The sequence below is a fragment of the Pelobates fuscus genome, chromosome 13 (assembly GCF_036172605.1).
Source record: "Pelobates fuscus isolate aPelFus1 chromosome 13, aPelFus1.pri, whole genome shotgun sequence".
Taxonomy (NCBI): domain Eukaryota; kingdom Metazoa; phylum Chordata; class Amphibia; order Anura; family Pelobatidae; genus Pelobates; species Pelobates fuscus.
In genome coordinates, this window is record NC_086329.1 from 104,210,233 (window position 1) to 104,354,407 (window position 144,175).

Below are 144,175 nucleotides of genomic sequence, written 5' to 3' on the forward strand. Positions count from 1 at the left end.
TGACCGGAAGTCTGAAGTGGCGCCAAATCAGGATATTCGGATTTAATGGGGGTTGGCTCTGGTTCCGGAAGGGGAGATTTAGTACGAGAGGGGGTGGATTCTGTACTGGAGGAGGAAGCGGAAGTGGATGGGGGCAATGAGGGAAGGGTTGCAGGACTTCCTGCATTTGCGTCACTTCCTCTTAACGGAAAGTAAGGGGGCGGCAAAGGGATCTCGGACTCAGGGGGCGTGTCCAAAATGGGCCTAACACCAGTCCTAGTGGACAAACAAGTCCTAGCCACCATGAGGCGACATTGCTCCTCGTGGCATGTCTGAATCCATTTTGGCGAGTCATTTACGGCCTGTCTCCAACAATCAATATAAGGAAACTGCCCGTAAAGTTCAGGCCTACCCGATACAGCCACGTGTAAGCGCTGTACCAGAGTTGGATCCAAACTGCCACGTGGCGGCCATGCCGCAACCAAAGTAGGCCACTCCCTAGTACACAAAGTGACCAAACGTACAGGAGACATTTTAACCCCAAAATCACAAGTTTTGAATCCCTTTTTAAAATTCTTCACCATACAACCTAAGGGATCCGGAATCGTTGACTGCGACGCGCCCATACTTATCAATGGAACGTCGTTGACAACGAATACTATGCACGCGTACTATTCAACAGTCACACCCATTTCCTCTGGCAACAGCACCACGTGGTACAGTTACCAAGTGAAACGTATACAATAACACAATAAACACTCAGGGAATTCCCGTACACACACAGCTGTTACACCAGTCACTAGATAATCAATATTATGCCCTTTGGCGAAACTATACAGTCACCCACGCTATAATTCTCTATATACGAATTACCCGTCTATAACACACCCCAGTAACATCGTCTTTTACAAATAGCGGTTACAGTACGGTTAGCATAGGTCAAAGCACAATTTAAGGTCACAATACAATTATTAGTGGTTATGGTGTTAAACATGCAATGGACGACACTGATTAGTACTTATATACAGTGTCAGTAAATATACAGGGTTATGGTACCGTGCACTATAATACAGCAACACACTATTAACACTCTCGCTAGACGGCTGAGCTCGCGCTATCTAACAAGATATACACTTTACTAACAATCTTTAACACATTTACAATTCCCAACTAAACTATTGGCCAGTACCTTGAATGGACTACCTAAAACTATGTACACCCGTTTTGGTTAGCCACACTGCCCAAGCACCACATATAGCGAGCTAGAGGACCGAATTTACACAGGCGCCTCTTAGTCGATTACTATCAAAAATCTAGTGGGTTCCAAATTTACACGCCTTCCCACTTAGCCAAGATAGGTTGAGAGCTAGCGAACCGAATTTACACAGGCGCCGCTTAGTCTCCCGGTCCCTCCGACCTAGCGAACGTAATATACACCCTAGAACGCTAGTCTAGACAAGACACCGGTGTCCGGCTAGGGCTATTTACACAGGACCCCGCCTGACTAACCAAATCCAACGGTCTGACTAAAGAGCGTTCGATTGAGCGGTGCGCCTTCGCTCCTTCCCTCCGACAGAGGGGGCAGATTCCATACACAAATAACCCCTTATGGGCCTACCGCACAATCGGTATACCCCTAGTGGGTCTGCCGTCTAAAACAGCAGTTGTCTTACCTCCTCGTTCCTGAACCTGAGTTCACACTCATCGACGGGGACACCCCAGCACTTCTTACGTAGAGGCCGATGATCTCCTGGACAACAGACCAGTGGCGCCGAGACGAAGGGAGGTCCACGCAGAAGTTCAGGGGTGCAGCCGTAGAGAACGTGGGCAAAGATAGACCGTCTCACGCCTCTGCCTCTCAGCTACCGTTGAACGATGAGCTTCCCGGCCAATGCACCAAATGATACCGGAGAAACTGACGGAAGCGAAGCACAGAGAGATGGACACAGGTTTCTTCAGGAAGGAAGAGATTCTTTATTGGATCACCGATCGGGACTCAGAGGGACTAACGTCACCAAAATACAGCAAGTTCTGAGCCCCGGACAATAGTGCAGGCTCCTTATATAGGCACATAACTCCTCCCATATTAAGCTCCACCCGCACATTCTCTTGACCAATCAATACAAATAAGAATTAACTTCCTGCTTGACCGCATGGCCTGTCCAGCACAATGGAGGAGGGGAATACTACATCCTGTATTCTTGCACATGCTCCGTACACTACTGATCGTATCTTGCCTCGTGCAACCAACTGATCGATACGTCAGCATATGCACGTACACATGCCACGTGGTAATCTCGGCCTACTAAATTTATTTTTACCAAGATTCCACCACAGTACCATTTCAGCTGGAAGGCTGTTCCGTGCATCCACTACCTTCTCTGTAAAGTAATACTTCCTGATATTATTTTTTAACCTTTTATCTCCTCTAATTTAAGACTATATGTTTATAGTAAACTGTGACACTTTAGAACCAAATTTTAATCCTATATATTTTGTTTGTTCTGCAGCCAAATAAAATATCTGGTACATCAGGCAAACTTTTGCCATAATTATAATGATATCATTATTTGGTAATTCAGATATGTTAATAACTAAATGTCATAATTATTTGTAGCTTAATTTACAGACAGACCAGGATTAATTGCTTGAGGAGAGGCTCATTACTTAAGGAATAGCCAAGGCAAGATAAATAGGGTGCTATATTACCATTAATTATAACATTGCCAGGTTTCTCAGTTAAGTGTAGCAGATAAATCTATGTTGCTGGTGGTTTGATTGGTTACTGGCCAGGAATAAAGAATTAATTGCTGGAATAAAAGACAATTGACACATTTTGATGTTTACATATTGTTGATAATCAATTTCCAATGATTCTAAGATTCCATGGTTACCAGATATGTTTGAATTCTGCTGAATAATAAATAAACAGATGTGATTATTATTTAAACTGCATGTCGATTGATTGACTGAACTGGATGAGTTAGTGCATTGCAACATTTCATTAAGTCATTAATGTAGAAATTACATATTGGTTTGTTTAGGACAGTCATGTCCAAAGTCCGGCCCGCGGGCCATTTGCAGCCCGCGTTCCGGTTTAATACGGCCCCACAGTTAAAGCGGCACTGTCATGGCCGAATCCCGTTTTTTTTAACCCCCCTCCCGACTCCACTACATCTAACTGACCCCCTAGTCACTCCCAAATGCCCCTAAGCCCCCCATATTACCTATTTTTTTATCATTATTTTCTGCCCTGACCTATATTCAGGGCGCCGCCATCTTTGTGTGGGTAGATGAAGTCCCTGTGGGACTTCATGAAATATAGCAGGATAGTGCCTAAAACATAAAATACAACATAGTCTAAACTGTATAAAAAATATAGAATAGTAATGTGACGAAACCAACCTCGCCACTGAGAACTGGAGAAGCCTGGTTGCTAGCCTCCTGCCCAGTGATTATGGTCCCTGGGAGATTTGGCCCTTCAGGTGCATCATTTGGGCATATTGCACTTTATTGTGCGACTGCTGGCCCTTTAAGAACTGTCGGGGGACATATTGAGACTTTGGGTAATAATACCCGTTAAGACTATGGCCCCTGGAAGGTATTACCCGTTAAAGACTCGGTTAGCAGATTGGATTTTATAAGACTGTACCTTTAAATAATATGGAACAATTCTGCAGCTTTAAATGGGCACTTCGGATGCAGCCGAAGTGCTGAAGTAGTCGAAGTGGCCGCCATTCGACAAACGAACACGTGGCGGCGGCCATCTTTGTTCCTTCTACCGAACACCGCTGACCCTTACCTTCTTTTACGCTTCGTTTTTCAGCTTCAGAGACTAAGTCCCGTTCGAATATTCGAACGCCCGTTCGAATGGGACTTAGCCGTTTTTCTGCATGGAATTGACCGACCGCACAGCCCAAATCTATGGAACTGTTTTGGGCAGGAAATTGTGCTTGCGGTCGGTCATAAAGGACTTCCACCTAACTTTTGATTCACTGGAGGGATTTGCCTGAATTTTTGAAGTGTTTATGTTTAAAGTATGCTGAGTCTGAATATGTGATTTGTATGAAGATTGGATGTACGGTTTTAAAGTTATAGCACATGTATAAAAACTGTATTTTTACAGCTGAAGTCTCGACTCATGTTTGGGGGATTGGAGAACTACACTCTGGGGATTGCTATAATCACTATACTCCCCAGGGTTTTATTGCTGAGCTCTGCTAAGAGCTGTTCCTGTGCCTGCCCTCTGGAATTCGGAGAGGTCCATCTACTGGAAGCTCGATCCTGGTCTTGAGTATCCAGAGTGGGTAGCGTGGCGAGACCCCAACCAAGCTGCGGCGGTTCGTGGGAGTCTACAGTGGTTATGGTGTCTGGTGAAGTACTTGGAGTCCTTGGAAAGCACTAGGAGCATCCGTCAGCGGAAGTTACCCGGTCGGGGTGCAGCGGTTCCGTTACAAGTAATAAGACACAGGACTACCACTCACATTTCCCAGAGCCGTACCAGGCTCTGTATAGCAGGCTCAGGGGTGCCAATACTGGCTAACGATCCCAATTTCAATGATGTAAGGTGCACTTGGAATAGGTTAAAAAAACAATTTATTGAAAATATAATGAATAAAAAAGTAAAAAATAAATTTTGAAGTGTGCTATGACTGTCTGGGCTGCAGGCAGTCTGCCCACACCGGGAGCACCACCAATCGCTGCCGGGGGAACGACAGCGATTGGGTAAGTACATCTTACCGTTATGATGGTTCAGGACCGTCACCGGTCCTCAAGGGTATTTTTCTGATGACGGTCCTGAAGAGTCACCGGTTGCGAAGGGGTTAAAAGGGTGCTATGGGCAGGGGCGGGCTGGGCCGGGGGGCAGGGAGGCAATTGCCCCCCAGGCCGCCCTAAATCCCATTAAGACCGGCCGCGGCGGGCCGGCCCTTTAAATGCTGCAGCCGCCTGAGCGCTCTGTAAAGAGCGCTCAGGCAGCTGCAGAACAGATTCTCCCCTCCCATATAGCGTGGCCGAGCTGCTCTCCGGTTCCCGGCCGGAGTGATGGGAAAGTGCACGCTCAGTGTGCACCTTCCTTTCAGTCCGGCCGGTTACAGGAAACAGAAACTCCTGTTCCGCGCGGAGTTTCTGTTTCCTGTAACCGGCCGGACTGACAGGAAGTGCACACTGAGCGTGCACTTTCCCATCACTCCGGCCGGGACCGGAGAGCAGCTCGGCCACGCTACAGGGGAGGGGGTAAGAAGAAGAGGGGAGGGGGGAAGTAAGAAGAGGGCGGGGGGAGGGGGGAAGTAAGAAGAGGGGAGGGAGGGGGAAGTAAGAAGAAGGGAGGGAGGGGGGAAGTAAGAAGAGGGGAGGGAGGGGGGGAAGTAAGAAGAGGGGAGGGGGGTGGAAGTAAGAAGAGGGGAGGGGGGAGTAAGAGAAGGGGAGGGGGAGTAAGAGGAGGGGAGGGGGGGAGAGTAAGAGGAGGGGAGGGGGGAGAGTAAGAAGAGGGGAGGGGGGAGAGTAAGAAGAGGGGAGGGGGAGTAGGAAGAGGGGAGCGGGGAGTAAGAAGAGGGGGGGAGTAAGAAGAGGCGAGGGGGGAGAGTAAGAAGAAGGGGGGAGTAAGAAGAGGCGAGGGGGGAGAGTAAGAAGAAGGAGGGAGTAAGAAGAGGGGAGGGGGGATAATAAGAGGGGGGGAGTAAGAGGAGAGGGGGGAGTAAGGGGAGGGGCGGAGTAAGAGGAGGGGGGAGTAAAAAGAGGGGAGGTGGGAGTGTAAGAAGGAGGGGAGAAAAGAAAAAGGGGGGAAGAAGAGGGGAGGGGAGTAAGAAGAGGGGGAGGGGGGAGTAAGAAGGAGGGGAGATAAGAAAAAGAGGGGGGAGTAAGAAGAAGAAGAGGAGGGAGTAAGAAAAAGAGGGGGGAGTAAGAAGAACAAGAGTGGGAAGTAATTAGAAGAAGGGGGGTAAGAAGAAGAGGGGGTAAGAAGAAGAGGGGGGAGTAAGAAGAAGAAGGGATAAGAAGAATAAGGGGGGAGTAAGAAGAAGAAGAAGGGGGGAGTAATAAGAAGAAGGGGTAAGAAGAAGAAGGGGGTAAGAAGAAGAAGGGATAAGAAGAATAAGGGGGGAGTAAGAAGAAGAAGAAGGGGGGAGTAATAAGAAGAAGGGGTAAGAAGAACAAGGGGGGAAGTAAGAAGAACACAGGGGGGGTGAGGAGAACACACAGAGGGAGGAGTGAGAAGAACACAGGGAGGGTGGAGGGGGGGATGAGAAGAGCACAGGGAGGGTGGAGGGGGGGGATGAGAAGAGCACAGGGAGGGTGGGTGCGTGTGAGAAGAGACCACTAGGGGAGGGTGGGGGAGATGAGACCACTAAGGGCAGGGGAGAGCTCTAAGGGACAGAAGGGACAGCTCTATAGGACAGGGGGCAAGACAGGGAGCTCTTTCACACTACGCACACACACACACACACACACACACAATGCATCCCTATACATACACAGAAACACACAATGCATCCCTATACATGCACAGAAACACAACATGCTTCCCTTACACACAGAGAAACATACAATGCATCCATTACACACACACACAATGCAACCCTTACACACAAAGACAATGCATCATTTGCACACATACACAGAAACATACAATGCAAACCCTTACACACACATGCAAACACACACACTGTTTTTCTTACATACACACAGAAACACAATGCATCTCTTACACTCAATGCACACACATACAAACACACACCTTGCATCCCTTATGCATACAAACACAGATTCACACAATGCATCCCTTACACACAACCAGAAACACATAATACATCCCTTATACACAAATACACACTGCATCACCTGCACAAACTGGTATCCCTATACACTACATACCATAAGCACACATATTAGATCCTCTACAATAACACATAACACATCCCCTACACACTCCACTCCCTGTGAGCGAACTCATGGGTGGGTGGAACATATAAGTGGACTTATGAATGGGCCTTATGGGCATACTCACCGTCAGGCACTGGGGCCCAGACCTTGAGCTGTGTAAGAGGCCCCCAAAAAATGGAGCTGCTTCCAATTCTCCCAGAAAATTGAATTTTGTGATCACAGTTGCAAACAGCCTCCAGAGATCCTGTTCTACACCAGACCAGTGGAGCCAAACTGCAGCCCATCATCATGCTCATCTAATTGTAAGTAGGCAATCTAGTATATTATTAGTGACACTAATCTATAATTTACCTCACATTAAAGGGACACTATAGCTTAATGAAGTGGTTCTGGTGTCTATAGCTGGTCCCTGCAGGCTTTTTAATGTAAACACACACTGTGTGCAGCACTGGCGTTAGTTCATATGGCAGATCATATGGATGGGGCATTGTGATGTCACATGGGGGGCGGCAAATTTATATTTTGTCTAGGGCGGCAAAAATACTTGCACCAGCTCTGATCCTGGGCAGGTGCCAGTCTACTGGTGACCCACAGGAGGGGAGTGCACTGATTGCATTGCACTCTTCTCCTGCCCAGACCCGTCTTGAAGCAGTGCAAGTGCCCTCTGCCCCTAATTTACAGTGGCTCACACTCACAACGAGCAGTGCCTGGAGCCCTTTGCAGAGACGGAAACAAAGAGGTTCTGCGGCAGATAGCCATCCTGCAAGCATTGCATTAAACAGCTGTTCCCCATGCAGCCACAGGTGGCGTTGTGCTGGGAGACTGTGATTACTCTTCACTTCCTCCCAGCCTACAGAGCAGCGCATGGGGGAGAGAGAGGAGGAGGCATGATTTAATCTTGAATAAATCCTCTAAGCAAACCTTTATAAATTTGGGGGGATCAGCTCTGTTTCCACAGTTTATTGGTGTTTACTCTGATGTCTGTATTAATATTGAGGGATGTCTAAGTAGTAACGTCAGTGTGTGTCAGCAGGGCCAGCCGTTGGGGTGGGCAAGCTGTGCGGTCACGCAGGGTGCCATGACAACAGAGGCGCCCGGCGGTCAACACAGCTCACAAGTTGGGTACACCAGCATATTTAATTTAAACGATTCGCTGGTGGTCCACTGGTGCGCACCAGCAGAAGGTGCAGTCAGATCATATCCTCTCCCTCATGGTTCCGGCGCTCAGTTAGTGAGTCAGAGCACAGGCTCAGAGATTCTCAGCCTGTGCTCTGACAACATTGAAAGTCAGAGCCATGAAGGAGCGGGTATGGCAAAGAGCTACTGATTAGCATAACATCAATATCCGTTATAAAACCAGGAAAAGGTGGGCATGGATGGTGAACTGATTTGGTGGCGCAATGGGCCACTTGACTGGTTTTGCCCCCCAGGCCTAAGGCTGCCAGCCCTCCCCTGGCTATGGGGGTGGAACCCAGCATTAAACACAATATAGTAACAAAGCCAGAGATCCACTCACCCCTATGACAAGTCACCCACAAGTCAATATGAAATAACAAACAGAGATTAAACCTACGGTATGTCAGGACCATCCCACACCAAAAAAACAAACCTTACATAGATAAAAATAGGTAATTTATAAATAGAACACCCCAAAAACAAACACAGAAAAAAACTCAGAACTCTGTACAGTTTACCCATCCAAACAGATATAGAGTCTTGTTGGATAATTCGCCCGGTAATCCTATTACCGATTCATCCCCCTCTTTTTTAGGACAGGACACCTTTAAGAAGAGAGTTGACAGGTTTTGCACAAAAGAGAAGGGTTCAGGAAATAAGAGAGGAATTAGGGCAGGAAGAATCCTGGAGAGAAAGAAAGAGAGGCCGTCCAATTTTAATAGACCATTTGACACGTTTATAGATATTAACAAATTTATACGTAAAATGTGCATTAAATTATTTTTTAATAAATCAGCACCTTCAGTACCCAGGGAATGTATTCAGGAGTTCAACCACACTCTCCTTAAAAAGAAGTCTACTTTCTTCCCCAGGCAGTTTATAAATGGAGGCATGAAAGTCTTTGAACGTTTAGTTATAGAGGAAATAAGAAATATAAAGAAAAATAATACAAATAACCAAAGAGAGGCAATAAAAGAACTCCAGTGTCATTCATGTAAATGTGGACAGGTTCATGTTTCACTCACTAACTGCTGCCTGCGGATAGGGAGACAGCTTATTCTACTTGTTTCTTATTGGTTGGTTATAGGACAAAGGTCACTGTGTTTATCCCGGAGGGGAGAGAGTTATTCCAGTTATTTACACAATACATTCCACTCATTATTCTATAATTTGTATTTACTATCTATAGCCTGACTGATCTCCTGTGATTTGTACAAACACTGACTATGTTATATATAACAATGCTATTAGATTGCAGCGTCTCGCCCCATGTACTAATATGTGAGATTTATTACCCGTTACAATAAATAATAAATGTAACCGGTGTCAGTAACTCACACAGTGTTAGAGATCTTAGCACAGTCTGATGGGGTTATATAGGACACAATGTGGGAGTCACCCCGGAATAATGACTATATACAGGTGATACTTGAAAAATTAATTTAAAAATGTTGCAAAAGTTCATTTATTTCAGTAATGCAACGTAAAAGGGGAAACTAATATATGAGATAGACGCATTACATGCAAAGCAAGATAGCTCAAGCCGTGATTTGTCATAAGTGCGATGATTATGGCTTACAGCTCATGGGATCCCCAAATCCACAATCTCAGTAAATTAGAATATTACATGCAATCAATAAAACAAGGAATGTACATAGAACAGGGCTCGACAAATCCCAGGCGCCAGGTCTGTCAGTGTGTGTGTGTGTGTGTGTGTGAATAAGTGTGTGTCTGTATGTCTGAGTGTTTTTACTCACCTTTTTTCCCCACGCCGTGCTGATGACGCTGCGGCTGGCCCCACCTGGATGGCCGAGATTATCAATCTTGATGATCTCAGCCAATCCAATGCTTCCCCATAGGAAAGCATTGGAAGACTATTGCGCATGCACAGCAAAATGCCACTACACAAAATTAACTTCTCATAGAGGTGCATTCAATTAATGCATCTCTATAGGGAACATTACCGTAGGTGCTGAAGCACTGACCCAGGAAGCACCACTAGAGGCCTTCTGAGTGACTGTCGCTAGAGGTGTTACGAGGCAGCAATGTAAACACCGCCTTTTGTCTGAAAAGTAAGTGTTTACATTGAAAAGCGTTCAGGGACAGGATATAGACTTCAGAACAACTGCATTAAGCTGTAGCGGTTCTGGTGACTATAGTGTCCCTTTAAGAATTGTATTTTTGGCATTGATTTCTCTGGCTCCTAAACATTTCTAGCTGGCTCCTAGATTCCAAGCACATTTGTCCAGCCCTGACATAGAACAATATCGGACCTCTGAAAAGTATATGCATCCATATTGGACTCAGTACTTGGTTTGGGCCCCTTTTGCAGCAATTACTGCCTCAATGAGGCGTGGCATGGAAGCTACCAGCCTGTGGCACTGCTGAGGTTTTATGGAAGACCACGATGCTTCAATAGCGGCCTTCAGCTCTTCTGCATTGTTCGGTCTCATGTCTCTCATCTTTCTCTTGGCAATGCCCCATAGATTCTCTATAGGGTTCAGGTCAGGCGAGTTTGCTGGCCAATCAAGCACAGTAATCCCACGGTCATTGAACCAGGCTTTGGTGCTTTTGGCAGTGTGGGCAGGAGCCAAGTGCTGCTGGAAAATGAAGCATCCCCATAAAGCTCGTTTGCGGAAGGAAGCATGAAGTGCTCCAAAATCTCCTGGTAGACGACTGCATTGACCCTGGACTTAATGAAGCACAGTGGACCAACACCAGCAGGTGACATGGCTCCCCAAATCAACACAGACTGTGGAAACTTCACACTGGACTTCAAGCATCTTGCAGTGTGTGCCTCTCCATTCTTCCTCCAGACTCTGGGTCCTTGGTTTCCAAATGAGATGCAAAAGTTGCTCTCATCAGAAAAGAGGACTTTGGACCACTGAGCAACAGACCAGGTCTGTTTTTCTTTAGCCCAGGTAAGACGCTTCTGACGTTGTTTGTTGTTTAGGAGCGGCTTTTTCAAGAGGAATACGACATCTGAAGCCCATGTCCAGGATCCGTCTGTGTGTGGTGGCTCTTGATGCACTGACTCCAGCCTCAGCCCACTCCTTGTGAAAGTCCCCAACACTTTTGAATGGCCTTTTCCTGACAATCCTCTCCAGGCTGCGGTCATCCCGGCTCCTTGTGCACCTTTTTCTTCCACACTTTTTCCTTCCACATAACTTTCTATTAATGTGCTTTGATACAGCACTTTGGGAACATCCAACGTCCTTCGCAATTACCTTTTGAGGTTTTCCCTCCTTATGGAGGGTGTCAATGATGGTTTTCTGCACAACTGTCAGGTCAGCAGTCTTCCCCATGATTGTGATTCCTACTGAACCAGACTGAGAGACCATTTAAAGGCTCAGAAACCCTGCAGGTGTTATGGCTTACTTAGCTGATTAAAGTGGGACACCTTGAGCCTAGAATATTGCACCTTTTCACAATATTCTAATTTACTGAGATTGTGGATTTGGGGTTTTCATGAGCTGTAAGCCATTATCATCGCACTTATGACAAATCACGGCTTGAACTATGTTGCCTTGCATGCAATTAGTCTATCTCATATATTAGTTTCCCCTTTTACGTTGCATTACTGAAATAAATGAATGTTTGCACGATATTCGAATTTTTCGAGTATCACCTGTATAGTAATATCTACATACACTGAGCAGAGACAGCTAATCTCTATATATACCTACTGTCTAACTCTGCTATATAGCGGTGGGGGGGCCTTAGCAGATTCCTGACGTGAGCTTTCTAGTTACTCCCCAGGTATATATATATTTATATAGCCTTAGTAATATTCCACTAGATATCAATCTGTTTATGTATAAAATCATAGCAGAGATTATTCCTAATAAAATGATAGTAAGAATTAACACAATATGGAAGCGGGTTTACCAATCCTGCATATTCATATTGATGGAATTATTTATATTCCATACAATGACCTGGTATTAAAAGCCGCCGCTGTGTGATAATATTAATATTAGTTTGTACTTTCTCTAATACATGGGAAGCACTATTACCTGGTTAGTCGTTCTATTATTCAAGGTTAGATAAGCAATAATAACAGATCAGTGTTTTATTAAATTAACTATTGAGAGCTGCCAGCTGGGTAAACTTAAACCTTAAATCACAGGGGCCCCCTGGCATCAAATGAATTAACAGTAAAATTACATTAAACATATACAAAAAAATAAAGCATATTAATTTTAATATTCACACCCCTTGTGAAAATCATTGGTTATTCAGTTGATTAGTTGTTTTTTTAAATTAACTATTGAGGGGGGAAATGGATCATTACAGGCCTGCCCGGAGGACACGTCTAACCGATTCTCTCGCTCTTTGCAAAAATCTCTTCACACATTTTTTTTTTTTAGATTGAAAGTTAAAGTTTCCTATAATCTCATACAGTGGGACCTCGGTTTACGAACGCCTCGGTTAACACCATTTTCGGTTTACAAATGAAAATCCATTGAAAATAATGCCTTGGAATGGCAGGACATATGGGAGGCTAACAAGAACTCCTCCGTCTGCGTCACTCTCCAAGAACAAACATGGAAGACTATGTTCCGTTGGTATACCACCCCTGTCAAATTATATAAGATGCACAAAATGGATACCGATGATTGCTGGAGGGGATGTGGTAACCGAGGTACATATCTCCACATGTGGTGGGATTGCCCCAAACTACGTAGCTTCTGGAAGGCAGTAGAAGACCTATTGACGCAGACCTTTAACAAACCCTTACTATTGGATCCATGGGTATACTTACTGAACAGATCCCTTGACGGATGGACCAAACGGGAGCAGACATTGGTACATAAACTAACCCTCGGGGCTAGACGTACTATTGCTACAGCTCGGCTCTCTCCGGAAGGCCCGGAGTTCTCAGGCGTGATATCTCGGATCCGAGACTGCCGATTGATGGACGACCTGACTGCACGGGTGAAGGGTACGACAGAGAAGTTCCTGAAACTTTGGGAGCCCTGGGATAATAGTGTAGCAGGATTGGCGTAAATGGAACGCGTCCACCAGGAAAATGGGGTATTGAGGGCCCGTGGGCTTTTTTTATGTCGATCCCGCGATGTCCCGGGCTGATCGCCCCGCTCTCGCTTCGGCCCGGCCTCAGCGCCTCACCTCTTCTTCTCTTTTCTTTCTCTGCACCTTTTACTCCTTTCTTTTCCACAACTACTCCCTGGTTTCTCGGCAACGGGGCTCAGGGGTAGCTCTTTTTTTTCTTTTACTCGAAGGTATTATTCTCCTTGGTTCCTCCCTTTGCCTGTCCCACCGACATCTCTCCAGGTGCGATCGGTGCGATATGGGTAGACGGAGATATCGTATTCTCCGGATGCCTTTTTCCTGACGGGACCCTTATAGGATAGAGGGTAATTGACCGAGTCCTATGCACCACTTTGAACTAGAGTTAGTTGACCGTGTTGACCTGTATAGGGAAGCTCGGGGTGGTTTAGCTATTGCTATCAGGCGACCTCTTTTATCACCACTGTTGGTCACTGCTAACCGGACACGTTACCTTGTGCTCCTGGTCCTCTAATCGAATAGAAATCGGAAGACAATAACCAAATCGTATAGCATATTACTAAATCCCTGAAGGGGATCAGGCGCTACCGAAACTAGGGACAAGCGTGTACGGGGGGCGGTGGTCAATTATGAGTGTTTTCCTCAGTTCGACCTCTTCCACTGAGGCTCCTAAACAGGACACACGATAGTACCGCTCCAGATATGACACCCTCGGGCAAAAGTGAGGAATATTATTACTGTTGCTGTATAAACCATATAAAACCCTCGATGGGGGGCAAGTTGTATAGAATTTCTAAGGTGGCTTGTCCTATATGCTGTTGTTACATTGTTACATTTACAAAACTGTTCATATGTATTTCGGCTTCTGCGCAAGCCTTCAAGTTATATGATTCTTGCCTTAACCATCGTGTGCAAAAATAAAGAATTTAAAAAGAAAATAATGCCTTGATTTACAAATTTGTTTCGCAATATAAAGCAAGTTTCCCCAGGATGCATTGCACCTGGGAGGTTTATAGCGCTGCCCCTTTGGTCTCTGGGTAGCACGTGCCGTTGAGTGTGGAGGTGTTGAAGCGGCTTTTGCATCGAGTTTTGGAGCCATTCTGGAAATTGTTTGCAGTTGTTTTGGGACTTTTTGGTGCATTTCTCAATCTGTGGAAAGGTAGGAAGCTGAGCTTCGTCGTGTGCATGCCTTTTACTGTGTGTTCTGCATTATGCGTTGGTTTCCATGCCAGTTCATTTTTACTTTTTTCTGACCTCCTGAACGGATTAATTGGTTTTCAATGCATTCCTATGGGAAACCGCGTTTCGGTTTACAAATTATTCGCAATAAGAAACGTCCCGGAGAACGCATTAAATTCCGAAACCGAGGTCCCACTGTACTTGACTTTCTTTAGAAACATAGACTGTGATGGCTGATAAGAACCATTCGGCCTACTGCTCATGCCATTGTACAGAACACTGGTGAGACCTCACTTGGAGTATTGTACGCAGTACTGGAGACCGTATCTTCAGAAGGATATTGATACCTTAGAGAGAGTTCAGAGAAGGGCTACTAAACTGGTTCATGGATTGCAGGATAAAACTTACCAGGAAAGGTTAAAGGATCTTAACATGTATAGCTTGGAGGAAAGACGAGACAGGGGGGATATGATAGAAACATTTAAATACATAAAGGGAATCAACACAGTAAAGGAGGAGACTATATTTAAAAGAAGAAAAACTACCACAACCAGAGGACATAGTGTTAAATTAGAGGGACAAAGGTTTAAAAATAATATCAGGAAGTATTACTTTACTGAGAGGGTAGTGGATGCATGGAATAGCCTTCCAGCTGAAGTGGTAGAGGTTAACACAGTAAAGGAGTTTAAGCATGCGTGGGATAGGCATAAGGCTATCCTAACTATAAGATAAGGCCAGGGACTAATGAAAGTATTTAGAAAATTGGGCGGACTAGATGGGCCGAATGGTTCTTAGCTGCCGTCACATTCTATGTTTCTATGTGTGGCATCTAAAAATCACTGCACATTTTTGTTAATCTAAATAAGCAAGATTAAACCTAATGTCTACAGGTCATAGCAGTGAACAAGAAGTATTAAAGGGACACTCCAGGCACCCAGACCACTTCAGCTCATTGGAGTGGTCTGGGTGCCAACTCCCACTACCCTTAACCCTGCAAGTGTAATTATTGCAGTTTTTTTAAAACTGCAATATTTACCTTGCAGGGTTAAGTCCTCCCCTAGTGGCTGTCTATTAGACAGCCACTAGAGGACACTTCCTGCTTCATAGCACAGGTTTTCTGTGCTAGAGCGTCGCTGGACGTCCTCACGCTGTGTGAGGACCTCCAGCGTCGCTCTATTCCCCATAGGGAAGCATTGAAATTCATTTTCAATGCTTTCCTATGGGGTGCGCTAATGCGCATGCGCGGCATTGCCGCGCATGCGCATTAGGTCTCCTCGGCCGGCGGGCGAGATCAGTCTCGCCCACCGGCCGACGTAACCAGAAGGAGGAGCGGCGGGGGAGGAGGAAGCAGCGACGTGGGACCTGTCGCTGCCCCTGGTAAGTGACTGAAGGGGTTTTCACCCCTTCAGTAACCGGGGATTGGTGGGTGGGAGGGAGAGGGACCCTCCAGTGCCAGAAAAACGGATCGTTTTTCTGGCACTGGAGTTTCCCTTTAAGGTTTGTCATGGGTAAGTTAGACATTAGGGTGTCTAAACATCACGTATCTTAAGCAGGTAACATACAAGGTAGTCGATTACGAGAACGTGTGAGTGAGACCACTGGGGTGCAATTCAAAAGAGTGAAGGTATCTCTCACTAAATGCAATGACAAATAAAACAATACATTTATGTAAATATAAAATACAGGAGTCCACCACTTGGTGAGCACACCAGGCTTATGCCAGCTGGATTGCCTCTTTGAATTTCGTGCCCCTTCATCCGATTCCCGATTTGCAAGGAAGCTGGGTAGTCAGTTGTATATCCCCCGCAGGGAGGCAGGTAATGTGTAAGTGTCCCGATGGGGGGTTTCTGCGCTTGCGTCTCCACCTCATAGGGGTACTCCATCAACCCCAGATGCTGATGCTTTTGTTGCATGCCTCTGTGGGACCGACAAAGTCCGACTTCAAGAGCGGGATTCCAGGCTTGTCTCGTTGAACGCCATATGACTCGCCGAGTGGGAGTCCTCAGAGTGTACCTATGGTGCTTGCCGGCTTTGCCATCCCTGGTATCGCGGCTTTGTGGACGGTTTTATGCAGGATTGTGGGAGTTGTGGCCTCCGCCTTCTTGCCGTGCACTGGGGAGTCGATGTGCAAACTTCGCCGGGACAGCAGTTGCTGCTTTACAGGATGTCTTAGGCTCAGGTTGGGTAAGTGGGTCTTCGCTGGGCGAGACGGTCCCAGAAGGCCTGGCAGATTGCCTCGAAATTGGCTTTAAATGCTTCTCTCCAATTCAGGCTTGTTTGGCTGCTCTGTGATGTTAATGTGGCGGCCATTTCAGATGGGCCGTGTGACTGGCGAGTTTCTTTCAGCCCTTCTGGGTATGTCGCTTGGTTTGATGCTTGCCACTGAAAGCATGTGCTGTGGCGACCGGCTTGTCCAGTCGGCACCGGGATATTCCCCACCGGTCCGAAGGTTGAGTTTGGAGTACTGCCGGACCTCTCTGCGAGTTGTAGAACGAGGAGATCGGCCGCCTTCCACACCCTGCTATTTGACTCAGAGCGCTCGGATAGGAAAATAGTGAGCCTTACCTGATTGGCTCACTATTTACCCATCAGAGCACTCTTATTGGTTGGTCTGGGATTTTTAATGAGACTGCTGTGGGCAGCCATTTTGCTTTTTCTAAGCACTGCCAGAATCCACAGAATATTAACACAGTCTAGTGACCGTAATACTACAAACATCATTCCATCACCTACTCTGCCTTAAATCTGAAATTCACTCTGAGTTCGCCTTTAGTAAATAGCCCTGTATATATTCTGAGTGTGCGTAAAATGTAGCAGCACTCTAATCCCTATACGTTCAGTAAGGAGAAAGTGGCGTTTATCTGTGTGGCGGTGATTCTCTGTGTGACGCGGCTGGAAGGAGAAATCGGGGAATAAAACCAAATGGTGAAACCCCCAAAAACATAGGAGGGTCTGTCAGCGCTTGTATAGAAAGAAGAAAGGTGGGGTAATGGAAGTGAGACAGAAGGGTCACAACAAACAAAACCCAGTGGAGCGCTAATTTAATTGTCTAAACTCACCCTTTAAAAAAGGGGTATGCCAAACGAGAAAATCTAGAGGGAAAAATATAAAATGGGAACAATGGTGCAGTATATCTGGACTGGATGTTCTTTAAACAGAGCTGTATATATAAAACTCACATGGTTCAGAGCCAAGCAAAGATAGGCTCAGGTCATAAGCGCAGGGGTATTTTAAAGCAAATACCAGGCTTCTTCAATAGCTTAATGTTAGTCCTCAGAGAAAAGGAGAGAAAGGGAACAATGGACCAGAGTCCTAGTGTATTAACTTCACCCAATCTGTCAGAAAATCAAATACAAGTACTTGCTCACCTTTAAGAGAGCCAATGTAAACTGGGCTCTCAGTGTGATGGGTATTGTGCCTTTAAGAGGGCACTGCTCTTCTTTGTTAAGCAGGAAAATAGATGCAGGACGTAGGCTCATGCAGGACGTAGGATCCCGGTTTTTTATTATTTTCCGAAGATCCACAAACATCTCACCAAGCCCCCAGGGCGCCCAATTATCTCAGGGATTGGATCTATATCCAGTAGGCTTTCCCAGTACATCGATCAGTGCCTACAGCCCATAGTGAAGAACTGCACAGGCTACCTGAAGGACACCATTAATGTCCTCCAGGTACTTAAAGATATTGTATGGGATGATGAATGTTGGCTGGTAACAGCCGACGTTAGTTCATTATACACTATCATACAACACAACAGGGGATGCGAAGCGACAACATTTTTTCTTGAAAAGTCTGAACTTTTTCCACAGTCCCAGATTGACTTTATTCTGGAGGGAATAAATTGGATCCTCCACAACAATTATTTTTGGTTCAACGAGACATTCTATCTGCAAGTTTGTGGCACGGCGATGGGCACCAGGTTTGCACCCAGCTACGCCAATTTGTTCATGTCATACTGGGAACAAATTTTCATCTTTGGCGACAGTAGATGGGATGCAGGCCTGGTGTCCTATCATCGCTATATTGATGACATCTTTTTCGTTTGGAAGGGCAGTAGTGAATCCCTAGATGTGTTTTTTTCACACATTGAGGATAACGATTGGGGGATTAAACTCACCAGAAACAGCAGCAGGAATTCTGTAGAATTCCTTGACCTTAACATCTTTATTGAAAATGACACCATCAAGACTAGCACCTTCTTTAAAAAGGTCGATGTAAATAGTTACATCGAAGGCACTAGTTGCCATTACTCACCCTGGTTACTCAATGCACCAAAGGCGCAACTGCTTAGAATAAGACGTAATTGCACTGATATTGCCATGTTTCATAAACAGGCTCAAAAAATCAAGACGGATTTTTCAGATAAGGGCTATAATAACCAACTATTAAACAATGCTCATGACGAGATAAGCCTTAGAGAGAGAGAAACCCTTCTGCAATACAAGGCGAAACCAACCATCTCTGCAGATAAAGAACTAGCCTTTATTTGCGACTTTAATGTACAGAGTAAACAAGTCAAAAAGGCCATTTGCAAACACTGGCCAATTCTCAAAAATGACGAGACACTAAACATCTTGTTACCAGAACGGCCAAAAATCATCTACAGGGGAGTATCCAATCTAAGAAATAGCCTTTCTAACAACAACTCGACTAAAACTAAAGTTTCGAACCCCTTTAATGAACCTAAAGGCTTCTATGGATGTGGAGTCTGTGGGGCTTGTAAAAATACTAACAACCATAAAAGAACAGTCAGGGAATTCTCAGATCCTAATATCCCCAATAAGAATTATAAAATAAAGGACGTTATCACCTGTTACACTAAAAGGGTAATTTACATGCTGAGGTGCCCATGTGGCCTCCTGTATATTGGGCGGACCATGTCAGAAATGTAAAAAATGGATTTGTGAAGCACAATGTATCACTCCATTTTAAAAACGTACATAATAGTGATCCAAAAGGTATGTCATTTATGGGCATTCAGAAAGTTGTTACAGATTGGAGGGGAGACGATTTAGTGAAAAAAATGGGCAAGGCTGAGATGAAATGGATTTTTCAACTAGACACTCTACATCCTAGAGGGCTTAACTATGATTTTGAACTCTGTCATTTTTTATAATTTTACTTTAATTTTTATTTTTACTTTTCTTCTCAGCCTTGCACATGTCTCCCAGTGTAAACAAATTATCTGTAATCTAATCCATTTATGCAACAAACCGGTCGTGCACCCCTTTAAAAAATAACCACTATACTAAAGACTAATCCCTATACTTATGTACCCTGTTTACAGGGCTGATGGGGTTAATTTCCACATATGGACCACATGAATCTAAGTTTAACTTTAGATTTTGTATAAATAAAGGTTTGATGTGTATCTCTTTAAGGGAAGAAACAATAAAGATTATACCCATATATATTTATGGATCTTATATAAGGGAGACAACAAGGCAAGTTGCCCTATATAGAGAATACTGTTGCTTGAAGAAATGCAAATATACAACTTCGTTTGGGAATTATCTTGCAATGAGTTCTCTTGTCTCTCCTCTGATCTTCATTTCCCTTTTTTTTTTTCTTCTATTTTTAATGTTCATGAAGTTAACAGATTATGTCTGACTCCTCCTTTCTTTTCCCCTTTTGTCTTTGGTTTCATGTTCATATTATGAATTGGACTATGGGCATATAAATGTGATATAAGCAAATTGCCAATGAGCAAAATGGCGGCTACGGGAAAAACGGAAGTGACGTTGCGGCAAGTACGATACGTCACTTCCGTCATTACGAACATGTACAACAGATGACGAACACACCCCTCCCTCCATTGGCTGATCAGGAAGGCGACAAGCACCAATGGGAAAGGTTTTTGGGCTATCTAAACCGGCGGGATTTTACGAGCAGGATACCGATTGAAAAAGCCTTTCTATAAGGCGAAACGCGTCTCGGACGAGGACTCACCATTATTTTATGGGACATTTTATTTTTTACTTTATGTAAGTGTTTTATTACAATAAATTTTATATTGTCTACATGAGCCTACGTCCTGCATCTATTTTCCTGCTTAACAAAGAAGAGCAGTGCCCTCTTAAAGGCACAATACCCATCACACTGAGAGCCCAGTTTACATTGGCTCTCTTAAAGGTGAGCAAGTACTTGTATTTGATTTTCTGACAGATTGGGTGAAGTTAATACACTAGGACTCTGGTCCATTGTTCCCTTTCTCTCCTTTTCTCTGAGGACTAACATTAAGCTATTGAAGAAGCCTGGTATTTGCTTTAAAATACCCCTGCGCTTATGACCTGAGCCTATCTTTGCTTGGCTCTGAACCATGTGAGTTTTATATATACAGCTCTGTTTAAAGAACATCCAGTCCAGATATACTGCACCATTGTTCCCATTTTATATTTTTCCCTCTAGATTTTCTCGTTTGGCATACCCCTTTTTTAAAGGGTGAGTTTAGACAATTAAATTAGCGCTCCACTGGGTTTTGTTTGTTGTGACCCTTCTGTCTCACTTCCATTACCCCACTTTTCTGCATGCTATTGTGTTAAGGTTTGGAGGTACCTACACGTGTGTGAGCTGCTTAGCGGAATCAGGTTCTTCACCACATTATATTCGAAGCGCCTAAAAGCACGGTTTATTTGTTATTACTTGTCGCTTGTATAGAAAGAGACCCAATAATCAGAATGAATGTAACCAATAGAAATACCAGATAGAACCACTAGGGGGAGTGTCGAGCTTTATAAAATAGAGAGAGGTGTAGCGTTATTGTAATTTAAACCTTTTTATAGATATATTTAAGACTTCCCAATAATAATTATAAAGTGTTTGTTCAGCAATGTCCACCAGGTGTTGCTCTAACACACTGAAACCTAATCCTAAGTAAATCAGTGTCTGTAGGAGTTTATTCCGATTATCACACAGCCGGCCATTAGCAATAGGAATAAATAAATACACATTAAATATCAAACTCTTTATTATTACACTGAAAGTAAATTATAACATTTACACTGTGTACATTCATTATATAATAAAGTAACAATAAATCTCAGCTATTAAACCAGGCAGTATTCACTTATCTTACTGGGTTACTCCAACCACCACTTCTATTTGTGAAGTGGTTATGGTGGTAGGTATCTGGCTGTGCAGTGTTTCAGTTTGAAACCCTGAACACCCAGAGGTATCTGCACTTTGTGCTGGGGGCTAGTTTCCCCCTATTCCTGGAATGTCGAATGTCAGTTATGGGCATATTTTACTTCTGTCGTCAGTGCGCACTGCGTGCAGGTAATAGACGTAATCTGATTCTCCATCTCCCCTTCAATACATTACAGACAGAATCTCCTCGTGAGAATATTTTATAACTAAATATCTGAATGCGACTCTCTGCTTTAATAGTTATTTTTTTATATCCTATTTGTATTGCATTTTACATTTAAAAAAAAATATATATATATAAAATCCTTTGGCGGCATCTGGTGGCCAGACTCTGTATTATACTTTTAGTTTGCATTAATAGATATTCCTATTTATGATAACAATATTTAGTGACAGATTTAAATAAATATCCCTGAGAATGTATTATTTTATATTTTACTGTTAATGCCATTTTCACGCCCAATCTTTATGTTTTCTCACATTTATATAATACTTCGTGCAGGATTAGACGGATTCTCGGAGTTCCACGCGCTCTGTACGATGAGCTGTAACAATATCCTCACACTGGGGTTTAATATATGGATTCAGCATCTTCCGTTTAATAAATACCTGGAAATGGAAAATCCATATTAAACACACATTATATCCATATATCACAATGTAATATCAATAGGGAACATGGGGTTTAATAATTCCCTTTTATATTATAAAGATCTTATTACACAGTTATTTATTGGAATCCTCACTAAAGGAACTCATTGTATTTAGTAATAAAGTATCTCCTGATAAACTGATCCCAGCAGATTGGATTCTGGAAGCTCAGAATTCCCCACTTTGATAAATATCCTGGAGTCACCTCCTCTCTCCATGGGTGACCTACCGCACCCCTAACTCAATACACAGGGGTCAGAGGTCATCCTGCCATTTACATGGGACCCCAATCACCCCACTTTTACCACTCGGGACACAATGGGGCAGGAAATGGAAAGGGTACCCCAAACCCCAGTCCTCCGGGAGCAGGAACAGCAGGGATTCTGTGTATTAGCACAGGTATCTAATATGGAGCAGCCCACCTGTGGCCATGCAGGGAGATCCTTAAACCTGCATTGTACGGAGGCTGAATATCAGAGTATTAGAAGGTACGTACCCCCAGGAGCACAGCATAGATAGCAACAGCCATGATACTGACAGCGATCCAGGAGACTCTAAATCTTCCTGAGACAGGAGCTGGTTCAGCTGTAACAGACTCTACACACAATAAATCCATTTAGATTATTTAATATCTGGTTATTTACTAACAATCACTAAATAAGCAATTCTCAATACAAATCTATACTAGAACATGGATGGAAACCTGCAGTAAGGATGTACCATAGCGCCACCATCAGGAAGGTATGGTTAGTGCTCTGTATGTTTCCAGCCTCCACTAATGTCCACATACATGGAACAGGTTAAACAGGTAACATATCAAACCCCACATCACACACGTGTTCCCCGGAGCAGAGAAGCCGTGTAACATGCATCATTCCATGGATGTGTATAAAACACAGACTGGGGCTCCATGTAAGAAGAAAAGAATAGAGTGAAAGGAAAGAGATTTCACAGACGCTCACATGTTCTGGGAATGTCAGCCCAGCTGGCGAGGAGAGAAGGGGAAATGGACAGGAGAACAAGAAGATCTCATAGAAAGGATTACAGCCACGGGTTCTAGATTCAACCATAAACTGCTCGTCATAGGGTTCTCATCCCAAGGACTTGGACCCATAGAGATTACTGAGGATCTGAGGGAATGTATCCACATATAGGGCCATTTCTGTACATTAGAATGGTGTGTTGACCACAGATATGTTATAGCCAAGACTAATCCTAGTAATATCCTTTATATAGAGGCAGAATATGTAGATAATACCCAGCTGGAGGCATTTTGGGACTGGACAGATTATGGAGAATGTCTAGTGATATTTACTAAGCGGTGTGAAGCTTCACTTTATGGCTGTGATGTTACTCAGTAAGGGGGAGGGGAGATATTTCGGATTACCAAATCCCATAACAGCCCCATTACCTGTGAGTGTGAGTGTGAGCTGAGCGTGGTCCTCACTCACTGAGTTAGTAACAGTCACTCTGTATGTCCCGTAGTCCGTGCTCCGTACAGTGAGGGTGTCATTAAATTTACTCAGCTGGTGGCCTTCGGGCAGGTCTCCTCCATCTCGGGTCCAGGTGACTGTGTGTTCGATCTCCCCAGTAAACTGAACTCGCAGAGATGTGGTCAGCCCCGAATTACTGAGACTGGAGCTAAGGTTGGTGATGGAGACTTTATCTGGGAGATAAGAGATGGAGATCAGAGGCAGTGAATGTGCATGTCTGCTGGGTGGGATTTACTAAACCCAGTAACTGAGGATCATTGAACCGTCATTGTGATTTCTCCATTAACTCTCAATAGTAAAACCGGTATTTACCATCCCTTTTCCATGATACAGGGTAAGAAACAGATTATTAATAATGACACTGTACTGGTTACATTTATTTTCCATATATTTAATAAATCCTGTACAGCCGCTCACATATTAGTACATGGGGTGATATGCGGTAATCATGTTTATATCTATATTATTTGTAATTTTACTTGGCCCTTTGGGAATAGGACCTTATTTAAGTGAGCCCCTAGGCTTAGAATAATTTGTGTTGTCATTTTCTTATTAAAATCTGATTAAGTGTGCCTACCTACGTCTAATCATGTTTATATCTGTCTTTAATTTCTTTATGTTGCCAAGATCTTAACAAAGCCTGGTTTATTAATCAATGAACCGAGCTGTGTGTGAAATAATAGCAGCCACGATATGGCAGTGATCAGTTTACCGAGCGTTTCCAAACATCAGAACTGATTATTGTGACTTCGTATCTGGGGATAAACTACCTATTCCATTAACTCCTGCTGTGTTTATTCTTTATGTGGGAGGGGTCTTGCAGCTAATTTTTTTTTTTTTTAAATCACTTAATAGATGTGCGGCTTTCATGTGAGCTTTCGGGGGAATTTACACTAAAATCAATGTATCCCATCCCTAACTCTCTGTACAGCCCACAGATTACTTACCCATAATGCTGATTCTTGTATATTGGTTCACACTTTCTGTACGGTTTTTATCAATCAGTACCCAAAAATATCGACCGCCATCCCTTTTCTGAATATTTCTGATTGTTGCGCATCCGCTGGATACATCGAGATCAACCCTGTGCCGGTAATTACTGAACGGCTTCCAATAACGGAGATCACAGTTGTATTCCAGGATCGGTTCTGGTTTAGGGGAACAATCAAGGATAGCGTATCCACCCGTGACGCACGTCATCCCGCACAGAGATAGGTCTGAACCCACCGCGACCAGTACATGGTCTATACCAGAGGAGAGACCCAGCGGGAGGAGCAGGAGAGCTGGAAGAAAGACACAGTTACATTCATTACAGATCAGGATACAGAGTGTAAACACACAATTATTATGTTATTTATATAGCGCCAACAAATTCCGCAGTGCTTTACAGTGGGTAGACGAACAGACATGTAGTCGTAACCAGACAAGTTGGACACACAGGAAGAGAGGGGTTGAGTGCCCTGCTCAATGAGCTTACATGCTAGAGGGAGTGGGGTAAAGTGACACAAAATTGATACGCTTTTCTGAAGAAGTGGGTTTTTAATGATTTTTTGAAGGAGTAGAGACTGGGTGAGCATCTAACGCAGGAGGGAAGCGAGTTCCACAGGAACGGTGCAGCCCTGGAGAAGTCTTGAAGGCGAGCATCAGAGGTGGGAGTACGGACAGAAGATAGACGTAAGACAGAGCGTACCTGGCGTTAATTGGGTCAGATGCGCGCAATGTTTTTGAGATGGAAACGACAGGATTTGGCGATAGACTAAACATGAGGCGTGAAGGAGAGGTCGGAGTCAAAGAGAACACCTAGGCAGCGAGTATGCGTGGTGGAGCTGATGGTAGCACCGTTAACTTGGAGGGAGGGAGACACAGGAGTAGCAACACTTGAGGGAGGAAAGACTAGAATTTCAGTTTTGGTCAAGTTGAGTTTAAGGAAGTGGCGGTCATCCAGTTAGAAATAGCAGAGAGGCAGTCAGAGACACTAGTCAAGAGGGACGGGGAGAGATCAGGAGAGGACAGGTGGATTTGCATGTCATCCACATAGAAATGATATTGGAAGCCAAATGAACTAGTTAGCTTACCAAGGGAGGCAGTATAGATAGAGAACAGTAGGGGACCAAGGACTGAACCTTGGGGGACAACAACAGAGAGGAGTTGGGGAGAAGAAGCAGAGCCAGAGAAAGAAACCCTGAAACAGCGCTGGGAAAAGTAGGAGGAGCACCAGGAGAGCACAATATCTTGTAGACGGATATTGCGGAGGATGAGAAGAAGCTGTTGATGATCAACAGTGTCCAAAGCCGCAGACAGGTAAAGGAGAATTAGGATAGAGTAGTGAACACGAGAGATTTTGCAACGAGTAGATGATTGGATACTTTCGTCAGTGCCGTTTCCACAGAGTGCTTAGCGCGGAAACCAGACTGAAGTGAGTCTAGCAGAGAATTGGACTCGAGGAAGTCTGTCAATCTTGCATACACAACTCTTTCAAGGATCTTGGATGCAAAAGGCAGTAGCAAGATAGGGCGGTAGTTGCATGGGAGTTAGGGTCAAGGTGGGCTTCTTTAGAATTGGGGTTACAGTTGCATGTTTGAAGGGCGATGGAAATATGCCAGAGGGGAGAGAGATTGAGAATTTTAGTGAGAGGTGGAGAAAGAGAAGAAGACCGTATGGATGAAATGGGAGGGAATTGGATCTAGGGAGCAGGTGGTGGGGCGGGAGGACTGGAGCAGAGCAGAAATCTTTCACTGTAGCGGGTGCGAATGAACATAGAACAGCAGAGGGAGCGAGGTTAGGGGAAGAAGAAAGATGAGAGATCTCTCCCTGATTGTAGACATCTTGCCAGTGAAGTGAGTAGCAAAGTCTGAGGCGGTCAAGTTAGTAGGTGGAGGAGGAACAATAGGGCGAAGAAGAGAGTTAAATGTGTGAAATAGTCGTTTGGGTTCACGGGAGAGTGTGGTTATGAGGGTATTGAAGTAATTTACTTTTGCAGAGGAAAGAGCCAAGCTGTAAGAGCTCAGCATACATTTATAGTGGAGAAAGTCAGATACACAGTGAGACTTTCTCCAACAGCGTTCAGCAGTTCTGGAGCATTTTTGGAGGTATCGAGTCAGCTTGGTGTGCCAAGGTTGTTGTTGGGGGCGCCTGCTGTGTTTAAATGTAGGAGGTGCCATGATGTCTAGTTGAGAGGAGTGGGTGGAATTGTAGAAGGAGGTTGCAGAGCTAGGACAGATGAGGTTTGAGATAGGTAAAAAGAGATTTTGGAGCTTAGTGGAGAAATGCTTGATGTTCAGATGGTGGAGTCAATTGGGTCTTAGGTATACTGATGTCAAAAGTCAGCAGATGGTGGTCAGATAGAGGAAAAGGAATCTTGGAGAGATTAGAGGTGGTACAGAGATTGGTGAAGGCGCTGTATGGGTTGCTAAATTGGACCATTGCGTAAGGCCAAAGGACGAGGTTACAGAGAGCAGACAAGAGGCATCAGTGCAATTGGGGTTGTTGGATATTGAAATCCCCAAGTATAAGGGAAGGAATGCTAGATGAGAGGAAGTGGGGAAGCCAGGAAGAAAAGTGCTCAATGAATAGTCTAAGATACCCGAGGGTGCCGGTAGATTATAGCAATTCTTAAAGGAGTGGGTTTAAATAGGCGGACAGTGTGAACTTCAAAGGAAGAAAAGGATAGGGTAGGGCAGTGATGGCGAACCTATGGCACGCGTGCCACAGGTGGCACGCCGGGCCCTCTCTGTGGGCAGGCAGCCATAGCTTTGCCATCACTGCAGAGTAGGCGCCTGCCTGCCCGAAACGGCAGGCGCCTACTCTACTTCCGTGTCGGGAGGACCGGAAGCAGGGGGGAGGGATCGAGGAAGCAGCTCTCCCGACCTCCCGCGAGCTGTGTGGAGCGTTGCCACGCGTTACCATGGCAACGCTCCACACAGCATCGCGCGGGAGGACAGGAGAGCTGCAGGACCTGTCTTCCTGTCCTGCATACCACCACCGGACCACCAGGGATGGCTTTGTTCCCCCCCTCCCCTTCACCAAAGGTAATAAGAAGGGAAGGGGGGGATACTGATGTAATAACCTACCCCCTTACCCCCAGCACCCCTACTCCCAGCACCCCTACTCCTTCTACTCCCCCTACTCCCAGCACCCCTACTCCCACTACCCCCAGCACCCCTACTCCCACTACGCCCAGCACCCCTACTCCCACTACGCCCAGCACCCCTACTCCCAGCACCCCTACTCCCACTACCCCCAGCACCCCTACTCCCAGCACCCCTACTCCCACTACCCCCAGCACCCCTACTCCCACTACCCCCAGCACCCCTACTCCCAGCACCCCTACTCCCACTACCCCCAGCACCCCTACTCCCACTACTCCCAGCACCCCTACTCCCACTACTCCCAGCACCCCTACTCCCAGCACCCCTACTCCCACTACCCCCAGCACCCCTACTCCCACTACCCACAGCACCCCTACTCCCAGCACCCCAGCACCCCTACTCCCACTACCCCAACACCCCTACCCCCAGCACCCCTACTCCCACTACCCCCAGCACCCCTACTCCCACTACCCCCAGCACCCCTACCCCTGCACCCACAGCACCCCTACCCCCCTACACACAGGACCCCTATCCACAGCACCCCTACCCCCCTACACACAGGACCCCTACCCACAGCACCCCTACCCCCCCTACACACAGCACCCCTACCCCCCTTACACACAGCACCCCTACCCCCCCACACACAGCACCCCTACCCCCCCACACACACAGCACCCTTTCCCCCAAACACACACAGCACCCTTTCCCCCAAACACACACAGCACCCTTTCCCCCAAACACACACAGCACCCTACCCCCCACACACAGCACCCCAACCCCCCACACACAGCACCCCACCCACCACACTCAGCACCCCACCCACCACACTCAGCACCCCACCCACCACACTCAGCACCCTACCCCCCACACACAGCACCCCACCCCCCCACACACAACATTACACACAGACACATACACTGCACCCCTCAATGCAGTATATGTGTGTGTGTTCAGCAGTCTTTATGTATTCAGCAGTGTGTGTGTGTGTGTGTATTCAGCAGACTGCGTGCGAGTATTCAGCAGACTGCGTACTCAGCAGTGTGCGTGTATTTAGCGGACTGTGTGTGTATTTAGCAGTCTGTCTGTGTCTCGGTGTGTGTATGTATTAAGCAGTTGGTGTGTGAATGTGTTCAGCAGTCTGTGTGTATGTATTGCATTTGTTGGAGATACGAATATAAGCTTAATTTATATCATTTTTTAAAATTTGTATAATTTAACTCTCTTTTAAAACAAAAGTTGTTAACTGTACGAGTAGTTTTTTCTAAACGTAAACCTCAGTATTCAGGTTTAATTGCCATGTTGGCACTTTGAGGGAAAAAAAGTTGGCATGTATTGCGGTTTGGGCACTCGGGCTCAAAAAGGTTCGCCATCACTGGGGTAGGGGGAGTTATGATTGGTTGAAAGGTACATTGAAGGGAGAGAAGGATGACTACACCACCTCCTTCACAGATAAGTCTGGGAGTGTGAGAGAATTGTAGCCCACTAAAACATAAAGAATGATTGCAGTTATCTGTTGGGCTGTGGAAACAATATCCTAATACTGAGATTTGTCATTTGTAGTCTGAGAGCTGTTTTTAGGTGTTAAGGGTTTATAGAAAAGTTCATTATGGAAGTGGTTCATTATTTTTACCTGTGTGGCTTTGTGTGCACCCATATAACCCACAGTATCGACTCACAGAGCTTGCTCACTAAGAGCTTCTCTGTTAGTATATCTTAAAGGAACACTATAGTTAGGGATACAAATGTATTTACCTATCGCTATAGTGCCCTAGTAACCATCTAGGTGACCAGGCCTCCGCTGCCAGGGTATAAAGGTGGGGTTACTTCCAATTCTCCCTCACAGATCCGCCTCTTTGGCTGACATCATCAGAATCAATTATCTCAGCCAGGCCCGGACTGGCCATCGGGCACACCGGGCAAATGCCCGGTGGGCCGCGGTGGCCGTGGGGCCGAGGCCGGCAGGGGAAGTCCCAGGATCTCCCCTGCCGGTCTATGCAGGGCCGGCACTATCCGAGCGCCGGCCCTGCTGTATTCCATGCCGGGCCGGTGGGGAGATCAAAGCTCTCCCTCACCGGCCCACTTTGACAGACCTGCTGCACATGCGGCTGGGGAGGGAGAGGACCCAGCGGAGCTCTATCTTGCAGCTCCACCGGGTTCCTCTAGCGAGATCCGGTGCGTTGCCATGGCAACGACCGGATCTTGCGAGAGTGAACTCTAGCCCGCAGGCTAGAGTTCACTTACCACTGGACCACCAGGGATTCTGTGGTGTGATTCTGCCGGTCCCCCCCCTCTCTCTCCCAGGTACCAGCTTGCCGGTCCCCCCCTCCCAGGCTAAAGGTAAGAAGGGAGGGGGGGACATAATGCCTACTTTTTTTTTTCACACAACACAGCCCTTTAACACACAGCACTCTCACACCCATCACCCACAGCCCTTTAACACACAACACTCTCACACCAATCACACACAGCCCTTTAACACACAGCACTCTCACACCCATCACACACAGCCCTTTAACACACAGCACTCTCACACCCATCACACACAGCCCTTTAACACACAGCACTCTCACACCCATCACACACAGCACTTTCACACAACACAGCACTCACACCCATCACACACAGCACACACAGGTCTTTAACACACAGCACAGCACTCACACCCATCACACACAGCACACACAGGTCTGTAACACACAGCACTCTCACACCCATCACACACAGCACTTTCACACAACCCAGCACTCTCTCACACAGACACACAGCACTTTCACACACATCACAAACAGCACTTTCACACAACACAGCACTCACACCCATCACACACAGCACTCTCACACCCATCACACACAGCACTTTCACACAACACAGCACTTTCACACAACACAGCACTCTCACACACACACGGACCTCTCACACCCATCACACACAGCACTTTCACACAACACAGCACTCTCACACACACATCACAAACAGCACTTTCACACAACACAGCACTCACACACATCACACACAGCACTTTCACACACATCGCACACAGCCCTCTCACACCCATCACACACAGCCCTCTCACACCCATCACACACAGCACTTTCACACACATCGCACACAGTCCTCTCACACCCATCACACACAGCACTTTCACACACAGCACTCTCACACCCAGCACTTTCACACAACACAGCACTCACACAACACAGCACTCACACAACACAGCACTTTCACACAACACAGCCCTCTCACACCCATCACATATAGCACTCTCACACACAGCCCTCTCACACCCATCACACACAACACAGCACTCTCATACCCATCCCACACAGCACTCTCACACAACACAGCCCTCTCACACCCATCACATATAGCACTCTCACACCCATCACACACAGCCCTCTCACACATAACACTCACACACATAATAAACAGCACCCTCACACAGCACCCCTCAAACACAGCATCCATCACACACACATACTGCACCCTTCACATACACAATACATCCCTCACAGACACCCACTGCACCCCTCACACATACACACAATACTTCCGAACATATTTATATTATATATATATATATATATATATATAACTATATATATAACTATATATATATATATATATATAACTATATATATATATATATATATATATATATATATATATATATATATAACTATATATATATATATATATATATATATATATATATATATATATATATACACACATATATATATACACACACATATATATATACACACACATATATATATATATACACACATATATATATATATACACACATATATATATATACACACATATATACACATACTGCACTCCTAAACACATTACGTTCCAGACACACACTAGATCCCTTACCCAACTCTGGATCATATACACACACACTAGATCCCTTTATACACTCTGAATCCGTTATATACACACACTCACTAGATCTCCTACACATTTTGGGTCCTTCAAACACACACTAGACTCCTGTATACACACACACTGCACCACCTACAGACACACACACTACATTCTTAACCCCTTAACACCGCAGCCAAATGTACAAGTTGTGAACGAAACAAAACGTAAACAAAACCTGGCATTTGCGCTATATGTCTGTCCAACCGTAATTCACCTCTTTCATATTAAATGCACCCCCCCTTATTATATATCATTTTATTCAGCGGAAACAGGGCTTTCATTTAATATCAAATATTTAGCTATGAAACATAATTTAATATGAAAAAAATTGGAGAAAATACGATTTTTTTTTATTTTTTTCGTTCTTCATGACATTTTAACTGTCAATGTCATAATACTGTTTGCTTTTACTGCAATAAAATACACATATTTGTATTCAGCAAAGTCTCACGTGTAAAACAGTACCCCCTATGTACAGGTTTTATGGTGTTTTGGGAAGTTACAGGGTCAAATATAGCGTGTTACATTTGAAATTGAAATTCGCCAGATTGGTTACGTTGCCTTTGAGACTGTATAGTAGCCCAGGAAATAAATTTACACCCATAATGGCATACCATTTGCAATAGTAGACGACCCAAGGTATTGCAAATAAGCGATGTCCAGTCTTTTTTAGTAGCCATTTGGTCACAAACACTGGCCAAAGTTAGCGTTTGTATTTGTTTGTGTGTGAAAAATGCAAAAAACGCCAATTTTGGCCAGTGTTTGTGACTAAGTGGCTACTAAAAAAGACTGGACATACCCCATTTGCAATACCTTTGGTTGTCTACTATTGCAAATGGTATGCCATCATAGGGGTAATTTTCATTCTTGGGCTACCATAGGGTCATAAAGGCAACGTAAGCAATCTGGCGAATTTTAATGTGAAAAAAATTAAACACAAGCCTTATATTTGACGCTGTAATTTTTTAAAACACCATAAAACCTGTACATGAGGGGTACTGTTGTACTCAGGAGACTTCGCTGAACACAAATATTTGTGTTTCAAAACAGTAAAAAGTATTGCAGCAATAATATCGTCCCTGTAAGTGCTGTTTGTGCGTGAAAAATTCAAAAAACGTCACTTTTACTGGCGATATCATGGTTGTAATACATTTTACTGTTTTGAAACACTAATATTTGTGTTCAGCGAAGTCTCCCGAGTAAAACAGTACCCCCCATGTACAGGTTTTATGGTGTCTTGGAAAGTTATAGGGTTAAATATAGTGCTAGCAAATTAAATTCCCTATACTTTCGGCATGGGTGGTCAGGCAGGTCCCGCTAATTGTAATTAATTAGGATACCTAATTATGTAAAATTATTACATAAATATATGTGTAGAATTAATATATGTATATATATACATATACGTATATATATATATATATATATATATATATTTTTTTTTTTTTATATTTTTATTTATATATAGGTATATATATAGTGATATATACGTATATATTTATGTATATAGATATATATATTATTTCGTTATAAGTGTATTTTGATATAAATATATATATATTAATATCAGAATACAGTTAGAACGAAATAAAACACATCTATATATTTTTTAATATTTTATTTTTAATTATTTTTTTTATTTAATTTTTTTACGTATTTACATATTAATTTTTTTTATATTATTTATAAATATATATATAACAATAATTATATATATATTTAATCAGTATCAGTCTACGTGTAATTTGATATTAATATATATATATATAATTATATATATATTAATATTAAAATACACCTAGACGGTGTATGTGTATGTGTGTATATGTGTATATATATATACTTAGATCATATATATATATAATATATATATATGATCTAAGTATATAATTTATTTATTTTTACACTGTTTTAAAACATTTTTATTTGATTTTCAGCCAGCAGGGGGGACCAACTGTCATTACAGTTGGTCCCCCTGCTGGCAATGCAGCAGGCAGCTATACCGGCCATGTGATTGTGAGGTCCTCGCAAGGACCTCACTCTCACATGGCCGGGAGGGCTCCTGGAGGGCGGACGTGCCGCGGGGGGCTCCCTGGGAGTCCCCCGAACCGCGATCGCCGGCGTGGGACCGCCAGCGACCGGGTAAGTTACTAAAAACCGGAGGGCGTACTATTACGTCCGGCGGCGTTTAGAGCCGCTTTTAAAAGGACGTAATAGTACGCCCTCCGGTCTTAAGGGGTTAAAATACACACTCCGGATCCCTTATAAACACACTAGATTCATTGTAAACAAACACATAATACACCCCTAAACACGCACTATCTACAATCCCTACAAACACTACATCACCTATATACACACACACACACACTATAGCCTGTATGCACACACTTACTGCATCCCCTATACACACATTCTCTACAGCCCCTAGCCACATATGCACTACATTACACCAAAAACACAACACAACTAAAACCGACCTTATTACACAATACCACACCACAATCAGCTCACTCTACACACACGCAATCCCACAAGCAGGTTCCAAACACATGCACAATACTCTTTCCTTTTGTCTCCTGGTATCCATTTATAGAGACACCAGAGACAAGTTGCAAGGAAACACAGTGCAAGCCTGTTATTAAATTTGCTTGCACTGTGCAGAACAAATACAGGGCTTTTTTTCTCATGCTAGACCTCTTTAGCAGAGCTCTGCGCATGGTCTGCCCTGGAAGAGCATTGAACCAATATGCTCACTTTGAGAGGGGGCATGCTTGTCATTAGTGATGACGAAACACACCCTCTCTGCCCCGCCCCCTTCTTAGTGGGCCGCTGGGATAAAAAAATGCCCGGGCCGAATTTTTCTCCCAGTCCGGCCCTGATCTCAGCCAACCCCATGGTCTCCTAGAGGGAAGCATTGAGGATAGGGCACTCGCGCAGCAAACCCTGCAGAACAGCAATGTGTTCAGCTGTTGGGTTAACACAGGGGACATGACACCCAGACCACATCATTGAGATGAAGTAATTGGGAGCCGATAGAGTCCCTTTAAAGTTGAAGTTTGAACCCACAGGAGGCACAAACACAGCTAACAGGAATACTGAGAATCCTCATTTCCTGCAACTTTCAGATACTGACCGAACCTTGGGAGATTGTCCACCGTCTCCATATTATTATTTGTTACTATAACAATGTTACCGCTTATACCTGAAGTTTATTTCTGGACATTAAGTTCCTGATTGTTAGATCAGTGAATGTATTCCACCAATATTTTATGGACTTATAGTTATTAATATTTGGGGTGATAGAATCTTGTTGGAATACAACAAGTTTGCTCTACCCAGCGCCCTCCATCCTTTGCCCTCCTGGCTGTAAATACCTTCATTTAACGTCTTATCTCCATCCGTGTTTCTTAGACCTTAACCATTTCACGTCAGCAATCATGTATACATGAGTAGAATCATTGCAAATGAGATTCGCTCATTGTAAACACATTCCAAAGAAATTTCCCACGCTCTATAAAATGACAGAGCACTCTGATTGGATTTCAAATTGAAAGCTATATAATAGTGTGGCGAAACCAACCTCGCCACTGGGCCCTGGAGAAGCCTGTTTGCTAGCCTCCTACCTACTGACTATGGCCCCTGGGTTATTTGGGGCATATTGTACTGTATATTGCTGCTACTGGCCCTTTTAACAGCATCTATGGACATATTGGGACTTTTGGGACTACTGTCCCTTTAAGACTGTGATACATATTCTAGTGTACTGCCTGTAATATTATATGTGTATTAAGTTTAACCTGGGATATGTATGCAGCATTCCCCTGATTGTTCGGTAGAATCACTCCATTCATTATATTGAGTGAAACTACCGAACAACCAGACCACCCAGGAATAAGTGTGCCTCCAATTACAGTTTGCAACAATGTTGCAAACGGGTAATTGGCAATCTATGCAATGTATTCTTTGTCCTCTGGGTGGCCGCCATTCGGGAAACAAACACGTGGCGACGGCCATCTTAAACTACCGAACAGCGGTGTTTTGCCGTCGAGTGTCTGGAACTAAAATCGGACACTTGACTAGGCAAACACCGCTGAGACCTCCATACTTCCAGAAATTCGTATGGAAACTACCGAATGACCCGCCGTTCGGTAGAAAGAACCCCACAAACAAGGGAATTCATTCAAACCCTCTCCAGGCTCTATAACACAGGCAATTCGTCTGTTTTCATTCCCTTGTTTGTGACCGACCGCAGGGCCAAAATGCATGGAACTGTTTTCGGATACTTTACCCATGCGGTCGGTCAAATCTTTGGAACCCCATATCTCCCGAACCGTTTATCCGAATGAACTGATTTTTGGATATGTTGTCCCCCTGAATAAGGGCTATCCAGCGATGCTGGATTTAAAGTTGTACCCCCTGTTTTGGGGGTACATCCAGAACCTGGCTAAAAATGTGTGCCGTATAATTGGGTTTACTGTTATCTGAGGGGAGGGGATGTGTGGGTGGAACCATGTATGTGATTGGTTATTTTATGCCTCCCCCTGGGTGTGGCCTGTAAGTGTACAAGTGTAATAAAAGCCAGGCTGGATGAGCCAGTCTAGAGTTCCTGTTTTAACCTCAAAGTGATGTGTCGTCTCATTATTGGGGGAAGGATTTATTGTATGCTGTTCCAGTTGACTGCTAGGGGTACAAGCCTATTCGTATGGTTCCTATTCGATGGTCTACAGCATTCATACGCTTGGGAGAATTTAAAGGTTTCTTGGATTCGGTGATTATGGTGTCTGCCAGAGTGCTTGGAGCCCTCAGGAAGCACTAGGAGCATCCATTAACGGAGGTACTCAGTCGGGGTGCCAGGTGATCCGTTACAAATAGTGCCCCCCATTACCCAGTATGAGATCCCCAATATAATAGTGTCCCTCCCATTACCCAGTATGAGAACCCCAATAGAATAGTGTCCTCATTACCCAGTATGAGAACCCCAATATAATAGTGCCCCCATTACCCAGTATGAGAACCCCAATATAATAGTGCCCCCCATTACCCAGTATGAAAACCCCAATATAATAGTGCCCCCCATTACCCAGTATGAGAACCCTAATATAATAGTGTCCCCCATTACCCAGTGTGAGGTCCCCAATATAATAGTGTCCCCCATTACCCAGTATGAGAACCCCAATATAATAGTGTCCCCCATTACCCAGTATGAGAACCCCAATATAATAGTGCCCCCATTACCCAGTATGAGAACCCCAATATAATAGTGCCCCCCATTACCCAGTATGAAAACCCCAATATAATAGTGCCCCCCATTACCCAGTATGAGAGCCCCAATAGAATAGTGTCCCCATTACCCAGTAGGAGAACCCCAATATAATAGTGTCCCCATTACCCAGTAGGAGAACCCCAATATAATAGTGCCCCCCATTACCCAGTATGAAAACCCCAATATAATAGTGCCCCCCATTACCCAGTATGAGAGCCCCAATACCCAGTATGAGAACCCCAATATAATAGTGCCCCCCATTACCCAGTATGAGAACCCCAATATAATAGTGTCCCCGATTACCCAGTATGAGAACCCCAATATAATAGTGCCCCCCATTACCCAGTATGAGAACCCCAATATAATAGTGTCCCCGATTACCCAGTATGAGAACCCCAATATAATCGTGTCCCCCATTACCCAGTATGAGAACCCCAATATAATAGTGTCCCCCCATTACCCGGTATGAGATCCCCAATATAATAGTGTCCCCCATTACCCAGTATGAGAACCCCAATATAATAGTGTCCCCATTACCCAGTATGAGATCCCCAATATAATAGTGTCCCCCATTACCCAGTATGAGAACCCCAATATAATAGTGCCCCCCATTACCCAGTATGAGAACCCCAATATAATAGTGTCCCCGATTACCCAGTATGAGAACCCCAATATAATCGTGTCCCCCCATTACCCAGTATGAGAACCCCAATATAATAGTGTCCCCCCATTACCCAGTATGAGAACCCCAATATAATAGTGTCCCCCCATTACCCAGTATGAGAACCCCAATATAATAGTGTCCCCCCATTACCCGGTATGAGATCCCCAATATAATAGTGTCCCCCATTACCCAGTATGAGAACCCCAATATAATAGTGTCCCCCATTACCCAGTATGAGAACCCCAATATAATAGTGTCCCCCATTACCCAGTATGAGAACCCCAATAAAATAGTGTCCCCCATTACCCAGTATGAGAACCCCAATATAATAGTGTCCCCCATTATCCAGTATGAGAACCCCAATATAATAGTGTCCCCCATTACCCAGTATGAGAACCCCAATATAATAGTGTCCCCCATTACCCAGTATGAGAACCCCAATATAATAGTGCCCCCCATTACCCAGTATGAGAACCCCAATATAATAGTGTCCCCCATTACCCAGTATGAGAATCCCAATATAATAGTGTCCCCCATTACCCAGTATGAGAACCCCAATATAATAGTGTCCCCCATTACCCAGTATGAGAACCCAATATAATAGTGTCCCCCATTACCCAGTATGAGAACCCCAATATAATAGTGCCCCCCATTACCCAGTATGAGACCCCCAATATAATAGTGTCCCCCATTACCCAGTATGAAAACCCCAATATAATAGTGTCCCCCATTACCCAGTATGAGAACCCAATATAATAGTGTCCCCCATTACCCAGTATGAGAACCCCAATATAATAGTGCCCCCATTACCCAGTATGAGAACCCAATATAATAGTGTCCCCCATTACCCAGTATGAGAACCCCAATATAATAGTGTCCCCCATTACCCAGTATGAGAACCCAATATAATAGTGTCCCCCATTACCCAGTATGAGAACCCCAATATAATAGTGCCCCCCATTACCCAGTATGAGACCCCCAATATAATAGTGTCCCCCATTACCCAGTATGAGAACCCCAATATAATAGTGTCCCCCATTACCCAGTATGAGACCCCCAATATAATAGTGTCCCCCATTACCCAGTATGAGACCCCCAATATAATAGTGCCCCCCATTACCCAGTATGAGAACCCCAATATAATAGTGTCCCCCATTACCCAGTATGAGAACCCCAATATAATAGTGTCCCCCATTACCCAGTATGAGAACCCCAATATAATAGTGCCCCCCATTACCCAGTATGAGATCCCCAATATAATAGTGCCCCCATTACCCAGTATGAGAACCCCAATATAATAGTGTCCCCCATTACCCAGTATGAGAACCCCAATATAATAGTGTCCCCCATTACCCAGTATGAGAACCCCAATATAATAGTGTCCCCCATTACCCAGTATGAGAACCCCAATATAATAGTGCCCCCCATTACCCAGTATGAGATCCCCAATATAATAGTGCCCCCATTACCCAGTATGAGAACCCCAATATAATAGTGCCCCCCCCATTACCCAGTATGAGAACCCCAATATAATAGTGCCCCCCCCATTACCTGGTATCAGGCGGTACATGATGTGATGCTGTATCTCTCTCGGTGAATGTAACTGGGAGATGGAATTCCTACTTCTATTTACTTTATATGCCTGTATAGCGCAAGTGGAACCCCGCCCACACACTGTATAACCCCGCCCACACACGATATAACCCCGCCCACACACGATATAACCCCGCCCACACACGGTATAACCCCGCCCACACACGGTATAACCCCGCCCACACACTGTATAACCCCGCCCACACACTGTATAAACCCGCCCACACACGATATAACCCCGCCCACACGCGGTATAACCCCGCCCACACACGGACACAATGCAGATTCTCCCCCGGTATACCGAGCGCGCCCCCCACATACCCGCTCCCCTCCATATCGTCACGTGCCGCCCGGGGAGCAGAGACAGCGGCGGGAACCGGACCGAGCGCTCAGCCAACCAGAGGGCGGGGACACCGTCACTATTACCGCCCATTGATGTTAACGTTACTCCGCCCATTGATGTTACTCCGCCCATTGATGTTACTCCGCCCATTAAGTTACAGACAGGTTCACTCAGTGTTTGGACTGATTGCGGTCGCTGGGTATGTGTTATTATTATAATATGGAGATACCGGTTATTCTACATTTTTGTTACTGGTTTCTCTAGGACACAGGTCACTGTGTGTTCATCCTGGAGGGGAGAGAGTTATTCCAGGTATTCACACAAAGTGTCCTATTCTATATTTAGTATTGTGTATTTTGTGTTCTAATTTGTTTCCCCATACTCTCTGTGATTTGTCAGTAACTCACACGGTTTTAGAGATCTTTTTTTTTTCTTCCAGTTATTTATGTACAGTGTGTCATGTGTTCTATAATCTGTATTCAGTATTGTAGCCCCAAGGAGCCAAAGCGCAGCTTAGCGGAGGAGGGCCTTGACAGGGGTTAGGAGGCGGGCTTAGGAGGAGCCGGCCAGGACTGGGTGGTTGTGGGTAATAGGGCTGGTCTACTTAAATAGGCAGCCATTTTAGGCAGAGCACATTTAATTTCTTACCTAGCCGAGTTTGTGTGCACCCTGGTGTTCACTGCTTTTCTGGGTGAGGTTTTCCCCTTTTTGTCTCCTCTGCAGGGCCATGGAAGACGTGGAGAGGTTGCTGGCTGGAATCCGGACGGCGGCGCTGCGACAGGACGCGGGCTGGGTTCGGGCCCAACTGGACCAGATCCTGACGGCGGCGGCGGAGGAGAGGGATGGCGGCGGAGAGAGGCCACAACGGGCCAGGAGGCCCCCGTGGCGTCTGAGTCCTGGATCGGGACTGGAGGATGGAGGTGTCGGCGGAATGGAGGCCGCGGGCGGAAGCGGCACGTACAGCAGGCCCGCGGACCCCGTGGTTGAGGCCCCGCCTCCCGCGGCGCGGCCCGGGCCTAGGCGAGGTGCTTCCCGGCGGGTGGCAGCTGCGGAGGCTGACGGTGCGCACCCCGGACCGGGTAGGGTGGCACCCGGCGTGCGGCTGAAGAACGGCCCTCCCCAGGGCCTGGCCCGTCTGGGATGCAGCCCGGGAGGGCACCCACTACACTGGAGGCCGGGAAGGACGGGGCCCAGGGCAGGACGGCCCGGAGAGGGCCCCTGGCGAGCCGGAAGCAGCAGGCAAGTGCTGGGGATCCTCAAGGGGCCCCCCATGATGTGGCTGGCATTAAGGGTACTCAGGGGAAGGACAGGGCCCAGGCTGTAGGGGACAAGGGGGGTCGGGCTTCCCCCAAGAGACTGGTAGTGGGGGAGGGGGGGCCGGTTAGCCGAGGTCAGAAAGTGGCAGGGGGTGGTCGGGCTGTTTTAGCACAGGGGTCCAGTGGTAGGGTGGCCGGAGAAGGGGAGGTAGGGGAGGATGGCAGGCTCTTCCCCCTGGTAGGTCAGGGGGTTTGTCTAGGAGGGCTGGACAGGGGGTAGTGGGGGTTCGGGGGGGGAAGCGTAGGGGCAGTTTTTCAGGGCGCAGTGGGGGTGAGGAGGGTGGGGCCCTTAGTAGTTCAGGGGCTGAGAGGGGGGGGCGTAGGCGGGGTCGGCCCAGTGTTAGGTCGGGTTCCGGGTCTAGCAGTGGGAGTCCCTCCCCAGTTAGGTGCGCTAGGGCCGGTAGGCATTTCGAGAGGCGGCGACGTCGATCTTCATCTAGTGGGTCCGCGGGAGGTAGGGGGGGGTCCCCCAGGCATGGTCGACGGGGGCAGGTTTTAGGTGGTGTCGGTAGGAGTCGTAGCCCGCGGGGTGTGGCCCCTGGGAAGCAGCGACAGGACAGCGGGTGCCGGGAGGCCTTGGTGGTCGGCAGGCGCTCCCTGGGTCGGGACGGGAGGGCTGCTGGGGAACAGTGCACCCTGCCCAGGACTTCTTCTCCTCGTTTCAGGTCACGGAGCCGCTCTTCATCAGTGTTCAGGAGGCACCGGGTGAGCTCCCCGGTTGGCGGGACTTCAGTGGACGTTGCCATTCGTGGGAGCACAGCAGTTCCCATCGCAGCCCCGAGCGCTTCCGGTTCTGGGGGCTTGGCCGGTGAGTCCAACGGATCATTGCACTCAGACACACTAATACAAACACTACAATCACTGCTCCACTCATTGGGGGCGGGGGGTGATTCAGGGGTGAGCGTTGGGCAGGTGTGGGCACAGGGGGTAGCGGCTAGTGGGCCTGGGGCGGGGCCCCCGGCGGCGCCGGCACACAGTGTAGAGTCAGGGGCCGCACCCGGCCCTGGAGATGCTGGGAACGAGCGGGCGGAACTGACTGGGGGGGTGTCGGATGCGGCAAGGCAGCACGCATACGTCTCGTTTGCCGGCCCGCTCGGGGTCCACCTTAAACAGGAGGTGAAAGACAAGATCTGGAAGGGGGAGTACTTAGAGATCTTCTCTCTCCTTCTCTTGGAGGAATTTATTGACCTCAAGGAGGAAGATAAAAAAGATGAGAAGAAGGAGGAAGAGGAGAAGCGGAAGAAGTATCGCAAGATACCGAAATCCTTTGGGAACTGGTTAAGGGCGTTTTGCGTCTTGGCCAGCGTGATAGGGGAAAAGTCACCGGGCGTCTGCTCTTCCCTATTCTGCTACTTGGACGGGATTTGGGAGGCATACCGCACCTATGGCATGGTGGCGGTATGACGAGCAGTTCCGACAGCGGTTGGCGGCTAATCCGGGTATGAGGTGGGACCAGATGGACCTGCCTTTCAGCATGCGGCTGGCGCGAAAGGACAGTCCGCCTCGTCGGCCGCCTCGCAAAAGGGACTCTGCTGGCTGTTCAATGAAGGCCAATGCAAATGGGGTGCTTCCTGCCGATTTAAGCATGAATGCTCCGGCTGCGGGGGGGCACATGGGCTGCAGCGCTGCTTCAAGAAAGGTAAGTCCGGGGGATCGGGAGCCGGGTCCGCGGTTGGCGGTGGAGGGGCTTCCGCTGCCCAGGGGACTAACCCCAGTGAGGCTAGACGCGATGGAGCCATGGCTAAGCCGCTACGGTAATAGGGCGGACGCCGAGCTCCTCAGGGCCGGGTTCGGGCAGGGTTTCTATATCCCGTTCCAGGCTAGAGAGAGCATGGGGCACCCGCGCAACCTGAAATCGGTGGCGGAATTTCCAGGGGTGGTGCGGGACAAGCTGGGTAAGGAAGTTATGTCGGGTAGGATGGCTGGGCCGTTTCCGGTACCGCCGATGGAGGGCCTTCGGGTCTCCCCTCTTGGTGTGGTCCCTAAGAAGGAGCCCGGGAAGTTTCGGCTCATTCACCACCTGTCGTACCCTAAGGGCGGGTCAGTTAACGATGACATTGATAAGGAGCTGTGCTCGGTCTCTTATGCATCATTCGACCAGGCGGTCGAGCTGGCGAAGAAGGCTGGGCGTGGGGCTCTTATGGCAAAGGTTGACATTGAAGCGGCTTTTCGGCTGCTCCCTGTCCACCCGGCGTGTCATCACCTGCTGGGGTGTTTTTTCGAAGGGGGCTACTATGTGGATTTGTGCCTCCCCATGGGATGCTCCATTTCTTGCTCCTATTTCGAAAAGTTTAGTTCTTTTCTTGAATGGGTGGTGCGGGTTGAGGCCGGGGACAGGGCGGTGGTACATTACTTGGATGAATTTTTCTGTGTGGGGCCGGCTGGCTCCCCGGCTTGCCTGCACCTGCTGAGGACCATCGAATGGGTGGCTGGCCGATTTGGGGTGCCGCTAGCGGCGGAGAAGACGGAGGGCCCGACCGGGTGCCTTAGCTTCTTGGGTTTGGAGATCGATTCCGAGCTGGGGGAATGCCGTCTGCCGCTGTCCAAATTGGAGGCGCTACGGTCTAAAGTGGGCGAGGTGCGGCAGGCGCGTAAGGTGACGCTCCGGCAACTGCAGTCGTTGATCGGGATGCTCAACTTCGCCTGCCGGGTGATCCCTATGGGTAGGGTGTTTAGCCGCAGCTTGTCAGCGGCTACGGCTGGGGCCCGGTCTCCACACCATTTCATATGGTACCGTTGGCCTTGTGGGGGGCTAGCTTGCGGGACCGGAAAGTGGTCTTCTTCTCGGACAACATGTCCGTGGTGCATGCGGTTAACAACCTGTCCGCAGCGTCTAGGCCAGTGGTGGCGTTGTTGCGGCGATTTGTCTTGCTGTGCATGTCCCTTAATGTGGTCTTTCGCGCGCGACATGTACCAGGGTACCTGAACGAGGTGGCTGATGCTTTGTCTTGTTTTCAGTGGTCCAGGTTCCGGACGGTGGCCCCGGAGGCGCTGGACGTGGGCCTGGCGTGCCCGGACGAGATGTGGCAGTTAGGAGCGTCATGCTTGGAGGTCTTGTGAAGGCGTCGCTCGCACCGGCCACCTGGGCCGCCTACAGTAAGGTCTGGGGTGCATGGGAGCGTTCCTGGGACGGGCTGGGGAGGCGAGCGTCAGGGGAGCCGCAGCTGGACGCCTTCCTGTGGTTCATCTTCCATTTGTTGGCAAGCGGTGCGTCTCCGGCGGTAGTGGACAGGACCATGGCGGCAATGGCCTTTTGGTTCAAGCTCCGTGGGGGGGAGGACCTTACAAAAACTTTTGTTATACGGCAGGCTCTTAAGGGCTACCGAAGGGGACGTAGGGCGCCGGACACTAGGCGCCCGGTGTCGGTACGGGTACTGGGGGGTCTGATTCGGGCCTTGCCTGACATCTGCTTCGATGGGTTTGAAGTGGCTCTGTTTACGGCGGCATTCCTCCTGGCCTTTTTCGGGGCCTTCAGGATTGGTGAGTTGGTGAGTGCCTCACGGTCTGCTTCAGGGGGCATACAGGCAGCGGGGGTTCGCGTACTTGAGTGAAAGTTGGTGGTGCACCTGGCCAGGTCTAAAACTGACGTGAAAGGGGCAGGCAGGGACGTGACCCTGGGCTCCCTGCCGGGTTCGGCCTTGTGTCCAGTGGCTGCGGTGGTGCACTACTTGGAGCGGAGGCCGATAGTGGACGGGTCGTTCTTGGTGCATGCGGACGGCTCATCGCTATCCCGCTTCCAATTCACTAAAGTTTTCCGGAAGGGCTTGGTACGACTGGGGTTGAGTGCGAGCGCCTACGGCACCCACTCATTTCGCATCGGAGCAGCCACAGAAGCTGCGCGCCTGGGACTGGGGGACGACTTGGTCAAGAGGATTGGGAGATGGGAGTCTGTCAGGTTTCGCTCTTATGTTCGTTTAGGCTTATTGGAGTGCTAGCTAGGGCGCTAGTGGGGGGAGTGGGCACTCTGTTGGGCCCGGGGGGTATTTATACTGTTCCTTTTCCTCCTTCCCCAGGTCGTGTTGCTTGGATCATGGGCCATTCCTTCGTCTTCTGGGCCGCCAGGAGGGCTGCAGCTCGATCGAAAGGCCAGCAGCTGGGCTTTCCAAAGGACCAGTTGACAATACAATGGCTTGGGTACAGGGGATATTGCTGGAGGGATATATGCGGGGTGGTGTTGCGGAAGGTGGCAAGCGGGGTAAGGCCCGACATGTTGGTACTACATGCGGGGGGCAACGACTTGGGCCTCATTCCGCAGCGGAGGCTAGTGAAGTGGATGAAACAGGACCTTAACAGGCTGGTTGATCTGCTTCCCGGGGTCATGTTGGTGTGGTCGGAAATGGTCCCGCGGCTGCGCTGGAGGCATGCCCGGGACTACGCGGCTTTGGATAGATGCAGGGGCAAAGTTAATAGTTTGATGGCTAGCTTTGTGAGGAAGTTGTGGTGAGACACGTGGAACTGGAAGGTGGTTTGCCAGGGTACTATCGCCCGGACGGCGTTCGCCTGTCAGCGGTGGGCTGGGACCTGCTGAACCTGGCGCTGCAGGAGGGGATGCAAAAGGCACTCTTTCTCCGGGGTGGGGGAGCTCAGACAGCTTAAGGGGTCAAGGTCTGAGCCCGTGGCGGGTTAGGGAGCCGAGGAGGAGGAAATAGGCTCCCATGAGGAACGTCACGGACATGGAAATTGTGGTCACTGGTGGTTGGTAGGTTTCGAGTCCTGGAGGTGGCTCAGAACCTGGTGGGGTAGGGGTATCCGGGTATACCCCTACCGTGGTTATTTATGGTTGGCACTTAAATGGTTATGTTGGAATAAGGTTGAAAATTGTTAAAGATATATTTATGTGTTGGTATGTTGGGGGTCATTGCCCGTTATATTAAAAGAAGGATGCGGTTGCGAGGGCGGAGTATGGGGGCAATGACCCATATTTATATGTTAAATTATTATTATTATATTTATGATTGTTATTATTGATGATAACTTATTATTAAACTAATGGTTAATAAAAGCTGTGGACAATTTTACCCATATACCCTAGTGTCAGTGTCTTATTGGGTTAGGGATGTGGGGTTTTTGTCCTAGGTTACGACTGCCCATATGGCAACTATACACCTGTCATGTCTATTCTGACTGATCTGATCTCCTGACTCTCTGTGATTTGTACAAAACTGACTATGTTATATATAACAATGCTATTAGATTGCAGCGTATCGCCCCATGTACTAATATGTGAGATTTATTACATGTTATAATAAATGTAACCGGTGTCAGTAACTCACACAGTGTTAGAGATCTTAGCACAGTCTGATGGGGTTATATAGGACACAATGTCACCCCTGAATAATGACTAATAATATCTACATACACTGAGCAGAGACAGATAATCTCTATATATACCTGCTGTCTGTATGCTGTCTGTATACTGTCTGTATACCAGTGGGGGGGCCTTAACAGATTCCCGCAGTGAGGTTTCTAGTTACGCCCCTGGTATATATATATAGCCTTAGTAATATACCACTAGATATCAATCTGTTTATGTATAAAATCATAGCAGAGATTATTCCTAATAAAATGATAGTAAGAATTAACACAATATGGAAGCAGTTTTACCAATCCTGCATATTCATATTAATGAATTATTTATTTTCCATACAACGACCAGGTATTAAAAGCCGCCGCTGCGTGATAATATTAATATTAGTTTGTACTTTCTCTAATACATGGGAAGCACTATTACCTGGTTAGTCGTTCTATTATTCAAGGTTAGATAAGCAATAATAACAGACCAGTGTTTTATTATATTAACTATTGAGAGCTGCCAGCTGGGTAAACTTAAACCTTAAATCAAAGGGGCCCCCTGGCATCAAATGAATTAACAGTAAAATAACATTAAACATATATAAAATATAAACTTAAAAAAAAAAAATTTATTTAATTTTATCATATAAAATACATATACATATACAAACAGTCATATATAATGATTCTTAAAGGGACACTATAGTCACCTGAACAACTATAGCTTAATGAGGTTGTTCAGGTGAGATCTATAGCGCCCTGCAGCCTTTCTCATGTAAACACTGTATTTTGAGAGAAAAAAAATCTCTTCACAATTTTTTTTTTTTTTAGATTGAAAGTGAAAGTTTCCTGAGAGAGAGGGAGAGAGAGGGAGAGAGAGGGAGAGAGAGGGAGAGAGAGGGAGAGAGAGGGAGAGAGAGGGAGAGAGAGGGAGAGAGAGGGAGAGAGAGGGAGAGGGAGAGGGAGAGGGAGAGGGAGAGGGAGAGGGAGAGGGAGAGGGAGAGGGAGAGGGAGAGGGAGAGGGAGAGGGAGAGGGAGAGGGAGAGGGAGAGGGAGAGGGAGAGGGAGAGGGGGAGGGAGGGAGAGGGAGGGAGGGAGAGGGAGGGAGGGAGAGGGAGGGAGAGGGAGGGAGAGGGAGGGAGAGGGAGGGAGAGGGAGGGAGAGGGAGGGAGAGGGAGGGAGAGGGAGGGAGAGGGAGGGAGAGGGAGAGGGAGAAAGAGGAGAGGGAGAAAGAGGAGAGGGAGAAAGAGGAGAGGGAGAAAGAGGAGAGGGAGAGGGAGAGGGAGAAAGAGGAGAGGGAGAGGGAGAGGGAGAGGGAGAGGGAGAAAGAGGAGAGGGAGAAAGAGGAGAGGGAGAGGGAGAGGGAGAGGGAGAAAGAGGAGAGGGAGAGGGAGAGGGAGAGGGAGAAAGAGGAGAGGGAGAGGGAGAAAGAGGAGAGGGAGAGGGAGAGGGAGGGAGAGGGAGGGAGAGGGAGGGAGAGGGAGGGAGAGGGAGGGAGAGGGAGAGGAGAGGGAGAGGGAGAGGGAGAGGGAGAAAGAGGAGAGGGAGAGGGAGAAAGAGGAGAGGGAGAGGGAGAGGGAGAGGGAGAAAGAGGAGAGGGAGAGGGAGAAAGAGGAGAGGGAGAGGGAGAAAGAGGAGAGGGAGAGGGAGAGGGAGAGGGAGAGGGAGAGGGAGAAAGAGGAGAGGGAGAGGGAGAGGGAGAGGGAGAGGGAGAAAGAGGAGAGGGAGAGGGAGAGGGAGAGGGAGAGGGAGAGGGAGAAAGAGGAGAGGGAGAGGGAGAGGGAGAGGGAGAGGGAGAGGGAGAAAGAGGAGAGGGAGAGGGAGAGGGAGAGGGAGAAAGAGGAGAGGGAGAGGGAGAGGGAGAGGGAGAAAGAGGAGAGGGAGAGGGAGAAAGAGGAGAGGGAGAGGGAGAGGGAGGGAGAGGGAGGGAGAGGGAGGGAGAGGGAGGGAGAGGGAGAGGGAGAGGGAGAGGGAGAGGGAGAAAGAGGAGAGGGAGAGGGAGAGGGAGAGGGAGAAAGAGGAGAGGGAGAGGGAGAAAGAGGAGAGGGAGAGGGAGAGGGAGAAAGAGGAGAGGGAGAGGGAGAAAGAGGAGAGGGAGAGGGAGAAAGAGGAGAGGGAGAGGGAGAGGGAGAAAGAGGAGAGGGAGAGGGAGAGGGAGAAAGAGGAGAGGGAGAGGGAGAGGGAGAAAGAGGAGAGGGAGAGGGAGAGGGAGAAAGAGGAGAGGGAGAGGGAGAGGGAGAGGGAGAAAGAGGAGAGGGAGAGGGAGAAAGAGGAGAGGGAGAGGGAGAGGGAGAGGGAGAGGGAGAAAGAGGAGAGGGAGAGGGAGAGGGAGAGGGAGAGGGAGAGGGAGAGGGAGAAAGAGGAGAGGGAGAGGGAGAAAGAGGAGAGGGAGAGGGAGAAAGAGGAGAGGGAGAGGGAGAAAGAGGAGAGGGAGAGGGAGAAAGAGGAGAGGGAGAGGGAGAGGGAGAGGGAGAAAGAGGAGAGGGAGAGGGAGAAAGAGGAGAGGGAGAGGGAGAAAGAGGAGAGGGAGAGGGAGAAAGAGGAGAGGGAGAGGGAGAAAGAGGAGAGGGAGAGGGAGAAAGAGGAGAGGGAGAGGGAGAAAGAGGAGAGGGAGAGGGAGAAAGAGGAGAGGGAGAGGGAGAAAGAGGAGAGGGAGAGGGAGAAAGAGGAGAGGGAGAGGGAGAAAGAGGAGAGGAGAGGGAGAAAGAGGAGAGGAGAGGGAGAAAGAGGAGAGGGAGAGGGAGAAAGAGGAGAGGGAGAGGGAGAAAGAGGAGAGGGAGAGGGAGAAAGAGGAGAGGGAGAGGGAGAAAGAGGAGAGGAGAGGGAGAGGGAGAAAGAGGGAGAAAGAGGAGAGGGAGAAAGAGGAGAGGAGAGGGAGAAAGAGGAGAGGGAGAGGGAGGGAGACAGATAATAGGGAGAGGGACGAGGAGAGGGAGAGGGAGGGAGACAGATAATAGGGAGAGGGACGAGGAGAGGGAGAGGGAGGGAGACAGATAATAGGGAGAGGGACGAGGAGAGGGAGAGGGAGGGAGACAGATAATAGGGAGAGGGACGAGGAGAGGGAGAGGGAGGGAGACAGATAATAGGGAGAGGGACGAGGAGAGGGAGAGAGAGAGGAAAGGGAAAGAGACAGAGAGAGGAAAGGGAGAGGGGGAGAGACAGAGAGAGAGACAGAGAGGAGAGAGACAAAGGGAGAGACAGAGAGGAGAGAGACAAAGGGAGAGAGAGAGAGAGACAGAGAGGAGAGAGGGAGAGAGAGAGAGAGACAGAGAGGAGAGAGACAAAGGGAGAGAGAGAGAGAGACAGAGAGGAGAGAGACAAAGGGAGAGAGAGAGAGAGACAGAGAGGAGAGAGACAAAGGGAGAGAGAGAGAGAGACAGAGAGGAGAGAGACAAAGGGAGAGAGAGAGAGAGACAGAGAGGAGAGAGACAAAGAGAGGAAAGGGAGAGAGAGAGAGACAGAGAAAAGGGAGAGAGACAGAGAGACGAAAAGGGAGAGAGACACAGAGAGAGGGCTAAGGAAACACTACCAAAAGGCTGTAGTTATGGTGCTACAAATGCCACTTTAAAGGGACACTGTGGATCCCTAAGGCACTTTAGCTTCCAGAAAAGCCCAATGTGAATAGTGTCTTTTTTTTTTGTAAAATGAAGAAGTAAAGAGTGCAGATTTCAGTAGAAACGGTTGTAACGGATCACCTGGCACCCCGACTGGGTACCTCCGTTGAAGGATGCTCCCAGCGCTTCCTGAGGGTTCCAAGCGCTCCGCCAGACACCACAACCACCGCAGACCCCACGAACCGCCGCAGCTTGGTTGGAGTCTCGCCGTCTCCTACCCACCCTGTCCCTACGACAAGGCTCCAGGTTCCAGTGGGTGAACCTCTCCTCCAAGAGAGTGAAGCAGGAACAAGCTCTTAAAAGAGCTTAGTAGTGATTAGCTAAGGGAGTATGCAGAGCATAGCAATCCCTTGTAGTGATATAGCAATTCCCCCAATAAAAGACAGGACTCTAGATTGAGGGTAAAGAAGAACTGACTGTACTGGCACATACAGCCTCTTTTATTCACATTCTACAAACATAGTACTGCCCACAGGGTTTTGAAGAACAACCAATCCACACAGCTAACACTCCCATTCATTACATCAGAAATCCTCCCCTCTGCCTGTAATACAATTATCTCAATACAATAGACTAACGTAATTATCCCAGGCAGGAAAATACAGTATTATAAAACATATTACAGGGACCCCAAAACATGCAATAACCCCAAAATATTATCGGAACCGGGGGATCTGGGTGAACCACATATCCAAAATTCACCCAGATCCGTTCAGTAGTTTGGAAGATACGGTTTAATGCAGATTCCACAGAACATATACAAGCTATATGAAAAATAATTACTGTTAAATGTGTCCCCTGTTGTATAGTTTAAAACTATTGAACGATGTCTTTGTGCACCAAATACCGGCGAGATGGCACCGTGTAGAAAAGTCCAAACAGTGTCTGTGAGTTAAAATGGCCGCCATCCATTGTTCTCACCATGTGCCTCTGATACATGAAATGGTGGCCACCCAGTAACTCCACACTTTGTCTGGTAGTCTATCCAGCCGAACCAACAGATGAAACACATGAGGAACTGTGCAACAAACGAAGGGAATCATAAAAAATATGGACAATAGTCATATTTGTTCACAATCTCCAGTTTTGTCGCAGGGCACAAATAGTGTTTTCCAATGCCACATATCCCACTGCCATAGTCAGAAGGTAGGAGGCGGGCAAGCAGCCCCCTCCAAGAACACGTGGCCAGGTCTGTTCCGCCACAATGGTCACTTTTAAAAAAAATACACCTTGTAACTCACCTTTTTTATTTATTTATTTTTAATAGTATTTCTTTTTTCCCCATCGCTCAATTACCAATTTTAGTGATGCTTTACATAAATAGTTTTGAGTCCACATGAGGAAATGTTGTAGCTGTTGAGTATTCTAAATGGAACAGAATGCCAGGAGGGAAGGAGAGATCAGAACTTTCAGTTTCATGTTGCTGAGCTGCCACCAGGGGATGTGAAACACTATGTGAGGGGATTGCTCCTTAAATTGCAATACTGTACAGGGAGTTTGTCTGCTGGACAGATCTCTCAGGATTCACAGCCTGCCTGTGACTCTCACTCTAGGCTCCGGTAGCGGAGGACTCGCTGTTACTTTCAGTAATGGCTTCACGGCTGCGAAACCAGCGCTAACTTTTATTTAACTTAACTGGCACCAAGTGCTCAAGCCATAATTCTGACTACAGGCATTTCCCGCTTTATGTATGTGTGTCTGACACAGCTGTCTGTGTGTGTGTCTGACACAGCTGTCTGTGTCTGTGTGTGTCTGACATAGCTGTGTCTCTGTGTGTGTGTGTGTCTGACATAGCTGTGTGTGTCTGTGTGTGTGTCTGACATAGCTGTCTGTGTGTGTCTGACATAGCTGTCTGTGTGTGCGTGTGTCTGACATAGCTGTGTGCGTGTGTCTGACATAGCTGTCTGTGTGTGTTTGCCATCGTGCCATGCTTTGGCAGGCAGCAATAGTAAGGAGCAGGAGGAGGGCTGAAAAGCCTGAAAAAGGGGAGAAGGAAGAAAGTTTGAGAGCTGTAAAAATAAAAGGAGTAACAGAAAAGTGCTAAATAAGAGAGGAGAAGGAGGAGAGTTTGAGAAAGGTGTAAAAATAAAAGGAGTAAAAGAAAAGTGATAAAGGAGGGGGGAGGGGGAGCTGATAATGAAGAAAGTGAATAAGTATGAGGGCTTAAAGGGACACTCCAGGCACCCAGACTACTTCTGTCCATTGGAGTGGTCTGGGTGCCAACTCCCACTACTCTTAACCCTGCAAGTGTAATTATTGCAGTTTTTCATAAACTGCAATAATTACATTGCAGGGTTAACTCCACCTCTAGTGGCTGTCTACTAGACAGCCACTAGAGGTCACTTCCTGGGTTCTAGCACAGGAAACCTGTGCTAGAGCGTCGCTGGACGTCCTCACGCTGTGTGAGGACCTCCAGCGTCGCTCTATTCCCCATAGGAAAGTATTGAAATGCTTTCCTATGAGGAGACGTAATGCGCATGCACGGCATTTCCGCGCATGCGCATTAGGTCTCCTCGGCCGGTGGGCGAGATCAGTCTCGCCCACCGGCCGACGCAATCACTGGGAGGAGCGTCGCGGAGGAGGAGACATCGCCGCTGCCACAGGTAAGTCACTGAAGGGGTTTTCACCCCTTCAGTAACCGGGGATTGGTGGGTGGGAGGGAGAGGGACCCTCCAGTGCCAGGAAAACCGATTGTTTTCCTGGCACTGGAGTTTCCCTTTAAAGAATGTGCCCCGTAATACTGAAACTGGAATAACTCATCCCATCCATAGACTGAAGATTACAGACAGTATTTATAAATGGTTCTATACTTCCTGTATTATAAGTAAAGTATTATAAACTCCCAGCGTCACCGTGTCTACCAGGGACTTTCTTTATCCCCAACGAGTTAAAGCACTTTATTAGCCCAGTGATAGGAATACAACTTCATCTCAGATAAAGAAAGTCTCTATTTTACCCTTATCATCCGCCATCCGTATTATCGGTTCTGCTACTGCTGCCCTCGACTCAGGCTCTCTAGCGCCACTCGCTGGTGGGGACGGTCACTTTGAGAGGCAGGTAGGTGTCTGTACCTACAGTGTGATATTATGTGAAGGTGATAAGTGACTTTAACTCTCATACCTTTATTTCTATATATTAATCCATTTAAATCGTATCAGTAAACATCGCCCAATGCAGCATTTTAGGCAAAAAGAGACTTTTATTAGAAATTAATTTCCTTTTTGTATAAAATTATTTCTCCAAGGGAATGATGGGTAAATAAACTCCGTCATGGCGTCAGTGATTGTTTTCTGGCGGCTGGCGGTGACACAGTAACTGTATTAATGTCTTGCTGTCTGCTCTCGGAAGCCCCATTACCTGCTCACAGGAAACCTGCGGGTGCCAACATCATAATCATCCCCCCCCCGCCCCAATCGGGGCTATTCACTAACCTGAGAACTCAAAGTGAATTCAAAATTAACGTCAACATAGCCGAACCGGAAAAATTCTCTGAGTCAGCGATGCTTTCAGTGCAGCTACTCTGGCCTTAATTCTGAAATTCACTCTGAGTTCTCCTTTAGTAAATAGCCCTGTATATATTCTGTGTGTGCGTAAAATGTAGCAGCACTCTAATCCCTATACGTTCAGTAAGGAGAAAGTGGCGTTTATCTGCGTGGCGGTGATTCTCTGTGTGACGCGGCTGGAAGGAGAAATCTGGGAATAAAACCAAATGATGAAACCCCCAAAAATATAGGGGAGTCTGTCAGCGCTTGTATAGAAAGAGACCCAATAATCAGAATGAATATAACCAATAGAAATACCAGATAGAACCACTAGGGGGAGTGTCGAGCTTTATAAAACAGAGAGAGGTGTAGCGTTATTGTAATTTAAACCTTTTTATAGATATATTTAAGACTTCCCAATAATAATTATAAAGTGTGTGTTCAGCAATGTCCACCAGGTGTCGCTCTAACACACTGAAACCTAATCCTAAGTAAATCAGTGTCTGTAGGAGTTTATTCCGATTATCACACAGCCGGCCATTAGCAATAGGAATAAATAAATACACATTAAATATCAAACTCTTTATTATTACACTGAAAGTAAATTATAACATTTACACTGTGTACATTCATTATATAATAAAGTAACAATAAATCTCAGCTATTAAACCAGGCAGTATTCACTTGTCTTACTGGGTTACTCCAACCACCATCACCACTTCTATTTTTGAAGTGGTTATGGTGGTAGGTATCTGGCTGTGCAGCGTTTCAGTTTGAAACCCTGAACACCCAGAGGTATCTGCACTTTGTGCTGGGGGCTAGTTTCCCCCTATTCCTGGAATGTCGAATGTCAGTTCTGGGCATATTTTAGTTCTGTCGTCAGTGCGCACTGCGTGCAGGTAATAGACGTAATCTGATTCTCCATCTCCCCTTCAATACATTACAGACAGAATCTCCACGTGAGAATATTTTATAACTAAATATCTGAATGTGACTATCCTTTGGTGGCCAAACTCTGTATTATACTTTTAGTTTGCATTAACCTCAAAATAGCCGGTTTATTTTACTCATTAATAGGAATATGTCTATATGGTTTATTCTCTATATATGGGATTGTGGACATATTTGGAGGTAGCAGAGCTATATAGAGATATTCCTATTAATGATAACAATATTTAGTGACAGATTTAAATAAATATCCCTGAGAATGGATTATTTTATATTTTACTGTTAATGCCATTTTCACGCCCAATCTTTATGTTTTCTCACATTTATATAATACTTCGTGCAGGATTAGACGGATTCTCGGAGTTCCACGCGCTCTGTACGATGAGCTGTTTAATATTTGGATTCAGCATCTTCCGTTTAATAAATACCTGGAAATGGAAAATCCATATTAAACACACATTATATCCATATATCACAATGTAATATCAATAGGGAACATGGGGATTAATAATTCCCTCTTATATTATAAAGATCTTATTACACAGTTATTTATTGGAATCCTCACTAAAGGAACTCATTGTATTTAGTAATAAAGTATCTCCTGATAAACTGATCCCAGCAGATTGGATTCTGGAAGCTCAGAATTCCCCACTTTGATAAATATCCTGGAGTCACCTCCTCCCTCCATGGGTGACCTACCACACCCCTAACTCAATACACAGGGGTCAGTGGTCATCCTGCCATTTACATGGGACCCCAATCACCCCACTTTTACCACTCAGAACTAAATGGGACAGGAAATGGAAAGTGTACCCCAAATCCCAGTCCTCAGGGAGCAGGAATGGCAGGGATTCTGTGTATTAGCACAGGGATCTAATACTGAGCAGCCCACCTGTGGCCATGCAGGGAGATCCTTAAACCTGCATTGTACGGAGGCTGAATATCAGAGTATTAGAAGGTACGTACCCCCAGGAGCACAGCACAGATAGCAGCAGCCATGACACTGACAGCGATCCAGGAGACTCTGAATCTTCCTGAGACAGGAGCTGGTTCAGCTGTAACCGACTCTACATACAATAAATCCATTTAGATTATTTAATATCTGGTATTTACTAACAGTCACTAAATAAGAACCTGTCTCATACAGCGAGCAATTTCCAACACTAATCTATACTAGACCATGGATGGAAACCTGCAGTAAGGATGTACCATAGCGCCACCATCAGGAAGGTATGGTTAGTGCTCTGTATGTTTCCAGCCTCCACTAATGTCCACATACATGGAACAAGTTAAACAGGTAACATATCAAACCCCACATCACACACGTGTTCCCCAGAGCAGAGAAGCCGTGTAACATGCATCATTTCATGGATGTGTATAAAGCACAGAATGGTGCACCGTGTAAGAAGAAAAGAATAGAGTGAAAGGAAAGAGATTTCACACACACGCTCCGTTAGTTCCACGCAGACGCTCACATGTTCTGGGAATGTCAGCCCAGCTGGCGAGGAGAGAAGAGGAAATAAACAGGAGAACAAGGAGATCTCATAGAAAGGATTACAGCCACGGGTTCTAGATTCAACCACAAACTGCTCGTCATAGGGTTCTCATCCCAAGGACTTGGATCCATAGAGATTACTGAGGATCTGAGGGAATGTATCCACATATAGGGCCATTTCTGTACATTAGAATGATGTATTGAACACAGATATGATACAGCCAAGACTAATTCTAGTAATATCCTTTATATAGAGGCAGAACATGTAGATAATACCCCCAGCTGGAGGCATCTTGGGACTGGACAGATTATGGAGAATGTCTAGTGATATTTACTAAGCTGTGTGAAGCTTCACTTTATGACTGTGATGTTACTCAGTAAGGGGGAGGGGAGCTATTTTAAGATCCCCAAATCCAACAACAGACCCATTACCTGTGAGTGTGAGCTGAGCGTGGTCCTCACTCACTGAGTTAGTAACAGTCACTCTGTATGTCCCATAGTCCGTGCTCCGTACAGTGAGGGTGTCATTAAATTCACTCAGCTGGTGGCCCTCGGGCAGGTCTCCTCCATCTCGGGTCCAGGTGACTGTGTGTTCCATCTCCCCAGTAAACTGAACTCGCAGAGATGTGGTCAGCCCCGAGTTACTGAGACTGGAGCTAAGGCTGGTGATGGAGACTTTATCTGGGAGATAAGAGGTGGAGATCAGAGGCAGTGAATGTGCATGTCTGCTGGGTGGGATTTACTAAACCCAGTAACTGAGGATCATGGAACAGTCTCCATTAACTCTCAATAGTAAAACCGGTATTTACCATCCCTTTTCCATGATACAGGGTAAGAAGCAGATTATTATTAATAACACTGTACTGGGTACATTTATTTCTCATATTTAATAAATCCTGTACAACCTCTCACATATTAGTACATGGGGTGATATGCTGTAATCATGGTTAACCCCTTAAGGACCAAACTTCTGGAATAAAAGGGAATCATGACATGTCAGGCATGTCATGTGTCCTTAAGGGGTTAAATCTGCCTTTATCTCCTTATGGTGAATTAAAACTTCCCAATCAAAACGCCTGCTAAGCTTTGCTGGATTGCTCACTAAATCTTAGATTTAATCTATAACATTTTATTTTCTATATTTTTCTTAAATGGGTTTCTTCCTTTGGATGGGATGGATATTGGTAACAGCTGGTTTCCTGATAATATTCATTTAAAACAGAAATAAACTAACTTCTTACCGACAAACTATCACAAATGGACTTAGCTTGGCTGAGAGCCTGATTCAATAAACCATAAACCGAGCTGTGTGTGAAACGATAGCAGCCGCGATATGGCAGCGATCAGTTTACCGAGCAGTTCCAATCATCCTGATTATTGGAACTTCTTATTGGGGATAAACTACTTATTCCATTAATCCCTGCTGTGCTTGCTGCTTGTGTGGGAGGGGTCTCATGGCTACACAGACAAACATTTTGAAAGTGTGTATAATTAAGTGTTCTTGCATGGCATTCTTATTATAGCCAAATTTGCCACCCTAACTCCTCCCACAGTTTTTACACTACATAGACAGAAATATACTGAAACGTGCGGATTGTTCCCGATCGTATTGCTATTACTTTGTGGAACGTTTCGCCGAATGGTTCACGGAATATCGTCATTCTTGTGGCGAAATTGGTCCCATAGGAATGAATGGCAAAATGTTAAAACCTAGAGTGGGAGCTGGCAAAAGCTGAAAAATCAGGACATGATTTCTAAACTGCCACCACTCCCTCATTTTCAAGCCCACCTACACAAATCTTATATCAAAACGTTCAGCTGATAGTTTTCACAATATGACCATTTGTTTGCAACTCATGCAGTCCATTGACATTCATTGAAACTCCACTCTGCAAAGCTCACATTTGAAGAGCAATTTCTAAACTGCGACTGTGCCTTCATTTTTAATACTTCAGAGACATACTATACATCAAAATGTAGGTCTGGGTCTTGTGATTCTCACAATATAAAGCTCTTCGCTGTAGGATTTATAGTTTTTAAAATACGACCGTTTGAAAATGGCAACCACCAAAATACTCTGACCTGTGCCAGGCTGCAGCAGCAAGTGATGTCATAGACAGAGCCTTTTGCACCTGCTAATGTTTTTATAACTGTATGTTTTAATGTAACTGTGAAGCACTTTGGGCAACAACGTTGCAATTAAATGTGCTATATAAATAAATAATAACAGTTACTCCACCCACTCCAGTTGTAGACTACTGGTGGAGGCAAGAACATTTCACACAATTTCCCCAGAAATTGTAGCTTTTCTAGTTGGTTTTGTTTTTTCATTTTTTTCCTAAAATAACAATAGATGTGGAGCTTTCTTGTGCGCTGCTGGAAATGTATTTTAAAATAACAGTATACCTTATCCTCCAACTCACTTAATCGCTTACCCATAATGCTGTATCTTGTATATTGGTTCACACTTTCTGTACGGTCTTTATCCATCAGTACCCACATATATCGTCCAATGTCGCTTTTCTGAGAATTTCTGATTGTTGCGCATCCACTGGATACATCGAGATCAACCCTGTGCCGGTAATTACTGAACGGCTTCCAATAACTGTTATCACAGTTGTATTCCAGGATCGGTTCTGGTTTCGGGGAACAATCAAGAATAGCGTATCCCCCCGTGACGCACGTCATCCCGCACAGAGATAGGTCTGAACCCACCGCGACCCGTACAATGTCTGAACCAGAGGAGAGATCCAGCGGGAGGAGCAGGAGAGCTGGAAGACAGACACAGTTACATTCATAACAGATCGGGATACAGATTTCCAGTTATCTGTTGGGTGTGGAAACCATATCCTAATACTGGGATTTGAATACTAATGTGCTTTCCTAATGCTATAGTGCCCTAGTGACCATCTAGATGACTAGGCTCCCACTGCCATGTAAAAAAAAAGGTGGGTTTACTCACCTTTACCCACTCGCAGATCAAAATCAATAATCTCCCACGGAACGCATAAAGAGGATAGGGCACATGCACAGAAAAGTTATCTTTATTTATATATATTTATTATTTTTACATTACATACTTTTTTATATAGAGATCATTGTTTTATAAATAATGTCGATTCTAAGTTCTATTATACAAGCAATTCTCAGATATTCTAAAATTAGATATTAAAAAAATATAAAGTACTTCTATCTATTAACCCCCTAATGCCGCAGGTTGTACCGTGCCCCCCTGCAGCTAGTGGGTTTCAATGTGGCAGCATGGTACGCACTGCGGATCCCGTGCCACCATGCTCACCTGGCAAAGTGACCCGCAGCGCTCTGGTTTGAGGGGACTCAAACCAGAAATGTTGAAATCAAGTGGAAGAAATCATTATGGCAAATGAAATTTTATATGAACGTAATAATGATATAATTATTTAATTGTTAGGGTATTTTGATATTAACACATAGATTTTGATCCTATTCTTACAGCTGCTTAGTAGATAGCTCCCTAACTCCCACCCTATCAGGGAGCCACCTACCAAAATTGGTGTCAGTTAAATTTACTAATACTAAGTAAAGATTGCTAAAGGAGATAAAAATATGTATTAGTGTCCCCCATTACCCGGTATGAGAACCCCAATATAATAGTGTCCCCCATTACCCGGTATGAGAACCCCAATATAATAGTGTCCCCCATTACCCGGTATGAGAACCCCAATATAATAGTGTGCCCCATTACCCAGTATGAGAACCACAATATAATAGTGTCCCCCATTACCCAGTATGACAACCCCAATATAATAGTGTCCCCCATTACCCAGTATGACAACCCCCAATATAATAGTGTCCCCCATTACCCAGTATGAGAACCCCAATATAATAGTGCCCCCCGTTACCCAGTATGAGAACCCCAATATAATAGTGCCCCCATTACCCAGTATGAGAATCCCAATATAATAGTGCCCCCCATTACCCAGTATGAGAACCCCAATATAATAGTGTCCCCCATTACCCAGTATGAGAACCCCCAAATAATAGTGTCCCCCATTACCCAGTATGAGAACCCCAATATAATTGTGTCCCCCATTACCCAGTATGAGAACCCCAATATAATAGTGTCCCCCGTTACCCAGTATGAGAACCCCGATATAATAGTGCCCCCCATTACCCAGTATGAGAACCCCAATATAATAGTGTCCCCATTACCCAGTATGAGAACCCCAATATAATAGTGTCCCCCGTTACCCAGTATGAGAACCCCAATATAATAGTGTCCCCCCATTACCCAGTATGAGAACCCCAATATAATAGTGTCCCCCCATTACCCAGTATGAGAACCCCAATATAATAGTGTCCCCCATTACCCAGTATGAGAACCCCAATATAATAGTGTCCCCATTACCCAGTATGAGAACCCCAATATAATAGTGTCCCCCATTACCCAGTATGAAAACCACAATATAATAGTGCCCCCCCATTACCCAGTATGAGAACCCCAATATAATAGTGTCCCCCGTTACCCAGTATGAGAACCCCAATATAATAGTGCCCCCCATTACCCAGTATGAGAACCCCAATATAATAGTGTCCCCCGTTACCCAGTATGAGAACCCCAATATAATAGTGCCCCCTGTTACCCAGTATGAGAACCCCAATATAATAGTGTCCCCTGTTACCCAGTATGAGAACCCCAATATAATAGTGCCCCCCGTTACCCAGTATGAGAACCCCAATATAATAGTGTCCCCAATTACCCAGTATGAGAACCCCAATATAATAGTGTCCCCCCATTACCCAGTATGAGAGCCCCAATATAATAGTGTCCCCCATTACCCAGTATGAGAACCCCAATATAATAGTGTCCCCCATTACCCAGTATGAGAACCCCAATATAATAGTGTCCCCCATTACCCAGTATTAGATCGCCAATATAATATTGTCCCCCATTACCCAGTATGAGAACCCCAATATAATAGTGTCCCCCATAACCCAGTATGAGAACCCCAATATAATAGTGTCCCCCATTTCCCAGTATGAGAACCCCAATATAATAGTGTCCCCCATTACCCAGTATGAGAACCCCAATATAATAGTGTCCCCCATTTCCCAGTATGAGAACCCCAATATAATAGTGTCCCCCATTACCCAGTATGAGAACCCCAATATAATAGTGTCCCCCATTTCCCAGTATGAGAACCCCAATATAATAGTGTCCCCCATTACCCAGTATGAGAACCCCAATATAATAGTGTCCCCCATTACCCAGTATCAGAAACCCAATATAATAGTGTCCCCCATTACCCAGTATGAGAACCCCAATATAATAGTGTCTCCCATTACCCAGTATGAGAAACCCATTATAATAGTGTCCCCCATTACCCGTATGAGAACCCCAATATAATAGTGTCCCCCGTTACCCAGTATGAGAACCCCAATATAATAGTGCCCCCAATTACCCAGTATGAGAACCCCAATATAATAGTGTCCCCCCATTACTCAGTATGAGAACCCCAATATAATAGTGCCCCCCATTACCCAGTATGATAACCCCAATATAATAGTGTCCCCATTACCCAGTATGAGAACCCAATATAATAGTGCCCCCATTACCCAGTATGAGAACCCCAATATAATAGTGTCCCCCATTACCCGTATGAGAACCCCAATATAATAGTCTCCCCCGTTACCCAGTATGAGAACCCCAATATAATAGTGCCCCCAATTACCCAGTATGAGAACCCCAATATAATAGTGTCCCCCCATTACCCAGTATGAGAACCCCAATATAATAGTGCCCCCCATTACCCAGTATGAGAACCCCAATATAATAGTGTCCCCCCATTACCCAGTATGAGAACCCCAATATAATAGTGCCCCCCATTACCCAGTATGAGAACCCCAATATAATAGTGTCTCCCATTACCCAGTATGAGAACCCCAATATAATAGTGCCCCCCATTACCCAGTATGAGAACCCCAATATAATAGTGCCCCCAATTACCCAGTATGAGAACCCCAATATAATAGTGTCCCCCATTACCCAGTATGAGAACCCCAATATAATAGTGTCCCCCCATTACCCAGTATGAGAACCCCAATATAATAGTGTCCCCCATTACCCAGTATGAGAACCCCAATATAATAGTGTCCCCCATTACCCAGTATGAGAACCCCAATATAATAGTGCCCCCCATTACCCAGTATGAGAACCCCAATATAATAGTGCCCCCCATTACCCAGTATGAGAACCCCAATATAATAGTGTCCCCCCATTACCCAGTATGAGAACCCCAATATAATAGTGTCCCCCATTACCCAGTATGAGAACCCCAATATAATAGTGTCCCCCATTACCCAGTATGAGAACCCCAATATAATAGTGTCCCCCATTACCCAGTATGAGAACCCCAATATAATAGTGTCTCCCATTACCCAGTATGAGAACCCCAATATAATAGTGTCCCCCATTACCCAGTATGAGAACCCCAATATAATAGTGCCCCCCATTACCCAGTATGAGAACCCCAATATAATAGTGCCCCCCATTACCCAGTATGAGAACCCCAATATAATAGTGTCCCCCCATTACCCAGTATGAGAACCCCAATATAATAGTGTCCCCCATTACCCAGTATGAGAACCCCAATATAATAGTGTCCCCCATTACCCAGTATGAGAACCCCAATATAATAGTGTCCCCCATTACCCAGTATGAGAACCCCAATATAATAGTGTCCCGCATTACCCAGTATGAGAACCCCAATATAATAGTGTCCCCCATTACCCAGTATGAGAACCCCAATATAATAGTGCCCCCCATTACCCAGTATGAGAACCCCAATATAATAGTGCCCCCCATTACCCAGTATGAGAACCCCAATATAATAGTGTCCCCCCATTACCCAGTATGAGAACCCCAATATAATAGTGTCCCCCATTACCCAGTATGAGAACCTCAATATAATAGTGTCCCCAATTACCCAGTATGAGAACCTCAATATAATAGTGTCCCCAATTACCCAGTATGAGAACCTCAATATAATAGTGTCCCCAATTACCCAGTATGAGAACCTCAATATAATAGTGTCCCCAATTACCCAGTATGAGAACCTCAATATAATAGTGTCCCCAATTACCCAGTATGAGAACCTCAATATAATAGTGTCCCCAATTACCCAGTATGAGAACCTCAATATAATAGTGTCCCCAATTACCCAGTATGAGAACCTCAATATAATAGTGTCCCCCATTACCCAGTATGAGAACCCCAATATAATAGTGCCCCCCATTACCCAGTATGAGAACCCCAATATAATAGTGTCCCCCATTACCCAGTATGAGAACCCCAATATAATAGTGTCCCCCATTACCCAGTATGAGAACCCCAATATAATAGTGCCCCCAATTACCCAATATGAGAACCCCAATATAATAGTGTCCCCCATTACCCAGTATGAGAACCCCAATATAATAGTGTCCCCCCATTACCCAGTATGAGAACCCCAATATAATAGTGTCCCCCATTACCCAGTATGAGAACCCCAATATAATAGTGTCCCCCATTACCCAGTATGAGAACCCCAATATAATAGTGCCCCCCATTACCCAGTATGAGAACCCCAATATAATAGTGCCCCCCATTACCCAGTATGAGAACCCCAATATAATAGTGTCCCCCCATTACCCAGTATGAGAACCCCAATATAATAGTGTCCCCCATTACCCAGTATGAGAACCCCAATATAATAGTGTCCCCCATTACCCAGTATGAGAACCCCAATATAATAGTGTCCCCCGTTACCCAGTATGAGAACCCCAATATAATAGTGTCCCCCATTACCCAGTATGAGAACCCCAATATAATAGTGCCCCCCATTACCCAGTATGAGAACCCCAATATAATAGTGCCCCCCATTACCCAGTATGAGAACCCCAATATAATAGTGTCCCCCCATTACCCAGTATGAGAACCCCAATATAATAGTGTCCCCCATTACCCAGTATGAGAACCCCAATATAATAGTGTCCCCCATTACCCAGTATGAGAACCCCAATATAATAGTGTCCCCCATTACCCAGTATGAGAACCCCAATATAATAGTGTCCCCCATTACCCAGTATGAGAACCCCAATATAATAGTGCCCCCCATTACCCAGTATGAGAACCCCAATATAATAGTGCCCCCCATTACCCAGTATGAGAACCCCAATATAATAGTGCCCCCCATTACCCAGTATGAGAACCCCAATATAATAGTGTCCCCCCATTACCCAGTATGAGAACCCCAATATAATAGTGTCCCCCATTACCCAGTATGAGAACCTCAATATAATAGTGTCCCCAATTACCCAGTATGAGAACCTCACTATAATAGTGTCCCCAATTACCCAGTATGAGAACCTCAATATAATAGTGTCCCCAATTACCCAGTATGAGAACCTCAATATAATAGTGTCCCCCATTACCCAGTATGAGAACCCCAATATAATAGTGCCCCCCATTACCCAGTATGAGAACCCCAATATAATAGTGTCCCCCATTACCCAGTATGAGAACCCCAATATAATAGTGTCTCCCATTACCCAGTATGAGAACCCCAATATAATAGTGTCCCCCATTACCCAGTATGAGAACCCAAATATAATAGTGTCCCCCCAATACCCAGTATGAGAACCCCAATATAATAGTGACCCCCCATTACACAGTATGAGAACCCCAATATAATAGTGTCCCCCATTACCCAGTATGAGAACCCCAATATAATAGTGTCCCCCATTACCCAGTATGAGATCCCCAATATAATAGTGTCCCCCCAATACCCAGTATGAGAACCCCAATATAATAGTGTCCCCCCATTACCCAGTATGAGAACCCCAATATAATAGTGTCCCCCATTACCCAGTATGAGAACCCCAATATAATAGTGTCCCCCATTACCCAGTATGAGAACCCCAATATAATAGTGTCCCCCATTACCCAGTATGAGAACCCCAATATAATAGTGTCCCCCATTACCCAGTATGAGAACCCCAATATAATAGTGTCCCCCATTACCCAGTATGAGAACCCCAATATAATAGTGTCCCCCCATTACCCAGTATGAGAACCCCAATATAATAGTGTCCCCCATTACCCAGTATGAGAACCCCAATATAATAGTGTCCCCCATTACCCAGTATGAGAACCCCAATATAATAGTGTCCCCCATTACCCAGTATGAGAACCCCAATATAATAGTGTCCCCCATTACCCAGTATGAGAACCCCAATATAATAGTGTCCCCCATTACCCAGTATGAGAACCCCAATATAATAGTGCCCCCCATTACCCAGTATGAGAACCCCAATATAATAGTGCCCCCCATTACCCAGTATGAGAACCCCAATATAATAGTGTCCCCCCATTACCCAGTATGAGAACCCCAATATAATAGTGTCCCCCGTTACCCAGTATGAGAACCCCAATATAATAGTGTCCCCCATTACCCAGTATGAGAACCCCAATATAATAGTGTCCCCCGTTACCCAGTATGAGAACCCCAATATAATAGTGTCCCCCATTACCCAGTATGAGAACCCCAATATAATAGTGCCCCCCATTACCCAGTATGAGAACCCCAATATAATAGTGCCCCCCATTACCCAGTATGAGAACCCCAATATAATAGTGTCCCCCCATTACCCAGTATGAGAACCCCAATATAATAGTGTCCCCCATTACCCAGTATGAGAACCCCAATATAATAGTGTCCCCCATTACCCAGTATGAGAACCCCAATATAATAGTGTCCCCCATTACCCAGTATGAGAACCCCAATATAATAGTGTCCCCCATTACCCAGTATGAGAACCCCAATATAATAGTGCCCCCCATTACCCAGTATGAGAACCCCAATATAATAGTGCCCCCCATTACCCAGTATGAGAACCCCAATATAATAGTGCCCCCCATTACCCAGTATGAGAACCCCAATATAATAGTGTCCCCCCATTACCCAGTATGAGAACCCCAATATAATAGTGTCCCCCATTACCCAGTATGAGAACCTCAATATAATAGTGTCCCCAATTACCCAGTATGAGAACCTCAATATAATAGTGTCCCCAATTACCCAGTATGAGAACCTCAATATAATAGTGTCCCCAATTACCCAGTATGAGAACCTCAATATAATAGTGTCCCCCATTACCCAGTATGAGAACCCCAATATAATAGTGCCCCCCATTACCCAGTATGAGAACCCCAATATAATAGTGTCCCCCATTACCCAGTATGAGAACCCCAATATAATAGTGTCTCCCATTACCCAGTATGAGAACCCCAATATAATAGTGTCCCCCATTACCCAGTATGAGAACCCAAATATAATAGTGTCCCCCCAATACCCAGTATGAGAACCCCAATATAATAGTGACCCCCCATTACACAGTATGAGAACCCCAATATAATAGTGTCCCCCATTACCCAGTATGAGAACCCCAATATAATAGTGTCCCCCATTACCCAGTATGAGATCCCCAATATAATAGTGTCCCCCATTACCCAGTATGAGAACCCAAATATAATAGTGTCCCCCCAATACCCAGTATGAGAACCCCAATATAATAGTGTCCCCCCATTACCCAGTATGAGAACCCCAATATAATAGTGTCCCCCATTACCCAGTATGAGAACCCCAATATAATAGTGTCCCCCATTACCCAGTATGAGAACCCCAATATAATAGTGTCCCCCATTACCCAGTATGAGAACCCCAATATAATAGTGTCCCCCATTACCCAGTATGAGAACCCCAATATAATAGTGTCCCCCATTACCCAGTATGAGAACCCCAATATAATAGTGTCCCCCCATTACCCAGTATGAGAACCCCAATATAATAGTGTCCCCCATTACCCAGTATGAGAACCCCAATATAATAGTGTCCCCCATTACCCAGTATGAGAACCCCAATATAATAGTGTCCCCCATTACCCAGTATGAGAACCCCAATATAATAGTGTCCCCCATTACCCAGTATGAGAACCCCAATATAATAGTGTCCCCCATTACCCAGTATGAGAACCCCAATATAATAGTGTCCCCCATTACCCGGTATGAGAACCCCAATATAATAGTGCCCCCCATTACCCAGTATGAGAACCCCAATATAATAGTGTCCCCCATTACCTGGTATCAGGCTGTACATGTTATGATGCTGTATCTCTCGGTGACTGTAACTGGGAGATGGGAATTTGTAGTTCTAGCTCGAGATAGATACAGAACTAGCGTTGTTTATAGGAAGTGGAACCCCGCCCACATACTCTATAACCCCGCCCACATACTCTATAACCCCGCCCACATACTCTATAACCCCACCCACATACTCTATAACCCGGCCCATCCCAGTATACCCAGACACAGTGCGGATTCTCCCCCGGTATACCGAGCGCTCAGCCAACCAGGTGGTGGGGACACGGTCACTATTACCGCCCAATAATAGTACGTGGTTACAGGGTGCAGTCAGACTGGTTCAGTGTCAGTGATTGTAGTTACAGACTGGGTGAGTTCACTCAGTGTCAGTAACTGCTACCTGCAGGCACAATGTGTCAGTATTATAATAGGGAGATACAGGTTTCACTCAGTGTCAGTATTATAATAGGGAGATACAGGTTTCACTCAGTGTCAGTATTATAATGGGGAGATACAGGTTTCACTCAGTGTCAGTATTATAATAGGGAGATACAGGTTTCACTCAGTGTCAGTATTATAATAGGGAGATACAGGTTTCACTCAGTGTCAGTATTATAATAGGGAGATACAGGTTTCACTCAGTGTCAGTATTATAATAGGGAGATACAGGTTTCACTCAGTGTCAGTATTATAATAGGGAGATACAGGTTTCACTCAGTGTCAGTATTATAATGGGGAGATACAGGTTTGTTCTTGTTTCTCAGGTCACTATCCTGGAGGTGAAACAATAAATAATAAATGTAACCGGTGTCAGTAACTCACACAGTGTTAGAGATCTTAGCACAGTTTGATGGGGTTAAATAGGACACAATGTGGGAGTCACCCCTGAATAATGACTATATATAGTAATATCTACATACACTAAGCAGAGACAGCTAATCTCTATATATACCTACTGTCTGTATACTGTCTGTATACCAGTGGGGGGGCCTTAACAGATTCCCGCAGTGAGGTTTCTAGTTATGCCCCTGGTATAATATATATATATATATATATAGCCTTAGTAATATACCACTAGATATCAATCTGTTTATGTATAAAATCATAGCAGAGATTATTCCTAATAAAATGATAGTAAGAATTAACACAATATGGAAGCAGTTTTACCAATCCTGCATATTCATATTAATGGAATTATTTATTTTCCATACAATGACCTGGTATTAAAAGCTGCCGCTGCGTGATAATATTAATATTAGTTTGTACTTTCTCTAATACATGGGAAGCACTATTACCTGGTTAGTAGTTCTATTATTCAAGGTTAGATAAGTGTAATGGAATTATGATGACGGGTCGGGTACCTTTACCCCAGGCTCAAGCTACTAAGATGACCGGATGTCCAGTCTGTTTTTACTTCATGTTATGCTTTTTAACTTTTAGTCCAGTTTCGACTGTCTGACAAATAAGCACATGTATGCATAAAATCTGTAAGCTTACACAATAAATTAGGGAAGTAAACTTTAAAAACTGTTTGGTCTTGTTACTTTCTCCGAGCAGCTCGTAATTTAAAGTGTTAATTTGGTTTCCACCTAAACCTCCGGGTAAATTAATATCTGTAACATAAGCAATAATAACAGACCAGTGTTTTATTAAATTAACTTTTGAGAGCTGTCAGCTGGGTAAAATTACACCTTAAAGGATCACTATAGTGTCAGGAAAACAAACTCATTTTCCTGACACTATATAACCCTTAGGTCCCCCCCTCCCTCAGGGCCCCCTCCCACTGGGCTGAAGGGGTTAATCCCCTTCAGTTACTTATTTTAATCAAGCATAGGGCTCCCTCGGCGCTGGTGACCTCTCCTCCCCCACCGTTGGCTCCCGAGTGGAGCGGAATGCGCAGCAAGAGCCGCACGCGCATTCAAACAGTCCATAGGAAAGCATTCCTCAATGCTTTCCTATGGACGTTCTGCGTGCTTAATGCGATTTTCACATCCAGCATGGCAGATGCGCCTCTAGGCTCTAGCTGCTGTCAGGAAGACAGTCACTAGAGGTTGGATTAACCCTGCAATGTAAACATAGCAGTTTCTCTGGAACTGCTATGTTTACATGTGAACGTTTAAAACCTGGGGGACCTGGCACCCAGACTGATACCGGAGAAACTGACGGAAGCCAAGCACAGAGAGATGGACACAGGTTTCTTCAGGAAGGAAGAGATTCTTTATTCGATTCGCCGACCGGGACTCAGAGGTACTAATGTCACCAAAATACAACAAGATCTGAGCCCTGATCATACAGTGTAGGTCCCTTATATAGGCATGTAGCTCCTCCCATAATCAGTTCAACCTACACATACTCTTATCTAATCAACCGAATAGAGACTAAATTCCTGTTTGACCACATGGCTTGCCCAGCACAATGGAGGAGGGGAAATACTCGTATATCCTGTATTCCTACACATGCTCCTTACACTACTGATTGTATCGTTGCCACGTGCAACTAACCGACCGATACATCAACATATGCAAGTGCACATACCACGTGGCAATCTTGTCCTAGTAAATTTATTTTTACTGAGATTCCACCACATTCCCCCCTTTGATGCTTCTGATATTTCATAATCCCAGATGCATCACTTAATCGGGGTTTGCTTACACCTCAAGTTACCATAAACCAGACTAGACTTTGCGACTCTCTAAAGATACGAATCCCTCAGCATTCCTCTTCCTGTACCTGTTCTCCTTGATTTAGAACCTCATACCCATAAACAGCCATTATCTGCGCAGCGGCCTTTCTCTCTGCTATACTTTCTATAATGCTCTGCACAGACCTAACTACCAAAGGAATCAGGCATGGCAGGAGAAGGCATAGCATCAAGATTAGCATGACTCCACCTACCAATGCCTTGAGTCCTCCAAACTGCTCATACCAGTTACCAAACCAACTACTCGGATTATACCCTTTCCATACCTGAGTTGGTACATGTGCTAATTTAACCATATGGCTAGTAAGCTCAGCTATTGCTTGCCCTTCATCATCTATTTGAAGACAACAATTGCTTAAACTAAACTTCCCACATACACCTCCCTCTACTGCCAATAGGTAGTCCAAAGCTAATCTATTTTGGTAAACGGCTGTCCTCATCCTAGTGTTATGCTTTGCTAGGAGATTGAGCGCTTGCGATGTCTCATTGGTAATTATCTCAACCACTGCCTGTAACCTTATAATACGGTTGAGCATATATATTGGGGTTCTATATCCAAAAGTACCATCTTCTGCCCACGTAGCTGGCCCATAATAATCTATAATACGCTGGGGAAGCCACTCATTATCTTCCCAGGTACCTATCTCTAGGGGTCCCCTTTTCTTCCTATGATTCACATCATATACTTTAACTCCCAAAGTCTCTCCTGTTTCAATTGGCAACAAGAAGAAGGATGGTTTGAGCATACCTAACACACATGCCCCTTCCCAGTCCTGTGGTAACTCCGAATAGGCTTTCTTACCACAGATCCAGTACAAATTTGCTGGGGCTTTCCAACTAGATGTAGCAGATAAGTCAAACCATACATCCTTTAAATTGGTATAACTTGCAAACGGATTAGGTGGTTCTGAGACATTTGAAGCTGACCACCAAGTCGTATCCTTTGTATCATCATCATAAGCTTTTTGCCCTAGACAAGTCAATTCTCCTACAGATGTATTAAACATTATTCCTTTCCTTGCTATGCAAACATAACCTATAATGGAGGTCTTTAATCGCCACTCAGATTTACCTCTAACACTCATTTGATAATCAGTTTGAGAATCTATTAATTGTTCAATTGTCTCAGAACCGGAATACATTACCTCCTTTGCTTCCCATGGCCATTGGTCTCCCATATTAGTACCTCCACACACATAGCAGTTGGTTACATTAAGACTACCAGCAATACTCTCGGCCAAATCAATAAATAAGTTCTTAGCGTTATGGGGGATCTTATTTTCCACACTCATCTCCTCATAGAAGGAATGGAAGACCTGATGAGTTTGGGTGGCCACAGTATCGGTCTCTATCCCTATAAATAATATTGTCCCAGGATCCAACCCTGTTCCATATATCTGGAACCCAAATAAATTTCCAAACCTATCTATAAATAGTTCTGGGTCATTGATAAGTATATGGACTGGGCTACACTCCATAGACTTACAATATGGTTTGGTAGGCAACTTAGTAACAATCATATCCTTATCTACTGTCTGTCCCCAAGTTGCCCACCCTACACAGGACCAATATGGACAATAATTATAATCTTTATTTGGGCATTTTGGATCTATGTATTTGTTCTTACTACTGGGGCAAATATACTTATCGTTAGACCCATAAGTTCTTTCCCATTTAAGATCCCCACATACATTCCACGGTTTTCTACCACCTGATATCGCCTTGCATGCATCAAATAGCAAAACACCTGAAGAATGTACGGTTTCTAGTATGGTCTTATTTATCAGGGTCCCCTGTGAGTCTCCATTCCGAATAGTCAACCAAATTGTACGGGGTTGATACTCTGGACTGAAACACTTAGGTTCTCCTGCTCTTAGATGGCATACACTATAATCTATACCTAAGTATCTACACTTAGATACATGTCCTTTACACTCATATTGTGAATGCCAAATAAGGGTCTGAGAAATATGATTACCTGTCTTTGTAGTCTTAATGCAAACCTCACAACCTGGTGTGTCGGTACCTCTACCTTCCTGAATAATTAAAAACACACATATATACATTATAAAACACATCACTCCTGACATCTTTGTCCTCATTCTTCGACCGTTTGATGGCACCTCAGCTTCCAGGATGTAAGGGCTGCAAGGAATGGAGTCCTTCAAGTCCTCTCTTCCCTTCACAGAGGTCCCTTCAAGACACTCTGACTATGTAACGTAGGTAGGTGGTCAGGCTTTATTATGGCCGTCAAAATACCTACTTGCTGATCTCTTTGATTGCTTTAGAAGTCCCAATAGTTCCTCGTCACTCCGACTGAGTTGCACGCTACAACCGGATCTTGCAGGGATTCTCAGGATCTGGTGTAACTTGCCAAGAATCTACTGCCGCTGGTTTAACCCTGGAGTGATGAATCCACGGAGTCACTTCGGCCACCTTTATAGCTGTTGGGGTAGACAAAAGAACAACATAAGGACCCCTCCATTTTGGCCCCAACGGTACACTGTTCCACTCCTTTATCCAAACTTGATCTCCTGGATGATAAGAATGGACAGGTGGATAAATATTCACAGGTAATCTATCTTGTACCCATTTCTGTACCTCCTCCATAGTTTTACTCAACTCTACAACCTGCTGCCGGGTAATTCCTTCTCCCAACTGACTCAAATCCCCCCTTAAAGGGAAACTCCAGTGCCAGAAAAACGATCCGTTTTTCTGGCACTGGAGGGTCCCTCTCCCTCCCACCCACCAATCCCCGGTTACTGAAGGGGTGAAAACCCCTTCAGTGACTTACCTGGGACAGCGGCGATGTCCCTCGCCGCTGTCTCCGCCTCCGCGACGCTCCTCCTAGTGATTACGTTGGCCGGTGGGCGAGACTAATCTCGCTCAGCGGCCGAGGATACCTAATGCGCATGCGCGGAAATTCCGCGCATGCGCATTACGTCTCCCCATAGGAAAGCATTGAAAAATCATTTCAATGCTTTCCTATGGGGTTTTGAGCGACGCTGGAGGTCCTCACACAGCGTGAGGACGTCCAGCGACGCTCTAGCACAGGAAACCTGTGCTAGAAACAAGGAAGTGACCTCTAGTGGCTGTCTAATAGACAGCCACTAGAGGTGGAGTTAACCCTGCAATGTAAATATTGCAGTTTATGAAAAACTGCAATAATTACACTTGCAGGGTTAAGGGTAGTGGGAGTTGGCACCCAGACCATTCCAATGAGCAGAAGTGGTCTGGGTGCCTGGAGTGTCCTTTTAAGTTACCAAGTACGGGAGGTGGACGCCCATACAAAATTTCAAAAGGTGAGAGACCCATCCTTCTGGTAGGTGTACTACGAATGCGCAACAGAGCTATTGGCAAAAGAACATTCCATTTAAGTTGAGTTTCTTGACACATCTTTGCCAATTGGTTCTTAATAGTTCTGTTCATCCTTTCCACTTTCCCAGAGCTCTGAGGCCTATATGCCGTATGAAGTTTCCACTTAATACCGAGCATATGAGTCTGTTGTTGTAGGCATTGGTGAACAAAGGCTGGACCATTATCCGATCCTATAGAACATGGTAGTCCATATCGGGGTATTATTTCCCGCAACATAAATCGCACAACTTCTCCTGCTTTCTCTGTACGAGTGGGACATGCTTCTACCCAACCTGAGTAGGTACACGCAACTACTAGTAGGTAACGATGTCCGCCGGATTTAGGCATTACCGTATAGTCTATTTGGAGATCGGACATAGGGAGTCCTCCCATATACTGGACTCCCGGTGGTTTCACTGGACCTTGCCTTGCGTTGTTCTTGGCACACAACACACATCTTCGTACAATGGCTTGAGTCAAATTGGACAATCTTGGCATGTAGAAATGCTTCCTAAGAGATTCTTCCATACTATCTCTCCCGGAATGTGTCCCATTGTGATAATTCTGGACAATTTCTACGGTCTAGCGATGCTGGAATAACTATCCTTTCATCTTCTAACTGATACCAATTGTTCTCCAAATACTTCCCAGCTTCAGTCTTTAACCATTCTTCTTCTTGAGCTGTATAAACTGGAGTCCATTGAGACAGAGGGGTCGGTATGAGAGCAGCTATATGCTCCACATATTCCTGTTGTCCCGATTCAGCGGCACGCTTGGCTGCATTATCTGCCATCCGATTTCCTTTAACTACATCACCATCACCTTTCAGATGCGCTCGACAATGTATAATGCCAACTTCTTTCGGTTCCCACACGGCTTCCAAGAGTTGTAATATCTCAGCTGCGTACTTGATTTCTTTACCCTCTGAGTTCAGTAGTCCTCTTTCTTTATACAAAGCTCCATGGGCATGAGTGGTTAAGAACGCATACTTTGAGTCCGTATAGATGTTCACCCTCAATCCTTCAGCCAATTGTAACGCTCGTGTGAGTGCGATTAGTTCTGCCTTCTGTGCCGATGTTCCTTTTGACAGTGGCCGAGCTTCTATCACCTTGTCTATAGTTGGCACTGCATATCCTGCATAGCGAATCCCTTCTTTCACATAACTACTGCCGTCCGTATAGTACTGGGCATCTGGGTTCTGGATGGGAAAATCATGAAGGTCCGGTCTGCTTGAGAACACTTCATCCATCACCTCCAGGCAATCATGTTGACTCTCAGTAGGTTGTGGCAAAAGGGTAGCTGGATTTAAGGTGTTAATAGTCTCAAGATGCACTCTCGGGTTCTCACATAACATAGCTTGATACTTAGTCATGCTGCTATTGCTAAACCAGTGATTGCTTTTATAGTCTAGCAACGTCTGTACTGCATGCGGGACTCGCACATAGAGTTCCTGACCCAGAGTGAGCTTATCAGCTTCGGCTACCAGCAGGGCGGCGGCAGCTACGGCTCTTAGACAAGGTGGAAGGCCACTGGCCACTGCATCCAGTTGTTTAGACATATATGCGACAGGTCGTTGCCATGATCCCAAGTACTGTGTCAATACTCCCACAGCCATTCTTCTTTGCTCATGTACATATAAGTAGAATGGACGTGTATGATCAGGTAGACCTAATGCTGGGGCGCTCATCAATGCCTTCTTAACATCCTCAAATGCCTTCTGCTGTTCAATAGTCCACAGGAAGGGATCGTGTTCTGTGCCTTTTATAGCTGCATAGAGAGGTTTCGCCAATATCGCATAACTGGGAATCCATATCCTACAGAAGCCTGCTGCCCCCAAGAACTCTCGCACTTGTCTTCTATTCTTGGGTGTTGGTATTTGGCAAACAGCTTCTTTTCTCTCTGGCCCCATTATCCTTTGACCTTCAGAGATATGGAATCCCAGATACTTGACAGTTGGCTGACACAACTGGGCTTTCTTCCTGGACACCTTGTATCCTGCCTTCCAAAGAATGTGCAGTAGATCATGTGTTGCTTGCTGACATATCTCTCTTGTAACTGCCGCTATCAACAAATCATCTACGTATTGTAATAGTACACATTCTCCTGGAATGGACTTGAAATCTAGTAAGTCCTGACTTAATGCTGAACCAAATAGGGTAGGTGAATTCTTAAACCCTTGGGGCAATCTTGTCCAAGTCATCTGGCTTTTCGAGCCCGTTACAGCATTTTCCCATTGGAATGCGAAGATACACTGGCTTTCTGTAGCAATTCAAAGGCAAAAGAAGGCATCTTTGAGGTCTAAAACTGTGAAGTAAGTAGCCCCACCCGGAATTAAAGCAAGCAGGTTATAGGGATTGGGCACAACTGGATGTATACTTACTACCGCATCATTGACTGCTCTCAAGTCCTGCACAGGGCGATACTCATCTGTCCCGGGCTTTTGAACAGGCAACAATGGGGTGTTCCAGGGGGAAGTACAGAACCATACCATATGATCTTATCCAAATAAGACTGTATGTTCTTCTTTGCCTTTTGTGGAATATGATATTGTCTTAAGCTCACTGGATAAACCCCAAGCTTTAGTTCAATCCGAATTGGTGGAATATTACGAGCAAGTCCTGGTGGGTTATTCTCTGCCCATACTCCTGGTACATTAACCCCTTGAGGACGCAGGACGGTTCAGGACCGTCATCGGCATTTTTGCGTTGCCGACCGACGACGGTCCTGAACCGTCCTAAATTTAAAATGTACTTACCCGATCGCCGTCGTTCTCCCAGCGGCGATCGGCGGTGCTCCCGGTGTGGGGAGACTGCCTGCAGCCAGACAGTCTCCCCATGGCGGTTTAGGACCCCTGGGGCCATGTGATCGCCCAACAGGGCGACCACATGGTCACAATAGGTGTCCTAGACTCTGCCTGCAGGGGGACTGTCTGTGCTGACAGGCAGTCTCCCTGCAACTGTAAAATCAGAAAAAAATTTAAAGTTATAGTTAATAAAAAAAAAATATATTATTATATATGTGTATATATATGATATAGACATATATTATACCTATATAATATATGTCTATATATCATATATATAATGTCATGCTAAGTGTATTTTTATATTAATATGTACATATATTAATATAAAAATACACTTATAATTAATTTGCACACGTATATATATAATATATATAATAACTATATATATTGTATATATATATTATTATAAAATACGAATAATAAATAATTTAAATTAAATTAAAAAAATTAAAAATAATAAAAAATTGAAAAAAAATTATATATCTATACGAAATTTTATTCTAACTGTATTTTGATATTAATATATATATATTTATATCAAAATACACTTAGAATGAAATTGTATATATATCTATGTATATTTAAATAAATAAAAAGAATGCGAACTATTCATATGTCGATATACAAAATTACATAAATAATTATATAAATATACACGTAGACTTCAAATATATAAATATGCATATATATTTAAATTCTACGTGCGTATTTAGGTAATATTTTTACATAATTAAGTTATTTTATTGATTGCAATTTAAGGGACCTGCCTGCCAACCCAGGCCGAAAGACCAGAGAATTTAATTTGCTATCACTGTATTTTACCCTGTAACGTTCTACGACACCCTAAAACATGTACATGGGGGGTACTGTTTTACTCGGGAGACTTCGCTGAACACAAATATTAGTGATTCAAAACAGTAAAACATATCACAGCGATGATATTGTCAGTGAAAGTGACTTTTTTTGCATTTTTCACACACAAACAGCACTTTTACTGATGATATAATTGTTGTGATACATTTTCCAGTTTTGAAACACTAATATTTGTGTTCAGCAAAGTCTCCTGAGTAGAACAGGACCCCCCATGTACAGGTTTTATAGCGTTTTTGGAAGTTACAGGGTCAAATATATAGGTCAAATATTTTTACATTGAAAATGGCCAGGTTGGTTACGTTGCCTTTGAGAGCGTATGGTAGCCCAGGAATGAGAATTACCCCCATGATGGCATACCATTTGCAAAAGAAGACAACCCAAGGTATTGCAAATGGGGTAAGTCCAGTCGTTTTTAGTAACCACTTAGTCACAAACACTGGCCAAAATTAGCGTTCAATTTAGTTTTTTACTTTTTTCACACACAAACAAATATGAACGCTAACTTTGGCCAGTGTTTGCGACTAAGTGGCTACTAAAAAAGTCTGGACATACCCCATATTGAATACCCTGGGTTGTCTACTTTTAAAAAAATATGTACATGTGGGGTGTTATTTAGCAATTTATGACAGATAACAGTGTTACAATGTCACTATTGATACATTTTAAAAATGTATGTTTTGAAACCGCAATATCCTACTTGTACTTATAGCCCTATAACATGCAAAAAAAAAGCAAAAAGCATGTAAACACTGGGTATTTTTGAACTCAGGACAACATTTTGAATCTATTTAGCAGTTTTTTTCATTCGCTTTTGTAGATGAGTAAAAGATTTTTCACATAAAATTCAAAAAACGTGTATTTTTTTCAATTTTTCATCATATTTTTTCATTTTTTTTTAAATTAAATTAGATGAGATTATATAAATAATGGTATGTAAAGAAAGCCCCTTTTGTCCTGTAAAAAACAATATATAATTTGTATGGGAACAGTAAATGAGAGAGCGGAAAATTACAGCTAAACACAAACACCACAAAAGTGTCAAAAAGATGCCTGGTCGCAAATGTACAACATCGCAAAAAAAGTCCAGTCCTTAAGGGGTTAAACAAGGATTCATCACTCCTAGGGTTTTGGCTGGTCAACACTGTATAAAGTCGCCACTCTTCTTCCTTTGGTACTGATATTGTCATTATACCTGAGGGTCCATTGAACTTCAAGGATGTTGTTCCGTTAGGCAGAAATGTTATCTGTGCTTGTAATTTCGACAACAAATCTCGCCCTAGCAGTTGGACTGGACATTCAGGCATGTAAAGGAACTTATGTTTTACTACGTGGCCTCCCAGTGTACAGAGTCGACTTTTAAGAACCGGTTTAGCGGCACTCCTTCCAGTTGCTCCTATTACGGTGATAGTTCTTCCTGAAGGAGGAGCGACTAGGTCAGTCAGCACAGAATGTTCGGCACCAGTGTCGATCATGAAAGAACTCCTTTTTCCCCCTATTGCTACATCGACCATAGGCTCCGCTCGGCCAAGGGGGATGGAGCCCGGTCGGTATCAATAGTCATCCATGACTGTGTCAGCCAAACCTACAAATTCCCTATCTTCTCTCTCTCTCTGGGTCTCTGTGCTGCTGGGTAATACCTATCCCCACTAACGCTACCTCTATTATTCCCACTATTTCCTCCAGGGCCTTCTCTTCCTCTCGCTCTGCCTCTATAATTACTGCTATATCCTGCCCTTGGTCTATCTCTCTCATATTGTTCCCTCTGTGGACACTCACTTCTCCAATGCCCTTCTTCCCTACAATACGCGCATTGGTTCCTACTTAACGGCTCCCTATTCCACTTATTATCGCCTTTCTCGGTTCCCCTATACACTTCCTTTTCCCTTCTATCTACGCCTGCGATAGCTACTGCTAGCATATCTGCTTTCCTTCGCATCTTTCGCTCTTCCTCCTTTTTCGTCTCCGTCTCCCTATTCATATAGACCTTATTGGCTATCTCCATTAGTTGGGTTATAGACATCCCTACAAACCCTTCTAACTTCTGTAGCTTGCGCTTTATATCTCCGTAGGCCTGGCTGACAAAGGCAGAGTTAACCATCCGGGAATTCTCAGGAGCCTCTGGATTAAAGGGGGTATACAACCGGTATGCCTCCAGTAATCGATCATAAAAGGCACTGGGCGATTCATCACATTTCTGCAATACCTCAGCCGTCTTAGACATATTAATCGCCTTTTTCCCTCCGGCTTTCATGCCAGCAATAATAGCGTCCCTGTATGCTTTTAAATGGGACATGTCTGCGCCATTGACATTCCACTCCGGATCAGCATTTGGATAATGGGCTGCGGCCCATGCTGCTGGGTTGGCCTGATTTTGTGTACGGGCCACTTCTTCCAGCGCTTTAATTGCCGCTTGGTTTATCCGTGTCCTTTCCTCGTTATTAAACAATGTCATAAGCAATTGCTGGCAATCGGCCCAAGTGGGATTATGTGTCTGGATAATGGAGGTAATCAAGTCTGTCATGGCTTGAGGTTTATCGGTGTAAGAGGAATTATGGGTCTTCCAGTTAAATAGATCAGTTGTAGTGAAGGGAACATAAACAAAGACAGGATCAGCGTGTTGTAACTGGCCATCACCGTTAATATGTGTCGGGCCAGGTGTCAGTCGGAGAGGCATTTGATAATGTCGGGGTTGGAGAGTACCGGTCAGTTGTCGGGTTAGTATGGGGCTTCGTTTAGAAATGTCAGTTAGGGGTTCCGGTCGAGGGGTAGTAAGACGAGGGGAAGGGGACACTTTTTCTTTACTGAGGGGGAGGGCAGTAAGTAAAATTTTCCGGGCCGGGCTGGGAGGAGCCTGACCAGGAACTAGAAATGACGTCAAATCTGGATAGGTGGGGTTAACAGAGGTAGGTACCGGAAGGGGAGGGTTTAAAACAAGAGGGCTGGACTCTGAGCTAGAGGAGGGGGTAGGTGGGGACAACGGGGCAAGGGGAGTAGCGTTACCAACAGCACCTCCTCTTCCTCTTCCTGTGGAGGAGGAGTAAGGGGGCGGCATGGGGATCTCTGACTCAGGGGGCGAGTCCAAAATGGGCGTAATTACGGCCTTAGTGGACAAGCGAGTTCTGGCCACCATGAGGCGACATTGTTCCTCGTGGCATACCCGGATCCATTTTGGCAAGTCATTTACAGCCTGCTTCCAACAGTCAATGTATGGAAACTGGCCGTAAAGTTCAGGCCTACCTGATAAAGCCACGTGTACACGCTGCACCAGATTAGGATCCAAACTGCCAAAGTAGGCCATTCCCTACTACATAAAGTAGTCAGGCGTGTTGGAGACATCTTTACCCCAAAATCATACACATTATATCCCTTTTTAAAGTTTTTTAACATACATCCTAAGGGATCCATAACCGTTGAATCTGACGCACCCATACTTAACAATGAAGCGTCGTCTCCAACAGAAACCAAACAAACACACTTCCAACGGTCACACCCGTTCCCTTGGCAACAGCACCACGTGGTACAGTTACTAGGCGAAACGCACACAACAAAACACACAGGGAATTCCCGTACACACACAGCTGTTACACCAGTCACTAAATAACTATTACTGTACCCTTTGGCGAAACTATACAATCACCCACGTTATAATTCTCAATATCTGAATTACCCGTCTATAACACACCCCAGTAACATCGTCTTTACAAACAGTAGTTATAGTACGGTTAGCATTGGTTAGAGTACAATTTAAAGTCACAGTTCAATTAGTAGTGGTTATGGTGTTAAACATACAACATAGACGACAGTTATTAGTAGTTATTTACAGTATCAGTGGTTATTATACATGGTTATGGTACCGTGCGCTATAATACAGTTACACACTATTCACACTCTCGCTAGACGGCAGAGCTCACGCTATCTAGCAAGATATACACTCTACTACAACAATCTTTAACACATTTACAATTCCCAACTAATCTATTGGCCAGTACCTCGATGGACTACCTAAAACTATTTACATCCGTTTTGGTTAGCCACGCTGCCCAAGCACCACATATAGCGAACTAGAGGGCGGAAATTACAACAGTACCCTCTTAGTCTATCTACTCTATCAAAAGTCTAGTGGGTTCCAAATTTACACGCCTTCCCACTTAGCCAAGATAGGTTGAGATCTAGCGAACCGAATTTACACAGGCGCCGCTTAGTCTCCCGGTCCCTCCGACCTAGCGAACGTAATATACACCCTAGAACGCTAGTCTAGACAAGACACCGGTGTCCGGCTTGGGCTATTTACACAGGACCCAGCCTAACTCCAATACCAAAATTAAACGGGCTGACTACAGGGCGTTTAATTACGAGCGGTGCGCCTTCGCTCCTTCCCTCCACTGGAGGGGGCCAATTCCATACACAAATAACCCCTTATGGGCCTACCACACAATCGGTATCCAATACCCCTAGTGGGTCCACCGTCTAAAACTGTAGTCGTCTTACCTCCTCGTTCCTGAACCTGAGTTCACACTCATCGACGGGGACACCCCAGCACTTGCTACGTAGAGGCCGATGATCTCCTGGACAACGGACGAGTGGCGCCGAGACGAAAGGAGGTCCACGCAGAAGTTCAGGGGTGCAGCCGTAGGGAGCGTGGGCAAAGATAGACCGTCTCACGCCTCTGCTTCTCAGCTACCGTTGAACGATGAGCTTCCCGGCCAATGCACCAAATGATACCGGAGAAACTGACGGAAGCCAAGCACAGAGAGATGGACACAGGTTTCTTCAGGAAGGAAGAGATTCTTTATTCGATTCACCGACCGGGACTCAGAGGGACTAATGTCACCAAAATACAACAAGATCTGAGCCCTGATCATACAGTGTAGGTCCCTTATATAGGCATGTAGCTCCTCCCATAATCAGTTCAACCTACACATACTCTTATCCAATCAACCGAATAGAGACTAAATTCCTGTTTGACCACATGGCTTGCCCAGCACAATGGAGGAGGGGAAATACTCGTATATCCTGTATTCCTACACATGCTCCTTACACTACTGATTGTATCGTTGCCATGTGCAACTAACCGACCGATACATCAACATATGCAAGTGCACATACCACGTGGCAATCTTGTCCTAGTAAATTTATTTTTACTGAGATTCCACCACAAGACCACTTCATTGAGCTGAAGTGGTCTGGGTGACTATAGTGTCCCTTTAAATCAAGGGTGCTCCCCGGCATCTAATGAATTACCAGTAAAATTAAATTAAACATACGGTATATAGAAAAAATAAACTTATTAATTTTAATATTCACAGTTGTGAAAATCATTGGTTATTCGGTTGATTAGTTGTTTTTTTTAACTATTTTTTTCCCATCGCTCAATTACCATTTTTTGTCAATCTTTCTTTTATTGAGGCAGGATTTAAATGGGGTACAGAATAAAGAAGAGGGGATGCACAGTATTTGTACAGAGTGGGATCGCTTTAACACAGTAGTACATCTCCTTCGAATGACAGCCTCATTTTATAGTTTATATTAAACAAACTTTTCAATAGGTTGATAGCACGCATAAAGTAACAGTTAAAAAGGTAGTTTTAACAGAACGATTGTATCATCAAGAGTTAAATGAATTAAACAAATGTAAAACAAATGAAAAACCATCTGCGCTTGTCGTTGCTAGACTAGTTATGAAAAGTATGTAAATCTAAATATGTAGGTACATTCCAGCTTAACAGTGTTGTCAGCTGCATATTTTTGAAATTCTGTATTTTTGAGTGCATCTGGAGGATTAACATTCACATGTACTCGTGCCATGCCACAACAGCCGGCACCCGTTATATAACAGTAAACATCCTTGCTGTATGACAAGCCATATAAAAAAATGCGAAATTTTTGTTTTAAGTGACTCCTGAAAAAAAAACAATGCACATTCAATAAAGATGTAGAACAAAGTCAAGATCTGTTAAGATTTAAACGGTTAAGGCTTTAACGAGACATTCATACGTATGGATGTGGACTGTGCTGGAGACGCCTCGATGAGCGGTGTATTTCAGTGCCCTCTCGTGGTGTGTTGCTAAATGGAGCGATCAGTCAGCCAGATCAGAGTAATTACTTTCCCCTGTAAATGCCTGGCTCAAAGCCCTGTAATGGCCTAAACATTGCATTAGGGCCGGTGGGAGAGTCTAATATATAGAGCGTAACAAGCGTAGGTAGATGTAGTTTTACGGGGGACAGGTAATGTGGGATGAGTAATTGTGACTGTGGTGTTCCTCCATAGCTTAACTAAGCTCTATACATATATAAAATCTATTCCTGTAAGTTATCTAGGATATTCTGTCGCTTCAGAACCACCGGGGCAACGGTACTCTGGCCTGCACTAGTGAATACACATAAGGCAGGCCGGTTCTACTGTTATAGGTATGAGCAAGGAAATAAACCAAAATAACATTGTTCAGACAATTCAAAGACATAAACTTGTAACTGCATCGCTTCTTGCTTTTAGAGTACTAAGCTATCATGCTATGTCAGGTGCTAGTCCGATGTGCACCGGAATACTGGTCTGGTTCAATATATTATAAATAAAAATGTTGCTTTATGACCATGTATGAGACATTGACAAAGCTCCGTAGGCTAATGTCGGCCAGCGGGGACCTGAAAGTGGTACATGTAGGTCCAAGATGGGTATATGTAACTTTTGAAAATGGGTAAGTGGGTTAATGCAGGTTATGACTGGTCTGTGAGAGCCTAATGATGTTGCACATACTCCAGATAAGCCCATATTAGCGGGATGGCGGGGGCATGCTTGTTCCACGCCATTCTGACTAGGTGCTATATGACAGCGGTAATGTTTCGCATGGCTGGCTATGTAAGGCCAAAAGGTTGGACAGTCGAGAGGTTTAGCCTCGAGGCCAGATTGCTTTGCGGGGTCATGCAAAGTGGCGGGGTGACTACTTTTAAGATTGACGCCCCACATGGGCACGGGCTTTTTCACTATGCCCCCATAGTCGGAGCAAGTGAAGTATGAGCATTTCGCTGAGCATTATGGGCATATAAGGAAAGCTATATATACATGTAGTTTTGAGAGCTTACTGGGCGTGAGTTTAGAACTTAGTTATTTACTAAGAAATAATTAACGTCTAGTGTAGTCATCTAGATGGCACCAGATAGTTGCCTTAAGTGCGGTGCGTGGGGCCCCAGCAAGTAGGTGTAAAAGCCGATAACATAATGGCTACAAAATATGGTTACTTCTAGATCTGTAGCGGCATTGCATGGTTCTATTTGTTGTCCCTAGTAAAAAACTGTGATTTAACAAGGCCTTGATTGCCACATTGGGCACATGCAGTAAGTAAAAGGCGTTGTCCAGAACAGAGCACCTACAGAACACCTTTCAAATTATAAAATTTTAACCTGTAGCATAACAAAAAAAAAAAATATTCACGTGTCCTTTGTGTCGAAGGAGAAATAATAAGTTCAAAGGCTCTTGTGGGCCTCGAGGGTTCTTTTCTGGGTGGCAATAGTATAATCCCCGTGAGACTAGGCAATCTCATGCAAGGTCGTGTAGTGGACCCATGGCCCGGTCTGGCGGGTTTCCCTGCGCCTCTATGTCGTGACTGCTGAGTATGCGTCCGGTGTGGAGTTTTGAGGGATGAATGGTGCAACTCTGTCCGGGTCCCATGTGTGGGTGCGGTTGGGGGAGCTGTTGTTGTCCCCGGTGGTCTCTCCATTCGGAGGCAGCAGGTCGTGAGGTAGTTCCAGGAGCCGGAGGAGGGTCGGGGCATCACTGACGTCTTGGATGCTGTGTGTGGTTGATCCTCGTTGGACCGTCAATGTCCTGGATGCCCGCCAGCGGTAATCGATTTTGTGGGTGCGTAGGATGGAGGTAAGTGGCCGTAACAACCTACGCCAGGCCAGGGTGCCATTGGACAGGTCTGGGTAAATTGTGAGTTCCATATTGTCCAGGCGGAAGGGGGTCTTGCCCCGGAGGGCTGATAAGATCGCTGCCTTATGACCGCTGTTGCGTAATATCAGGACGACATCTCTCGTCGCATTAGTTGGGGCGTTTGCCGGTTTTGGGACTCTGAAGACCCGCTCCGGGGCGATTGTTTGCTGCTGACCACGAGGTAAGATTGTTTGTATCATGCGCTGCATTAGAGAAGGCAGTTCAGTCTCTGCAACGTCCTCCCGGACCCCTCTGATTTTAATATTAGCGGCCCACCTGGCGTCTTCGAGTGCCGCAAGGCGATGTTCGAATTGCCTGTTTTGTCGTTCCAGGGTCTGTACTGCATGTTGCAGTGCGGCAGCCTCTTGGGCCTGAGATTGTGAGGAGCTCTCTAGTTTGGAAATGCGGCCTGTCAGGCCTGTCAGATCTGTGCGGAGCGCTGTAATGTCCTCATGTCCGCCAGTAGTGTCTTCATGACCGCCAAAGTGAGCGGTTCAGTGTCTTTCTCCTTGTCGCCTTGCTGAGCCCTTTGTGATGGGTTAGTAGGCTGCAATAGTCCCCTCTCTTCCTCGTCTGACAAGTCGTCAGAGAAATCTGAGCACCCGCCGTGCTGGGCCGCTATGATGGAGTCTGAGGCTCCGCGTGTCTGCCTCCATAAGTCTCCGATTGTAAGTCCCGATGTGGGCTTGTGAGGCATCACTTTTTTCCCCTTTCTCCCCATTAAAGTTTAGGATGGGTGCTTGTCGATTGGGGTGTGAAGGGAGGGAATATTTCACGGTTTTTCTCGTGTTGGACTCGGAGCCCTCTTAGTGTACGTCTCTCAATTACCATTTTTAGTGACGCTTTACATAAAGAATTTTGAGTCCACATGTGGAAATGTTGTAACTGTTGAGTATTTTAAATGGAACGGAAATTCTAGGAGGGAGGAAGCTGACTCACTGAGAGATCGGAACTTTCAGTGTCAGTTTCAGGCTGCTGAGCTGCCACTAGCGGCAGGGGAGGGGATTGCTCCTTAAATTGTAATACTGTAAAGGTAATACTTGTGTTTGTTACTGAGATGATCTCTCAGGATTGATTGACAGCCAGCCTGGGTGATGTGTGAGGAGGAGTATTTAAATGATATTAACCCTGATCTAGTCTCCCTCACTGGGTCCTTCCCATCATCCCATCACACAATCAGTTTATTATTCACTAAACGCTGAATTTTAGGGAAATTGCAGAGAGAGAGCTGGAGAATTGATTTCCCGATTTCATTCAATAAAACCCATTTATTTAGTAAATCTCGCCCTGGATGATAAGATGAAGTTTCTTACCCAGTGTATACGGTGTGAGTGCGATCACCCGGCGGCTCATGGCAGCTCTCACTCCGGGCTCCGGGGGCCGAGGACTCGCTGATTCTTTCTGTAATAACTTCACGGCAGCGACTGGACAGCGCTAACTTTTACTCAACTTGAAACTGGGCGGGTCTTTGGTGTCAGTGCGGTGAATCCTATTGGCTGAGAGTGTCCCCGCCCAGTAACAGAGACACAAAGAATAGCAGAAAAGCTACATTGTATCAGCAGAGATAGAAAGAATTACTAATAGGAGAGAATCATTCAATGTAAACTGCCTGACCCCCTAAATACACAGCCAGGTTAGGAAACTCAGTTACAGCAGATATCACAACATGCAGGAACTCCTTCCAGAGGGAAAAAAAGCCAGAAGTGACCTAAGGAAGAGATACAGAGAGAGAGAGAGAGAGAGAGGGAGGGGGAGAGAGAGAGGGGGGGGAGGAAGAGGGAGAGGGAGATGGAGAGAGAGAGGGAGAGACAGAGAGAGAGAGAGAGAGAGAGAGAGAGGAAAGGAGGAGAGAGAGGGGGGAGAGAGAGAAAAGGGAGCAAGACAGATAAAATGGAAAGAGAGAGAGGAAAGGGGGTGAGATGAAAGGGAGAAAGACACAGAGATAAAGGGGAGAGAGAGAGATGAAAGAGAGAGAGAGGGAGGAAAGGGAGAAAGACACAGAGATAAAATGGAGAGAGAGACACAGAGAGGGGGCTAAGGAAACCCTACTGCAGGCTGTAATAGTTATGGTGCTACAAATGCCACTTTAAAGGGACAGTCTGGATCCCTAAGGCACTTTAGCTTCTAGAAAAGTTCAATGTGAATAGTGTGTGATTTGTCACTTTTAAAAATACACCTTGTTACTCACCTTTTTTATTTATTTATTTTTAATAGTATTTATTTTTTCCCATCGCTCAATTACCATTTTTGTGACGCTTTACATAAAGAATTTTGAGTCCATATGAGGAAATGTTGCAGCTGTTGAGTATTCTAAATGGAACGGAATGCCAGGAGGGAGGGAGCTGACCCACTGAGAGATCAGAACTTTCAGTTTCAGGCTGCATGTTGCTGAGCTGCCACCAGGGGGTGTGAAACACTATGTGATGTGCTAAGGAACCTGGTGATATCACCAGACCATGTGACTGCTTGGTCACATGGTACAGAGAGCTACAGGAAGCAGCAAAGCGGGAAATCCAAATGAATGAAGTGGACTGAGTTGTGCTGATCTACTGCTGCTGGTGGGAGAGTTCTGATGGAAACATTGATATTAACTTTACAAAACATCTTATTTCACAAGACAGCCTGGACCTGGAGGATTGCAATGTATGGGAATTGTATGGGTAAAGCTGAACACTGCAGCCATTGCAGAGACTGAACATGGAGAATATTATGGAGAATATTATGGAGACTGAACATGGAGAATATTATGGAGACTGAACACGGAGAATATTATGGAGACTGAACACGGAGAATATTATGGAGAGAATGAACATAGAGAATATTATGGAGAATATTATGGAGACTGAACATGGAGAATATTATGGAGACTGAACATGGAGAATATTATGGAGACTGAACACGGAGAATATTATGGAGAGAATGAACATAGAGAATATTATGGAGAATATTATGGAGACTGAACATGGAGAATATTATGGAGACTGAACATGGAGAATATTACGGAGACTGAACATGGAGAATAGTATGGAGACTGAACATGGAGAATATTAGGGAGACTGAACATGGAGAATATTACGGAGACTGAACATGGAGAATATTACGGAGACTGAACATGGAGAATATTATGGAGACTGAACATGGAGAATATTAGGGAGACTGAACATGGAGAATATTAGGGAGACTGAACATGGAGAATATTACGGAGACTGAACATAGAGAATATTACGGAGACTGAACATGGAGAATATTAGGGAGACTGAACATGGAGAATATTATGGAGACTGAACATGGAGAATATTACGGAGACTGAACATGGAGAATATTATGGAGACTGAACATGGAGAATATTATGGAGACTGAACATGGAGAATATTACGGAGACTGAACATGGAGAATATTATGGAGACTGAACCTGGAGAATATTATGGAGACTGAACATGGAGAATATTACGGAGAATGAACATGGAGAATATTATGGAGACTGAACATGGAGAATATTACAGAGACTGAACATAGAGAATATTATGGAGACTGGACATGGAGAATATTATGGAGACTGAACATGGAGAATATTATGGAGAATGAACATGGAGAATATTATGGAGACTGAACATGGAGAATATTATGGAGACTGAACATGGAGAATATTACGGAGAGTGAACATGGAGAATATTATGGAGACTGGACATGGAGAATATTATGGAGAATATAATGGAGACTGAACATGGAGAATATTATGGAGAGAATGAACATAGAGAATATTATGGAGACTGAACTTGGAGAATATTATGGAGACTGAACATGGAGAATATTATGGAGACTGAACATGGAGAATATTATGGAGACTGAACATGGAGAATATAACGGAGAATGAACATGGAGAATATTATGGAGACTGAACATGGAGAATATTACAGAGACTGAACATGGAGAATATTACAGAGACTAAACATGGAGAATATTATGGAGAATGAACATGGAGAATATTATGGAGACTGAACATGGAGAATATTATGGAGACTGAACATGGAGAATATTATGGAGACTGAACATGGAGAATATTATGGAGACTGAACATGGAGAATATTATGGAGACTGAACGTGGAGAATATTACGGAGAGTGAACATGGAGAATATTATGGAGACTGAACATGGAGAATATTATGGAGACTGAACACGGAGAATATTATGGAGAGAATGAACATAGAGAATATTATGGAGAATATTATGGAGAATGAACATGGAGAATATTATGGAGACTGAACATGGAGAATATTATGGAGAATATTATGGAGAGAATGAACATAGAGAATATTATGGAGACTGAACATGGAGAATATTATGGAGAATATTATGGAGAGAATGAACATAGAGAATATTATGGAGAATATTATGGAGACTGAACATGGAGAATATTATGGAGACTGAACATGGAGAATATTATGGAGACTGAACATGGAGAATATTACGGAGAATGAACATGGAGAATATTATGGAGAATGAACATGGAGAATATTACGGAGACTGAACATGGAGAATATTATGGAGAATGAACATGGAGAATATTATGGAGACTGAACATGGAGAATATTATGGAGACTGAACATGGAGAATATTATGGAGACTGAACATGGAGACTATTATGGAGACTGAACATGGAGAATATTATGGAGACTGAACATGGAGACTATTATGGAGACTGAACATGGAGAATATTATGGAGACTGAACATGGAGAATATTACGGAGACTGAACATGGAGAATATTATGGAGAGAATGAACATAGAGAATATTATGGAGACTGAACATGGAGAATATTATGGAGACTGAACATGGAGAATATTATGGAGACTGAACATGGAGAATATTACAGAGACTGAACACGGAGAATATAACGGAGAATGAACATGGAGAATATTATGGAGACTGAACATGGAGAATATTACAGAGACTGAACATGGAGAATATTACAGAGACTGAACATGGAGAATATTATGGAGAATGAACATGGAGAATATTATGGAGACTGAACATGGAGAATATTATGGAGACTGAACATGGAGAATATTATGGAGACTGAACATGGAGAATATTATGGAGACTGAACATGGAGAATATTATGGAGACTGAACATGGAGAATATTACGGAGAGTGAACATGGAGAATATTACGGAGAGTGAACATGGAGAATATTATGGAGACTGAACATGGAGAATATTATGGAGACTGAACACGGAGAATATTATGGAGAGAATGAACATAGAGAATATTATGGAGAATATTATGGAGAATGAACATGGAGAATATTATGGAGACTGAACATGGAGAATATTATGGAGAATATTATGGAGAGAATGAACATAGAGAATATTATGGAGACTGAACATGGAGAATATTATGGAGAATATTATGGAGAGAATGAACATAGAGAATATTATGGAGAATATTATGGAGACTGAACATGGAGAATATTATGGAGACTGAACATGGAGAATATTATGGAGACTGAACATGGAGAATATTACGGAGAATGAACATGGAGAATATTATGGAGACTGAACATTGAGAATATTACGGAGACTGAACATGGAGAATATTATGGAGAATGAACATGGAGAATATTATGGAGACTGAACATGGAGAATATTATGGAGACTGAACATGGAGAATATTACGGAGACTGAACATGGAGAATATTACGGAGACTGAACATGGAGAATATTATGGAGACTGAACATGGAGAATATTACGGAGACTGAACATGGAGAATATTATGGAGATGAACATGGAGAATATTATGGAGACTGAACATGGAGAATATTATGGAGACTGAACATGGAGAATATTATGGAGACTGAACATGGAGAATATTATGGAGACTGAACATGGAGAATATTATGGAGACTGAACATGGAGAATATTATGGAGACTGAACATGGAGAATATTACGGAAAGTGAACATGGAGAATATTATGGAGACTGAACATGGAGAATATTATGGAGACTGAACATGGAGAATATTATGGAGAATATTATGGAGAGAATGAACATAGTGAATATTATGGAGAATGAACATGGAGAATATTATGGAGACTGAACATGGAGAATATTATGGAGAATATCATGGAGACTGAACATGGAGAATATTATGGAGACTGAACATGGAGAATATTACGCAGACTGAACATGGAGAATATTACGGAGACTGAACATGGAGAATATTATGGAGACTGAACATGGAGAATATTACGGAGACTGAACATGGAGAATATTATGGAGACTGAACATGGAGAATATTACGGAGACTGAACACGGAGAATATTATGAAGAATGAACATGGAGAATATTACGGAGACTGAACATGGAGAATATTACGGAGACTGAACATGGAGAATATTACGGAGACTGAACACGGAGAATATTACGGAGAATGAACATGGAGAATATTATGGAGAATGAACATGGAGAATATTATGGAGACTGAACATGGAGAATATTACGGAGACTGAACATGGAGAATATTATGGAGACTGAACATGGAGAATATTATGGAGACTGAACATGGAGAATATTACGGAGACTGAACATGGAGAATATTACGGAGACTGAACATGGAGAATATTACGGAGACTGAACATGGAGAATATTATGGAGACTGAACATGGAGAATATTATGGAGACTGAACATGGAGAATATTATGGAGACTGAACATGGAGAATATTATGGAGACTGAACATGGGGAATATTATGGAGAGAATGAACATAGAGAATATTATGGAGAATATTATGGAGACTGAACATGGAGAATATTATGGAAACGGAACATGGAGAATATTACGGAGACAGAAAATGGAGAATATTACGGAGCCTGAACATGGAGAATATTATGGAGACTGAACATGGAGAATATTATGGAGACTGAACATGGAGAATATTATGGAGACTGAACATGGAGAATATTATGGAGACTAAACATGGAGAATATTATGGAGACTAAACATGGAGAATATTATGGAGACTAAACATGGAGAATATTATGGAGACTAAACATGGAGAATATTATGGAGACTAAACATGGAGAATATTATGGAGACTAAACATGGAGAATATTATGGAGACTAAACATGGAGAATATTATGGAGACTAAACATGGAGAATATTATGGAGACTGAACATGGAGAATATTATGGAGACTGAACATGGAGAATATTACAGAGACTGAACATGGAGAATATTACGGAGACTGAACATAGAGAATATAACGGAGACTGAACATGGAGAATATTACGGAGACTGAACATGGATAATATTATGGAGACTGAACATGGATAATATTATGGAGACTGAACATGGAGAATATTATGGAGACTGAACATGGAGAATATTATGGAGACTGAACATGGAGAATATTACGGAGACTGAACATGGAGAATATTATGGAGACTGAACATGGAGAATATTACAGAGACTGAACATGGAGAATATTACGGAGACTGAACATGGAGAATATTACGGAGACTGAACATAGAGAATATTACGGAGCGTGAACATAGAGAATATTACGGAGCGTGAACATGGAGAATATTACGGAGACTGAACATGGAGAATATTATGGAGAATTAAGAAAAAAGAGATCTTTAAGAGAAGTCACTTTTATTTCATTCTTATATTGTTTTATTTAGTTTTTTTGCCAGATAATTATGCAGCTGTGTTAAAACCTGTATTTTAAATCTCTCTTTGTCTTTAATTGTAGATATTGATCACTGTCCAACTATGTTTTACAGAATTCATTGATTATAATGTGACTTTTATATTTTTGTCTTTCTTTCTCTCTCCCAACTCTCTCTGATAGCATGATATATTAACCCTTTTTATCCCCCCTACAGTGTGTCTCTTTCTCCCATCCCCTCATTGTGAGTGTCTCTTTCTCCCATCCCCTCATTGTGAGTGGGTCTCTCTCTCTCCCATCCCCTCGGTGTGATTGGGTCTCTCTCCCAACCCCTCGGTGTGAGTGGGTCTCTCTTTCCCATCTCCTCGGTGTGAGTGGGTCTCTCTCTCCCATCCCCTCGGTCTGAGTGGGTCTCTCTCTCTCTCCCATCCCCTCGGTGTGAGTGGGTCTCTCTCTCCCTCCCATCCCCTCGGTGTGAGTGGGTCTCTCTCTCTCTCCCATCCCCTCGGTGTGAGTGGGTCTCTCTCTCCCATCCCCTCGGTGTGAGTGGTTCTCTCTCTCTCTCATCCCCTCGGTGTGAGTGGGTCTCTCTCTCTCATCCCCTCGGTGTGAGTGGGTCTCTCTTTTCCATCCCCTCGGTATGAGTGGGTCTCTCTCTCCCATCCCCTCGGTGTGAGTGGGTCTCTCTCTCCCATCCCCACGGTGTGAGTGGGTCTTTCTCTCTCATCCCCTCGGTGTTAGTGGGTCTCTCTCTCCCATCCCCTCGGTGTGAGTGGGTCTCTCTCTCCCATCCCCTCGGTGTGAGTGGGTCTCTCCCATCCCCTCGGTGTGAGTGGGTCTCTCTCTCCCATCCCCTCGGTGTGAGTGGGTCTCTCTCCCATCCTTTTCGGTGTGAGTTGGTCATTCTCCCATCCTCTCGGTGTGAGTGTGTGTCGTGCTCTCTCTCATACCCTCGGTGTGAGTGTGTGTCGTGCTCTCTCTCTCCCATCCCCTCGGTGTGAGTGTGTAAGTGTTGCCATGGCAACGCTCCCGACTTGCATTACATGTTATGCGTAGCGTTGCCATGGCAACTTGCAGCAACGCTCACACAGTTCGCGAGAAGAGAGGACCTGATGCTTCAGGAGGTGCAATATTACACTCCTGGGTCCCTTCTTCACAGGACACCGTATGCTGTGCCACCGGACCACCAGGGAATCCTGTGTGCCCCCACCCTGAAACAGGTAAGAGGCAGGGAGAAAAAAAAAACTAAATTAATAAAAATATTTAAAAAACTACTGTCCCCTCACAGCCCTTATCCAATCCTGCTGCATTACATTCAGTACACATAAAGACATTGCATCCACTACCCACACACACAGCCATGCACAGCCGTTGTGTGTGTGTGTGTCGCTCTCTCTCTTACCCACGCACAGCCAGCGTGTCTCTCTCCCAGCCACGCACTGCCAGTGTGTCTCTTTCCCCTGCATTCCCCTCCTGCCAATCATTTCATGTAGCGTGGCCAAGGCACCGCAGTAGAGAATCTTCTGTATCCTCTAGCCAGTCTAACCGGCAGTGCTCCCAGACAGAATAGTGGATACAGAGATTCTCCACCACAGTTCACTCGACCACGCTACAAGTAGGTAAACTGGCACTGCAGAAGGAGGAAGTCAGCAAAATGAGCGGACGGACAAAGAGACACATAGGGGACTGAGGGTGGACAAAAAGACAGAGTGGGGCAGGGGTGGCAAAGAGATACACAGGTGTCAGGATCGGGACAGGGATCCAACACGCAGAGTACAAACAGTAGCCAGATACGTATACCGGACCTTAGAATGGCCGGACTAACGTAAGTAGCACAGTATAGAATGGTCAAAGACAAGCCGAGGTCGAGAGTAACAGAAGACAGGTAAGCGAGAGACAAGCCGAATCAAGGGTAACAGAGATAAGCAGAGTAAGGTAAACAAGCCGGGTCAAAACCAAAAGGGATAATAGAATACACAAGCACTGAGTGACTAGAACAAGCTAGAACCACGACAGGGCAATGAGCTAATGAAAGAAGCTCTGTTAAATACCCTGTTCAGAGCAGTAACCACGCCTCCGAGGCGTCTTGATTGGTCCTGCAGCAATTGACTGACAGGTCGTTCCGGGGGAGTGTCCTGATGACTATTTCCTGCCTAGATGCTGTAAAAGGCAGTCACTCCTTCGCGGCCGGCCTAGCATGACCGGATAGACCGCGGGGAAGGGAGCCATCAGACCGTCTGGATGGAGGAACAGCTAAGTCTCTACCTCTTTCGGAGGTAGAGACCACAGGTACCCTGACAGTACCCCCCCTCTCAGATACGCCCACCGGGCGGAATGAACCGGGACGAGATGGGAAGCGAGAGTGATACGCCCTGCGGAGACGGGGAGCATGAACATCCTCCTGAGGTACCCAACTCCTCTCCTCAGGACCATATCCCTTCCAATCAACCAGATATTGTACTCTCCCCCGGGAGATTCGAGAATCAATAATAGAGTTAACCTCATACTCCTCCTGACCCTCCACCTGAACGGAGCGAGGAGGGGCTATTGTGGAGGAAAATCTGTTACATATGAGTGGTTTCAGCAATGAAACGTGAAACGAGTTCGGGATGCGTAAGGTATTAGGAAGAGCTAAACGATACGCAACTGGATTGATACGGGTCAGCACCCTGTAGGGTCCAATATAACGAGGGGCGAACTTCATGGATGGCACTTTTAAACGGATGTTCCTCGTGCTCAGCCATACCCTATCACCTGGAACAAAGACCGGAGCCGCCCTTCTACGTTTATCAGCGTGTTTCTTAACCAACATAGAGTTGTGCACAAGGATTTGTCGAGTTTGATCCCACAACTTCCTCAAATTGGCAACATGAACATCAACCGACGGCACCCCCTGGGAAGGAGAATCCGAAGGAAGAATAGACGGATGAAAACCATAATTCATGAAGAAGGGGCTTGAATGAGTAGAATCGCAAACGAGATTGTTGTGTGCAAACTCCGCCCAAGGAATCAAACCGACCCAATCGTCCTGGTGTTCTGAAACGAAACAACGTAGATATTGTTCAACTTTTTGGTTAGTGCGTTCAGCAGCTCCATTGGACTGAGGATGATAGGCAGAGGAGAAATTCAATTTGATGCCTAGTTGGGAGCAGAATGATCTCCAAAAACGGGAAACAAATTGGGAGCCTCTGTCAGAGACAATTTGGGAAGGTATCCCATGCAACCGGAAAATCTCCCTGGCGAATATCTCCGCTAATTCGGGCGAAGATGGGAGTTTAGGTAAGGGAATGAAGTGAGCCATTTTAGTAAATCTGTCTACCACAGTGAGGATGACAGTCTGCTTTTTAGAGATAGGCAAATCAACAATGAAGTCCATTGCCAGACAGGACCAAGGCTTTTCAGGAACCTCTAAAGGGTGCAGAAATCCGCATGGAAGCGAATGGGGTAGCTTGGTCTTGGTACAAACTTCACATGCCCCGATGAATTCTTTAATATCCTTGCGTAAGTCAGGCCACCAAAAATCTTTAGAAACCAGCGCATAAGTCTTGCGGATACCAGGATGCCCAGCCACCTTGCTGTTATGGAGACAGCGTAGCACCTCCAGTTGGAGAGCGGCAGGAATGAAGTGTCGATCCCCAGGAGTCTGTTTGGGTGCCAAATGCTGAAACTTCATGATCTCAGAAAGCAATGGAGAGTGAATCCTGAGATTCGTGTTCGCGATGATATTCCCCTTAGGAACTATGGATGACAGAAGTGGTTCAGTTATAGTGGATGGTTCATATTGACGAGACAAAGCATCGGCTTTAGAGTTCTTAGAACCAGGTCTATACGTAAGTACATAATTAAAGTGAGTGAGGAACAAAGCCCAGCGAGCCTGCCTGGCGGACAAGCGCTTAGCCTCCCCAATATAAGACAAGTTCTTATGATCCGTTAGGATAGTAACAGGGTGTAGTGTCCCTTCCAGTAAATGTCTCCACTCCTTTAAAGCCTTAATGACCGCTAACAGTTCCCTCTCCCCGATGTCATATCTGCTCTCAGGCCCAGAAATTTTTTTAGAGAAGAAACCACAAGGGTGTAACGGTTTATCCACCCCTAACCTTTGAGACAGAACAGCCCCAACTCCTGTCTCAGAAGCATCGACCTCGAGCAGGAAAGGCAGAGTCGTATCAGGATGAACTAGAATGGGAGCTGAGGCAAAAAGTTCCTTGAGAGTCCTAAAAGCACCAAGAGCTTCCTCAGACCAGAACTTAGTATCAGCCCCTTGTTTCGTCATATTGGTAATAGGCGCAATGATAGAGGAGTAACCCTTAATGAAGCGCCTATAGTAGTTGGAGAAACCAATAAACCTTTGGACAGCCTTGAGTCCTTTGGGCAAAGGCCAGTCTAAAATAGATTGGAGTTTACCAGGATCCATTTTAAAACCTTCCCCAGAAATCACGTACCCAAGAAAGTCTACCTGAGACTGATCAAAACTGCACTTCTCCAATTTGCAGTATAGACCATGTTGCAGAAGTTTGAGTAACACCTTTCTGACCTGTCTATGGTGAGTCTCAATCTCCTTAGAGTGTATTAGTATGTCGTCCAGGTAAACAATAACACAATCATGCTGAAACTCCCTAAGTACCTCATTAATCAACTCTTGAAATACTGCAGGAGCATTGCATAGTCCAAATGGCATAACAGTGTACTCGTAATGGCCATACCGGGTATTGAATGCCGTCATCCACTCGTGACCTTGCTGGATTCTCACCAAATTGTAAGCCCCTCTGAGATCTAACTTGGTGAAGATTTTGGAGCCCTTAAGACGATCAAATAACTTGGTAATCAGTGGGATGGGATAGGCATTTCTGACAGTTATTTTATTTAAGCCTCGGTAATCGATACAAGGTCTCAGCGTGCCATCTTTCTTTTTAATGAAAAAGAACCCCGCCCCGGCCGGAGAAGAAGACCTCCTGATGAATCCCTTTTCTAAATTCTCCTGAATATACTCCTCTAGAACCGAGTTCTCCTGAACAGACAAAGGATATACATGGCCCCTCGGAGGCATAGTCCCGGGTAGAAGCTTAATTTTACAGTCAAATGACCTGTGTGGCGGCAAAGAATCGGCATTCTTCTTGTCAAACACTGCCCTTAAGTCTAGGTAAAGGTCTGGTATTTGTCTTTCTGTGGACTGAGTAGGATTCTCCTGTATGTTAATATTAGCTAATGGAGAAACCTTGCACAAACACCGATCCTGGCAGCCCTGGCCCCACGAGAGTATCTCCCCTAACTCCCAATCAATAATAGGGTTATGTTCCTTCAACCATGGGTACCCCAGAACTATGGGAACGGAAGGAGACGAAATGAGCAGAAGAGATAAATTCTCCACGTGTAGGATGCCAACATTTAACTCAATGGGTATGGTTTCACGAAAGATAACAGGGTCTAGTAGTGGTCTACCATCTATGGCCTCAACGGCCAAGGGTGTCTCCCTTAGCTGGGATGGGAAATTGTTTTTACTGGTAAAGGCTTGGTCGATAAAATTCTCAGCAGCACCGGAATCTATCAAAGCCATAGCCCTTACTACTTCCCTCCCGCAAGTTAAGGAAACTGGTAGCAGAAGCCTGTGATCTTTATACTTAGGATTAGAGGACAAAGTAGAAACACCCAAGGCCTGTCCTCTAGAGAGACTTAGGTGCGAGCGTTTCCCGGGCGGTTAGAACAGTTTGAGAGTAAATGACCCTTAGCTCCACAATACATACACAAACCCTCTCTTCTCCTGTACTGTCTTTCCTCCTCAGAGAGGCGGGTATACCCTATCTGCATAGGTTCAGGAAGCAAAGATACCGTGGAGTCAGGACTTGGAAAAGCGGGGCCTAACCTAATAGAAGGTCTCCGGTACTTCTCTCGAGTGTTCTGTCTCTCTCTTAAACGTTCATCTATACGAGAGATGAACGAAATTAAATCCTCTAAATTCTCAGGGAGTTCTCTGGTAGCAACCTCATCAAGGATTACTTCAGATAAGCCATTCAAAAATACATCCATATACGCCTGCTCATTCCACTTGACCTCTTCGCCAGAGACCTGAACTCTAGTGCATAATCCACTAGTGTTCGGTTCTCCTGTCTCAGACGCAACAGTAGTCTGGCTGCATTAACCTTTCTACCTGGAGGGTCAAATGTTCTTCTAAAAGCAGTTACAAAGGCGTTATAGTTATAAAGTAATGGGTTATCGTTCTCCCATAATGGGTTGGCCCATCTCAGAGCTTTCTCAATAAGTAGGGTGATAATAAATCCTACCTTTGCCCTATCTGTAGGATAAGAGCGAGGCTGCAATTCAAAATGGATACTAATTTGGTTTAAGAAACCACGACACTTCTCAGGAGCCCCACCATAGCGTACTGGGGGGGTAATGCGAGAAGAAGCACCCACTGTGGCTACCTCTAGACCTGAACCGGCAGGAGAAACAGGGGTATTAGGTATCTCCTTTGGTGGGTTATTGGCACGAGATAATAGAGCCTGTAGCGCAAGCGCCATCTGATCCATTCTGTGATCCATGGCTGCAAATCTAGGATCAGGAGAGGCAAGCTGACTGTTTGTTCTCGCAGGATCCATTGGCCCTGTCGTAATGTCAGGATCGGGACAGGGATCCAACACGCAGAGTACAAACAGTAGCCAGATACGTATACCGGACCTTAGAATGGCCGGACTAACGTAAGTAGCACAGTATAGAATGGTCAAAGACAAGCCGAGGTCGAGGGTAACAGAAGACAGGTAAGCGAGAGACAAGCCGAATCAAGGGTAACAGAGATAAGCAGAGTAAGGTAAACAAGCCGGGTCAAAACCAAAAGGGATAATAGAATACACAAGCACTGAGTGACTAGAACAAGCTAGAACCACGACAGGGCAATGAGCTAATGAAAGAAGCTCTGTTAAATACCCTGATCAGAGCAGTAACCACGCCTCCGAGGCGTCTTGATTGGTCCTGCAGCAATTGACTGACAGGTCGTTCCGGGGGAGTGTCCTGATGACTACTTCCTGCCTAGATGCTGTAAAAGGCAGTCACTCCTTCGCGGCCGGCCTAGCATGACCGGATAGACCGCGGGGAAGGGAGCCATCAGACCGTCTGGATGGAGGAACAGCTAAGTCTCTACCTCTTTCGGAGGTAGAGACCACAGGTACCCTGACAACAGGGGGCAAAGTGACACACAAAGAGGCTTTGGGGGGCAAAGACACAAACAGAGGGTTTGGCGGGGACAAAGAGACAAGGAGGAGCATACTTAGAGGGACTTAGCTAAACAAAGAGGCACACAGAAGAGTTTGGGGGGGGATATAAAGACACACAGGGCTGGAGGAACAAAGAGATACACAGAGGGGCAAAGAGACACATGGAAGGACAAAGACATACAAAGGGAGCTGCGGGGGGGGGCAAAGAGACACAGTAGGGCTTTGGGGGGACAAAGACACACGGGGGCTAAGGGGGGCAAAGAGGCACACAGAAGGGCTGGGGTTTCAGACACAGAAGGGCTTAGAGAGAAAAAGACACACATACAGGAGCTTGGAGGATAAAAAGACACACAGAGAGGAAAAGAGACACAGGGCTAAGAGGGACAGAGAGACACACAAAGCTGGCGATTTTTGTTTTTTGGGTTGGTGGAAAATAGTCTAGCGCCAGCCCTGCCTCAGTGTGAGTGTCATCCACAGACCACATCACTGTTTTATTCAGGGGCACTTATGCCCCGGGTAAGGGACCTTGCAACTTGGTCTTCTAAGCTTGCTCTCAAACTCTGTTAACAAATAAATTGTATAATGTTAACTCTATATTTATGAAAAATATCCCTTATTAAAAAAATAAATGTTTACCCTAATATAATGTCCACTCATCATTGAGTGTTGTATTTCATGTATTTGTGTATATGTCTTTACCACCCACCTATCGTATGTGTGAGCGCCCATTCCTTGCGGACTGCCTGGGAGTGTGCGTTGCTACTCCCATCTACAGGTCAATCCACTTTGTGCAAAGTGCATGCGCTCAATGTATCACCAAAACTGTCCAATAAAATTCTCTCAGGGGGACTCAAAATAGGAGTATACCTCCCTTGAGAAGCTCAATAATCATAAATTCTAAAAAAAATTAAAGTATTTTAAAAATGAAATGAATGTTTTTTTTACTACTGCACGTTGAAACTTGATGAAAACATTTTTAACATAATTAATTAGATTTTCTGTAATATAAATATATATTTTTATTTTAACTTTTATTATTCATATCAGTGTTCATTCATTCTGGAGTTACCCTTTTAATATGTTTATGGGAATAGAATAGAATAAAGCAACAACTGTACATGTTTCACAATGTTAAACTTTATTCCTGTTTACTTTTAATGAAAAAGAAATTTAAATTAAAATCTGTTTGTTTTCTTTTAACTATATGCCTATACTGTTTTTCTTCTCATGTGGGAAACCATGTTAGTCTCTGTAGCGGGCCGAGGGTAACCCGACTGGTTAAATCAGCTAATGCAGAATGAAGAAACCCATTTTCCCCCAGTAACTGGATGACACACTGTTCCAGGGATACAACAACCACTTTATTTAGCCACACAAATGCTCCCCTGGATGCCGTTCATCTATATGAACGGCGGCCACCCAGGGAAGCACTCATGAATTACTTCCCTTGCGGTTTCACACTTATGTTGCGAGTTGCCAACGTTCTAATTGATTGGTGTGAGCACGCCAGGGGGCATTGGAATCCTCAAATGCTCCCCCTGGATGACGTTCGTCTAATGAACGGGCTGTCACCCAGGGTCGGCACCCGCCGAGGCTTCCCTTGCGGTCTGTGGTTTTGACACCTCGTAACGTGGTTTGAACGTTCTACAACAACATTTGTATTAACTAAGAGCATAAAATATGCAACAAACTGATTCTAAGTTTATCTAGGGGGCATTACTAGGCAGGGTGTGTGACGTCCTTTCAATGTACGTATGTGACGTCAATACTACGTATGTGACGTCCTTTCAATGTACATGTTGTTACTCTTATGATTCAGATGAACAGAAATTAACCACTTCATTAAGCTGTAGTAGTTCTGGGGCCTACAGTGTCCCTTTAGGAATTATATTTTTGTTGTTGAAAATATAGCATTTGTTAGTTTTAGAAAAAACAACAACCTGACTCCTAACTAACCGCGGATTAAGTCCACATGGTAGCAGGTGTGGTTTGTGAAATAGGAGCCCAGGCATAAGATGCTGCCTTCAAAGTATTGTGTAGTGGACATGACCAAAGGTGATGTGAACTAGCACAGCTGTGTATTGTCCTAAAAGCAAGGTAGAATATATGGTCAATAACTGCATTTTTCTGCTAGATGTTTAAAGACCACACAGTTTAAGGTGGGAGGGCACAGTGAGTCCAGGGTAGATGGAAGAATATTGAATAAATAAAATGAAAAGAAATAATTAACAATTTTTCTATGATATTTCTAGCCTTTCAAATCACGGCAAGCAGATGTGAGTAGTAAACACAGTACCATATACCCATTCCGCTTTACAAAGTGTCAGATAAAATAAACCAGTTTTCTTTATCTTTCACAATCTTCGGCTAACATGTCCTTATCAAAGTGTATAAAAATACCCATAAAAAAAAAAAACACAAGTCACTACAGCCAACTGACAACAAGCTACCACAGCCCTTGCAAAATAAGCTACAAAATGGCCTACACTAGCCTGTAAATGGCGAACCATTGCAAAAGAAGATATTTTTTTTATTTTTAAATATGTAAAAACGTATTTAATCTGTAAAACATATGGTTGACTAGGAAAAAGTGAATACTTGAGTAGGAGAAAGTGCCATTTTCTGCAACAACTGGGGTACACCAAGTTTTACAAATGTTCTACAAAATTTTTAAAGACAGCCGGGAGTTTCTGCAGCTCAGATGGAGATTGATTGTGAGTAAATAGAAAGACCACACAGGTGTAAAGTTAAAAGGCAATGTGTCGGGATTTTCATAGGTGGTGCTTAAAGAAATGGTGCCCAATAGTGGCACAATCTTAGTGTGCTCCAATTTCCAGCATGAAGTCATGACAAAAGTAGGGATTGCTCTGGTGCTATTTGCCTAGAATTCCTCTAATAATCTCCACCAAACTGTGCGTGGCAGAGTCTCAATTTCAGAAGCCAAATGTGCCGTGTGAAGTATAAAACCAGTGCAATGGATTTTATAAATATAACAGCCAAAGCACCTCACTTTCCTGACACTTGCGGCTGCCGCTCCATGGACAAAATCACCCTCTATGAGTCCACGACAAATGAAAAAATATTGGAGTCAGAAACGAACCAGACCAGTATCCATAAACTTAACAATAAATATAGGTATATAATGACACTGCGGAAGTCAAAAGAAGAAAAGAAAATCTCAGCATTAACAGTTCAATGTGTTTATGTGAATTTTATTTCAAAGCAATGACATGAATATGGGTGTTGTATCTAATCACAGTGCCATATATCCTCCCTCACCTTGCCAGCAATTGCATCCCTGTACTTTCAAATTGACCTGCACCCACATACGCACTGTCCCCCACTTTCCACACTGCTACAGCTTTACGAAGTTGGGAGCAACTCAGTCTCCCTACCGGCCCGCAGCATCCAGTTATCATGAGCCGCAAGGGCTGTAGCAGGTCTTTGCGTGTAACAAACTCAGATCTCAGTACGTGCTGTCTTGTGCTCCACATAAGTTAAAATCATTCCCTCTAGCTGAGAAGATTGCAATCAATAAATGTTCAATAGCAGTATAAAAACTAGGAATTCTTATCCTTGTAAAGGATCACTATTAGCTTAAGGTTTACAGTCCATTAGCAGTATAAAAACTATCCCTGTAGGACCTGTGTGAGCTGGAGTTATAAAGGTCCTTCTGCTGGATAGGAACTAGATTTCTCACTGTGAACCGTCTAGTTCCTATCCCTGTAAGGGACCCGTGTGAGCTGGAGCTATAAAGGTCCTTCTGCTGGATAGGAACTAGATTTCTCACTGTGAACCGTCTAGTTCCTATCCCTGTAAGGGACCTGTGTGAGCTGGAGCTATAAAGGTCCTTTGGCAGGATAGGAGCTAGATTTCTCACTGTGAGCTGTCTAGTTCCTATCCCTGTAAGGGACCTGTGTGAGCTGGAGCTATAAAGGTCCTTTGGCAGGATAGGAACTAGATTTCTCACTGTGAACCGTCTAGTTCATATCCTTGTAAGGGACCTGTGTGAGCTGGAGCTATAAAGGTCCTTCTGCTGGATAGGAACTAGATTTCTCACAGTGAACCGTCTAGTTCCTATCTCTGTAAGGGACCTGTGAGAGCTGGAGCTATAAAGGTCCTTCTGCTGGATAGGAACTAGAATTCTCACTGTGAACCGTCTAGTTCCTATCCCTGTAAGGGACCTGTGTAAGCTGGAGCTATAAAGGTCCTTTGGCAGGATAGGAACTAGATTTCTCACAGTGAACCGTCTAGTTCCTATCCCTGTAAGGGACCTGTGTGAGCTGGAGCTATAAAGGTCCTTTTGCTGGATAGGAACTAGATTTCTCATTGTGAGCTGTCTAGTTCCTATCCCTGTAAGGCACCTGTGTGAGCTGGAGTTATAAAGGTCCTTTGGCAGGATAGGAACTAGATTTCTCACAGTGAACCATCTAGTTCCTATCCCTGTAAGGGACCTGTGTGAGCTGGAGCTATAAAGGTCCTTCTGCCGGATAGGAACTAGATTTCTCACTGTGAACCGTCTAGTTCCTATCCCTGTAAGGGACCTGTGTGAGCTGGAGTTATAAAGGTCCTTCTGCCGGATAGGAACTAGATTTCTCACAGTGAACCGTCTAGTTCCTATCCCTGTAAGGGACCTGTGTGAGCTGGAGCTATAAAGGTCCTTCTGCCGGATAGGAACTAGATTTCTCACTGTGAACCGTCTAGTTCCTATCCCTGTAAGAGACCTGTGTGAGCTGGAGTTATAAAGGTCCTTCTGCTGGATAGGAACTAGATTTCTCACTGTGAGCTGTATAGTTCCTATCCCTGTAAGGGACCTGTGTGAGCTGGAGTTATAAAGGTCCTTCTGCTGGATAGGAACTAGATTTCTCACAGTGAACCGTCTAGTTCCTATCCCTGTAAGAGACCTGTGTGAACTGGAGCTATAAAGGTCCTTCTGCCGGATAGGAACTAGATTTCTCACAGTGACCCCTCTAGTTCCTATCGCTGTAAGAGACCTGTGTGAGCTGGAGTTATAAAGGTCCTTCTGCTGGATAGGAACTAGATTTCTCACTGTGAGCTGTATAGTTCCTATCCCTGTAAGGGACCTGTGTGAGCTGGAGTTATAAAGGTCCTTCTGCTGGATAGGAACTAGATTTCTCACTGTGAACCGTCTAGTTCCTATCCCTGTAAGAGACCTGTGTGAACTGGAGCTATAAAGGTCCTTCTGCCGGATAGGAACTAGATTTCTCACAGTGACCCCTCTAGTTCCTATCCCTGTAAGAGACCTGTGTGAGCTGGAGCTATAAAGGTCCTTCTGCTGGATAGGAACTAGATTTCTCACTGTGAGCTGTATAGTTCCAATCCCTGTAAGGGACCTGTGTGAGCTGGAGCTATAAAGGTCCTTCTGCTGGATAGGAACTAGATTTCTCACAGTGAACCCTCTAGTTCCTATCCCTGCAAGAGACCTGTGTGAGCTGGAGTTATAAAGGTCCTTCTGCTGGATAGGAACTAGATTTCTCACTGTGAGCAGTATAGTTCCTATCCCTGTAAGGGACCTGTGTGAGCTGGAGTTATAAAGGTCCTTCTGCCGGATAGGAACTAGATTTCTCACAGTGAACCCTCTAGTTCCTATCCCTGTAAGAGACCTGTGTGAGCTGGAGTTATAAAGGTCCTTCTGCTGGATAGGAACTAGATTTCTCACAGTGAACACTCTAGTTCCTATCCCTGTAAGAGACCTGTGTGAGCTGGAGTTATAAAGGTCCTTCTGCTGGATAGGAACTAGATTTCTCACTGTGAGCTGTATAGTTCCTATCCCTGTAAGGGACCTGTGTGAGCTGGAGTTATAAAGGTCCTTTTGCCGGATAGGAGCGAGATTTCTCACAGTGAACCGTCTAGTTCATGGGTCGTCAACCTGGTCCCTACCGCCCACTAGTGGGCGTTTCGGGATTCCAGGTGGGCGGTAGGGATTTTCAAATTTTTTTATGGATTGGGTGAGCGGGCGGGCGGGTGCGAGCCGGCGGTACCCCTGCGACCGGGTACCGCCATCACCACTTGCGGCCCCGGCCCGGGCGGCAATCCGCCGGGGCCGCATATAGAGGGGTCCATCGGGTGGCCCATGCTGTCAGGGCCACCCGATGGATGTGGATTGTGAGGGGGCCCGGTCAGCGCTGGACGCTTTAACAGCGCGACCGGCCCCCTGTGATGACATCATCTCTGCTGGGAGGAAGTGATTCCCCGGTCACTCCTCCCAGCATACTGAGAGCCCGCGCGGGAGGAAGGAGGAGGAGGGAGTCAGAGTGGGAACTCTGACTCCCATCCACCTGAGCCACCACTGGACCCCAGGGAAAGTCACCCTCCTGCACCTTAAAGGTAGGAAACAGGAGGGTGACTTAAATATAATGTGTGTTTGTTTGTGTATGTGTCTTTGTATGTATGTCTTGTGTGTGTCTGTATGTGTGTCTTATGTATGTGTCTTGTGTGTGTCTGTATATATGTGTCTTGTTTTTGTATGTATGTCTTGTGTGTGTATGTGTCTTTGTATGTATGTCTTGTGTGTGTCTGTGTGTGTGTCTTTGTATGTATGTCTTGTGTGTGTCTTTGTATGTGTCGTGTGTGTGTGTGTCTGTCTGTATATATATGTGTGTATGTATGTGTGTCTTGTCTTTGTATGTATATGTTTCTTGTGTCTGTCTGTGTGTATGTGTCTTTGTATGTATGTCTTTTGTGTGTCTGTATGTATGTGTGTCTTTGTATGTGTCGTGTGTGTGTCTGTCTGTATATATGTGTGTATGTGTGTCTTGTCTTTGTATGTATATGTTTCTTGTGTCTGTCTGTATGTGTGTATGTATGTCTTGTGTGTGTGTCTGTGTGTATGTGTGCCTGTCTGTATGTTTGTGTGTGTGTCTGCATGTATGCCTGACTGTCTGTATGTGTGTCTTGTGTGTATGTATGTATGTATGTATGTATGTATGTGTGCCAGCAGGGCCACCATCAACAATTTTGGGGCCTCTAACACAGCTCAAGGTCTGGGCCCCCCTTCAAGCCCGCCCACAGGGCCCGCCTCCAAATCCTGCCCACAGGAATACACACACACACACACACTAACAGATACAAATACTGAAACAGGCATACACACTGGCATACACACAGTGCACAAACACTGGCATACACACAATGGCATACACACACTGGCACACATACACTGGCATACACATACACTGACATACACTGGCATACACATACACTGACATACACTGGCATATACACATACACTTGCATATACACATACACTGGCATACACACACATACACTGACATACACATACACTGGCATACATACACACACACACTGGCATACACACATACACCTCATTGGCTGGGGATGATGTGAGTCGGCTGCCTCTCCTCGCGGCCTTTCTCTCCTCCTTCCCGCGCCGAGTAAACTGGGAGGAAGTGACCGGACGTCACTTCCTCCCAGCAGCACTTGCTTCCGGCTGCATTTTTTTTTTAAAGGGGCCCGGTCGCGCTATTAGAGCGCTGACCGGGCCCCTGAAGATAATAGGGCCCATTGGGTGGCCCTAAATGCTTGGGCCACCTGATGGGCCCCATAAGCGCGTGGGCCCCGGTGCAGATGCACCGGCGGCAGTTCCGCTGATACACGTGGGGCCCGGGCGGCCGGGCCCCCCAGGGCCGCCGGGCCCGTGACAATTGTCACGGTTGTCATGCCCTGATGGCGGCCCTGTGTGCCAGTCTGTTATAGTGGGATACCTAGCTCAGCCTTCCTACTGGGCATTGCTATAAGGAAGGTTAAAAAAGGGGGGGGAAAAGGGAGAAGAGGGGAGTTGACGCACAGATGAGAAATCCTATTATGCGCAAACAGAGAAGTCGTCTGAATATCACCGAAAGAGGAGATCTTTGTTTGTTCCTTACGAAAATCGAACCGGATATCAAATATTTAGTCTTGCAGCATCAACCTCAAGGATCTCATTAATCACTAGTAAAGGTAATTTCTATTTACTTTATTGTTTTCTCATTAAACTTTATAAAGTTAAAAACATTATAAACATGCATTAATTGGAAATAAAAAGATAAATGAACGTACATTTTTTTTTTTTTTAAAACACCCTCCTTTCGAAAAAAATATTCCACACTTGCGCGATAACTGGTGGGCGGTAAGGAAAATTTTTCAACCAAAAAGATGCATTAGTGGGCGGTAGTAAGAAAAAGGTTGACTGCCACTGGTCTAGTTCCTATCCCTGTAAGGGACCTGTGTGAGCTGGAACTGTAAAGGTCCTTTTGCCGGATAGGAACTGGATTTCTCACTGTGAACCGTCTAGTTCCTATCCCTGTAAGGGACCTGTGTGAGCTGGAACTGTAAAGGTCCTTTTGCCGGATAGGAACTGGATTTCTCACTGTGAACTGTCTAGTTCCTATCCTTTAAGAGGACCCGAACACTATGGAGCAATAGGTCCCTTAGCAGGATAGGAACTAGCTCTCTCAGTGTGAGCAGGATAGTTCCTATCCCTATACAGGACCTGACCACTAGGGGCAAAAAGGTCCTTTAGCAGGATATGAATTAGCTAACTCACTGTGAACCGTCTAGTTCCTATCCCTATACAGGACCTGACCAGTAGGGGGCAAAAAGGTCCTTTAGCAGGATAGGAACTAGCTCTCTCACACTGAGCAAGCTATTTCCTATACTCAGAAAGGACAGGGTCCTTCTACTGGATAGGAACTAGTCGCAACCCGAGCACTTTCCCCTGAGTGCTTCCTCTTCAGCTCTCTCGGAATATGACGTCATATTCCCGCTCCCGCGGCATCAGCAGACAGCGCGCGAGGGAGCAAAGCAGAGAGATTAAAGTTCCCTCGCCACGTCTGATCACAGCACTGCCGCACGCCGCCCAGCAGCCCCACTGGACCCCAGGGAATGATTCATCATCCACACCAGCTCTCAAGGTAGGGAGGCTGGGTGGAAAATGTTTATTTATAAAATAATTAGTGAGTGTATGTGATGTGTGTGAGTGTCTGTGAGTGACTGTGTGTGAGTGACTGTGTGTGAGTGTATGTGTGTGAGTGTCTGTGTGTCTGTGAGTGACTGTGTGTGAGTGTCTGTGTGTGAGTGTCTGTGTGTCTGTGTGTGAGTGTCTGTGTGTCTGTGAGTGACTGTGTGTCTGTGAGTGACTGTGTGTGATTGTATGTGTGTGAGTGTCTGTGTGTCTGTGAGTGACTGTATGTGAGTGTATGTGTGTGAGTGTATGTGTGTGAGTGTCTGTGTGTGAGTGTATGTGTGTGAGTGTCTGTGTGTCTGTGAGTGACTGTGTGTGAGTGTATGTGTGTCTGTGAGTGACTGTCTGTGTGTGAGTGTATGTCTGTGTGTGAGTGACTGTCTGTGTGTGAGTCTGTGTGTGAGTGTATGTGTGTCTGAGTGACTGTCTTTGTGTCTGAGTGTGTGCGTGAGTGAGTATATATGTGTCTGTGAGTGACATCATCTTCCGGCTCCGGTATCAGTGCGGTGCGCGAGAGAGCTGAAGAGGAAGCACTCAGGGGAAAGTGCGCCCTCGCGCGCCCGACACTCTGCCCGCCCACCGGGTGACATCACTGGACCCCAGGGAATCTCCTCAGCACTCCAAAAGGTAAGGAGGCTGGGGGGATTACATTTAAAAAAAAACATGTTAGTGTTAGAGTGTTAGTGTTAGAGTGTGTGTTAGTGTTAGAGTGTTAGTGTTAGAGTGTGTGTGTGTTAGAGTGTGTTACTGTGTGCATCTGTCAGTGAGTGTGTATGTATGTCTGTCACTGTGTGTGTCTGTCAGTAAATGTGTGTGTCTGTTAGCTAGTGTGTATGCGTCTGTTCGTGAGAGTGTGTGTGTCTTAAGCACTTACCTTTCTCCAGTGCCGGACTCCCTTGGCGCTAGGGATCTCTCCGACCCGATCCGCCTCTCAGCTCCGTATGCGCATGGATAGGACACCCACCAACCACAAGATTATCTCTCTATTTATAGATAGACTGTCCCAAGCAACTTTAGCTGAGCAGAAATGACAGTTGTATACATTGCCACTAATCAGCACATGCCTTTACTTTCTTAACCCTCCACCCTTCCTATTCCTACTTATTACATTCCAATGCATTCTGAAAGGGTTAATTTCTGTTCAATAGTGATGTCCCGAATGGTTCGCTGGCGAATAGTTCCTAGCGAACATAGCGTGTTCGCGTTCGCCACGGATGGCGAACATATGCAATGTTCGGTCCGCCCCCTATTCTTCATCATTGACTAAACTTTGACCCTGTACATCATAGTCAGCAGACACATTCCAGCCAATCAGCAGCAGACCCTCCCTCCCACACCCTCCCACCTCCTAGACAGCATACAATTTAGATTAATTCTGAAGCTGCATTAATTTTTTATTTATTTTTTTTATAATTTTTTTTTTGTGTTTGTGGAGTATGTTCCTGTAACGGAACCTTCCGTTAATGGACGCTTCCTAGCTTGCGCCGAGGACCACAAGCACCGCGCTGGTGCTTAACTGGAGCCTCGCCGTCTTCCGTCCACCCTGGATCAGCTTCTGTCCTCCAGGACCGTGTGGAGAAGACCTCTCCTCCAGGAGAGCGTATCAGGAACAAGCTCTTAAAAGAGCTAAGGGATTCAAGTTTAGGGGAGTATGCAGAGCATAGCAATCCCCAGTGTGATTATAGCAGCTCCCTCCAATAAAGAGACAAGGCTACGTATTGAGGGTCAAACAGGATCTCCTTTACTTGGCACCAAAGGGCCTTCTTTTATGCAGGTTTTCCCTACATAGGACCACCCACAAGGTTTTACAGAACAACCAATAACAAATGTACATTATGGAAAACACTCCCAGCAATTATACACAAAATCCTCCCCTCTGCCTGTGATCTAATTATGGTACACAATAGGTTAACATAATTATCACAAGCAGGAAAAATACAGTTTTTATACATGTACTATAACTTTAGAAATATATGTCCAATCTTCATAAAGATTACACATTCAGAATCAGCACACTTTAAACATAAACACTCTAAAAAAAATCAGACAAATCCATCCAGTAGATATAAAGTTAGCTGGGAGTCCTTTATGACCGACCGCAAGCACATTTTCCTGCCCAAAATAGTTCCATAGATTTGGGCTGTGCGGTCGGTCTATTTTACACAGAAAAGTCCCATTTGAATGCATGAATGGGGCCGTTCGTCCATTTAGCTTAGTATAGCAGTGAGTTCAAACTGCCGAACGGGACTTAGTCTCTGCAGCTGAAAACGGAGTGTAGGAGAAGGTAAGGGTCAGCGGTGTTCGTTGAAATGTGTAGTCGATTTCAGTTCCATGGATTTGGCAACACATACCGCTGACCTTGTTCGAATGAACAAAGATGGCCGCCGCCACGTGTTCGTTTGTCGAATGGCGGCCACTTCAACTACTTCGGCACTTCGGCTGCATCCAAAGTGCCAATTTAAAGCTGCAGAACTGCTCCAATACAATTTAAAGGGAGAGCAAGAGTCTTTTAAAATAGTATTTAGCCCCTTAAGGACACATGACATGTGTGACATGTCATGATTTCCTTTTATTCCAGAAGTTTGGTCCTTAAGGCAATATTTTCCAGGGGCCATAGTCACCAAAGTCACAATGTGCCCACAGATGGTTCTTAAAGGGCCATACACAGTCCAATAAAAGTCCATAAGCCCAAATTCTGGTTTCAGAGGGTACAATCTCCCAGGGGCCATAGTCGCAGGGGAGGAGGCAGGCAAGAAGGCCTCTCCAGAACAAAGTGGTGAAGGGCACTTCGTCACAGTTCCAATACATTCTTAAATACTCTTTCCCCGCTTTCTACACCACTCCATCTCCTCTCTTTTCCTCTTCTGACCTATTCTCCTACCTCCAATTTATTTATGAAAAGCACACTCATCTGAGCAACTCTCTGTTTTATCCTCCTCTTCATTTCCCTCCTCTCCCTCAGTATCAAAATCTCTCTTTACACCCACTTCCCTCAACCTCCCAACAACCTCCACACATTAACCCCTCTCTGCTACACTCCCACCTTCTCTCATCTCATGCCCAGCACTTTTTTTTCTCTTTCCTACTCCCAAACGCTCTCATCCTAGATCTCAAAGCCCATGGGGTGCAGTCTCCGGGTGACCTGCAGGATGAGAGAGCACAGCATAGCGCTCCTGTCCAGGACATCCAGGTCTCTGTGAGTGCTAGCAGTGTGAGAGAATATCAAATGAAGGATTTACTGAGCTATAGAGTTTCTCTAAGTTCCTGTCCATTCTGAGATTTCTCATATTCTCTGTTTTTTGTCTAGTGACCTTAATTACTAATAGGTCACTAGATATTTTCCAGCCAATGGTCATATCTTAAAATAAAAAAATAATTCTAAAGAGAAGAAGGAAAGTAGACAAAATTTGGTCAAGTACAACACTGATCACTCAATGCATGTATCACCCGTGGCTCAGGATCATCAGGACCATACTGGTTGGACCAGGTAGCGATCCCGCTTTAAAGCATGGCTTAACATCTAGCAAACATATACTTTCTCCATTATACAAATAAACCTTCTCTCATTCTGGCAGCTCTGTTTGATGGTTGGGTACAGATAACGAAGGTCTGAATAATGTGTATTTAGTCACAACATGCAGTAAGGAGTGCGATCACACTATTGGCAGATACATGAAAAGGGGGGATAAAGGCATATCACACGCCTGATGTAACTGAACACGTTTCACATCTGCACTGGGTGCACTGGGTTACAAGTTACGGTTCTACTTGCTCATTCGACTTACGCATATAACGTGTGGTATGATACCTTTCTCAGTTGCCTTATGTATGCGTGATAAGTCTGGCTGCACATTTTCTAAGTTACTCCACGAATACACGTTATGTTTATATATTAGTCATCGCAAGAATATAGAGATGATTACACAGTCACACTTAATTGAACACTATAATGTCAGGAATACAAATCTTTATAACGTTATTGTCTTCCTGTCTCTAGTAGTCTTCAGTCCCTCTCCCCCCATTGGGCAAAGAAAGAGTAAAATCCCCTTTTGCACATATTGTTCTAGCACTGAAGCTCTCTCTGTGCTGCTCACCTCTCCTCCCACTTCTTCGCCCCCCCCTCCCCCCCCAGTGGCGTCACGGAGGAGGTAGGGCCTCATTCGCAATGGGCCAATCCAATGTTTCACTATGGCCACCTACGCAATCAATGCATGGAATCAATGCTTTCCTGTGGGAAGCTCCTCAAGTGGCTGTCATACTGAGGGTTAAAAAGGACAGGGATCCTGCACCCAGATGATTTCATTGAAATGATGTGGCTCGGGTGAGTATAGGGTCCCTTTAACTTAAATATACAAGTCATTTTAGTTACATATTCTGAGTTGCATAACAAGTGATAGTAACAGATTCCCTGGTCACAAACACATGGGTTATGGTTACAGGTCCCCCAACAATCCTGATTTGGTTCCCTGGGGTCTTGCAGGATGAGGGGTGGCCATACAGACTCCTTCAGTATTTCAGTGGGTTGGCTCCCCCTTTTTCACCCATTATGGGCGCAGCCGGTGACGTGATTTGGTCACTGTTGACGCCCCCTTCCGTTACGGTTAATAAGCATTCTCACTTGTCGCACAGATTCAGCTTACATTAAGTATTTCTATTCAGGTATACAAGTTATTGTTATCGTTCTCGATCGCCTCACACTCGTATTACAATTATACATTCCCCAGTCCTCACGTATACAAGCTGTGGTTACCATTCTATGTTTATTACACACGCTAGAATAAAACATTGTAAATTGCAGCAGGTATATACGTTACGATTTTGCAGATTGACCCTCACGTACTAGTTATGGTCAGTGTATACAGCGATGGCGTGCAATGGATGTTCCTCACCCATGCAGTAATGGGTTTGTTTTTGTACTTTAAGAGTCCAGTGAGTGTAGCTTTCCAATATTCAGTTATTTATGGTTTCTTACACCCACACAGTTATGGTGCACATACACATTCCGTTTCCTCAATACGGATTGAGTTACGTACAATTCTCTTGTCATGAATTACACATTATTTGTTTCCTCATTGTTACATTTATAGCCACACTTTTTTTCTTTCCTCATACATACATTATGGTTCAACATTTTTGGTTTCTGGTAACATGCAATTATGTATATCTACTATTGTGTTTCTGCTCTTTTAGCATTACGTTTAGCTTATGCATTTGTTTCCTTAAAGGAACAGTATAGGTACTATAATAATGTCATCTCATTGAAGTGGTTATGGTGCCTGCAGTCCCCGTAGCACAGTCGCTCCATTCAATGTTAAACCATTTTCAAGCAGTGTTAACACAGAATGAGGGTCCCTGGCTTCCAATAGCTCCTCCCCCACTGGAGGTGTGGTTAAGGCAGAGATTACACACTTCCTTCTGGTCATACCAATTGATACCAGGAAGGGGCAAATCCTGCCGCTTCCATCTCAAAAACATTGCGCGCATCCGACCATACTTAACGCCAGATGCGACTAAGGTGCTGGTCCATTCCACTGTCCTTTCTCGCCTTGACTACTGTAATCCACTTCTCAGTGGTCTTACGTGCTCCCAACTTGAGCCGTTACAGTCCATAATGAATGCGGCGGCGAGGCTCATCTTCCTGTCCGCCCACACCTCCCACGCCTCACCCTTCTGTCAGTCCCTACATTGGCTTCCTATAAAATATAGAGCTCAATTTAAAATTCTGCTTCTTTCTTTCTTTAAAATCTCTACATAATGTTACTCCCACCTATCTATCCTCCCTAATACACAAGTATGTCCCGTCTAAGCCCTTACGATCTGCTGAAGACTTACGTCTATCTTCTGTCCGTACTCCCACCTCTGATGCTCGCCTTCAAGACTTCTCGAGGGCTGCACCGTTCCTGTGGAACTCGCTTCCCTCCTCCGTTAGATGCTCACCCAGTCTCCACTCCTTTAAAAAATCATTAAAAGGGGGCGGAGCCTAACTGCTGAAGCGAGCGGACGCACCTAATAGAAGCTCCGAGCACAAAACGGGGAAACTAAACCCAAAATTACCCTCACCGACCCCTGCACAGCCGTGGGTACTTACCAAGATCCATGGGACGGAAAAATAAAAAAACACCGACTGACAAACCTGCTCCGGGGCTGACAATCGGAGACATGTGGAGGCGGGCATGCAGCACCAGCGGCTCCAATATGGCGGCTCTCCACGGAGGCTGCTCAGACTTCTCGGACGACTGCTCAGGGGAGGACTACCCCACAGCCCCAATCCCGATGCAGAAAGCGAAAATAAATAAAACTGGAGAGGATTCTGACCCGGTCACCACGGGGGTTTTAAAATCATTACTTGCTGATCTGCAGAAGAACATTCTGGCAGACGTCACAGCTCTCCGGGGTGAACTGCAAGGCCTGACAGGCCGCATAAACTCCCTAGAAGACTCCTCACAAAACCACCTAAGGGACATTTCCTCACTGCAAAAAGCCGTGCAGGACTTGCAACAACAGACTGCATTACACGAACGCCGCTTTGCGGCCCAAGAAGATGCCAGACGAAGAAATAACCTCAAAATTAGAGGGATTCCTGAGGAGGTACCAGAAGCTGAGCTGCCACAGGTACTCCGGCGCATACTAACAACCATACTACCACCCGGACAGGCCAAAGCTATCACCCCCACAGACCTCTTCCGCGTCCCCAAACCCGCCAGAGCCCCAGCTACAGCCTCTCCGAGATAAAACCCCCCTCCAGCTGGACAATATGGCACTTAAATTTTTCGCCGACATATCCAACGGAACCCTAGCATGGCGCAGGTCCCTCCGACCTCTCACGTCCCTCCTCCAACGACAAAAAATAAGCTATAGATGGCGGCCTTCCCGAACACTCCTGGTACAACACGGAGCCAACACACATCGGATACAAGGCACCCAGGACACAGCGGATCTCTTACAGTCGCTAGGCCTACCACAAGATTCCCTCGCCCAAGACGGCACCCGCGAGCTCAACTCGCCCACCCATAATTGGGATCCAGCAAGAACCATCCCGTTTCTCCCGCGAGGCTCCACGCCTGACACCTACGCCTCAATCACCACCTAACCAGGAACGATGGGCAGCAACCATTTGCCATAAGAGAACGTGAAGAGCATTCCTAGAACTGTTGCGAACCGTTTCTGGGACTCGCTCTATTTAACGTTGGTTTACTTTATTTTCCTTTCTATCTAATGGTTATTTTTATTTTATTTATTTATTTATTTATTTATTTATTTTTATTTATATATATATATATATATATATATATATATTTTTTTTTTTTTCTTCGTATTATTTTTCTTTATCAGGGAGGTATGAGTTAAGTGGGGGGGGGAATATATAATATTGTTACTCTCTGTTAGCTTTCCAACAAACTGAAATCCTGGTAGCTGATACGAGGTACTTCATAGTTCACAGCATCAGGATGACGTTTTATAGTGAACACACTTAGAACGTGTGCAAAGAATAGTAGCCCGGCTTGGAACCCCCTTTACTAGCAAAATTACCCAGCCGTCATTCTCCACGCTATCAATGTGGGCCAGTGAACGGTGTTAACAGACACAGCTTTCAACAATACGTTAGCATGTTCTTGGAATAATTTAGAACTAATTTATGTTTGTCAATATGATACTTTTTTCTGTATATATGTGATGATTTTATACACTTCCAAACCGTAACTAAAACCAGGGCATAAACATAACCCCTTTAAGCATCCGATAGTTAAAACGACCTGCATACCAGGACTTTGGTCCTACAGTAGGACTATCGTGGTGAGAGTGGGAGTGGGGTGATCCACTCGTACAGAACTCTGAATACAGCAGTAAGCCAGTCCCTTCTCAGTATATACAATTTACCCAGTGTACCATTATTACATCTCTAGCACCAGAGTACACGGGTGTCCCCACAGTCTCATAGAGCCCACATAGTTAAACACATACTCAGTTGTTACAATCAGGCAAATAGTTTATGTTCATTGCATGCTAACTAGCCTGTTTTACATTTCACATACCCAGTGTACACCAGCTGACTTATACGTTTTCCTTACCCTTAATGTTACCCACCTCATAAACTGTCTAGCCGGTATTAAAAGTTATGTTTAAGGTTGAACATATTGACTGTAAGCCACCTAAGCGGATTGTATATCCCACCCCATTACAGCTCACACTAATACCTCTAACTTGACCACCAACGTGTGAGGGGGCTTCCCTGATGATACCAAAACTGTTAACCAAGTTATCCATCCTGCAATTTAGCATGAACTAAACTACTGTACCTTATACATGCATAACCCATAGCACTCGTTGTCTGTTCAAAAGGCATGTCATGCTATATATTACTCCCTACAATAGTGCTATTTACTCTTGTAACCTCAACAATTACAAAAGAGAAAACAGTGCAGCATATCTTGTCGATTACAATACCCGCTATGTCATTCACCAATGTTGCCTTCAGTTATATACTATACGTTCACTGTACTGTTATCATACTCATTTAAAATGTATGCATACTTAATCTGCCACAACTGTTATAACATGTAAATGAATATCAAGCCCGCGAATGCCGTTGTGGCAAAACAGGCACTGTTGTACCTACCTGCATACCAAAAATAAAGAATTAAAAAAAAAAAAAAAATCATTAAAAACCCACTTCTTCATAAAAGCGTATCAATTAAACTGTTAATAGCTCCCGACTATGTGCATATAATAGTATAAAATTGGCTCATATTTTATTTCTTTAAAATGTGCAGATATATCTTTTAGTGTTTACTGTAACAGACCGTTTCAGCAGACAAGGGGTTAAAATCCGTTTAGGCGATATGCCCCTTTCTGAGAGACAGGCACAGCTACTGCAGAACACCAAACTCCCGAACTGGATACAAAATAGCACTCCAAACTGGAACCTCCCGAATAGCTGCTAGCAGACGAACAGGAAAAGCATACATCAGCTTACACTCCTAGCAATCAGTCTCCAACAGCATACAGTGAATCCCCCCAAGAACGAGACAAGGCTCTGTGTTGAGGGTCAAGCAGTGGTCTCAGGTGCTGGCACACCCAGCCTGGTTTTTATTACAGTCAGGTACAAACAGAACACACCCAGGGGGAGATATAAAACAACCAATAACATAATAGTACAGCCCACAGTTTCCCTCCCCTCTGCTTGGGAGATAATTGAGTTTCCTACTATATCTACTCAATTATCTCCAAGCTAAAACGTACACATTTTTATAACTTTAAAACCATACATCACATTCACATAAAAATACATATCCACAATCAATCCATTCAGGGGAACAACATATTAAAAAATGGCATGAATCAGACCAGGGGTTCAAAAGTTAGTAAAAGTATCTTTTGTTCCCCCTGGCTGGCAGCATAGCAATCTGGCTCAAACAGGTTTTACAGGGGCCTCTATCCTGGAGACAAAGGGGAAAGTAATCCAAGTATCCAGGGCTAGAGGCAGACTCCATTGAGCACATGGTTGCAAAAAGACATAAAACACTTGAAAATACATAAAGTCACCTTTTACACATAACACACAGACATTTCACATATCCCCAGATAGCTGGGATCTGAACGCACAAAACTATCGAATAGCGCTCAGATCCTATTCACACAGTTCAATTGCCATGGAGCTAAAGTCTTTCCCATAGTATTTCATTATATGAATAGGCTCCATGGCATAGCTATCTGGGGGTATCACCGCTCACACAGGGCAAGTACCGAATGGCCCCACTGTGTTTAAAGGGCCAGAATGAGTGACATGCACTCTGTTAGGGTTGAATACGTTTTTTTAAAAGGGCCCAATCTCCCAGGGCCATAGTCGAAAGGAAGCAGGCGGGCAACCAGGCTCCTCCAATGCAGCCTCGTCTCGTCTGGTCTCGTCACATTTACTATGATGATAGATTCCTTTTTTTGCTTCCAATGCAGTTTGTATACATGCTAACCATGTATATCTGGATATATCCCCCAGGCAGATATTGTATGTATCTGTTATTGTTATGCCTGCATCTGTGACTGAACCACTGTAGGCCAAAAATAAAAATTCTTAAAATAAAAACGGTATAACACTGAATGGAAGGATGATGATAGGGGACCTCAGACACTATTACCCAGGGCTGGACTGAGACAGAAATTCAGCCTGGTCATTTAAATTCAGAGCAGCCCAATACAATTGGGGGCAGGGACCGAAATGGGTGTGTTGTGATCATCATCAATGACATGCACACTTCCCAAAGTTGGGCATTACAGTTTGATGCCACTCCAGGGCAGCTCATGCGCAAAGCTGGGTGGAAGAGCTCTGGCACAAGGATAATGCCCTGTGTTTCTTTAGCACGGTGCAAAAAAATCTAATTACATGCTTGTTCTGTGTTTGCATGGAAACACAGCAAGCCCCTTCGTCTGGGCAGGATATCCAGGTTCCTCCTGATGGGTCCAGGGCTCTCCTCTGGCCAGCCCGGTTGAGAAAACGAATGGCCTCTATGAAGTAGCGATGCGCCCACCTTGCGCAGAGTGGGTGCAACATGCAAGATGGTGGCCAACCGAAGAAAAGGGAGAAGAACCACATCATGCAGAGCGAACACCATGGCTAGGCCACACAGGCTCGGGCTTAGCTACAAATAAGGCCATCAATGCCAGGGACAAAGCCGCAGCCCGTTCAAATAGGGGCAGAAAGAATCAGCACCATGGGCTTGGCAGATATCTGGGTCTCAGCCACAACAATCTTTTATCTTCCACAGGCAGATGAGGAGAAAAACATTTAATACATTTTACACCCCAATATTTCATCCTTCATTCCTCCAATCTTCTAGGACAGTCCTAGCCAGACATACAAGACAGTCATGGCCCATCTGACCTATACAGTGAACGGGGCTTTCTGGACGTAGGCCAAGCAAGCCAGAGATTCGGCTTGTCAGAGGTCACATGCTCACGTTACCTCATGCATTGATTGACGCCATTTTGATAACAATGCAAGCGATAATATTAAATCTCTACAGTTATATGTAGGCAGCAACTTGCAATATTTCTACAGTGTATATATTAGTCGTGGCTTCACATAATTACAGGAGTTATAGCCTGTCATCAGGTATCCAGCACTGAGAGTCTTCACATTGTTTTATATCCATTATAACTGCTTTAAGACTTACAACAGAAAAAAACAGCTGAGTTATGACTCATTCACTATGTACATAGCTGGGATGTTCAACAATATACTCATCGCTATATAGGTTATATTGTTACCACCTGGATGTGTCATTCAGCACATGGACTCGGGTTTAGGTTATAAGCTGTAGTCATGCATTACTGCCAGAAAAGGTAAAAAAAAAAGTAGACTTTCTACACGTTTGGGTTTTCCAGAGCAAGGTTTTGACAGATTTATTTGCTTTAATTCAGGTTACTACGAGAGGGAGTATAATGGCAAGGTGGTCTGTCTATATATACAGTTAGGTATATGTGTGTGTACTACGTCTGCATTTGTAGATTTAAATATCAGCTAATCCAATGCTAGCAATATGGAAGCACTGGGAGGCTTGCACGCATGTGCGGTAATCATTGCACCAGCCAGAATCCCCTCATAAACTCAATGCATCTCAATGAGGAGCGCTCTCTTCCTCTCTTTCTCTCTCGTTTCTCAGACCGCGAGACTTACACTGGGAGCTGACCAGACCGGAGGAGAAGGGAGCTGACAGGAGCTGCAGGAAAGGTAATTACAGCTCGCTGCCAGCCCCCCTCCTACACAGCCCACGCCACTAGACCACCAGGGAGTGAGAGCCCCTCTCCCTGTCCAGGTATCAAGCAGGAAGGGGTAACGAAAAAATAAATAAAAATGTAAATAATAAAATAAAAATATTAATAATATAAAAAAATAATATTAAAATAATAATTAAAAAAAATAATTAAAATGCCCACCCCCCACCAAGGCTCTGCATCACATACACACACTGCAGTCATACACACACACACACACACACACTGCATTCATACACACACACACACACACACACACACACTGCATTCATACACACACACACCACATTCATACACAAACACACTGCATTCATACACACACGCACACACTGCATTCATACACAAACACACTGCATTCATACACACACACACACACTGCATTCATACAAACACACTGCATTTATTATATACACACACTGTAAATAAATATTCAATTAATATAATTTTAGGGGGATATAATTTTATTTAGAAATTTACCAGTAGCTGCTGCATTTCCCACGCTAGCCTTATACTCGAGTTCCCTGTTCTTTGGGGTAAAATTAGGGGTCTCGACTTATATTCGGGTCGACTTATACTCGAGTATATACGGTACTTTGTATTTTTTAGTTCTGCCTTCTATATATTTCTTAGTGCAGGCGTTGATTAGCGCAATTTAAAATCCCAGAAGTCTGGCGCCTCTTGTAGTACTATTCCTATTAATTTATTCACTCGCTCTTATACAGACAGCAATATATTTATTTTTATTTTCATATTATTACGGTGAGGACCACCATCACAAGTTATGTCCACAGATTGGGCATTAAACCACTCAACATCACTTTTTGGGAGGCACTTAAGGGCTGCTTAAAATGTGGGGAAATTTCTGTATTGTTATACAAGCCACACATTTATCCACTGGCATACTATACTGGCATCTGCTAAGTTTGTATTTCATGAACAGCAGACCATCCTCCATCCAACCAAGACGCACCATAACCACAGATGGGGATCACAGGCGATTTTAAGTGGAAGCTCTACACACTGTGAGTGCATTTCTACTTTTTTCCTTATTTAGATTCCATCAATCTACTACACTATATAGTCTCCTCTTTGTACTTATTTTGGTTCCATATCTGACCATTCGAGATGCTGCTTCCTCCCTCTGTGTACATCTGTTCCCTGACCAGGACAAGAGACACTCTGGTTTTGGTGTCTCAGCTGCCTTCCATTACCTATATCATTAGCGCTAGAATCATATCTTTTTATTTTGTTTAGGGTTTAAATATTTGCTGTTTTCCCAGCAGAGGTGAATTTGAAGGAGGGGGACTGGTTGCAGAAGGAGAAGGCTGCATACTGACAAGCTGCCAATTTGCTACTTTTCGGTGTGGAGTTTTGCTGTGCGAGGTTTATGCTATGTAGATGTTTTGCTGTGTGTTTGTTGTTTTTTTTTTTTTTTTTTGCTGTGTGAGGTTTTTGCTATGTGTTTTTTTTTCTGTGTGGTTTTGCCGTGTGGAGGTGAAGAGATTCGCTGTTTTAGTAGGGAGCCCTTGGATGGTAAAGACACTCTGGTGTGGATTATAATTTGCAGCAAGTAACCATGTGGGAAAAATCGCCATTTAAAGCTCATCTGGAGTCTGGTGTTTGAAAGGTGCACACACTGACATTGAAGTTTATCCCATATTGGAGAACAAGCCTGATTTTAGGTAATAACGAATATTTTAAAAATAAATATGACATAATGTGATTATTGTGTATGTAAGGAAGAGTGTACAAACTGTTAATCCGACAGACACACACTCACTGACATATGGATATAGAAGCATATACAGTATATAGTTATATAAAGACATAGATATAGAAGGTTTATAGAGACAAAGATATAGAAACATTGGCTTGTGCATGGCTCTGCATAGAGGGACTGGCATTAATATAAGTGGATAACCAAACCCTGCAACTCCCCTTAGATGTAGCAAATGCCTTTAACAATTATTTTGTCGGATGCTCCACCACCCTGATTGCCAAGCTAATAAATGACACACATCCTGAAACTACAAATGAAAATCAGGCCCCATTAAATTTGCAAAGACCCAATATAGAGAGGTAACATTTTAGACCTGTACCTATTAGTGGCATTAAGAAACACCGTAATAATCTAAAAATAAAAAAACAGTCTGGACCTGATCAAATCCCAGCAATGCTGTTGAAGCTCAGTGCGGCAGCAATTGCTAAACCCGTCACAACCCTAATTAACGAATCCTCGGTGTCTGGATACATACCCAAACTTTGGAAGACTGCAAGAGTAGTGCTTATCCATAAAAGTGGTGACACTACTTTGGTTTCATAAAAAACGCAACTATATGAGTACTACCAACAATCAAACTATCTGACCCCTGATCAATCGGGTTTTTGCCAGAATCACTCCACTACAACTGCCCAAATTTGCAACGACATCAAAACTGGCATGGAACAGGGAGACCTAACTGGAGCTATTTTCCTTGATTTTGCAAAGGCCTTTGACACAGTAGATCACGATATTCTACAGCACAAATTCAAAAACTCAGGTATTGGTAATTGTCCGCTAACTTGGTTTCGATCATATGTATTGGATCGCTCACAATATGTGTCCATTTCTGACAGCGACTCCCTACCTCTCCCAGTCACGTGTGGATTTCACAAAGGTTCCATTTTCAGCCCCCTACTATTTACATTATTTATAAATGATCTGCCTAATGTCTACAAATCCTCAAATGTACACATGTACGCAGATGACACGGTAACCTATGCGAGCAAATTCAATCTACCGCAGCTTGAGGCTGTGCTCCAAAACCAGTTTTCAGAGGTAGAAAAGTGGATCGCAAAAAACAAACTCTTCCTGAACACTGACAAATCTGTCACAATGATCTTTGGAACAGTACCTAAATTACACAAATTACACAATTCCCACCTATCCATCAACACAAATTCAAATAGCACACTGACCGCAGTCCACTCTTTTAAATACCTGGGTATGTTGTTAGACTCCAATCTATCTTTTGGCCTCCACATAGAAAAACTTGCATCTAAACTTTATCCAAAACTAGGTGCCCTGTACAGAAACAAATCCTGCCTAAGCCATACAGTAAAGGAAAATATTGTACAGCAAATGCTGATGCCAATCATTGATTATGGGGATGTAGTATATGCATCTGCATCGCAATCCCACATTAATAAACTCAACACATTGTATAACTAATTCTGCCGATTTGTGCTACAATGTAATCACAGGACCCACCATTGTGACATGCTAAAAGAACTAAACTGGCTGTCGCTGGAATCCAGACGCACCCTTCAGCTTTCCAGCCTTTGTGAAAGAATATACCTTGATTCCAAGGTTTAAGCTTATAGGTGTCATATTAGATAGCTTATATTAAAATTGGCTAACTTGGACTCATGAAATGCTTAATGCTTAAAACGACACTTAAGACCATACAGTGGCATACACACAATCCATGGGGACCCAGTGCAAAACTGATCTAAAGGCCCCCCCTTCCATCCCTCTTCCCCCCCGCCTCCCTCCCTCACTCTCCCACCCCTCTCCTCCCACCCACTCCCCTCCCCCCTGACTGACAGACACACACATACATACAGACACACAAACACACAGACACATACATAGAGACACACACACATAGACACATACAGACAGACAGATACATACAGACACACACACACATACATAAACACAGACACACACAGACACACACACACACACACAAGACACACTTATATACAAAGACACATACATAAATACACAGACACAGACAGACAGACCCACACACAGACAGATACACACAGACACAGACAGGCACCCATACATACACACAAACACATACACACATACAGACAGATACACACACACTCAGGTTGAAGGGAGTCAGAGTTCCCACTCTGACTCCCGAGTCCCTCTCCTTCCTCCCGTGCGGCTCTATAATAGCTGAGAGGAGTGACCGGGACAGTCACTTCCTCCCAGCAGTGATCTCATCACAGGGGGCCGGTCGTGTTGACCAGGCACCCTGGAAATCCATAACCATCGGGTGGCCCTAACAACATGGGCCACTCGATGGGCCCCTTGAACGTGCGGCCCCCAGCGGTTTGCTTTGCGGCCAAGGGCCGCAAAACATGGTGGCTGGTATCCGGTCGCAGGGGTCCGCAGGGCGGCCGGGCCCCCTACAGTGACTATATGCACACGACACTGAGACAATATACCTGAGCTGTCTCTCCTAAATCAGTCTGTTTCTTCTCTTTCCCTGAACGTATCTGTTATATGTACATGACATTCATCCCTATGTCTACATACATAAACACAGACACACACAGACACACACACACACACACACACACACAAGACACACTTATATACAAAGACACATACATAAATACACAGACACAGACAGACAGACCCACACACAGACAGATACACACAGACACAGACAGGCACACATACATACACACAAACACATACACACATACAGACAGATACACACACACTCAGGTTGAAGGGAGTCAGAGTTCCCACTCTGACTCCCGAGTCTCTCTCCTTCCTCCCGTGCGGCTCTATAATAGCTGAGAGGAGTGACCGGGACAGTCACTTCCTCCCAGCAGTGATCTCATCACAGGGGGCCGGTCGTGTTGACCAGGCACCCTGGAAATCCATACCCATCGGGTGGCCCTAACAACATGGGCCACTCGATGGGCCCCTTGAACGTGCGCGTAAGCAGAGGCTTATTTTGATAACCAACACGCTTGTCTGGTGTCTGATTCACGCTTCTCCAAGTGCACTTGATACAATTTGGGTTCCACTGAATATAACAAGGTTCGATATTTGATCTATGACACCTTGTGTTTAAGAGCTTTTCTGGGAAGCTCCCACCCTACCTGAGCAGAACGCTCTCCCCGGCTGTTCCCACCTCCTATAACTTGCGATCCAGTACCAGCACTTTATTTAGTCTACCTCAACACAAAAAGAAAGCGGCCCGATCCTCCTTCTCCTACAGAGCGCCGCAATTATGGAACGACCTCCCACACACTTTCAAATCTTCCCCAAGCCTAAAGTTCTTTCAGAGATCCCTCTCTACATACCTCAAAACAGAATGCACCTGTCATGGTTGATTATATATTTCCTACCTGTTCCATGTTAAATTTGTATATATTGTGTATTAATATTGTTTTTGTATTTTATTGTACCCTATTGTATCAATGCAATGTTTTGTGGTCCCAGGATAGACTTGAAAATGAGAGAAATCTCAATGTATCTTTCCTGGTAAAATATTTTATAAATAAATACATTTGTAAATATAGTGGTACAGACATGTCTATACCTCTATACAGAGTTACGATATGCCCTGATACAGGAGCACAGCCAGCCCCATGCCTTTATATTTCGGATTATTATTATTATTATTATTATTATTGCAATTTATATAGCGCCAACAGATTTTGTAGCGCTTTGCAATATTATGAGAGGGGATTTAACTATAAATAGGACAATTACAAATAAACTTACAGGAACAATAGGTTGAAGAGGACCCTGCTCGATCGAGCTTACATTCTATAGGAGGTGGGGTGTAAAACACATTAGGACAGGAATTTGCAATCAAATAAGGTGGACTGCCCTTTAGGAGAGGGCAGGAGACAGGTATGTGAGGTAGGGGTTAGTCTTGGAGGCCATAAGCTTTCCTAAAGAGATGGGTTTTAAGGCACTTCTTAAAAGATGCAAGACTAGGGGAGAGTCTGATGGCGGTAGGCAGGCTATTCCATAGGAAGGGAGCCGCCCGCGAGAAGTCCTGCGAGCGTGAGTTGGCCGTACGGGTGCGGACAACGGACAGGAGGTGGTCACGGGCAGAGCGGAGAGACCGAGAAGGGACATACCTATGGATCTGTGAGGAGATATAAGAGGGGCTAGAGTTGTTCAGTGCTTTATAGGTGTGAGTTAGTACCTTGAATTGACTCCTATAGCACACAGGAAGCCAATGTAAGGACTGGCAGAGGGGTGAGGTGTGAGAGAAACAACTAGAGAGGAAAATCAGTCTAGCAGCAGCGTTCATTACGGACTGTAGGGGTGCAGTACGGCTTTTGGGAAGACCAATCAGGAGAGGGTTACAGTAATCCATGCGGGAAATTACTAGAGCATGGACAAGCTCCTTGGTAGTATCTGGTGCAAGAAAGGGGCGGATGCGGGCTATGTTTTTAAGATGGAATCTACAGGATTTGGCAACATGCTGGATGTGAGGCTCAAAGGTGAGACCAGAGTCAAGTATGACGCCAAGACAGCGCGCTTGCAAGGATGGACTGATGTGGGTACCACAAACTTGAAGGGAGAGCGAAAGAGGAGGATCAGTATTAGGAGGAGGAAAGACAAGGAGCTCAGTTTTTGAGAGATTGAGTTTCAGAAAGCGGGAGGACATCAGGTCAGAGATGGAAGAAAGGCAAGCAGTGACACGTTGCAGGACGGCAGGGGAGAGGTCCGGGGAGGAGAGATATAGCTGGGTGTCATCAGCGTACAGGTGGTAGTGGAATCCAAAAGAGGTAATGAGTTTACCAAGAGAGGCAGTATAAAGAGAAAATAGAAGGGGACCAAGGACGGAGCCTTGGGGGACTCCAACCGAGACAGGGCGAGGGGAGGAGGTATCATTAGAAAAGGAGACACTGAATGAGCGTTGGGAGAGATAAGAGGAAAACCACGAGAGGACAGAGTCACAGAGACCAAGCGATTGAAGAGTTTGAAGAAGGAGAGCATGATCAACGGTGTCAAAGGCCGCTGAGAGGTCAAGAAGAATTAGTATGGAGTAGTGGCCTTTGGATTTAGCTGCGATTAGGTCGTTAGTGACTTTGATAAGGGCAGTCTCTGTAGAGTGGAGAGGGCGGAAGCCAGATTGAAGGGGGTCAAGGAGAGAGTTGGAATTGAGGAAATGAGACACACGGGTAAAGACAAGTCTTTCCAGAAGCTTTGAGGAAAAAGGGAGCAGGGATATAGGACGATAGTTAGAGGGGGTGGATGGGTCGAGGGATGTTTTTTTTAGTATAGGTACTACAGTGGCATGTTTAAGGTCAGCAGGGACGATGCCAGAAGAGAGCGAGCAGTTGAAGATGTGTGTTAGAGAAGGCACGAGACAAGTGGAGAGAGATCTGATAAGGTGAGATGGGACCGGATCGAGCGGGCAAGTGGTGGGGCGAGAGGAGCAAAGAAGAGCAGCCACCTCTTGGTCAGTAGCTGGGGAGAATGTCTGAAGGGTAGGAAAGGCATGATCTATGTGTGATTGAGAAACAGAAAGGCAAGGCGGGGAGAATTCTTTCCTTAGCTGTTCAATCTTGTCAGTGAAGTAACATGCAAAGTTATCAGAAGTAAGGTTAGTTTTGGGAGTGGCCACAGCAGGGCGAAGAAGAGAATTAAAGGTGTCAAAGAGACGCCTGGGGTTGCGGGAGCATGAACTAATGAGAGAGGAAAAATAGGACTGTTTGGCAAGGGCAATGGCTGTACTGTATGAACACAATATGAATCTATAATGGAGAAAGTCTGATTGATTGGGTACGAGACTTCCTCCAGGAGCGTTCAGCACAACGGGAGCATCTTTGCAGGTAGCGCATTGATTTAGTATGCCATGGTTGGGGGCGGGTCCTCCTCGAGGTGCTTGTTTGGAGTGGCGCTGCAGTGTTCAAGGCAGATGTAAGAGTAGAGTTATATATGGAGATGGCCAGTGAAGGACAGGAGAGGGAAGGGATGGACAGCAGTTGTGAATCAATGTCAGCTGACAACTGTTGGAGATCAAGAGAATTAAGGTCCCTCCTGAGTTGAGGGGGGTTAGGCTGAGGTTGTTGCGTGAGGGGGTACGCAAGAGCAAATGATAAGAGGTGGTGATCAGAGAGTGGATATGGAGTGTTGCAGATATTAGTTACTGTACATGCATAAGTGAAGATTAGGTCAAGGGTATTGCCAGCTACATGGGTGGGAGAATTTGCCCACTGCGATAGCCCGAGGGAGGAAGTAATTGAAAGTAGTTTAGTGGCTGCAGAGGTCAAAGGTGGGTTTATGGGAATATTGAAGTCCCCGAGAATTAGGGATGGAATGTTAGAAGAGAGGAAATAGGGTAGCCAGGCAGCAAAGTGGTCAAGGAAGAGAAGAGGGGAACCAGGGGGACGGTAAATAACAGCAATGTTAGCAGAGAAGGGTTTGAAAAGGCGAATTGAGTGTATTTCAAATGATGGGAAAGAGAGGGAAGGGGGGGTGGGAAGAGGTTTAAAAGAGCAGTGAGGGGAGAGGAGAAACCCAACACCACCACCTTTACATTCAGAGTTTCTTGGGTTGTGGGTAAGTTGGAGACCACCGAAGGACAAAGATGCAGGGGTGGCAGTGTCAGAGGGGGAGAGCCAGGTTTCTGTTAAGGCTAGTAAATCTATTGAACGAGAGATAAAGAAGTCATGGACAGCAGTGGATTTAGTTATATTGCAAACAGAGTGTGCGTTCCAGAGGGCAGTATTGAAGGAGGATCTAGAGGAACATGAGATGGGTATGAGATTAGTGTGGGTCCTTGGGTTAGTATGTGCTGTGTTTGTTGAGAGGGGACCGGGGTTTGGAGAGACATCACCAGCTGCTAGGAGCAGATGGATAGAAAGGAAGTGAAGGTGGGAGTAGGATTTGAAAGTTTTGTAGGAGGGTATGTATGTTGAGGATTTGGGAGGAGTGGGTGGAGATAGGCTGGAAAGGTATGTGTAGAGTGCATGGGATGAATAGAGAGGGGAGGGGAGAAAGGTGGAAGTAATGATGATTGTGTTGCCAGGGACAGGTGAGTGAAAGGATAGGGATATTTTAGTGATGAGAGAAGTTAGTGTTAAAGTGAAAAACAGAAGGGAGAACATTAGAGAAAATGTGTTTTATATAGATATGTAGATCATATATACAAACACACACAAATATCAATGAGTGTTTAAACCAATGTAAGGATGCAGTGTGTTAAATGAATTCAGGTGAGGAGAGGTTTAGTGACCTGATTGGTGTGTTAAGGAAACCAGCTGATGTGCACTATCTATAAGTCAGTTGTTGACCATGGGGTGGGATGTTGTGGGGAGGGGAGGGTGAGCAATCTTCCAGAGATGATACCTCTGCTCAGAAGATTCTGCAGGACTTGGTTGCTTGGGAGTGCTGGGTGTTAATGCTGTTTTAAGGATAAAGACAGTTTGTCATGATGATGCAGGAGGAGGCGGATTGGCCTGCGCCGCTTTTGTTTTGTATTCTTTGTCCAGTGGAGTATTCCTTTAAACTATTTGCGAACGGTTTAACCGATATAAAAAGAGACGGACACACCAGGTACCTCCTGGCACTATAACAACCACATGAAAGATGGTGAGATTGATAACTTTATTTAATTGATATTCATTGCAGTCATATCATCACATTCACTATTTGCTGGTATATATTTAAAGGATCCTATTTTGATGGAAAATAATTTATAATTAGAGTCTTAAACATTAAAGGTTAACTGTTGATCTGGAGATTGCTACATTGTCACTAATTGTATTTGTCATTGTATTGGTGTGTGTTACATTGTTTTTAACCCGCACATACAGGGTGTAATTTTATTAAACCAGTGACCTCATCCAAGTGAGGGGAGGACCATGGGGGAGGGGGTGGGGTCTGAGTGACGTTGTATTATTGTCCAGAAGCTCAGAAGTCAGTCTGCAAGCCATTCATAGCATGTCACCCTATCAGTGAGCAGAGGGTGGAACCTCATAGGGAATTCGTCCAATCACAGAGTCACAGAGTCCTTGGCACCTCCTTTATGATCTACACCGATTGGATGATATGGGTCATTCCGGGTGGTGCACTCTTATTGCTCCGTTGCCGGGCGACTAACATATGATCCGGACTCCTAGGAAATCTGTCTATCTCCATTAGACAGTCAGACACAGATAACAAAACAGACACAAACACTGTAAACACACAGAGAGCTTCGTGCAGGATTAGACGGATTCTCTGAGTTCCACGCGCTCTGTACGAGGATCTGTAACAATATCCTCACACTGGGATGTAATTTATGGGTTTCTCCCCATCCACCTAACAAATACCTGGAAATGGAAAATAAATATTAAACACACATTATATCCGTATATCACAATGTAATATCAATAGGGAACATGGGGATTAATTCCCTCTTATGTTATAAAGATCTTATTACACAGTTATTTATTGGAATCCTCACTAAAGGAACTCATTGTATTTAGTAATAAAGTATCTCCTGATAAACTGATCCCAGCAGATTGGATTCTGGAAGCTCAGAATTTCCCACTTTGATAAATATCCTGGAGTCACCTCCTCCCTCCATGGGTGACCTACCGCACCCCTAACTCAATACACATTCACATGGGACCCCAATTCATTAAAATTCCAACCCAGTCAAGAGATATACAGAGACTCTCTCTGCCTAAGTGTCAATCCCTGCAACCATCATCAGTGACTGCTGCAGGGAATTGATGGTGTCTATGGAGGATCCCGTGGTCTCTCGTCTGTGCTAGAGTACAACAGTGATGTCAGCACCAAGAAGGACCATGCAGGACTAAGATGGCAGCGCCCAACAAGAGAAACTCGCCTTTACCTCCACCCAACAGCCATCGGAAAACCAGCAGCAATGTCACCGTCGGGGGACTTTGTGAATTCTGCAAAGTACCCAAACTGTGACAATGCAGCTTCAAACCTGCATTGTAGACAGGGTGTATAGCAGAGTATTAGAATGTACGTACATCCAGGAGCACAGCACAGATAGCAGCAGCCATGATACTGACAGCGATCCAGGAGACTCTGAATCTTCCTGAGACAGGAGCTGGTTCAGCTGTAAGAGACATATTACACAATGAATCTATTTAGATTATTTAACATTTGGTGGGTTATACACTAACAAACACTAGGGAGTTGATTAAATTAGAGCAGATCACATTTATAGGCCATTGGGAGCCGATAATTATCAATTCAACAGTCTAAGGCAAAGGAAAGGTTTTTTTTACTGTAAGAACAATCAGGATGTGGAATTCTCTGCCTGAAGAAGTGGTTTTATCAAAGTCCGTACAGATGTTCAAACAGCAACTAGATGCATACTTGCAAAAACAGAATATTCAAGGATTTAATCTTTCAATGTAGGGTAATAACTGCTTGATCCAAGGATAAATCTGACTGCCATTCTGGGGTCAAGAAGGAATTTTTTTCCTAGCTTGTTGCAAAATTGGAAGTGCTTCAAACTGTGTGGGTTTTTTGCCTTCTTTTGGATCAACAGCAAAAAACAAATGTGAGGAAGGCTGAACTTGATGGGCGCATGTCTCTTTTCAGACTATGTAACTATGTAACTATGTAACATTCAAAGCGATAGCTATACTTTACAAATTGGATTCAGTGATTCAATCCCATTATTACCCAATAGCCTTATCAAATTGGACAGCTAATAATAGTTGTTAAACTGGAGATGGATGAGAGATTTATCTCCTTACCCCCATCTTTGGCCAGCGATTGGGATCTATTAAATAAAATAAAAAAACGGGACGCATCCGACCTCTACTGGGGTCTATTGACTAAATTATTGTGGGGGTTACAAGTTAACCAATCAGAGTGCTGTGACTGAGTGTGCATACATTGTAAAGCCATTTTAAGACTTTTTCCAACTTCAAAGTACTGCAGAGACATGGAGAGTCGGTTGTCCTGTGGTTGGACAGTCTGGAGTGCGGGTGCAAGAACGAGGCAGTAACAGTTTGTTGGTGGAGAGAAGATGGATGGAGCATATCTGCTAATGATGGAGGAGGTCTAAGCAGGGGTGCAGTTTTGGACAGCTTTGTAAGTAAGAACAAGGCAATGTAACTGAACCCTACAGGAAACAGGAAGCCAGAGACTGACAAAGCGTGTGGTGTGAGAAGTTGGACGTAAGGTAGATAAGGCTGGCAGAGGAGTTCATTACGGACTATAGAGGGCATTCTGGGCAATTTTCAGTCCAACAAGCAGAGGGTTACAATAATCAAGGCAGGAAACAAGAGGACTACGGCAAACATCTTATTTAATCCTGAGTGAGAAAGGAGCAATCATGGGAAATGGTTTTAAGGTGAAAGCATTAGGATTTGGTAATTTTTAAGTAAAGATTAAGAAAAGGTCGGAGCCAGAAATCACACCACGGCAATGATAGACAGCGTAGTGGTTATGGTTAAGGGCCACATGACCGTCTATGCCGTTATGCAATGCAGAGCTTTGACGCCCATTAATGTCATAGACCGTCATGCAGTAAGGGTGCCAGCAGGGGTTAGATCTCTGCTGCTACCAAGGAGAACCAGGTATCTTTTGAGTGGGTCTCTTCTGTCAGATGGGGAACAGTTAGTGGCCCCAGACTGACAGATAAGCTATGTGCAGCATTTACAGCCCATTAAATCTTTTTCAATAAGCTAATCAGCCACGCTATTTGAGTCTGACCCCAGCCTGCCTATTTAATAAAACATATCAGCAGCCCACTGCTCGTAGCTAATTAACTTGATTTAAATACTTATTTAAATTTAAAACTACCATTGCCCCCTTCCCCTCCCCCGAGTGTCAGAAACACCCCCATGGACCCAGGGTTGCAAGTTAGAGGTTCCCTTTGCTTTTGTGGGAATTTTACAAGAGGCATTTGTTGTTTCATGATGTTTGAATTATATGGACAAAATGGAGCTGAGTGTTTGGTTGAGTATTCTTTTTTTAAGTTATCCACATATAGGGCCATTTCTGTACATTAGAATGGTGTATTGAACACAGATATGATACAGCCAAGACTAATTCTAGTAATATCCTTTATATAGAGGCAGGACATGTAGATAATACCCCCAGCTGGAGGCATCTTGGTACTGGATGGATTATGGAGAATGTCTAGTGATATTTACTAAGCTGTGTGAAGCTTCACTTTATGACTGGTGTTACTCAGCAAGGAAGGGGGAGATATTTTAGGATTCTGAAATCCCACTACAGCCCCATTACCTGTGAGTGTGAGCTGAGCATGGTCCTCACTCACTGAGTTAGAAACAGTCACTCTGTATGTCCCGTAGTCCGTGCTCCGTATAGTGAGGGTGTCATTAAATTCACTCAGCTGGTGGCCTTCGGGCAGGTCTCCTCCATCTCGGGTCCAGGTGACTGTGTCCATCCCCCCAGTAAACTGAACTCGCAGAGATGTGGTCAGCCCCGAATTACTGAGACTGGAGCTAAGGCTGGTGATGGAGACTTTATCTGGGAGATAAGAGGTGGAGATCAGAGGCAGTGAATGTGCATGTCTGCTGGGTGGGATTGACTAAACCCAGTAACTGAGGATTATTGTGTTTAAATCTGTCTTTCGTCTCTTGTGATGTGCATTACACCTTCCGAATCAGAACTCCTGCTAAGCTTTGCTGGATCACTCACTTAATATTAGATTTAATAAATGTCTCTGTGACATTTTATCTTCTATAGTTTTTTAATGGATGACATTGATATGGGTGACAACTAATGTCCTAATAGTAGTCATTTCACACAAAAATGTATTTCTTACAGGCAAAATATCACAAAACACAGAAAGGAAAATAGATTCATAACAATAACAGATTATATATCTGGGCCCACGGATGCAGAGTTAAGATTTCAGCAACTTTTATTTATTTTAGTGTCGCCCGTTTATCCTTTATTAGCCAGCATGAAAAGCACAGAATGACCTGTATCTCTGGAACAATGAGGAACAAACAGGAACAATATGGGTTCTAGAGCACTGCTACACTGAGGGCTGTCTGCGCGAGAGTGGGTGCTACTAACTATGAATTAAAATAAAAAATATGAACTTAGTGTCCCCCTCATAAGTGGTAGCAGGCTGTCTAGTTAAAATAAATAATAGGGACATAGTTTCCCCGCCCCCAGTCCACACCCGTTTGTGGTGGGTTGGGACTAATAATATACTAAATGTGGGGGCCTAGTGTAGTCATCAGCCCCACCACTCACCCCAAAATTGTAGCCAGGTCCCCAAGCTGTCAGCTACACCAATCAATTAAAAAAATTCTGCCTACCACCCCATATCCTAATAGTCATTAGAGAAGTGAGGCTTGCCTAGCTGAGCTCTCTGATTGGTTGGCGTACGTGCTCTGACCGTGCTTCCATAGTGTGGGTAAGCCCTTATTAGGGGGTTTCAAGTCTTGCAAACTCATTCTGCACAGAGACCTCCTTAGGATCACATAGATTAATTTTGTCTGAGTTTCATGTTTTTTCTGCACTTTGTTTTTGCAAATTGGCCAAATGGGGCTCTTTTATTTATATTTTTAATATTAGTGTCAGGAATTAATGGATTTTTATTTGGCCTTTGTGGGGGCTGAAGAAAAGATCGGAGAAGAAAGATCAGATGGAAAGTTAGTATACATTTTTTTTTTGCAGGAATTTAGATTTAATTCGCCTCCCCCTCACTTATATTCTGAGAAGGACTCGGCAGGATTTTCGGTGGTGGGGGACCAGCACTATATTAAAGGAATGGCCAATGTTATGTCCACCCCATCTTTATTTAATTTTGGACTCTCCTTTATTATATTGTCAGCTCCCTATCTGCTACTCATGAGTAGAGGTAAGTACCCCCATTTATTTTAATTAGCAGGTCTCACACATCATGGGGATGGGGGCTTTTAGTACAATAAGTGTCCCCTACATTTATCAAGGTAGCATTCCCACCCGCAGCTATATTAGGGGATCATATTTATCCAATTTGGCTTTTTTTTCCCTTTTTTTTAACTATATGCCAAAAAATGCATTTATCTACTACTTTTATCTGTTCAATTGGATGAGGCCATTAATCAGGCATTGTGTGCCCGATATATGGAATTAAATCGCCTCATTTGATAGGCTCAATGTGAAGTACAGCTACATCCCTTCCTTACTCTCAGTACAGATCACAGACAACTTACCTACAATGCTGTGACGTGCAGACTGGTACATACTTTCTGTGCCATCCTTCTCAATGAGTATCCACATGTATCGACCAGAATCGCTCTTCTGAACATTTCTGATTATTGCACATCCATTCAGTTCATTGAAGTCCACCCTGTGCCAGTAATTACTGAATAACTTCATATAATGTTGTTCACAGTTGTATTCCAGGATTGGTTCTGGTTTAGAGGAACAATCAAGAATCACGAAACCCCTCGCACCGCACGTCATCCCACACAGAGCTAGGTCTGAACCCACCATGATCTGTACAATGTCTGAACCAGAGGAGAGACCCAGCGGGAGGAGCAGGAGAGCTGGAAGACAGACACAGTTACAGTCATTAAAGAGCAGGATACAGAGTATAAACACAATGTGGTACCTGGGTTCCAGATCTGCTCATAATCGCAATGTGTCTTTATTACAGTCCCAGAAAATAAAGCAGAAAAAACTGGTTAATGGTCCAGAGAAGTAAGGAAGCAAATTATTTCATTAAATGGTTATTCCATGCACCATCAGTGATCTGAAGTGGTCATGGTGCTTGGAGTCGGTATGTGCAGCATTTTACTGAGGCACACTGTAAATAAAGAAATAAAACACATAGCTGATGGAGGTGTAACCCCTCCTTGGGCTGTGTCATTAGCCAGTCTGGAACATTTCCAGGCTGACAAATGTGAGTTCTGTGCATATTTCACACAGATCTGAGACAACCACTGGTTCCATGACTACCCCTTCATGCTGCCCAACTTCTGCCCTCAGCCCCATCCTCCACGATGTCACTCCTCTTGCACTGAAGGGGATGTCACGGGAGAATGATCAGACTTAGGAAGAACTTGGCCTTGCCATGGGATAGAAATCACTCCCCCTCCTTTTCTTCATCCCAAAACAGTGTTTCGTTAAAACAGAGTTGGTTTTTATTTTGGTTGGAGTAACCCTTTAACACATGAATTTGCCACATTTGGTATCTTCCCTCAATCTTACTGAACCCATAAAAAATTCCTCACTGTAATTTCTCTGGATATCTAAAAAGTAACCCCCCATTCCTGCTAAACCTCCCCTTTATATTCCCAATAGACAGGAGAACACATTAAGGATCAGGAGAATGGACAACCTCAGTGCTGGGGTACTTACCCTTTGGAGCTTTCATTCCAAAACTACAATAAGAACACTCAAACTTGTAAGAAATGGAAAACCACCAATAATTCTACCGAACCCGCGATAGATACAGACAGCGACAATATTATAACTATCGCCCCCATACACACACTGTGTAAATATTATTACTGCTATTTAGTGGATGAGAAAATTTTGTCATTTCTTACAATAGAAAATAGAGATACCAGGGGAAGATACAGCAGGGATGGCCACAGGTACCTCTCCAGCTGCTACAGAACTACAACTCCCATGATGCTTTATAATGTTTTCATTTATCTAGTGATACTGTTCTCACTGCTCACCGAAACCTCTCTCTAAACATACTGAGTACATTTACACTCAAAGGGCTGCAACCTGTGTCCTAAATGGTCCTTGCTTTCGATTCACACAGTTCTGGTTACTTGCTTCATTAAACAGACAATAATTAAGTCCAGTGTAATAGAGTCCCCCCATTATCCTACCACAGAATAGTGTAATAGTGTCCCCCCATTTCCCAGTATGAGAACCCCAATACAATAGTGTCCCCCATTTGACAGTATGAGAACCCCAATATAATAGTGTCCCCCATTTCCCAGTATGAGAACCCCAATACAATAGTGTCCCCCATTACCCAGTATGAGATCCCCAATATAATATTGTCCCACATTACCCAGTATGAGAACCCCAATATAATAGTGTCCCCCCATTACCCAGTATGAGAACCCCAATATAATAGTGTCCCACATTACCCAGTATGAGAACCCCAATATAATAGTGTCCCTCCCCCCATTACCCAGTATGAGAACCCCAATATAATAGTGTCTTCCATTACCCAGTATGAGAACCCCAATATAATAGTGCCCCCATTACCCAGTATGAGAACCCCAATATAATAGTGTCCCCCATTACCCAGTATGAGAACCCCAATATAATAGTGTCCCCCATTACCCAATATGAAAACCCCAATATAATAGTGCCCCCATTACCCAGTATGAATTCCCCAATATAATAGTCTCCACCTATTACCCAGTATGAGAACTCAATATAATAGTGTCCCCCCATTAAGCAGTATGAGAACCCCAATATAATAGTGTCCCATTACCCAGTATGAGAAGTTGAGAACCCCAATATAATAGTATCCCCCATTCCCCAGTATGAGAACCCTAATATAATAGTGTCCCCCCATTCCCCAGTATGAGAACCCCAATATAATAGTGTCCCCATTACCCAGTATGAGAACCCCAATATAATAGTGTCCCCCATTACCCAGTATGAGAACCCCAATATAATAGTGTCCCCCATTCGCCAGTATGAGAACCCTAATATAATAGTGTCCCCCCATTCCCCAGTATGAGAACCCCAATATAATAGTGTCCCCCATTACCCAGTATGAGAACCCCAATATAATAGTGCCCCTCATTACCCAGTATGAGAACCTCAATATAATAGTGTCCCCCCATTACCCAGTATGAGAACCCCAATATAATAGTGTCCAACATTACCCAGTATGAGAACCCCAATATAATAGTGTCCCCCCATTACCCAGTATGAGAACCCCAATATAATAGTGTCCCCCATTACCCAGTATGAGGTCCATGATGAGAGGAGCTGGTTGCAGTTGGCTCTGGATACAATGTAACCGGGATGGAGAAAGTCTGACACTGATAGTCAGAGAGTCAGGGATAAGAGACAGAAGCTCCATAAATATATATGAAGTATGTAACCCGGCCCGGCCCTGGTATAACCCTGCCTATGCACAGTATAACCCGGCCCAGCCCAGGTATATCTCGGACACAGTAAGGATTCTCCCCTCGTATAACGAGCGTGGGAACATTTTTAGAATTACGACTGTTCCTGTCAGTCAGGTGTTAGACTTTATACAGCCTAAATTTTCATTTTACAGATATAATTAGAACATGTCACATCCAATCTTTCTATACTAACCCTTTAAAGACGGAGGGGAATGTCCAACTTCTAAACCAAAACAGAAACTAGAACTGTGTTTGTTCCTCCACAATTTAACAGTCTCTCGTTATGTGCAACCACACACGTAATATATTGTTTTTACAGGACTGAAATAGCTTCCCACTTTGGAACTTTCATTCTAAACTACAATACAACAAATATAAAAAGGAAATTGCCAACCTGGCCCTTCTTTGTCATAAAAATACAATATATAGCATACGGTACATACCAATAAACAAAGAAATAAAATATACATTGGTTTTAATAGTGCTTACATCCAAAACACAGACACTGTGGAGGGTAACATGCATATATAAATAGACAATGGGGAGGATAGATACAGCGCTGTCTCTGGTGGGCAGCAAACGCGGAGGTATCCTAACAACCCAACAATACTACACATGTCGAAAGGAAACAGGTTGTGCCAAATACAGTAATGGTAGTACTCAATAACAGCAAGTTTCACAGGTAGTATCACATCTAATACAAATACTAATAGTCCCAAAGTCTATTGAGATTGAACAGCAGGGGGTCTTCGTAAGGTAAGTACGTTCATCTAGTAATCCAATTTTTTCAGTTCCGTAATATGAAATAAAAAATAGGAAAAACAGAATAGTATAATACTGTATGCGTCAAAGGAAAAGATAACATTTTTTGAAAATACACTCACAAAACTGGAGCTATCTATTAGCTCTCCGATGTTAGTATTTGGCAATACAGTCCTTGTCTCGGGATATGGAGTGGATGATCAATCGCGGCTTTGGTAGGAGTACAAGATTGTTCTGTAGTACTCAGAGAGTGTGCATCTCGCATGGAATATATAAACGTGGAGACAACCATTCAAATTAGTTTTATTTGGTCCTGTTTTTACTTATCATCTGGAAGTCTCCTACTGGCACAACTGCACCTTTCTCTATTTGTGCTTACATATCCCAGGTGGGGATTGTACCACCCATGCTGTTTCCAACCAGCATATATGTGCTCCAATAAATGTACGTACATTCCCTCCTATTTACAAACAGAACAATTTTTATATACAGAGAGCACTATTTTTTGTTTCTGTTTTTATTATATACCAATTGTTGAATACAGAAGAACATCCACCCCAAGAAATAGCAGGGATTATATAGCTTAATGCTAAGAGCTGAATTTGAAGTGTATTTGTTCCCCTTAGTCTCAGGCACCTTCCCTTCAGAAAGCGCTCCTCGGCGGGTTGCAAATTGGTTCAAAACCCCGGACTAAGCTGTCCGGGAACCACGCGATCTCCTCATGCCGAAAACAGTTCCATAACATTTGCGGCTAAGTCCCACTGAGGTGACCTGGGACCCACGAAGTCCTCATGCCGAAATTAGTCCATAATGGTCACAGCTAAGTACCATTGAGGACCATTCGTGGGTTTGGTTTATGCAAACGGCTGCCAGGGAGCTAGCGTTCGGTTCCATTTGGATTAAGGGAAAGTGCTGAAAATGGCACCGCAAACACCGCAAACTGTTGTCAGAGGCAGACACACCAAAAAAATGCCACAATGCTGAGCTCTGCAATTACGGCATTCTGGTGGTGGCAACAGCATGCGTTGATTGGCGTGCTGTCTGGCTGACCCCGGGTGCCGATGCATGCTGTCTGACTATGCCACTAGCTCCTTGCGACGACCTCCCCCTGCTTCCAACTTGTCTCCTCCTCCTCCTCTCTGTCTCCACATCTGAACTTTCCCCCTGTTCTTCTTCTCTTCTAGCGGGCACCCACGGACTCGTCGTCATCATCAACCGCTTCACTTGTATCTGACAACTCAGCAAAGGAAGCAGCATAATTAAGATTATTTTGAAGATCGTACTTATCTAATATTCCAGGTTATACTCCCCACATCTGGATATTATCCAGATGATCGGAGTATTCTTTTCCTAACTATGGATTCTGTTCCGTATTTTATTCACTTTTATACTGCCGAACGGGACCGGCCGCAACCCCATGAATTCATGGAACTGTTTTGGGCATAGGACCATGTGTGCGGTCGGTTAAAAAAGGGACATCCATGAAAAACCCAAACTCCTGAACCGATCTGGGTGATTTCTGGATATGTTGGTCACACAGATCAGGGCTATCAGGCGATGTGGGGTTTACATGTGTTTTGGGGGTACTTTTGGGATGTTTATAAATTGTATGTTTTTTGTACCTGAGACATAATTTAATTATATGTTTGCTTCGCAGTTAATTTTCTCTCAGGCACAAAGGATCATGGGAGGGATTTCCCTGTATTCTTATATTAGAAACCCCTTGCATGGGCTTGTGCATAAAAGGCCTTGTGTGTCCTCTAATAAACAGACGACTACCAGCATTAAGCCTTGGCTCATGTGTGGGGGGAACAGCGGTTATAGTGTCCGGTGCGGTGCTTATGGTCAGTGGCGTACACACGACCCACGGGGCTCCGGTGCAAAAATTGATCCGTGGGCCCCCCCGCGACCGCAGTACGTCCGCCAGTGTATGCAGATGTACACACACTTAAAGGACCACTACAGACACCCAGATCACATCAGCTCAACAAAGTGGTCTGGGTGCCAGGTCCCTCTAGTTTTAACCCTGCAGCTGAAAATATAGCAGTGAGAAGACGCTGGACGTCCATAGGAAAGCATTGAGTGATGCTTTCCTATGGGCGGTTTGAAAGCGCATGCGCATACGGAGCTGAGAGGCGGATCAGGGCGGAAGGATCCCCAGCGCCAAGGAAGTCCGACGCTGGAGAAAGGTAAGTGCTGAAGGGGTTTTAAATACACACACTCTCACAAACTGACGCATACACACTAGCTAACAGACACACACATTTACTGACAGAGACACACTCAGCGACATACATACATACTCACTGACAGACAGACACACATACACACTCACTTACAAAACATAAACTCACACTGACAAACACACACTCACTAGCAGACATCAAACACACTCACTGACACACACACTCACTGACACACAAACTAACACACACACTGACACTCACTAGCAGTGTGCTTACTGTGTCTGTGTGTGCATAGCAGTGTGTGCTTACTGTGTCCGAGTGTGCATATAATAGTGTGTGCTTACTGTTTCTCGGGTTTCCACGCTGGCCCAGTGGGGGTAAGGTGGTATAGGTGGAGGTGAAGGCGTACCTATTGGAACAATAAGTGACTTCTCCCTTGTGTTGCAGACCAACATCAATCCAAATGGAAACTTTAGATTTTATGTGCCACAGAAATACTGATTGCATCCTATGCCATACACACAGTTATAGTGATAATTATTCACGCCCTGGAGAAGTCATTATAAGTTGTATTTTCATTAGAATTTGGAGAAACCACTTGGAGCATTCGTTGTGTTGAGTTACTTCAATTGCTTTTGTTTGATTTGTTCATTGCAAACAACTGGATGTCTGTAAATGTTGACAGATATGGTCGTGACATTATACAGTTGCACATTTTTTATATAAGACAAATTGTAAACGTTAGTGAGGTCGTTGCAAATAAAACAGTTGTATCGGCATTTGCGAGATAGCCTTAGAAAAGTGATTAATGTACAGGTTATAAACTTTGCCGGTGCAGTACATGAGTGCCAGGCAGTCGGGCTCAGCTTCTCTATGTGATTGGGTGATAGGCTGCTTGAAAGCGTGTTTGGTGTGTGTATTACAGCGATATGTATCTATGTAAAGCATACTAAGAGAATAGTGGCTGTAGAGTCGTCAAACATTAAGCATTTCTATAAGGCTTTGCATTGTTGGTGAGTCTCTATTTAGAAGGCTGTAACGTGGTCTGTTCAGTGTCTGTTGTAGCAAAGGTTCTGGATGTGTACCTTTGTGGTTCCCATCTTGTGAGTCCAGTATCAACCCACACCCAACACAGGGAAAGTCCGAGGAGAGGTGTTAGAGTCCCGCTGGGTCACAGCAAGTTGCAGCGTCGCCATTTTCAGCGGCTGGCTTGTCAGCTCGTTGCGGTGGAGGCCTGTTCTGGTGACGCAGGTGAGTGGTGTTCCCCTCTGATACTCTGGGGCCCTCCGTGGTTTCGGGCGGGTTCTGAGCTCCGTGGAGCGCTTGCGCTCAGTCGATTGTGTCGTGGGTCTCGGGTGCATGCTGGGTCTGTGGGGGGCTCGTGGTCTATTTCGGGCAGACCTCCTTGCGCGGTGTATTCTTGCTCGTTTTTGTGCAGGCGGGAAGGAGACCCCTCCAGCGCCATTTTGTGGGTCTTGTCGGGTGGGAGCCCGTGCGTTTCTGGTAGGTATACGCGGGTTCTCTATTGGGTGGGTGCCCTGGTTCTTCAGCCTGTCGCCTCTGCTCGCCAGTTTCGCCCATAATGCTTCAAGTAAGGCATCAAGCTTAGCGTGTATGTGTTTCTTTTCCGTTTGACTATTGTAGGCACATGTGGCGTCCGCCATCTTGTTGGCCCGTGTAGTGAGATGTTGTCTGAGAGGTTCCCCTTGCAGTGCATGATTTAGCTCCGCTGCCTGGAGGAGTTGGACCGGGATCAACCCCACCGGTCCTAAGGGGGAAGAATGGGTATGCAGTAGTTTTGCACCTCTGGTGTAGGGGTGAGGAGAGCGGCCATCTCCCCCCAGCCCCATCTGCCGCAGGCCGCAGCTTGCCACCTTGGCCTCTTGGTTACGGGATGCACTCGAATCCGGTATTGGATGCTTCACCAGGGAGCCTCCGACATGGGTAGCATGCCCCGGTTTAATTTCAGGCTTGCGAATTGTGGGTTTATCCCTTGTAAGTAGCTTGTATGGTGGGAGCTCCTCCACCATGCGGCTGCTCTGTTTGCAGGTCAGGCCCCGCCCCCTGAATGATACCGTTTTAATGGACTAACATAAAATTTCAAAGACAAGCTTTCGAGAGTGTTCCTCTCTTCCTCGGGTCTGAAGCAATACTGATCAATCTGATAGAGTTTAACACTTAAAACAATTGATGTTAGAGAAGGTGAAGGGGGGTGAGCGGGGTGTCCTAAATAGCAGACGATGTGCCTGAAAGTGAAAGGTGCAGGTTGGCTGAGAATAGCCAGAAAAGGTAAATAAACAGAGAGTCTATAAGCTAGTTAAAAAGAAAAACAAAACAAAACAAGAAATCAGCAGAGCAGGGCATGCAAGCATATAGCTCCATCTATGTATGTATATAAATTGATCCAATAAAGGTAAAGTGAGAATATTGAAACATAACTATATAAGACATTAAGATGTGTGTTTATATTAAGTTTTGGTAGTGTGTGAGAAAGCCAGAGTCTACATTAAGTCCTTCATTTCTGGTGTTGACATGTGTGATCCTACTCATCTCAAATGTATTTCGTTCATGAGAGTCTTTGAAATTCCCTTTAAGAACTTTAATCCTGAGGATTTGGATGGAGTGACCAGTCTGGGTGAAGTGATGACCAACAGGGGTACATTATCCGTTTTCCTTGTGGTTCATGATTGAGTGTCTGTTGATTCATTCTGAGATGCAGCTTAAGGTCAGTTTCTCCAATGTAGCAACCTTTGTCACACACTGTATCATGTACACCACATTCGCAGAAATGCACGAATATGATCCCTTAATGCTGTGTGATTTGTTATCGTGTCTGTCTGTGTTATTGCCCCATATATGTTGGCACAGTTTGCAGAGTGATTCTGGCATCTTGTCTATGGGACAAATACGGCTAATCCAATACACACACACACGATAGCCCGCCAAGGACTTCAAAGTAAAGTAAAGTAAAGCGTAACTTTTATTCAGCAGATGATGTGCAAACAAAGAATCAACGTTTCAGTTCTAACTGTGTGATCCTGAGGAAAGTTTGAGTTAGAACTGAAACGTCGATTTACTATACCTTACTTTGAAGTCATTGGCGTGCTATCTTCTATATGCAGTTTGGATACTCTTACAGACCAGCACCGGGCGGAAATGTATTTTAACACTCTGGAGTGCAGGTTTCTGGACCTATGTATATATAAAAAGATCCTCTAGATGGCAGCAAACCCCTGCAGGATCAGCTTTGAAATCTATTAGTGTGGTATGTGACAGGTTGCGCAAAAATCATAAAAAAATATATACTATCTTAGAATATACTATAAGATAAAAAAAGCTTGAATCTTCAAATTATTTCAAATAAAAAACAGGCTGTTTTGC

The 144,175-nt window shown here is 44.8% G+C and overlaps 1 protein-coding gene across 1 annotated transcript; it reads right to left on the reverse strand.

Moving 5' to 3' along the window:
• Positions 1-21,799: 21,799 nt before the first annotated feature.
• Positions 21,800-85,752, reverse strand: LOC134582565 (roundabout homolog 2-like). The gene is made up of 5 exons (XM_063439242.1): positions 85,710-85,752; positions 58,007-58,342; positions 56,004-56,252; positions 55,043-55,131; positions 21,800-21,999 (listed from the first exon to the last, which is right to left on the reverse strand). The coding sequence occupies exons 1-5, from the start codon at positions 85,747-85,749 to the stop codon at positions 21,895-21,897; spliced, it is 819 nt and encodes a 272-aa protein (XP_063295312.1). The 5' UTR covers positions 85,750-85,752; the 3' UTR covers positions 21,800-21,894.
• Positions 85,753-144,175: the final 58,423 nt, after the last annotated feature.

What these genes read in the sequence shown, in the direction of transcription:
- LOC134582565 (XM_063439242.1), bottom strand. Translation starts at nt 85,749, where the DNA reads ATGAGCCGCCGGGTGATCGCACTCACACCGTATACACTGG. An exon ending in CGCTCAGCTCACACTCACAG is followed by an intron (nt 55,132 to 56,003) that starts GTAATGGGTCTG and finishes AGTCGGTTACAG; the next exon opens with CTGAACCAGCTCCTGTCTCA. An exon ending in TCTGTGCTGTGCTCCTGGGG is followed by an intron (nt 22,000 to 55,042) that starts GTACGTACCTTC and finishes TTCCATTTCCAG; the next exon opens with GTATTTATTAAACGGAAGAT.